The sequence below is a fragment of the Nicotiana tomentosiformis genome, chromosome 5 (genome assembly GCF_000390325.3).
Source record: "Nicotiana tomentosiformis chromosome 5, ASM39032v3, whole genome shotgun sequence".
In the NCBI taxonomy this organism is placed as follows: domain Eukaryota; kingdom Viridiplantae; phylum Streptophyta; class Magnoliopsida; order Solanales; family Solanaceae; genus Nicotiana; species Nicotiana tomentosiformis.
In genome coordinates this window covers 65,616,748-65,760,926 of record NC_090816.1, presented here as the reverse complement: position 1 = coordinate 65,760,926, position 144,179 = coordinate 65,616,748, and the positions used below count along the sequence as shown (strand labels likewise).

The window sequence follows — 144,179 nt, the reverse complement described above, 5'->3', positions numbered from 1 at the left end:
CTTGAAGACCCATGAGAAGAACTATCCAATGCATAATTTGGAGTTGGCAACCATTGTTCACGCGCTGAAGATTTGGAGGCATTATCTTTACGGCGTGTCATGTGAGGTGTTCACGGGTCACTGGAGTTTACAACATCTATTCAAGCAATATGATCTGAACTTGAGGAAACGGACGTGGTTAGAGCTACTAAAGGACTATGATATCGCCATTCTTTATCATCCCGGGAAGGCCAATGTGGTGGCTGATGCTTTGAGTAGGAAGGCTGAGAGTATGCTTAGTCTTGCTTTTATTCTAGTTGGGGAGAGACCGTTAGCTTTGGATGTTCAAGCGTTGGTCAACATGTTCGTAAGGTTGGATGTTTTGGAGCCTAGCCGAGTTTTTTCTTGCATGGTTTCACGGTCTTCTTTGTTTGAGCGCATCAAAGCACATTAGTATGATGATCCCCACTTGCTTGTCCTTAAGGATACAGTGCAACACGGTGATGCTAAAGAGGTTACTGTTCGTGATGATAGGGTTTTGAGGATGAAGGGTCAGATTATTGTGCCCAATGTAGATGGGTTGCGTGACCTGATACTTGAGGAGGCCCACAGTTTGCAGTATTCCATTCATCCGGGGTGCCATGAAGATGTACCAGTACTTAAGGCAACACTATTTGTGGCGGAGTGTGAAGAAGGATATTGTTGAGTATGTTTCTCAGTGTTTGAACTGTTTGTAGGTGAAGTGCGAGCATCAGAGACCGGGTGGTTTGCTTTAGAGGCTTGCTATTTTGGAGTGGAAATGGGAGCGTATCACTATGGATTGTAGTTGGACTTCCACGGACCATGAGGAGATTCGACGTTGTGTGGGTTATTGTGGACAGAATAACCAAGTCTGCACACATAATTCTAGTCAAGACTGCATACTCTTTAGAGCAACTAGCTCGGATTTATATTTAGTAGATTGTCCGCCTTCATGGTATGTCGGTGTCTATTATGTTGGATCAAGGCAGGCAGTTCACATCGTATTTTTGGTGAGTCGTGCAGCGAGAGTTGGGAGCACAGGTCGAGCTGAGTACGGCATTTTATCCTTGGACTGACAAATAGTCCGAGCGCACTATTCAGATATTGGAGGACATGTTGCGTGCTTGTGTTATTGATTTTGGGGGTTCATGGGATCAGTTTCTACTGCTTGCAGAATTTGCCTACAACAACAGCTACCAGTCGAGCATCCAGATGGCTCCTTATGAGGCCTTATATGGGAGGCGATGTCATACTCTAGTTGGTTGGTTTGAGCCTGGGGAGGCTAGGTTGTTGAGCACTGACTTGGTCTGTGATGCCTTAGAGAAGGTGAAGTTGATTTAGAAGCAGCTTCATATAGTGCAGTCCAGGAAGAAGGGTTATGCTGATCAGAAGGCTCGTGATATGGCATTCATGGTGGGTGAGAGGGTCGTACTCACAGTTTCACCCGTGAAGGGTGTGATGAGGTTCGGGAAGAAGGGAAAATTGAGCCCATGGTATATTAGCCCTTTTGAGATTCTTGAGAGAGTGGGTGAGGTGGCCTACAGACTTGCATTGCCACCCAGCTTATCGGGGGTTCACTCGGTGTTCCATGTTTCCATGCTCCGGAAGTATTATGGTGATCTATCACATATATTAGATTTCAGCTCAGTTCAATTGGACAAGGATTTGACCTATGTTGAGGATCCAGTGGCTATTTTAGACAGGCAGGTCCGGAAGTTGAGGTCAAAGAATATTGCATCGGTGAAGGTTCAGTGGAGTAGTCAACCAGTTGATGAGATGACTTAGGAGACCGAGCATGATATTCAGAGCCAATATCCTCACCATTTTGGCACTTCGAGTATGTCTCTATACTCGCTCGAGGACGAACGTTTGTTTAAGAGGGGGAGAATGTAATGACCCGACCGGTTGTTTAGAGAATTGTAGCCATGTTTCCCCTATATGATGATTTTCATATGTGTATTTATGGTTATGTGACTTGCGGGGTCGGCTAGTTTAGTTTCGGGGAGTTTTCGATTGATTTGGGACACTTATTTTCTTGGTTGAAGGCTTAGGTTGTAAGAATTAACCGGAGTTTGACTTTTGTATAGACGACTCGAGAATGGTACTTTGATGGTTCTAATAGGTTCGTATGGTATTTTGGACATAAGAGTATGTCCGGATTTGGATTTGGAGGTTCCTAGGTTGTTTTGGCTTGAATTGACAAAAGTTGGAAAGTTGAAGGTTTGAAGGTTGATAGGTTTGACTGAGGGTTGACTTTGTTGATATCGAGTTTGAATTGTTGTTCCAGGAATTGGTATAGGTCCGTTGTGTCATTTGGGACTTTCATGCAAAGTTTGAGATCATTCCAAGTTGATTTCACATGGTTCGGCATGGGTTTTAGAAGTTGGAAGTTCATTAGTTCATTAGGCTTGAATTGACGTGTGATTCGTAGTTTTGATGTTGTTTGGTGTGATTTGAGGCCTCGAGTAGGTTTGTGTTATGTTTTGGGATTGGTTGGTGTGTTTGGAAGGGGTCATGGGGGCCTCGGGTGTGTTTCGGATAGGCTACGGACCATTCCACCTTGTTTTGGACTGCTGATTTTCTCAGGTCTGATTTCCTTCTTCGCGTTCGCGACATGGCGGTCGCGTTCGCAGAAGGTTAGAGGGCAATGGTCAGTCTCCCTTCTTAGCGTTCACGATTGAGCTCCGTGTTCGCAAAGCAGCCAAGTGCTGGGAGGAGCTTAGCCTACGCGTTCACGAGGTCCAGGCCCCATTTGCAAAGGCTTGGATGTTTTCTTCATCGCGTTCGTGATTTGGAGAACGCGAACGCGAAAGGCCTTTTTCTGGGCAGATTATTTTTTATCTTCGTGAATGCGATGAGGGTCCTGCTTTCGCGATGTGTATGCCTGGGCAGATCTATTTAATACTCTATTTTGAGGGTTTTGGTTATTTTACCACATTTTGAGTATGAGAGCTCAGTTTTGGGCGATTTTGGAAGGGATTTTCACGATTTGGATTGGGGTAAGTATTTTTTCACTCGGATTTGTTTATATTTCATGATTCAAACCTTGATTTTAGTGTTTGATTGATGATTTGAATTGGAGAAATTGGGGATTTTAGTAAAAACTTTTCTAAAACATAAATTAATGATTTGAAGGCCGATTTGAGGTCTAAATTGGATGATTTGGGTATGGTTGTACTCGTATCGGAATGGGTGTTTGGAATTTATGAGTTTTGTTGGGTTCCAAGGTACGAGTCGGGGGTTAACTTTTTGTTTTTAGTTAAAGATCGAATCTTTATTATTTGGAATCATTTTATATGGCTTTTATTTATGATATTAAGTTATTTTGGCAAGATTCGAGCCGTTTGGAGGTGGATTTGCGCGGAAAGGGATTATTAGTGGATTGATTTAGCTTGTTTTAGGTAAATATCTTGCCTAACCTTGTGTGAGGGAAAACACCTTAGGTTCTAAGCCTATTTTGTTTACTTCAATGATGTGAAAAGTAACGTGTACATGACGTGACGAGTGTGTATACTTATGTATGATTTTTGACCGGAATAGACTGTAGGCTATTAATATGCATTAATGTGTTAATAAAATTTATATGAAACATGTTGAGATCCTTTTTATGACTAGTTGATCATGATCATTTCATTGACTTAGCCATATTCATGCTTTATTTATTGAACACTCCTCCGCTTGTATAATTATATGTTATGTCATCATGCACGGTTGTTGAAAGTTGTGAACTTATACTTTGATGAATCTTTGGTACCATTATTATGATATTGTGGCACTTGGCATTATTGTTGTTGTGGTACCGTGACACTTATGGGCATGTTGAGCGGATTGATTTGGGCTGTCAGGACAAGGTTTTTGCTGTGTGATTTTGTCTATTATTGTGCACGTGGGGCAAAATAAGGGAGGCATTATCTCGGGCTGCCCATGTGGCAAAATAAGGGTGGATATATGCGCATGTGGCGAAATAAGGGTGGCATATCCTTTTTATGTGCACATACGGCGTAGTAACTATGGCATTGTTCATGTTGTTATGTGATATTTTAGGGTGTCCTTAGTGTTGTTGTGATTGTGTTGAGATGAGGATTATTGATTTTATCTCATAATTATTTCTGAAAGCTTCTGTTTTGCCCTTATTTGAGTTAATGACTTTATTTGACGTGTTATCACATGCCTCACCTCTATTTGATGTGTCGTGATCAAAGATGGGTTTTACTACACTAGATTGTAATTACATGTTATAAAGAGATTGTGATCATTGTTTTCGGTGATATTTCAATTATCAGTTTTCTTGAATATATTCACTGCACATGTTATTTGTCTAGTGAGTATCAAACGACGTGTACCTCGTCACTACTCCACCAAGGTTAGTCTTGATACTTACCGGTATCGATTATGGTGTACTCATACTACGCTTCTGCATATTCTTCTGCAGATCCAGGTACTTCAGACCGGACTGATTGGTAGTGAGGCATTTCATACACTAAAGACTTCAAGGTATCCCTTCATGATCCGACCGCAGGCCTCGAAGTCACCCTCTTGTTTCATTTCTACTATTTATGTATTTCATACAGTACTATGATTTTTAGATGTTCTCATGTATTCAGTTAGAGCTTGTGACTCTGTACCACCTAGTTCTGGGAAGTGATGTTGAGTATTGCCGACTTGGCCTGTATTACTCCTATTTTCGCATTTATATTAAATTTTGTTTTTGTTATATCATGTTTTTATTGTTCTAAATAATGTTAAGTGAGCGCCTTACCTAGTTTGGAGATGTAATGACCCGGCCGGTCGTTTTGTGTATTGTATCCCCGTTCACCTATTTATTGCCTCTTCTATGTTCATTTGTAGTTATGTGACTTGTCGGGGTGGTTAGATTGGTTTCGGGGAAGTATTGGAGTGAATTGGGACACTTAGTCCCAAGGTTGAAGGCTTAAGTTGAAAGAGTTGACCGGAGTTTGACTTTTGTGTAGACGACTAGGGAATGGAGTTTTGATGGTTTCGATAGTTTCGTATGGTTATTTTGGACTTAGGCGTATGTCTGGATGTTGATTTGGAGGTCCGTAGGTTGGTTTGAGGCTTTTTGGCGAAAGTTGAAAAGTTAAAGGTTTGGAAGGTTGAAAGGTTTGACCGAGTGTTGACTGAATTGATATCGGGTTCGGATTTCAAATCTGGGAGTTGGAATAGGTTGGTTGTGTCATTTGGGACTAGTGTGCAAAAGTTGAGGTCATTCGGAGTTCACTTGATATGGTTCGGCATTAGTTGTAGAAGTTAGAAGTTCATTAGTTTCATTAGTCTTGAATTGGGGTGCGATTTGTGAATTTGATGTTGATTGATGTGATTTGAGGCTTAGAGTAAGTTTGTAATGTGTTTTAGGACTGGTTGGTGCATTTGGATAGGGTCTCTGGGGTGTTTTGGATGATTGTCGGATCATGTTTGGACTTGGGGAAAATGTTGATGGTTTCAGGTATGGTGCAATCGCACCTGCATGGATTTGGTCGCAGGTGCGAGACTGCAGAAGCAGTCCAGTGGTTGCAAAAGTGAGATTGGTTGGAGCTGGGGAGGAGAGCAGGTGCGCAGATTTTTCCGCATCTGCGAGCGCGCAGGTGCGGGCGGGTAAGCGTAGAAGCATAGAGGAGTGGAGGCATGGGTTTCTGTAGATGTGGACTTGAGGGCGTAGGTGAGCATGCACCGACGCGCAAATTTGACCGCAGAAGCGGGGATTTGCTGGAAGGCCAAAGACCGCAGAAGTGGCTAGAGTTTGCAGATGCGGTTCTCATTTCGCAGATGTGGAAGGTCGAATTTTTGAGGAAGCCGCAGATGCGACCACTTTTCCGCAGAAGCGGGACCGAAGATGTGGTTAAGTGACCGCAGGTGCGAGAATCACTGGGCAGTCTTTTAAAATGAGGATTTGAGTCATTTATCTCATTTTGGACTTGAGAAGCTCAGCTAAGGCCGATTTTTGAGAGGGTTTTTACTACAATTGAAGAGGTAAGTGAAGTTTAATCACTTTTATTGTTAGGTATTGATTACCCATTGGTTATTACACCTATTTTATGTGCATTTGAAGTGAAATTTGGGGATTTTAGACCATGTGGTTGGAGTATAAGATTTGGTGATTTGGGGGTCGATTTGTGGATGAAATTTAGAATGGTTGAACTCATAATTGGATGGGTGTTCGGAATTTGAAAATTTTGTCATGTTTCGGGGTGCGAGCATGGGGTTTACTTTTTGGGTTGACTTTCCATTTTGATTAAAGACTTTAGCTTTATCATTTGAGATTGTTTCCTATGGCTATTATTGATGGTATTAAGATGTTGTGACTAGATTCAAATCGTTCGTAGGCTGGTTCACGAGGCAAGGGCTTATTGGAGTATTGAGTTGTGCGCTTTGGGGTAAGTAACATTTCTAAACTTAGAATTGAGGGTAATTATCCCTGGAAAACATGTTATTTGTGATGTGTTGGGGTGACGCACATGCTAGACGACGGGCGAGTGGGTGTGCACCGAGGTAATCATGATCCGGGTTGACTTTTGTATTGTGTTTCCATCATGTCTTGTTTTATCTGTATTTTCCTACTTGTTAGATTAATTGAGCCATAATTCATGTTAGAAATCATATTTAGGCTATGTGGTTATTTGATTAAGACCTGATGAGGCTATCTCCGTTGTTTTGGGTTATCTAATTTAACTTTACTTACACACTCTGTCATGATTCTTTATTTGTATATCATATCTCAGTCTCTGTTCTATTACTAAAGCCATAGTGGCACCTATGGAGCCACCAGTTGCTCCAACTGAGAAGAAGGTACCATATGTTGTTGAACTGGTGGGAGTAGCTCAGGCACCAGTAGTGCCCATTGTTATCCTTGGCCTTCATGAGGCCTTGGCCCAGATTTTGACTGTGTGCACGAGCCTGGCTCAGGCGATTTCGATTCAAGCTGTACCAGCCACTTCACAGGTTGGGGGGAGGCGCCCAGACTCCTGCAGGCCATACTCCAGAGCAGCTAGCTCAAGAACTTCAGATGCCGGGTATATTACTAGTTCAGTCGGTTGCTGCTGCTCGGATCGAGGTTGGCCCACCTATGAGTGATGAGGAGCAGAATAGATTGGAGCGGTTTGGGAGGCTTTAGCCTCCAGAGTTTACTAGGGCAGAGTTAGAGGATGCTCAAGACTTTCTAGATAGGTGTCATCGGATTCTCCGTACAGCAGGTCTTTTGGACACTAGTGGGGTTGCATTTACTACATTTCACCTGACAAGGGAAGCCTACCGATGGTGGCAGGCTTATGAGTTGAGCAGGCCAGCCGGCGTAGCACTACTTACATGGTATGAGTTCTTAGTTCTCTTAGAGAAGTTTATCCCACACACATGTAGAGAGAAGTTATATAGGCCGTTTGAGCAGCTACGCTAGGAGGGTATGACAGCGACTCATTCTGAGATGAGGTTCGTATATTTGGCTTGTCATGCAGTATGGTTAATTCCCACTGAGAGAGAGAGAATCAGGAGGTTCATTGATGGCCCCAACTATGGCATATGCTTCAGTTTGGCTCGGGAGGCTGAGATAGATGTTAGGTTTGACCAGGTGATCGAGATCGCTAGGCGCTTAAAGCAGGTTCGCTGCTTGAGTGCGAGGAGCGGGAGGGCAAGAGGCCCTGTGTTTCAGGTAGTTTCAGTGGTACCTTATCTAGAGGTTAGTCAAGTCATAGTAGAGGTCGTCCTTATAGGCCCGCTCAGATGGCTCGTCCGGTTCATCATGGTTCATCAGCTATCCATGGTTCACACAGTACTAGTTTGGTTCAGTCATGTTTTAGTGCACTCCCAGCTCAGAGTTCATATTGTGCTCCATTAGTTTAGGGTTTGTCAGTAAAAGGTTCTTCTAGTGGCTATTCTAGCTCTCGCGGTCCAGTTCAGGCCCCACAGTCATCCCTAGATCGAGGTTGCTATGAGTGTGGGGAGTTGGGGCATGTGAGCAAGTTTTTTCCCCCGTTTTATTAGAGGTCTCGTGCAGTAGAAAGGTTAGGCTATGACTTCTGCACCAATTACTACACCACCCGCTCAGCTAGCTTGGGGTGGAACTCAGGCAATTCGAGGTCTCCCTAATGGGGGAGGTCGATCAAGTGGGGGTCAAGCTCGATGCTATGTTTTTCCCGCCAGGCCAGAGGCAGTTGATTCCGATGTTGTGATCACAGGTATTGTTTCAGCATGCCACAGGGATGCTTCAGCATTATTTGATCATAGTTCCACTTATTCATATATGCCATCATACTTTGCTCATTATTTGGATATACCCCGTGATTCTTTAGTTACACATGTTCATGTATCTACGCCGGTGGATAATTCTATTATTGTGGACTGTGTATATCGGTCGTGTGTAGTGACTATTGGGGGTTATGAGATGAGGGTTGATCTTTTACTACTCAGCATAGTTGATTTTGACGTGATATTGGGCGTGGATTGATTGTTGCCATGTCACGAAATTTTGGTTTGTCACGCTAAGACCGTGGCGTTGGCAATGCGGGGGTATCGAGGTTGAAGTATAGAGGCTCCCTAGATTATGTTCCTAGTAGAGTGATTTCACATTTGAAGGCTCAACGGATGGTTGAGAAGGGATGTTTGGCATACTTGGCCTTCGTGAGGGATGTTAGTGTTGATCCTCCTACCGTTAAGTCAATGTCGGTAGTGAGAGACTTCCCATATGTATTTCATGCAGAACTGCCAGGCATGCCACCCGACAGGGACATTAATTTATGTATTGATCTGGTGTCGGGCACTCAGCCTATATCTATTCCACCAATCGCATGGAACCAACACAAATTGAAAGAGTTAAAAAGAACAGCTTCAGGAGTTGCTTGATAAGGGCTTCAACAGGCCCAGTGTGTCGCCTTGGGGTGCGCAGTGCTATTTGTGAAGAAGGAGGATGGTACTATGATGGTGTGTATTGACTACCAGCAGTTGAACAAAGTTAGAATTAAGAACAAGTACCCACTACCGTGCATTGATGACTTATTTGACTAACTTCAGGATGCTAAAATGTTTTCGAAGATTGATTTGAGGTCAGGTATCATCAGTTGAAGATTTGGGATTCTGATATTCTGAAGACAGCATTCAGGACCCGCTATGGTCACTACGAGTTTCTTGTGATGTCTTTTGGACTGGCCAATGCCCTAGCAGCTTTATGCACCTGACGAACAGTGTATTATAGTCGTATCTTGATTCTTTCGCCATAGTATTCATTGATGATATATTGGTGTAAACATGCAGCCAGGAGGATCATGAGCAGCATGTGAGGATCATACTCCACACTTTGAGGGAGAATAAGCTATATGCTAAATTCTTCAAGTGTGAGTTTTGGCTTGATTCGGTGGTGTTCTTGGGCCACGTGGTGTCTAGTAAGGGGATCAAGGTCGATTCGAAGAAGATTGAAGCAGTTCAGAGTTGGCCCAGATCATCTTCAACTACTGAGATTCGAAATTTTCTTGGTTTGGCAAGTTATTATCGACGTTTCGTGGAGGTTTTTTCATCCATTGTTGCACCTTTGACTAGATTGACCCAGAAGGGCACTCCTTTCAAATGGTCTGAGGAGTATGAGGAGAGCTTTCAGAAGCTCAAGACTGCATAGACTACATCCCCAGTGTTGGTGTTACCTACATGTTTGGGATCTTACACCGTGTATTGTGATGCATCGCAAATTAGGCTTCGCACGGTGTTGATGCAGGATAGTAGGGTGATAGCTTATGCATCTCGACAGTTGAAGGTTCATGAGAAGAATTACCATGTGCATGACTTAGAGTTGGCAACTATTGTTCACGAATTGAATATTTGGAGGCATATATGTTCGGACATTTTGGGTTGAACAGTGCGTTGGGAAGTTGAAGAATAACATTTTGGAAATATAGGGCATTTTTTGCGGTCCATTCTGCGGTCACATAACTGATCTGCGGACCGCATATCTCCCACAGATCGAGGCAGAAATCTGGGCAAAATTTTTGAACCATTATGCGGCCGCATAACCCCTCGCAGATCCAATACAAAACACTTTTGGAGGAACATTATGCGGCGCATTATGCGACCGTAGAACAGGCCTGCGGACCGCAGACTAGTCACAGATTGAGGCAGGGGTGCCAGTTCCAGAGGGCCATTATGCGGTCTATTGTTGTGGACCGCAGAAGCATTATGCGATCATATATGTGACCGTAGACCTGCGTCGAAGCTTCATTTTTTCTAATTTTTGAACCTGACCCCATTCATATAAAACAACCTTAGGGATCATTTTAAAAGGGAAAACATATATTCTAGAGAGAGGGTGTGCCAAGGAGTGAGAGGGGAAGTTCCTAGGCTCATCATCCATCAATTCTTGCTCAAAGTTGAAGAAATTGCAAGATGAATTCTCTAGGTCTTCATCCTAGAGGTAAGGTTCTACTCCATAGCCCTCAATTTCGTGATTCTAATTGAAAATAGATAATAAGACAAGCAATTCTTGGGTGTGGGAGTTGTTTATTTTTACATACATGTACCATCAAGGGTAGTGGGAAGATTGTTGAACTCTTTTGGGTGAACTTTGGGTAGTGGGGTGAAAGAATCCACCATAGGAGGACCTTGAAACCTTAATGCACACCTAGTGTTTGATAAAATGCTCAAGTGAGCTGGAACTATGAACCCCTTCCTAATTTGTGTTCAATTTTGCTATATCTCTAAATAGATCAAAGTGGCTAAGATTTTCGGAACATTGTAGTAATTTAAAAAGCTCGAGGCAAGGTATGTTGGCTAAACTTCTCTCTTAGAATTGAATTCCCACGTTGTACTTGTAAGTCCCGAGTTGTCCATTATGAATTGACTTTTATGAATAAGTTTGGTGCCGAAAGATGTATTTATATGAATATGTTCAAAATGTGTTCCGGAATATTCTTATCATGTTATGTCGCTCTTTGGGAGCGTGTTCAAAGTATGAGTATGTATTAAAATATTGTGACTTCAAGTCAAGCCCAAATGAAAGTGATCATATCAAATTTTGTAAGAAATCACATGTGCCTAAGACCCTAAATTGCTCAAATGTGTGCCTAAAGTCTTGAATAGAAACGTTTGTTGTTCACAATCCGTGTTAATGTATGAAAGTGGAATAGTGAGCATGAATTATGAAGTACGGCCAATGTGCCATGAGTGATAAATACTTTTAATAATAAATTCCTTGGGAGTATCGTTTAACCACCGAGGAAGGGTAGGTCAGAACAACCTAACCCCAAAACCACATGTGCCGGTGTAGGAGTGATTGAAGGGTAAATCCCCGTGTTAATGTGATGAAACCGTTTCCTATTATATGGGATGAGATAGGTGTGTTATGATGTTTCCCCTTAAATGGGATGAGATTATTGCTAGGGAGATGTGATGTGATGTCGACCCACACGGCATTGTGGTAAGACGGATTAGTCGATCGGGCTGAGATCGGACGTCATGTCGCGTACATGGTGGTATTGTGAGTGTATGTCTCGGGGTGAGACAGCTTAGCCGGTCAGGCTGAGATCGGACTCCGTGCTAAAACACGGTGGTGTATCGATGCTAAAGATCTCCCAACTTAAATTACCGAAACCTATTTGAAATTTACCTTTCCCCTAACTTGACACCTTGATACTGTTTGAGTCTCTTATTGATTTCATGTTTTATTCTCCGTTTACTGTTTCTCGTTCTATTGAGAGGGTGTTTAGTTTTACATACTAGTACTACTTCATAGTACTAACATCCCTTTTTCCAGGGGCAATGCATCTTTAATGGATGCAGGTGGTTCCATACCAGGTGGTATTGATCAGTGATAGCAGCACACCCTCTCCTCAGCTGATTTGGTGAGCCCCACTTTATTTTGGGGTCCTGTATCTTTTATCCTTTGTACATAGCATTTTGAGGTATAGTTGGGGCCTTCTTGCCGGCACTGTCATAGCACTCTTTTGTTCCTGTTAGAGGCTCTGTAGACACAGTGTGGGTTGTATCTGTTTTGGGGAAGGTTAAACTAAAAATGTTGTAATCGTATCATCTGTTCCACTTTAACTATGATTGTATAATATACTATTTTGGAGACTTGTTAATCTCGTAACTAATGGAAATGAACTAGTATTTTCTCATGACCTCTGACTATCTAATTAATGAAATGTATTCTTCTCTTTATTCATGGGTTAGTTGGGTAGAAGGTATTGTAAAAGCTTGCTTGACCGGGGTATCTCGGTTGAGCGTCGGTCGCGCTCCCTAAGGTCGGGGTGTGACACAGTTGCTTCCGATGCTGTGATCACATGTATTGTTTCAGTATGCCACAGGGATGCTTCAGCATTATTTGATCCTAGTTCCACTTATTCATATGTGCCATCATACTTTGCTCGTTATTTGGATAAACCCCGTGATTCTTTAGTTACGCATGTTCATGTATCTACGCCGGTGGATAATTCTATTGTTGTGGACTGTGTATATCGGTCGTGTGTGGTGACTATTGGGGGTTATGAGATGAGGGTTGATCTTTTACTACTCAGCATGGTTGATTTTGACGTGATATTGGACGTGGATTGGTTGTTGCCATGTCACGATATTTTGGATTGTCACGCTAAGACAGTGACGTTGGCGATGCCGGGGTTACCGAGGTTGAAGTAGAGAGGCTCCCTAGATTATGTTCCTAGTAGAGTGATTTTGTATTTGAAGGCTCAACGGATGGTTGAGAAGGGATGTTTGGCATACTTGGCCTTAGTGAGGGATGTTAGTGTTGATGCTCCTACCGCTGAGTCAATTCCGATAGTGAGAGACTTCCCATATATATTTCATGCAGAACTGCCAGGCATGCCACCCGACAGGGACATTAATTTTCGTATTGATGTGGTGTCGGGCACTCAGCCTATATCTATTCCACCATATCGCATGGCACCAACATAAATTGAAAGAGTTAAAAAGAACAACTTCATGAGTTGGTTGATAAGGGCTTCAACAGGCCCAGTGTGTCGCCTTGGGGTGCACAGTGGTATTTGTGAAGAAGGAGGATGGTACTATGATGATGTGTATTGACTACTAGCAGTTGAACAAAGTTAGAATTAAGAACAAGTACCCACTACCGCGCATTGATAACTTATTTGACTAGCTTCAGGATGCTAAAGTGTTTTTGAAGATTAATTTGAGGTCAGGGTATCATCAGTTGAAGATTTGGGATTCTGATATTCTGAAGACAACATTCAGGACCCGCTTTGGTCACTACGAGTTTCTTGTGATGTCTTTTGGACTGACCAATGCCCTAGCAGCTTTATGCACCTGATGAACAGTGTGTTATAGTCGTATCTTGATTCTTTCATCATAGTCTTCATTGATGATATATTGGTGTAATCATGCAGCCAGGAGGATCATGAGCAGTATGTGAGGATCATACTCCAAACTTCGAGGGAGAAGAATCTATATGCTAAATTCTTCAAGTGTGAGTTCTCGCTTGATTCGATGGTGTTCTCTGGCCACGTGGTGTCTAGTAAGGGGATCAAGGTAGATTCGAAGAAGATTGAGGCAGTTCAGAGATGGCCCAGATCATCTTCAACTACTAAGATTCGAAGTTTTCTTGGTTTGGAAGGTTATTATCGCCGTTTCATGGAGGTTTTTGCATCCGTTGTTGCACCTTTAACTAGATTGACCTAGAAGGGCGCTCCTTTCAAATAATCTGAGGAGTGTGAGGATAGCTTTTAGAAGCTCATGACTGCATTAACTACAACCCCAGTGTTGGTATTACCTACATGTTACACCGTGTTATGTGATGCGTCACGTATTAGGCTTCGCACGGTGTTGATGCAGGATGGTAGGGTGATTTCCTACGTGTCTCGGCAATTGAAGGTTCATGAGAAGAATTACCATGTGCATGACTTAGAGTTGGCAACTATTATTCACGAATTGAAGATTTGAAGGCAATATCTGTACAGTGTTCATTGTGAGGTCTATACCGACCATCAGAGTCTCCATCATCTGTTCAAGAGGAAGGATCTTAATTTGCGGCAGCAGAGATGGTTAGAGTTGCTAAAAGACTATGATATCACCATATTATATCACTCGGGGATGTCCAACGTGGTGGCTGATGCATTGAGTAAGAAGGCTGAGAGTATGGGCAGTTTGGCATATTTACTGGTAAAAAAGAGGCCACAAGCCATGGATGTATAGGCCTTGGCCAATCAGTTTGTGAGATTAGATGTCTCGGAGCCTAGTTAGGTTCTTGCTTGGATTGTGTCTATTGTTGTTGGAGTGTATCAAGGCTCACCAGTTTGATGATCCTCACTTGTTAGTGTTAAAGGACACGATGCAGCGGGGTGGTGCTAAGGAGGTTGTGATTAGTGATGATGGTGTTATGCGGCTTAAAGACCGGATTTGTGTTTCAAATGTTGATGGGTTGAGATATTTGATCCTTGAAGAGGCTCACATCTTGCGATATTCCATTCACCTGTAAGGCCCCATAATATTTCGCCCAAACACCCGGGGTTTCGTGGTGTCGAGGTGGGCTAATGCAATTGAGGTTGTAGAAAAACATTGTCGCAGAATGGACTTTTTGGGTTAAACAGAGCGTTGGGGATTTAAAGAAAAAAATTATTGCAGAACAGGGCATTTCTGCGGTCCATTATGTGACCGCATATCTGATTCACGGACCGCAGATCAGCCGTAGAGTGGAGCAAAGAAGTGGGCAAATTTTGGAGGTTGTTTTGCGGTCAATTATGAGACCGCATAACTGTTTTGTGGGCCGCACATCCGTCGCAGAAGCCAGCATGAGAAATTTCGGGAGGAGGTTCTGCGCTCCTTTATGCGACCATAGAATTGGTCTATGGACCGCGGACCTATCGCATACCTGCACAGAAATGCCCAGTTCCGGAGGGCCATTATGCGGTCCATTTTGCTCAATGCAGAAGTGTTATACGGTCGCATATGCGACCGCAGATGTACATTGGGTCTTCATTTTTTCTAATTTCATAACCCGACCCTATTTCGATATATAGTCGTTAGGGACCATTTGTAAAGAGAAAGTCTGATATTTCTATAGAGAGGAAGTGACATAGAGTGAGAGGGGAAGTCCCTAAGCTAATTGCTCATCAATCCTTGCACAAAGGTTGGATAATTCTCAAGGAAAACTCACAAGGTCTTTGTCCAAGAGGTAAGATTCTAACCCTAGCCTTCAATTTCGAAATTTGGGTTGGGAATAGGTAATGAGGGAAGAAGGTTTTGAGGATAAGAGTTGTTATCTATGCATGCATGTGTTAATAAAGGTGGTAGGGAGGTTGTGGAGTAATTGTGGGTGGCTTATTGAAGTGGGTATTGATTGTGGGGTAAAGGAACCCATCATAGGAGGACCTTGAAACCTTAATGCACACCTAGTGCTTGATAAAATGCTCAAATGAGCTGAAATCCCGAGTATCTTCCTAATTATAGTTGAATTTGTTGTGTCTTTAATTAGATTGAAGTCGCTAGGAGTTTTAGAACCTTGTAGTAATTCAAGGAACCTCAAACAAGGTATATTGGCTAAACGCCTCTTGAAAAAATCGATTTCCATGACGTCCTCGTAAGTTGCGATTATGGTTGGCTCAATTTGTTATGTCTCATGTCCCGAGTCCTTCCCAAGAGATTTGATAATTCTAAAATAAGTGTTGTGTTGAAATATGTATGTACCCAAAATGTATCCCAAATATGCCTATCAGATCATGATTCCCTCCGAGGATGTAATCTAGTATGATCAATGTAACAAAGGTGGTGTGCTTTAAAAAATAATGTTTCAATTGCAAGCTAGTATGCCTAATTGTGGAAGAGAAACTCAATGTGCCTAAGACTCTTGTTTGCTCTATGTGTGCTTAAAGTCTTGATTTGAAATTCTCTTATTGATGATAATCCATGGTAACGCTTGAAAGTTATAGGGTGCGTATGGAATGCGAAATACGACCGACGTGCTGAGAATGATGTTAAAATTGTGGCCACTAGTGCCAATGAAAATGGAAATATGTGTGAAAGATTATGAAATGAGTTGTAAACCCTTTATATAATAAATGCTTTGGGAGTATTGTTTAGTCACCGAGGAAGGGTAGGTTGAAATAACCTAACTCCAAAACTACACATACCGGTGTAGGAGTGAGTGAGGGGTAAAATCCCCGTATGAGGTGGTGAGAGTTTTTTCCCGAATACGAGATAAGATTGATGTGTTGAGATAATTCCCTTAAATGGGATGAGATGGTTGCTAGCAAAAATGTGAGGTGACGTCGACCCACATGGCATTGTGGTGAGACGGCTTAGCTGATCAGGCTGAGATCGGACGACATGCCACGCATATGGTGGTATTGTGAGTGGACGTCTCGGGGTGAGACGGCTTAGCCGATCGAGCTGAGATCGGACTCCGTGCTAAAAGCACGGTGGCATATCGGTACTAAAGATCTCCCAACTTAAAATGTTAAAACTTTCTTAAAATTTTCCCTTTCTCCTAATTTGATACTTTAATATTGTTTGAGGCCCTCATTGATTCCATGTTTCTTTCTTTTCATACTGTTACTCGTTCTATTGAGGGGGTGTTTAGTATTTCATACTAGTATTATTCCATATGTACTAACGTCCCTTTTGTCGGGGGCGCTGCATCTTTAATGGATGCAGGTGGTTCCACAGTAGGCGGCATTGAGCAGTGATAGCAATACACCCTTTCCTCAGCTGACTTGGTGAGACCCACTTCATTCTGGGGTCTTGTATCTCTTGTCCCTTGCGTATAGCATTTTTAGGTATAGCCGGGGCCTTGTTGTCAGTGATGTCATAGCACTCTTTTGTTTTTGTTAGATGCTCTGTAGACATAGTGTGGGTTATACCTTGTTTGGGGAAAGTTAGACAAAAAGTGTTGTAATTTTATTATATGTTCCACTTCAACTATGATTGTATAGTGTACTATTTTGGAGACTTGCTAATGAATCAACTTATGGAAATGAACTGGTGTTGTTCATATGAACTCTTACTGTCTAATTAATGAAATGTATCTCCTCTTTATTCATGGGTGAGTTGGGTAGACACCATTGTGCAGGCTTGCTCGATCGGGGTATCTCGGTTGAGCATTGTTTACGCTGCCCAAGGTTGGGGCGTGACATCACCCAGGTGTCACGAATATGTATCGTGACTTGAAACAAACCTATTGATGGCATAGAGTGAAGAAAGATATTGTTGCTTATGTCTCTCGATGTTTGAATTGTCAACAGGTTAAGTATGAGCATCAGAAACTGGAAGGTTTGACTCAAAGATTGCAGATACCGGAGTGGAAGTAGGAGCGCATCACTATGGATTTTGTGGTAGGCTTGCCACGGACCTTGAAGAAATAAGTCCACACACTTCATTCCGGTGGTGACTTCCTAATCTTTAGAGCGGTTGGCTCAAATTTACAACCAAGAGATTATCCGCTTGCATGGTTTGCCCATTTCCATTATTTCTGACTGAGGCAGGCAGTTCACATTGCAGTTTTGGAGAGTGGTGCAGCGAGAGTTGGGCACACGGGTTGTGTTGAGTACAGCATTCCATCCTCAAACGGACGGACAGTCTGAGCACACTATTTAGATCTTTGAGGATATGTTACATACATGTGTTATGGATTTTGGAGGTTCATGGGATCAGTTTCTTCTGTTAGCAGAATTCGCCTACAACAACAGCTTTCAGTCGAGTATCCAGATGGCTCCTTATAAGGCCTTATATGGGAGGATATGTCGTTCTCCAGTTGGTTGGTTTGAGCCTGGGGAGGCTAGGTTATTGGGCACTGATTTGGTCTGTGATGCTATGGAGAAGGTTAAGGTGATTTAGGAGCGGCTCCACACAGCACAGTCCAGATAGAAGAGTTATGCTGATAGGAAGGTTTGTGATATTGCATATATGGTGGATGAGAAGGTTTTGCTCATAGTTTTGCCCATGAAGGGTGTGATGAGGTTCGGGAAGAAGGGCAAGTTGAGTCCTTGGTATATTGGCCCTTCTGAGGTGCTTGAGAGGATTTGAGGCTCTGAGTAAGTTTGTAACGTGTTTTAGGACTAGTTGGTGTATTTGGATGGGGTCCTCGGGGGTGTTTCGGATGGTTGTTAGATCATATTTGGACTTGGGGAAAATGTTGATGGTTTTAGGTATGGTGCAATCTCACCTGCATGGATTTGGCCGCAAGTGTGAGATCGCAAAAGCGGCCCAGTAGTTGTAGAAGCGAGATTGGATGGATCCGGGGAGGAGTGCAAGTTCAGAGATTTTTCTGCATCTAAGAGCGCATAGGTACTGGCGGGTGAGTGCAGAAGCGAAGAGGAGTGGAGGCATGGGTTTCTGCAGATGCGGACATGAGGGCACAGGTGCGCATACGCAGAAGCGCATATTTGACCGTAGAAGCGGGGGTTGCTGGAAGGCCAAAGACGACAGATGTGGCTGGAGTCCGGAGAAGCGGACTCAAAGATACGGTTCTAGTTCTGCCAATGCGGAAGGTCGGCTTTTGGAGGAAGCCGCATATGTGGACACCTTTTCACAAAAGCGGGATTGCATATGTGGTTAAGTGACCGCAGGTGCGAGAATCATTGGGCGGTCTTTTAAAATGAAGGTTTGAGTCATTTATCTCATTTTGGACTTGAGAAGCTCGGCAAAGGGCGATTTTTGAGAGGGTTTTTGCGATAATTGAAGAAGCAAGTGAAGTTTAATCGCTTTTGTTGTTAGGTATTGATTACACCTAGTTTATGTAAATTTGAAGTGAAATTTGGGGATTTTAGACCATGTGGTTGGAGAGCAAGATTTGGTGATTTGGGGGTCGATTTTTGGATGGAATTGGATGAATTTAGTATGGTTGGACTCGTAATTGGATGGGCGTTCAGAATTTTTGAATTTTGTCGGTTCTAGGGTGACGGGCCGGGGTTGACTTTTTGGGTTGACTTTCTGATTTTGATTAAAGACTTTAGCTTTATCATTTGATATTGTTTCCTATGGCTATTATTGATGGTATTAAATTGTTGTGACTAGATTCGAGTCATTCGGAGGCCGGTTGCGAGGCAAGGGCTTGTTGGAGTATTGAGTTGCGCACTTTAGGGTAAGTAACATTTTTAAACTTGGAATTGAGGGTAATTATCCCAGGAAAACATATTATTTGTGATGTGTTGGGGTGACGCACATGCTAGATGACGGGCGTGTGGGCGTGCACGGGGGTAATCATGATCCAAATTGACTTTTGTACTGTGTTGCTTTCATGTATTGTTTAATCCGTATTTTTCTACTTCTTAGATTAATTGAGCCATAATTCATGTTAGAAATCATATTTAGGCTATGTGGTTATTTGATTAAGACCTGATGAGGCTATCTCTATTGTTTTGGGTTATCTGATTTAACTATAATTATACACTCAGTCATGATTCTTCATTTGCATATCATATCTCAGTCTCTGTTCATCATTCATTGTTACATCGCATGTTATCATTGTTTTTCCAAATTTGGTATTGTTGGACTGAGTGATATGGGATTGTGAGCCCTGGAGACTTAAGAGGTTGATGAGTGAGGTGGGCCTTAGAGCCGTGTTGAAAGTGTTATTATGTATCAGGCTACACACAGCAACATGCCATATTGGCTTTAATATTATTATTATGTGGATCGGGCTACACGCCGCAGCAGGCCTTATTGTTTTTTATTAGAGCTTGGGCAGGATCATCCCCTCCGGAGTCTGACATACCAACAGTGAGTGCAGGCATAGTCATATATAGACACGTGCTTTGGTGAGGAGCATTGATGTGAGTCACTCGAACAGTGATGAGTGATTATGTGTGTGTGATGAGGTAGGAATTCGAGACAGACAGCTTGAGAATGTTGATAATGAGAGCATCTGGGATACCACCGTGAAATCATTAATTTGACATGCATACTTGATATGTAAGCAAATAGATGTATCATTCCTCATCTAGTTGTAACTGACATGTTCTTATCGGTGTTGGGCTTTAATTGTTGTACTTGAAAGCATGTCTAAATTCCCGTAATATGAACGAGCTGATTATGATAATTCCTTTGAGTTACTTATTGCTATTGTCATCATTATATATGTGTTGTCATTTATATTGGTATCTGAATGCCTTCTTCTGAGCTCATCACTACTTTCAGCCAAAGGTTAGTTCTGTTATTATTGAGTACAAGGGGTCGGTTATACTCATATTATACTATACACTTCGTGTGCATATCCAGGTGCATCTGGGCGTGGTGATTACTAGAGTCTTGCTAGTACCAGTACTTGAAGACTTCGAGATAGCTGCTATGACGTCTGCAGACCTTGACTCTCTTTACTTTATTTTCCCTTATTATTGTTCTATTTCCCAGACAGTTGTAATAAGGATTTGGTTTGTATTTTGATACCCAATAGTGCTCATCTACTCATTGACACCAGATTTTGGGGATGGTTGTAGCAGTATTGTTATCGTTTTTAGTAGACCATTATGATATTTTCGCTATTAAGTTTATTAAACCATGTTCATTCAAATGCTTAGTTATTATGTGACTGTTGGCTTATCTGGTAAGTAGTGTTAGGTGTCGTCGCGGCTCCGGTGGGAGTTGGGTCATGACAGGAGACTTGGTGCCATCACAACTCCTGAGGGATTTTGTGTTGTGATAGTGAGATATTGGTTTCTAATTAATAGTTTTCTAAATCGATTTTCAAGTGTAACAAAAAGTATGTTTTTAAAAATTAATTGGTATGACGTGAAATATTTTTCAAAAAATATAAAAATATAGTAAAATGGGATGATTTTTTAAAATGTTGTGCAATTTTAGAAATAAAAGGATAAGATATTTCTGAATCTTAACACAGAGTTTTTTGAATTATTATAAAAAAGTCATATCGTAGATAAAATCAAGTCACTGAAATCTAAGGGAACATTATATAAATATCCAGCTGAATTTACTATTTACTTTTTATACCCGATATACATAGATGATACACTGATTACACACGATTATATATTACATATAAATTACATACAAATTATATATTATTTAATTTTTTAATTTTTGTGGCTGGGTATGCACCTATTTAGGTTACTTCGATAAAGCCAAAAGAAAAATACGAAAGAATTTCAACCAAAAATTAAAATATAAATAAATTTCTCATGTAGACATTTTTAATAAACTCGTCTTTTTATAGTTGAAATATATTGATTTTTCTATGACAAAAGAAAGAAATAAATAAAAAATAAGATTAAAAAAATAAATATAGAAAAAATATATGGGAAATCTAAAAGGCAAGGATAAGGGATGGCAACGAATTTATTCTTTTGTTTCGTCTTTATTGAGTATAAATTTGGAAGTTGATCTTATTGATTTCAAATATTTCTTTCAACTCAAATACATAGATTAAGATAAGGATATCCAAAATTCTATCTTTTTAATTTATATTATTATGTGTGTCTTTAAAAAAATACTATTCCTAACAAATTGATATGATATTCGAATTTGAAACTAAACAAAATGTGAGTAGTTTGCGTTGACATTAAGCCAAGTAACATGTCCACACTGTTATGTAATAACAATTAATGATTTTAACATTATATGAAAAGTATTCAAAATTCAAAACTTGTGGGAAAAGATACAGATAAAATCAAAATAGATCCATAATTAAAATAAAATTTTATCAGCTAAAGAATCATTTAAATTTTTAGATAGTCAATTAAAGTGAATTTTGAATTAAGGATAATATCTTCACCTACATCATTATAAGGATAATCATTATTAAAATATAAAATTTTAAAAACTGGAAATTTAAATTAAAATATTTTTTGAAAGATAACAACATATCAAATAAGAGTTCAAATCTTATCCAAAGAGTCTTTCATATTGTCTCAACTTTGGTTTCTTTGCCATAAATATAAGTTCGAAAAAGAGCTAAAAATACCCCTATCGTATTATAAATGGTTTACTATCGCGCTTCGTCCACCTATTGGTCTGAAAAATACATTTAACGTTATCTTGTGGTGTGAAATTACCCCCCCCCCCCCCCCGCAACTAACGGAATCATCTGTGGTCCCATCTTTTAATGTGTTGTCACGATATGATTGGGACACGTGGCTATCTTGTCCATATCAATTATAACCCACCCTATTTTTTCGGACCAACCTGTCACAACCCAAATTAACCCTCTGTAAGGTGTCGTGATGGAACCTAGTCTTTACGACTAGGTAAGCTTAATATTGCGAAAAATATAAAGAAAACATAATATTTTAAAGATAAACTGCATATTATAAATAGCCAAGAGTAGTACCACTCGGCATATATAAAATAATTTTTCCCAAGACCCAGAATATCACTAAATCACAAGTTGCTATAATCTATGTAGCTCTATACAAAAGTCTGAAGGTAATAAAGAAAGTCTCTAGGCGAGGGAGTAGAAGGGGACTCCGAAGATCTACGGACGCAAGCAGAAGTACCTTGAAGTCTCCTAGAATCAGCAACATGCACTAACCCCAAGGCTGATAGCTCGTACCTAGATCTACACATAAAAACATGTGCAGGAAAGGGCATTAGTACACCACAATGATACTTAGTAAGTGCCAAGCCTAACCTCGGACGAGTAGTGATGAGGTCAGGTCAAGGCCCTACCGGAGTAAATATATAAATTAAACAGTAAAAGATATAAGTAAAATTTATGATAATACAGTTAAGGAAATTCTCGAAACTTTAACAGTTAAGGGAGTCCTCGACTCAGAACAAGGTAACACAGTGGGAAATCTCTCGGGATATCGTCCCGTAGTTTCAAATGAATATGCAGTACAGGGGGATCTCCTGGAATACGTCCGTAGTCCCAAAGTAAATATGCAGTACAAGGGGATCTCCCGGAATACATCCGTAGTCCCAAAATAAATATGCAGTACAGGGGGATCTCCCGGAATACGTCCATAGTCCCAAAGTAAATATGCAGTGCTGGGGGATCTCCCGGAATACGTCCGTAGTCCCAAAGTAAATATGTAGTACAGGGGGATCTCCCGAAATACGTCCGTAGTCCCAAAGTAAATATGCAACGTAAGATGAAATGACAGGTATGACATCGAGTTATACAGTTTATACTGGACACAGATAAGGCAAATAAGGACTTAGCTAAACATGATGCACAGAATGTCAATTAGGCAGTTAAGACACGTAAACATGCTTTTCTAGTCTAAACTACACAATTAAACATATTGGTACAACTTAATAAGAGAAGCAATTTATGATTTAAAAAGGTTAAATAGGATTTTTGCAATAATAGCATGTGTACGTACTCGTCACCTCACGTACACAGCACCCACACACCAAATAATATCAAGATATCCTAAGGAGGAAGTCCCCAACACAAGGTTAAGCAAGCCACTTACCTCGAACCGCTCAAATCACCTTGATAACATGTTCTTGCCACGAGTATCCGACTCCAAATGCCCCGAATCTATTCAAATAAATTGCATAATGTAATATAACTACGAGTAACTAATTTAGCTAATTAATTCGAAGCTAAAGTGTGAAATTAGGAAAAATGCCCAAAACGTCACCCCGGCCCCACGTCTCGGAATCGGGTAAAAGTCACAAAATACAAACACCCATTCACTCACAAGTTTACTCGTGCCAAAATTGCTCAAATACGATACAAAATCTCGATCAAAACCCCAAAATTCGGCCTAAGAATCTTTCTCAATTTTTCACCCCAAATTCGAAATTAAATGATGAAATCAACCATAGATTAGTGAAATATAACCATAAAGGAGTTAGGAATCATTACCCAAAAACTTCCTCCAAAATTCTCTCCAAATTTCGCCTTCTACCGAGCTCTCAATCAAATTTTTGTGTTATGAACTCAACCTTCGTTTTTGAACCTTAAATTCTGCCCAGGTGCGTTCTTCTTTGCGAACGCGACATCACGATCACGAACGTGATGAACAATCTTCTACTGGCCCAAAATTCCTCCTTCGCGAATGCGAGGGGACTCTCGCGAACGCGTACCTTCCACTGATGGACCCTTCGCGAACGCGGGAACCTCTTCGCGAATGCGTAGGCTTAATGCCCGAAGCTTCCTCTACCTCGTTCCTCTACGCGAACGCGAGGACCATATCGCAAACGCGTAGGCTTAAGGTCCCACACCTTCGCAAATGCGGGAACAACATCACGAACGTGAAGAACAACTTTGCTGCCTTTCCCAGATGCTCTACGTGATCGCGAGGTACCTCTCGCAAACGCGATGAAGGATTTTTCTGCAATAAAACACCAGAAATCTGCCACTTCTCTAGGTCCAAAGATGACTTATTGAGCATCCGAAACACACCCGAGGCCCCCGGGGCCTCGACCAAACATACCAACCAATCCTAAAATACTATACGAACTTAGTCGAGCTCTCAAATCACATCAAACAATGCTAAAATGACAAATCACCCTCCAATTCAAACTTAAAGAACTTAAAACTTCAAAATTCTACAACCGATGCCGAAACCTATCAAATCACATCCGATTGACCTCAACTTTTGTGCAAAAGTCATGATCAACATTACGGACCTACTCCAACTTTCGGAATCGGAAAACGACCCCAATATCAAAATTCTACTACCGGCCCAAAACTCCAAAAATTCGACTTTTGCCATTTCAAGCCTAAATGAGCTACGAACCTCCAAAACACAATTCGGACATGCTCCTAAATCTAAAATCACCTAACGGAGCTAACAAAACTGACAGAATTCCATTTCGGAGTCGTCTTCACATAGTTCTGATTACCAATCCAAATCCTAAGGCTTAAGCTCTCATTTAGGGACTAAGTATCCCAAAACACTCCAAAACTCAAAACCAATCATCCCGGCAAGTCACAATAGCAGAAAATGATTTGGAGAAAGCAGTTAATATGGGATCGGGGCAATTACTCTCAAAACGACTGGTCGGGTCGTTACACAACCCATAGTAACAACACTATATTTCTACCTACCAATTCTTTTTACCCCCGTCTTCTTCATAAAATTAGGGCAATTCCAATTTTGTCCCTCTTCAAAAAACATTTCTCCTTTTAGGTCGTAATTGTATTGTTCCATTCCTCTTCTAAACTTGCTTTTGCTTGTAAAAGCTATTCTTTTTTGGTAAAATACAAGCACGCCAGGTCTGAGAGTACAATTGCTTCTGATTCGTCGCGTCGATATGGTTGCGGGTTGATTTCTAATCATTTTGTGGCTAAGACTCCTACGAATGCTAGACGTAGATTCTACAAATGCCCTTATTTTGATGAAGAATCGTCATGTGGTCTTTGGGAATGGCGCCACCAAAATATGCCACCACATGTGACAATGGTGATAAGCAACTTGAATAACTCATTGAAGTGTGTAGAAGTAAAAAGGGATTATTTGAAGAAGATGGTGGCTGACTTAAATGTTGTTTGTCGAGAAAAGCTGAAATTGAAGAATATTGTGGAAGAAATGGAGGGCATTAATTCAGCCAATTTAGGGGCAGTGTCTAAGATGGAGGATAAATTACGGAGAATGAAGCTTTTTGTTATTATTTTGTGGGTTGTCTTTATTCTGATTTTAATGCCTAGGATTTAGTGTAGTTTGCTTATTATTGTTGTCCAGAGCAATGTAATGGTCATTTTGCTTCTTTGATGATCTCTATGTTTGTTTCAGTTTCTTGTGTTTTTAATGAATTGAAGTTATTTTGTTCAAGTTGAAATGTACTTGAAATGTGCTTACAAGAAAACATTTTATCGGTTAATAGTAAGATTTATCTTAACAAGAGAAATGACAATAAAGTTGGCACAAAAGAAAGCTCGACTATGGAGCTTAATTAAAGCTACAAACATACATTGTTTCTGGAATATTTACCTAACTAACATAGTTATTAGACAAGTAAATATGTGAGCCAAAAACTTATACCAATCTCACAATATTTACTTGTCTAAAAACATAGAAGTGAGTTACTTGTCTATTACAATCATCACAAAAATTAAATTGTCTATTACAGTCATCCCAATAACTTCTTACTTTACTTCCCCTTGCCCTTTCTAGTTTGAATCTTTCAAATTTTTTTCTCCTTCACACCCAATAACTGAGTTTGGGTCATTGCTTGCTTGCCTTTCCAAGTAGTTCTTGTTGGGGAATATGGCAGATTTGTTAGTTGTGGGCTACCAGTGTGAGCTACTCTGAAGTTTATCTTCATTGTCCCAGTATTTTGCTGTTGATTCTTTAGTTAAAGCCTTGTCATAATCTCAGAGACAACTTTAGGCCTCAATACTAGATTAGCTTTAGTCCTAAAATCTGAATCAAGTAGTCTTCTTGCAGTGTACTTGGTTCTTTTTCGACTTGGCTGTTGAGAAACATCACAAGCTTTCTGAGTGGGAAACTGACTTGACTGAGAAAAATCATATTGTTGTTGAGTGGGAAGCTGACTGGACTGAGAAACATCACAGGCTTGCTAAGTGAGAAGCTGACTAGACTGAGTAGCATTAGTAAATGCTGAGTTATTTGCTGACTGGACTGATGGGTCTCAGTATATTGCTGAGTTTCCTGCTAACTAGACTGAGTAGTCTGAGTGTATTGCTGAGTTGTCTACGGACTGGATTGAGTAGTCTGAGTGGACTGATGAGTTGTTGACTGAGGTATAAACCTAGGATTAGGGAACACAACAAACTCAGTTGGTTTACTGGTTCTTGCACTGGCTGGGGTATCCCTTGTAGCTCCATGAAGTGAAATAAACTCGTAAGTGTCTTTAAACAAGTAGAAATGATAAAATAACTAGTGTTAGATGTAATTACCTTTATTGGACATTTTATTTGATTGTAGTTTGGTTTGCCACAGTAACCACAATGCATTTGAAGGTCTTTCCTAGAAGTTGTCGACGTGCCTTGCCTATTAATATCCTCATCTATTTCTCTTGTCCTTTTTACTTTTGGTATACCCGGGTGGTGGATCCATGGCATGGTGTGGCTCCACCTTCCAAAATTTTTTACTGTAATGACCCAACCGATCGTTTTGAGTATTTTAGCCCTCATTCCCTTATTTGATATTTTACATATGTGTATTTGTGATTCTGGGACTTGACGGGGTAGTTGATTTGGTTTTGGGAGAGTTTTGGATTGATTTGGAACACTTAGTCCCTTGGTTGAAGACTTAAGTTGTAAGAGTTGATCAGAATTTGACTTTTTTGTAGAAGACTCCAGAATGGTATTTTGATAGTTTCAATAGCTTCGTATGGTGATTTTGGACATCGGCGTATGTCTGGATTTGGATGTGGAGGTTCCTAGGTTGTTTTGGCTTGAATTGGCAAAAGTTGGAAAGTTAAAAATTTGGAAGGTTGATAGGTTTGATCGAGAGTCGACTTTATTGATATCATGAGGGATTATCATGAGGGATTACCCAATGCTTAGGAGGGGTGCACCTCCACGGATTTCTCAGGCCCCACCTATTCCATAGGGTCCCCAGGCTTCTCAGGCCATGATTAATGCATCAGTTGCCACACCACCTGCACATCCAGCTAGAGGTGGAGGTCGGGCAGGTAGAGGTCGCCCTAGAGGGAGAGGCCAGATATTATGCCCTTCCTGCTAGGACAGATGTTGTTCTATCCGATTCTGTTATCACAGGTATTATTCTGGTCTGTCATAGAGATGCGTCAGTCTTATTTGATCCAAGCTCCACTTATTTTTATGTGTCATCTTATTTTGCCTCGTATTTGGGCGTATCACGTGATTTCTTGGGTTCTTCTATTTATGTATCTACATCTGTGGGTGAATTTATTATTGTGGACCGTGTGCATCGGTCGTGTTTAATTGTTATTAGTGGTTTTGAGACCAGAGCTGATTTATTATTGCTCAGTATGGTAGATTGCGATATTATTTTGGGCATGAACTGGTTGTCGCCCTATCACGCTATTCTTGATTGTTACGCCAAGACGGTGATGTTGGCTATGCCAGGTCTACCATGGCTAGAGTGGAGAGGTACCTCGGATCATGTTCCTAGCAAGGTTGTTTCATTTCTGAAAGCTCAACGAATGGTTGAGAAGGGGTGTGATGCGTATCTGGCCTATGTGAGAGATATTAGTATTGATACTCTTACTGTAGAGTCAGTTCCTGTAGTAAGGGATTTTCCTGATGTATTTCCAGCGTATCTTCCGGGTATGCCACCCGATAGGGATGTTGACTTTGGCATTGATTTATTACCGGGTACTCAACCCATTTCTATTCTACCATACCGTATGGCCCCAGCAGAGTTGAAAGAATTAAAAGAACAGTTACAGGAGTTGCTTGATAAGGGTTTCATTCGGCCTAGTGTATCGCCTTGGGGTGCTCCTGTCTTATTTGTAAAGAAGAAGGATAGTTCTATGCGGATGTGTATTGATTACCGCCAGCTGAATAAGGTTATCATGAAGAACATGTATGGATAAAAGTTTTTAGCAGAATCTTGAGTCACATCCGCCAACAACATGTCTTGACATTTTTCCTTTAAAAAGGTACCATCAAGTGCTATAAAAAGTCCTATAAAAAGTCTCAAACTTGCTTTGAAGCCATTCTTGAGGGCCTGAAAGTACACATACATCCTCAAGAATCTCGTTTTACCTTCTTCCAAAGCATCCTTGGATATCTAGATAACCACATCCGAACCAGGATTACCGTCCCTCAATTATTGGGCATATGCCTCCAACTTGTTGTACTCATCTAAGTAGCTACCTTTTAGTTTCTCTAACACTATCTTTTTCACTCTTTTTAACTTTGACTGACTCACATTTAGCTTAAATCTCTCCTCCAGGTCACCCTTCATTTCTTTCACCTTGTACTTGGGAATATTTTAAACATTTCTCTTAAAATAATGAGCTAAGGTAGCAAGAGTAGCTCCTATATTCTCAAATGCTTCCCCACATTTATGTTCAACATGTAAAGTCTTTATCTTGGCTCCTTGGTTATTTTCATCCTTATAAATAAGACATCTAAAGGAACAACCAACAACACACTTAAATCTAAGTCTTTTCTTATCACTCTTAACTACCTCTAAGCCATCTTGTTTGCAACAGAATAAAAATGAGTAACCTCTTTTGCTTCAGCAAGATTCTTAAATATCATAACCTTTATCAAGATTTTGTACCTATCAAGGTTGTTTGTTACCTCAAGTTTCCTTTGCTACTCAAATTCCCCCAATACAACATCACTATCATAATTATTTTGCACAAGTTCATTATTTGTACCCTCTTCCTCACTATCACAATCAGTCCTAGCAGTTATATTTTCATTATTGGTATCAGTACGTTTAGTTATAGTAGGAACAACCATAGTATCATAAATGAGGTCAATAACAAATAAATTAATCACCCTAAAGTTTCATTAATGAGGGACTAGAGCTTCCTAATTCCAAATAACATCTACCACACGGAGCAATAAAAATCAGCTGATGTACCTTAACATGCTCTAGTACATCAGTGTATTATTTACACTAATCAATGTTGGACTAATGATCTGCTTCATACTCTCTCAATAGGCACATCTTTTTTACAATAAGATAAATTAAGTTTCAATTCCCAATCACCACCATGATTAAAACACAAATCTACTTTATCAACCATTCTTCTGACATATCCACATGCAAGAACAAAAATAAAATACAAAAAAGGGACCACATCAGTTAGGCATAAAGTCTAAAAGATATAAAGCAATAAACAAAATAAAGGACCACAGTTATTTTGACTAATACCCACCCAACAACACATATAAAAATAGAACTTTTTCATGCTGGACAAAGACGAATGGGCCCACCCCAAAAAAAATTAAAAACAAATGCATAAAGGAGCAAATAATAATATTATATGATATATTAAACACAAAAAAAGAGACAACATTTACCGATTTCCAAACCCTAAAAGTTTACCCAAAGTAGTAAATACTTACTTTTATCAGTAATTCTTCGGTCAGTAAGGCTAGAAATAAAAGATTCTTCAGTTTTTGTCCACCTAATCGAAGCAGATAGCAAGCCTAATTAAACCGTAAAGCGCCATTACTGAGAGCCCTAATTTGATGGAGAGGAGTAAATAAAATTAAATGGGGGTAAAAGAAATTGGTAGGAAGAAATATAGTATGTTTACTATGGGTTCGTCCCAAAAAATAGGGCGGATCGATATTTGGGGCGGGTTATAATTGATATGGACCAGATTGTCATGTGTCCCAATCACATTGTGACACTACATTAAAAGATGAGACCACAAATGATTATGTTAGTCGCAGGGGTAATTTCAGACCACAAGATAATATTAAATGTATTTTCAGACCAATAGGTGGACGGAGCGCAATAGTAAACCATTTAGAAGGGAGAAAACTCCACAAATTCAAAGACAAGGAACTCCAACAAAAGAAGGAAAAACTCCTACAAAGTCGGAGAAACCTCAAAAAGGAAGAAGAACCTCTGACAATAAGATAAGTTCAAAAGGAAGTCAAAACAAAAGCAAAGAAAAGGACATCGAGGCAAACAAGATCTAGTGCCGAAGCATGGTTTAAACAAACGCAGATACAATGCAGTGCTCAAGGAGGGATTCATCACTTTCCTCCCAAATGAATATCCTACACATCCCCAAGCCTACATTACAAGTCGATAACAAGCCTTACATTATCCTATTTCAAGTGTTCTCATATTAGTGGATGCTTACATGAAGGCCAAGCATATGGTATCTCAATCGCGTGCATTGAACATCTTTTTGAGTGTGAATGTGCTTCCCAAAATATCCTACAATATAAATATTTCAAATGTGTGCAAATTAGGACCTTTTTTTTTTTTGTGAGGGCACTTGAAATATGAGGATGTGCAAAAGTCAAAACCATTGATTGAAGCAAGATGAACAAATCTTTTCGATACTTAGGTATACATGAGGTATCACTCGAAGCTATAAGATTACCCACAAGCCAATCTCGGTTTATCGGACAATATATGATGGAAGTTTTTATGCACAATACTAATTATTGGTACTAACTGAAGTCAAGAAATGATTGATCAATAAATTATAGTCTTTCTTTACTCTTAATTTTTTTTTTAACATTCTTTACAAAAATCACAAAGACAACAAAAAATGCAGAAAATAATAAAAAAAGAGTCAAGTAGGTCCCCTTTTCATCAATTTTCTTGTGTGGGAAAGATAACTCCTTGCTTTTACAGGCACTCACCTTCTAACGCGGGGATTTCAAAGTCAAATTTTATATGCACCCACATTCTAATGCGGGCATTCCAAAGTCAAATCTACAAGCGTCCACCTTCTAATGCGGGCATTTCAAAGTTAAATTTTACAGGCGCACACCTTCTAATTTGGGCAGCTCAAAGTTAAATTTTATAGGCGCCCACCTTATAATGCGGGTATTTTAAAGTCAAATTTTACAGGCCCCCGCCTTCTAATACGGGTAATTCAAATTTTATAGGTATCCACCTTCTAATATGGGTATTTTAAATTTTACAGGCACCCACCTTCTAATGCGAGTATTTTAAATTTTATAGCTCCAATCATTTCGGAACAGTACACAAACCGTCTAACCCTCAAATGCTCCAATCATTTTGGAATGGTACACAACCTGTCTAACCTTCAAATCAAATGCTCGGATCACTTCGGACCGGTACCCAACCTGGATTTATTTCAAATCAAATGCTCCGATCACTTCGTACCAGCATATAACCGGATTTCTTTCAAATTAGAGTGCTCCAACAAACTTGGATCGGTATCCAACCCGGATTTCTTTCAAATTAGAGTTCGCACCAGGGTCTTGGCACACCAACCTGGGACCCCATTTCATTCAATGGATCACATCATCCTTGCATCAAATACACATGCATCATTCAACCCATTACAATCCATCTCTCTCAAGACAAACGGAAGAATAGTCTACACCATATCAATTCTATCAATAGAAAAGACGTGGCATAACATGGAATTATCTTCTAGTAGCAAACTGGATAAATTTTGAGAGCGAACATCAAACTCCTCAATAGAAGCCGACGGTATGCTCCCAAGTATCATGCAATTTATATCCCATTTGTCATGGGGTGTATAGGTAATCTGTGTCCCTTGCATTAAAATAAAAACTCCAGTGTCATTAGAGCTTGATGTTTGGGCAATTTTAAAAATCAAAAATTAAATCCATTCTAATCCTGCTCTATTATGTTATCAACCAATTTATCGAACTACATTCGGCCTGATTCTCGTTACATTCGAGATATGTAGAAAACTCGGCAAGAGTTTGGTGGTACCCACATCAAAGTCCATCAATCTATTCATCACATCCAACAACTACGTCCCAGTGCCACCACATTTTGATACTGGGGCAATCTTAAAGCATTGTCGAGGTCACATGAGTCATTTTCGTCCTCGGACATTTGCGTCCTTTGTCTTTGACTCAATAAGGCTACAACCCACAAGTGGCACTCAATTGCATCCCAGAACTACACACGATCAGATTTTTGTGCAACCCGAGATTTGTAGGCAACTCAAACACTTGAGTTTGGTTACAATATTCAAAATCTCCTCTATTCCCCTACTACATATCATCTGTTTTTACACAATAGAAGTCGGGAAAAAATTAAGTATGGCGTCAATTTCTTTGCCCGAAGACTCTTACACCGTCTCCAGTCAAAGAGGCATAGCTGTTGACACTCAATTTTGGCCCTTGTTATTTAAAAATTAATTTATGTAGGCTTCCTAGCCGTTAATGATAAAATGTAGTCTTTTTGCGCAATTTAAAGTTTAATGAAATTTATTGATAATTATCTTTGTTTTTGCAAAATACGATTTTTTAATCATTTTACTGCAATTAGTTAAATACTACTTTTTTGTGCATTTTTTTTAAAAATTTTAAATAATTTACTGATAATTGTCTTATTTTTCAAATATAAGAATTTTTCTATCAATTTATTATCATCTAAAAATAAAATAATAATTACTACAATATTATTTTAGTCATTGGCATTTTTCAAAAATACTACAAGCCACACTCTAGATTAAAATAATTATATTTTAATTTTATAGCACAGTCTATTAATTACATAGAAGCTAGTAGAATTTGTTTTTAAACGCGAAATTTTGGGTCGTGTCACTCTCTATATTGTACATGTTATTGAGCTACACATTTTATGAAAATGAGTATCTTTTTGACTTAAAAACACTGTCACTACTTCTCTGAGGTTATTCTAGATACTTACTGAGTACATGAGGTCGGTTATATTCATACTACATTTCTGCACCTTGCGTGCAGATTCTGGAGCTGAGTAGCTATGGAAGGCGAAGCTTTGCATTGAAGACGTACCAACGTTCCAGATTCAAGCTATCTCTTGTTCACGGTAGTATATGATTTCATTTTTGTTTATGTAAACTACAAATAAATATTGTATTTATTCTTCATACCAACCTTGTAAATCTAAATTATAGTGGCTCGTGACTTGTACTACCAGCCCTTGGGATAGTTGTATTGAATTCTTTTGCCGTTTTACTTACCGTAATCGATGATTACTCATTATAGTTGTAACTTATACTGTTTGGCTTACCTAGCAGGTTGAGTTAGGTGCCATCATGACTTGGCAGAGTTTTGGGTCGTAATAACCATATTGATACAGTATAAATAATATTAGAAACATATTCATTGTTAAAGAATATATTTTTTCCGTATAAGAATATTAATTTTTAATCATTAGTTTATATGAAATGTGTTTCTTCTCGAATTTCAACGAGAGAGATATTGGTTTCTAATTGATAGTTTTCTAAATCGATTTTCAAGTGTAACAACAATTATGTTTTTAAAAAATATTTGGTATGGCGTGAAATTTTTTTCAAAAAATATAAAAATATTACAGTGAAATGGGGTGATTTTTTAAAATGTTGTTCTATTTTAAAAATAAAAAGGATAAGACATTTATGAATTTTAGTACAGATGTTTTTGAATTACTATAAGAGAAGTCATATCGCATATAAAATTAAGTCACTAAAATTCAAGGGAACTTTATATAAATATCCAGCTAAATTTACTATTTACTTTTTATACCAAATATACATAGATGATACATTGACTACACACGATTAAATATTATATATAAAGTACATATAAATTATACATTATTTAATTTCTTAATTTTTATGTGGTTGGGTAAGCACCTATTTAGGTTAATTCAATAAATTCAAAAGAAAAATATGAAAGAATTTCAACTAAAGATTAAAATATAAATAAATTTCTCATGTAGATATTTTTATTAAAACTCATTTTTTATAGTTGAAATAAATGGATTTTTTGTGACAAAATAAATAAATAAATAAGATAAAACAATAAATATTGAATAAATATATGGGAAATCTAAAAGGCATGGATAAGGGATGGTAATAAATTTATTCTTTTATTTCGTCTTTATTGAGTATAAAAAATTTGGATGCTGATCTTATCGATTTCAAATATTTCTTTCAACTCAAATACGTAGATTAAGATAAGGATATCTAGAATTCTATCTTTTTAATTTACATTATTATATGTGTTTCTTTACATAAATACTATTCCTAACAAACTGATATGATATTCGAATTTGAAACTAAATAAAATTTGAATAGTTTGCATTGAGGTTAAGCCAAGTAACGTGTCCAGAAAAAGCTACTTGGTAAATTTTAGGACAATATCTATACTGTTATGTAATAACAATTAGTGATTTTAACATTATATGAAAAGTATTCAAAATTCAAAATTTGTGGCCAAAGATATAGATAAACTCAAAATGGAGTCATAATTAAATAAAATTTTATCAGCTACAGAATCATTTAAATTTTTAGATAGCCAATTAAAGTAAATTTTGAATTAAGGATAATATCTTCACTTACATCATTATAAAGATAATCATTATTGAAATGTAAGTTTTAAAAACTGAAATTTTAAATTAAAATATTTTTTGAAAGATAACAACATACCAAATAAGAGTTCAAGTCTTATCTAAAGAGTCTTTCATATTGTCTCAACTTTAGTAGCTTTGCTATAAATATAAGTTAATATTTTGCTTCCTGATTATTTTTAGGTTCCAATAACACTGTCGAGAATGGTATTGAAAAAGAAAATAGAATTATCCATTACGAGATTTTCAAAATGGTTATAAGTCTTTTCGTGTGTAGTGTTTCTTTATTAATATCTAATGATTATTTATATTTATCTAAAAGGTTTAAATTTTAAAGTTATTTACACATAATCCAAATAATTTAAATTACAATTTGAAATGGTTAGTGTCCGCACGTTTGTGCGGATACTAATACTAATTGTATATTAAATTACAATTAAGTTAAAGCCTCTTTAATAAGAATAAATAAGTTGACAATATAATACTATAGCTCCGTAAAAATCTCAAAAGAAAAGAAAAAACGGAAACCGGAAACCGGAAATATACAAACTTCAGCCAAAATCCAGTTTTAAGATTCCTGAAATAAAACCCTAAACCGGTAACCCAATACATAGTGTAATGTAAGAATAATCTCTCAATCTGAGCCGACCTGTTGATCCAACGGTGCATAGCACCACGGCGCTCGTGCTTATCACACTCCCCGTTTCCTTACTTCACTGTTCAGCGCACTTCCACTCTCTCTAAACCCCGTCTTCTCTTTCTCTCTCTAGAACAGTGACTTCATCCCCCAATGATCACTATTTCTCCTTTTTATCAACTAAATTGATGCTATGGTCGTTCGAAACTAGCTTAAATATTTGAACTGTTAAAAGTTAATTTAAGAAGAAATATCTTTTTTTTTGGGGCTAATTTTGAGTTTGAAATTCGCAGTTTTGGGAGGCGTAATTTAATGTTAGTGTTTTATGTGCAATGATTACTGATAGTTATTCAAAGATGATATCAATGGTAGGAGGAAGCAACGATTTTAATGATCGGGAGAGAGAGCTAAGCATGTTGCGAAGCGGTTCTGCTCCGCCCACTTTTGAAGGATCGCTTAGCGCTTTTGCTGATTTTGGTGGCCTTTCAGAGGAATTAAGGTCTGATCCAGCCTACATTGCCTATTACTACTCCAACGTCAACCTAAACCCTCGCCTGCCGCCGCCTCTTCACTCCAAAGAGGGCTGGCTGTTCGTGCAGCGTCTCCAAGGTACTAATGCTGCAGCTAATGGTAGTTCTGTGGCATTAGGGGATATTGGAGATAAGAGGAAGTTGATTCGAGGTGATAAGGGAGCTGATGATAGGTCACTTTTTTCGATGCAGTTGGGATTTTGTCAGGAAGATGGAGATGTTGGAAAGGAGGATGAGAAGGAATGGCGCGGAGATGGACTTATTGGGTTACGTGGGCTTGGATTAGGAAGCCAGCAGAAGAGCATTGCTGAGATGATTCAGGTACAAAGAGAAAATAAAATATTATTATATTGGTTTTGGTTTGTCAGCTCCACGTTTCTAATTGATGGCTGTTGATATTTGTTAACTTGTTTATTGTGCCTGTTTAGTAAATTTTGAAACATTATTCCTGTTTATAGTGTTTGTTGAATGCTTTCTGTTTATATTGCTTTTTGCATCTCAAAGTTGGTTCTTTGACATTGCATTGGCATGCTTATGACTTAGGGGTCGTTTGGCTGTCAGTCATCCATGTATTAAAACTAGCATAACTTTGTACATTGTTTGGCTACAAAAATGGAGGAAAATAATCTCCGCATAGAATCTAGCATAAGTTATACAATGTCTGGTTGGGTTTTTCTTTTTTCCACATAAAACATAGCATTGCTAATACAATATTTGGTTCATGTTTTCCTTTTCCGCATAACTAATACATGTATAAGTTGTGAGGGAATCTATGTATTATTTATGCAGAGTAGAAGGTGGAATAACTAATGCAGGTTAGTAATACACGGATTAAAACACAAAATGACAAGAATACCCTCTATTCAAAGTTGTATTTTAAAAAAAAAACATATTTAAAATATACTTCCAATTTTAGTAGAATAAATTAAACAAATTATTACTAATACTCACATTACATTTTTATATTACTAATCCCTACATAATTAATTTTCGTATAACTAATCCCTGCATACCTAATTCTCGTGTTACTAAATCTTGCATAACTAATCTCTGTATAACTGGTCCCTGCATAACTAAACCCTGCATAAATTATCCCTACTAATACATTATTAATCCATGCATAACTCGTGTTCGAACCAAACAGCCCTTTAAGGTTGTAGCTCTCTGCATTTTTGGATATTGCTTGTCTGTAGCATTACTGTTTGTATTCATGTATTAGTGTGATTTGCACGATTGCCACTTCTTTAACCAGATGCCATTATTGCTGGTTGTCGTTTTCCTGATTGTCGAAGTTTGATAATTAGTATTTTGTGATACGTGTTAAGTTTTTCCACCTGTGCCTTTTGGGTTACCTTGGACAAAAAAGGAAAAAGGAAAGGAAAAAGGAAAAAGTAGCTTAACATAGTTAAAACTTAAAACGTATACGCTTGGCTTTTATATGGTAAATCAGCTCAAAAGCTGGTGGTCGGTGGATCAAGCTCGTGTCCTTTAATTGTTGTGGTTGGAAAAAATATGTGAATTGTCTATTGTGCGTGCTTGTTTTGTTCTGAAATCTTTTGAAGTTTGACTGTTTAATTTTTTATGTCTGCCAGATTTCCTGTTATTGAGTCTCTGCAGTTCTCATTTCTTACAATAATTGTTCTTCATTAAGTTGGAGTCACACATTTGTGGTTTGAGTCATCTTGGATTCTTTCAGGGACAGTTATGTTGGTGAGATACAGTAGATTTTTTTTTTCTCGAGGAAATTGGTAAAAAGTTGCTTATGCAATTTGTAGACCTTGTGGGCATTATAATTTAAACCCTTACAATTATTTGGTTGCTCCAGCTTGTTCAACTGGAACAGCATGTACTTGGGTTTGACAATTAATGCATCAAGATGTTTTTCAAGTTGGAAATAGTGTGTCAGACACGTGTTTGGAAGAGAGACCAGACTCTTTTGGTCGTTCTATCCAGTTTCCTAATACACAAATGGCTCCTCATACCGATGTCAATAGATGTCTTTTACCTTTTTTCACCACCGGCTGCCTAATGTCATGGTACACCTGTAAAAGGTTGTTTTATCATTTGTTTTGGTGGCTTCCATCTGACTCAGTTGAGTTATTCACATTCATGTCATTGTTACTAACCTTTCTGATGTACCTTCAAAAACCTGGAATTACTTTGAATCACTGGTAATCGCTACCAGGACAGACTTGCATTCTTTGATCAATAATATCTGTAATCCATTCTCTTATCTTTATATTGAGCGATTTGTAAAGGTGTATAAATTTTTTACTGAAGATGGCATTTTGTCTAGTTCATATGATAATTGTTTTCAGGGTGCTGCAAGTTGCATTATTATTCTTCCTCTATTCAGCTTGACTTGCTAAGCGAGTTCTTTTTCTTTTCTGGTGACTTTGATTTAAACGGCTGTGGATTTATTGTTCTAAGACTCCTTTGGAAATATAGGATGGTAGAAGTCAAGCAACATCTACTGCGAGGCATCCATCTTGTCTACCTAGCCGTGCATTCGATGATGTTGTTGATCCTTCTGGATCCCAATTTGCTCATCTCCATCACGAGTTGGCATCTTTGGATGCATTACATTCTCAGGCAAAGATTCAAGGCACAACTGCACTCCAAAGTGTCACCACATCAGTCTGTCAATCTTATGCTTCTGCTTTGGGCGCATCATTGTCACGAAGTACCACCCCTGACCCTCAGCTTGTAGCTAGAGCTCCTAGTCCTCGTATTTCTTCTGCTGGAGGAGGGAGGAGAAGCTCAATAGATAAAAGAAACGTAAATGTCCCTAACACATCGGAGAACGTTCCATCTAATATGGGGGAGCATGCTGATCTGGTAACTGCATTGTCTGGCATGGGTCTGTCAGTGCATGGTATGGGAGATGTACGAAAGCATCAAAATACTCAAAATCATAATGAGATTGATAATCATCAGAACCTCTTTCATCTGCAGAGGGATCAAAATCCTATGAAGCAGCATTCCTATGCGAACAAGTCTGAATCAGTTCAGTTTCGTAAATCTGCATGTTCATCTGCTGCTTCATACTTGAAAGGGCCTTCTACCCCAACTCTCACTAGTGGAGGAAGTTCACCATCTCAATATCCAACTACTGATAATCCTAATTCAATGTTTTCTCCATATGGTTTAGGAGGTTATGATATGAACCCTTCATCACCATCGATGTTGGAAAACCAACTTGGGGGTGGTAATTTTCCTTCATTATTTGAAAATATTTCTGCTGGGGTAACAATGGGTGCCTGTGGAATTGATCCTCGAGCAATGGCAGGAGGCTTGAATTTTTGTCCTAATCTATTGGCTGCTGCAGCTGAATTACAGAACATTAATAGACTTGATGGTCAGACCTTGGGTAGATCACTGCAAATACCTCAGGTGGATCCCATGTACCTTCAGTACTTGAGATCAACTGAGTATCTTTCTGCTCAGCTATCAGCTGTTAATGACCCAACTGTTAACAGGGAATCTCTAGGCAGTTCATACATGGATTTGCTTGAGCTTCAGAAAGCATATTTTGGGGTACTGCTTGCATCTCAAAAATCAGAGTATGGTCTTTTGTGTCTTGGAAAATCTGGTGGCTTAAATAATGGTTACTATGGGAATATAGCACTTGGCGTTAATATGTCATATCCTGGGAGCCCTTTGGCTGGTGCAGCTCTTCACAATTCTCCCTTTTGGCCTGGTAGTCCTGTAAGGTATGGCGAAAGGAACATGCATTTTCCTTCAGGGATGAGGAACTTATCTGGTGTAATGGGAGCTTGGTATTCCGAGTCTGGTTCTAACTTGGGAGAAAGCTTTGCTTCGACATTATTGGATGAGTGTAAGAGCAACAAAAGTAAGTGTTTTGAGTTGTTGGAGATTGAAGGCCATGTTGTTGAGTTCAGGTAAACTTTATTGGCTAATACTTCTTTCCTTCCATTTCATCTAGACTTCTATAAGCCTGTAAGTTGATCAAAAGTCTTGTGTGATTAGTGCGGACCAGTATGGAAGCAGGTTCATTCAACAGAAGTTGGAGACTGCTACAACAGGGGAGAAGAACATGGTCTTCTGTGAAATTATGCCACAAGCTCTTTCATTGGTGACTGATGTGTTCGGTAATTATGTGATCCAGAAGGTGTGTTCATGCAGATATATGTTTTTCGGCAAACATTTTTGGATGTTGTTGTTAGCTTAAGTTAATATCTGGCATATCTTGTGTTCACTGTCCCTTGATGTACTGTCAAGGTTTTGCACCTCGCTAAAGTTTTTCACAAAACTAGCGAAAGCGTTTTTCAAACTCACGGTAGAAGAATGTAAGATGAAAAGAAACCTCACTCACACGTTCTTCAATCTCGCAAGATTGTAAGAAGCGTTGAATAAAGTAAGAACAATGAAATAAAAAGTAAATCACGTTTTTGAAGCAAGAGCTTAACTTTGACAGGGGAGATGAAAAAGAATTCCTGTCTTTAGAAGTAAATCCCACTAAACTAGACTTGTACGCTTGACATGAAAAGTAGAGGCAAGCGGAGTCAAAGGCCGAGCCTCAACCCTTACACTCAGCTTAGAGCATTCAATCTCGCTTTCACCCCTTTGAAGGACAGAAAGCACTAGGGATTCAGGCAGAAGTAGTAGCCATCTTGCGGTCCTTCCCATTACGTTAAGGCGGGTTTCTCGAACAAATACTTTTTTTATAGGTCCATGGAAGCTATTATATGTAAAAAAAAAAACTAATCACCCATGTTTATTTTCAGCATATTGAGCCCTTTAAATAGGCCTTACAATGAGCAAAATTGATAAGATTAAGGAAAATTAATCCTAATTAAACTAGAATAAGAATAAGACTATGAAAACCTATCCTAACTAAAATAGGAAAAAGAATTCTAGTAGGAATGAGATACCAACTAACAATCTTAGTGTGACTAGAACTACAAATATAATCCTACTAAAACAAGAATTAAATTACTAGGAAACAAGAAGTAAAAAATCCTAATCTTTAAGGAAAAGAAATCCTAATCTTGAATGGATTCTTGGCGTCTTGAATTTCTCACTTTCTTGGCCTTCTTGATCTTGCATCATTCTCCTCTAGTTGAAAAGATTCGTCCTCGGGTCTAACAACTTCCATAGATGGTGCAAGATTTGCTATAGTAAGAATGGAGACCCAAGGTGGGAAAAAAGAAAAAAATGGGGTCGCAATGCTCACCAGGTTTTAAGTTACATTTTGCTAGTTTATCATAGAGCTTCTTCATGTTGTAAGCAAACTTAGCATGTGGTCGAACTAAATCCCACTTTCTAAGTTTCAACTTTCTACCAAGTCTTCTCCATGTAATCTTTCTATGTTGACTCTCAACCTTCAACTTATGATTTGAAGTTATTGGTGTTAGAACTTTATGAAACTTAGCCAACTCCATGTCTAGCTTTGACTTAAGCCATGGAGATCAACGCTCTTCTTGGGAATGCATCAATTGCATCGCTTATACACCAACATTCACGTTGATGATAACCATATATATATATTTATGACGTGAAGAACTGGGGGTGGAGTGGGGATTTGGGGGGTGTACGGGCCGGTAGGGGAAGGGTCCAAGGTGTCTTTCTGGGAGGAACTGGCCAATATTATGGGGGAATGGGACATTCCATGGGTTCTAGGGGGAGACTTTAACACTATTAGATTCCCGGAGGAGAGATTAGGGTGTAGTCTGATTTCGAGGGCCATGGAGGAGTTTTATGACTTCATCAATGATCACTTTCTCATTGATCTTCCTCTGTCAGGGGAAAGGTTTACTTGGGCCAGGGCGGAGGATTCCAACTCAAGGTCTAGACCTGATAGATTTCTGATATCGCCCTCCTGGGATGAGCTGATGCCGAATGTACTGCAGATTCCTTTACGTAGGCTGACTTCGGATCATTTGCCTATCTTGCCAGGGGTGCGTGCTCCCTTCCAATTCGAGAACATGTGGTTGAAAGTGCTAGGATTTGGTGACAAAGTGAAAGAATGGTGGACAACTTACGGGGTATTAGGGTCACCTTCATTCCGTCTGTCGAAGAAACTCAAATTGCTCAAGGAAGATATTATTAGGTGGAATAAGGAGGTCTTTGGGAGGGTAGAGGTCAAAATGAGGGAGCTTATGCATGAATTGGGGGAGTTAGAGAGTGGAAGGGGCGAGGGAGCTAGATGAATCTGAGAAAGCGAGATTGAGGGAGGTTAAGAGGGAAATAATCGAGTTAGAAATAGCTCAGGAGACTCGGCAAAAAGCGAGGGCGCTCTGGTTAAAGGAGGGGGATTCGAATACCAAGTTTTTCCACAGGGTTTCAGTCGCAAATCGAAGGAGAAACTTCATAGAGTCCTTAATTGTAGATGGGGTGAGGATTGAGGTAGACAAAGAGGTAAAAAGGGCGATAGTGGGGTTTTATGAGAACTTATACAAAGAGGAAGTTAGTTGGAGGCCTACTTTGGGGGAATAGAGTTCAATCACATAGGGGAGGGAGACAGTGAGGGGCTAGAAAGGGCTTTCGAGGAGGAGGTGCACGAGGCTGTGTCGAGTTGTGCTGGTGATAAGGCCCCCGGGCCTGATGGTTTCTCCTTGGCCTTCTTCCAGCTCTGTTGGGATACAATTAAGGGGGAGTTGATGGAAGCCATTGAATACTTCCACGTGAATGGTGCTTTCGAGAGAAGTATCAATGCTTCTTTTATTATTATTGTGCCTAAGAAAGAAGGCGCATCTTGTATCAGAGACTACATGCCTATCAGTCTCGTGGGGAGCATTTACAAGATTATTTCTAAAGTGCTCTCTAACAGACTCAAGAAGGTTCTTGACGTGTCTGTTTCGTCCTCCCATAATACGTTTGTGGAAGGTAGGCAGATCCTGGATGCTGCCCTGGTGGCAAATGAACTTGTAGACTCCAGAAGGAAAAATAGAGAACCCGGCTTACTGTGCAAGTTGGACCTTGAGAAGGCTTTCGACCATGTCAATTGGGAGTTCCTGGACTTCATTATGATGCGGATGGGGTTTAGGGAAAGATGGAGGGGATGGATCAAGTTCTGCATTTCCTTAGTCAGATTCTCTGTCCTGGTTAATGGTAGCCCGTGTGGTTTCTTTGGCAGCTCCCGAGGTCTCAGGCAAGGTGACCCCCTATCTCCCATGCTATTCATTTTGGTGATGGATGCTCTAAGTAAAATGATGGATCGTGCGGCGGGTGGAGGCTTCTTGAGAGGATTTCAGCTCCGATCGGGGTGCTTAGTGCCCGAAGAGTCTCTCATTTGCTTTTTGCGGACGACACCCTGGTTTTCTGTGATGCCGATATGGATCGGTTGACATGCCTGAAGCAGGTACTGCAGTGATTTCAGATAGTATCAGGACTCAAAATCAACCTCGGCAAGTGTGAGATTTTCCCAGTGGGTGAGGTTGCTAATATTGATGCTTTGTCTCATGTTCTCGGATGCAAGTTGGGCTCTCTTCCCACTACTTACCTGGGTCTACCATTGAGCGCTTTGCATAAGGATACTACGGTTTGGAATCCAGTCATTGAAAGGGTTGAAAAAAGAATAGCAGGCTGGCAGAAACGGTACTTGTCAAAAGGCGGTAAGAAAGTGCTTATCAAAAGCACTTTGTCGAGTATCCCTACCTATTACTTGTCCCTGTTGCAAGCTCCTGTGAGCATCACAGAAAAACTGGAGCGGCTTCAAAGGAATTTTCTTTGGGATGCGGCGGATGGAACTAGAAAGTTTCATCTAGTGAATTGGCAGACAGTCACTTCCCCAAAGAAGTGGGGTGGACTTGGAGTAAAAGATCTTAGGGTATTCAACAGAGCTTTGCTGGGGAAATGGCTGTGGAGATTTGGGGTAGAAGAGCATGCTCTATGGAGGGAGGTCATAGTAGAAAAGTACGATTCCACGGGAAGGGGGTTGGAGGACCAAGGCAATCACAACACCGTTCGGGTGTGGCATGTGGAGGAACATCATGAAGAACTGGGAAGCTTTCTATGGCAACATCACTTACAGGGTGGGAGATGGAAGTAGAATCAGCTTTTGGAATTACAGGTGGTGTGTAGAGGATACTCTGAGGGTCTCTTTCCCCCACGTCTTCAGAGTTTCAAACCAGAAGGAATTGATGGTCCAACAGATTCGCAAGGAGCATGAAGGGGGTAGTGGGGTAGTATGGGACCTCTCTTTTAGAAGGAACATACAAGATTGGGAGATTTCGGAGCTCCAAAATTTGTTGGCACTGCTATACGGGCAAGAAAGACCCCATCCATCTTGCGATTCTTGGAGATGAGGGTTGCGTGGCGATGGTTTGTTCACCGTAAAGTCCTTTTACCAGAGTATGTTGGTGAGAGAGGAGGCTACTTTTCCATACTCCTTGATCTGGATTCCTAAGGCGCCCACGAAGGTGTGCTTTTTTGCATGGCTAGCAGCGAGATGAGTGATCTTGACAGCTGAAAATCTGCGAAAGAGAGGAATTACACTTGTTAGTTGGTACTACATGTGTAAAAGCTCAGAGGAAGAAGTTGATCATCTTCTGCTGCATTGTCCTGTGTCCTGGGATTTGTGGAGGGCAATCCTGAATCTTTTTGGTGTTCAATGGGTGATGCCAAACACTGTAAAGGAAATGCTATATAGCTGGGCCGGTTTTCGTAGAAGAAGCAAGCAAAAGGCGTGGAAGTTCGCCCCGTTAGCTCTAATGTGGATAGTTTGGGGAGAGAGAAATAGGAGAGTTTTTGAGGGGATTGAGTCTCCGTTTTCACATTTTAAAAATAGTCTTTTATCTTTGATCGCTTTTTGGTGCACACATATACCCCCTAGTTGTGTAGAAGATTGGACGTCTTTTGTAGAGAATCATGTTCTGATGTAAATTCTCTACTTTTTGGTATACTTCTTGTATGCGGGAGTTTTTTCTCCCTTTTGATTAATACAAGCTAAGAAGACCTATCCTAACTAAAATAGGAAAAAGAATTCTAGTAGGAATGAGATACCAACTAACAATCCTAGTTTGACTAGAACTACAAATATAATCCCACTAAAACAAGAATTAAATTACTAGAAAACAAGAAATAAGAAATCATAATCTTTAAGGAAAAGAAATCCTAATCTTGAATGGATTCTTGGCTTCTTGAATTTCCCACTTTCTTGGCCTTCTTGATCTTGCATCACTTGAGCCGATGGTTTATTGGATTAATCTCTCTACCTTCACAAGGTAGGGATAAGGTCTGCGTACATATTACCCTCCCCACCAGACACCGCTTGTGGAATTACACTGTGTTTGTTGTTGTACTTTTTGAGCAAAATGCTATTAATCTTTTATGGAATCAGAAACCTGATCTTCTTTGTTATCTTTTTCCTTTCTTTCACTTTTTTCAGTTTTTTGAACATGGAAGTGCATCTCAGATTAGAGAACTAGCTGACCAGCTCAATGGGCATGTTCTAACACTTTCTCTTCAAATGTATGGTTGCCGAGTGATCCAGAAGGTATTGATTGTGTTTCTAATTATATCTGTTCAAAATCTGATCTCTATTCTGTTTTCAGTGCTCTTCAATTTTGGATTTGTTATACTTTCTGAATCACTATTAATTGGGATAATAGTTTAATTGGTTTGGAGAGAATCATGTCACTGAATTAGCTATGTATTGCTAAAGCTGCGGACAAATTGATACCTTTGCGACTTGGCTATTTTCTTGTTATGTAAAGTGAAACTTCATTTCTTTATAAGCTGATTTAATGGGGCTATCTTATTCCTACGGTAGACCTTCTCCCCTGAAAGCCACATTAGCTGCTTCTTGTCCTTGTTAATATGCGTATACTATCCTTGATAAAAAAAATAAAAATACAAAATGCGTATACTATGTGATAAGGAACTGAACATCCAATTTTTTGCTTTGTTTCCTATGAGAGAGTATTATGATGTCACAACTTCCCTTCTCAAATACTATACAATGTTCTTGTCTTGGTATGCCAAATTTCACTCTCCCAAGTAAAATGGAAACCATCTAAGCTGTATATCCGTATTCCTCATCATAAGCTTTTGTGATATCTGCTGGTTTTCCGGGTTGGTAGCATTTGGCAGAACCATGACCTTTGGCCCGACGGGTGGGTGGGGAGGTGGGGTTAGGGATACACATTGATAATCTGTATAATAAGATGCACATACTTAAATAGAAAAATTAGATAGAATAATCTTTACTCATGCTTTCACTCTCTTTTAAAATATTAATTTCACTATTGAGACTTCAACTATTTACAAAATTCTCGCCAAAGTGCTATAAATGTTGAATTTGAATTATTTCAACATATTAAATGAGTTCTTAAAGTTCAAAGCCATATTAGTTATTCTATGCAAACAAATGTTAAGCAGGTGAAAACATATGTTACCTTGTTGATTTTAATCCAATTATATCGACAAGCTGTAAAACGCATTGAAACTATCTCTTCTGTTTGTCTCTGATATGCATTTTGTAGGAGCTCCTTATTATTACGTTTTATGCAATTTCAACCCATGTTTCTATGTTCGGGCTTTCCCTTGAAAGGCTAGTCAATAAAGTAACTACTAGAAACAAATAGCGTTTTGTTGATTAGCATGATTCAAGGAGACTTGATTTAGGAGTGTTGATTAGCAAGATTTCAAGAGATTTGATTATATTTAGGAGATCTGATTTTATTCTGATTTGATTTGATAGATGGATTGATTGTATAGATTTATTTTATTTCCTTAATTAGCATTAGGAGCTTTGTATAAATTTCCTTGCTCATGGGATGTAAAAACACACAGAAATACAAGTAGCCTTTTCTTCTTCTCAAAATCTACATGGTATCAGAGCCATTGCTGCCTTTTTGAGGTGAGTTATCTCCCTCGCAGCACTAGGGTTCCGTCTTTTTCAAAAAGATCGATTTTTCTCTCTCTCGGTGGCTGTCCGCAACACAAACCCCTTCTGGTTCCGTTGAGACAGATTTGGTTTCCGGCGAGGCAGACTATTTTTGAGCAATTTTCTTTAGATTTTCTTCTGATTGGGCTGAAATATGAAAATATTCAAGGAGACGGTTTCTGGAGAAATCTTTTCTTCGGATGAAATTCAGCTTCTCCGTCGCCTCCTAGCCAAACTTGACTCTGCTAATGTTGCCACATCTAATCATGTGCAATCAGGTACTGCGTTTGCTGCTTGCCTTAATTCTTGGATTGTTGATTCTAGTGCAAATAGACACATGACAGGCTCTTCTAAAGGCATTCAAACCTATTCTCCGTGTCACAAAGGAAATAATGTTAAAATAGCCAATGGTTCTTTAACACCTATCTCTGGAACAAGTTCTGTCGTTTGTACTCTTAATATTAAACTATCATCCGTGCTCCATGTCCCTGAGTTCCCCGTCAATCTCTGTTAGTGCCATCACCAAAGCTCTAAATTGTAAAATCGAGCTCTTTCCTGATCATTGTATTTTTTAGGATCTTCAAATAGGGAAAAGGATTGGCATGGTAGATTGCATGATGACTTGTATATATTAGATGGGATTCAAAACTCTGGTCAAGCCTTTTTTGGTAAAAGTAAGGATGTCAACATCCGGTTAGAAGCCTTTACAGACGCGGATTGGACTGGATCTCTAGATGACAGAAGATCAACATCCGGTTACTGTACGCTCATAGGAGGAAACTTGATTACTTGGAGAAGCAAGAAGCAAAGTGTAGTTGCTAGATCAAGTGCGGAGGCAGAATATAGAGCTATGACCCAGGGTGTTTGCGAACTGCTTTGGCTACAAAAGCTACTACAGGAATTGGGATTGTCTGAAAAAGGAAAACTTTCCTTGTACTGTGACAATAAGGCTGCCGTCAGTATAGCTCATAATCCAGTCCAGCATGACCGAACAAAGCATGTGGAAATTGATCGACACTTTATCAAAGAAAAAGTTACAACTGGTGTCTTGAGTTTGTTTCATGTGCCATCGGAAAAACAATTAGATGATGTGTTTACCAAAGGTCTCAACAAGCGAACTCTCCATACTTTGAGTTGCAAGTTGGGCATGTGCGACATCTTTGCACCAACTTGAGGGGAGTGTTGATTAGCATGATTTCAGGAGATTTAATTATATTTAGGAGATCTGATTTTATTCTGATTTGATTTGATAGATGGATTGATTGTATAGATTTATTTTATTTCCTTTATTAGCATTAGGAGTTTTGTATAAATTCCCTTGTTCATGGGATGTAAAAATACACAGAAATACAAGAAGCCTTTTTTCTTCTTCTCAAAATCTACACGTTTCTATATATACATCGTCTAAAACAATGATTTTTATATGGCTGTAGCAAAGAAAGAAACTTAATAGAACAAAGTAGGAAAAGAAATGCCTAGCAACTTTTTTTAATGGAAGTAATGCTTTAATTGATAGAATTAATGGAAGCAGCGTAAAGATCTACTAGCGATCTAGACCTTTTTATGTTTTTTGCATATAAATTTTGTGAATTATGAAGTAAAGCCATCCACTTCGAGGGTACAATGTTGTTTCATCTAAACCCATCCACTTCGAGGGTACAATGTTGTTTCATCCTTATTACACTTTCGTCTCGTCACTTTTCTATTTCTTTGGTCTTGCCCCCGTTATTTGTTTTTGTTTTTTTGTTGGGGGGGGGGGGGGGAGGGCTTTGATAAATTCTTTTTTATATGCGGCTTTGTATAAGGTTCTAAAAGTTTTAAAGGGGAATTGCCACTGTCAAGTATATGTGATTCCAATTAAAGGTTGAAATCACCGGGGTTATTTGAACTTCTGCATAGTTCGTAATTAAAGGATAACAGATATTAACAACTAGTATAAGTGTTAGTTACAGAATTTGAGGATGTTGGAGTAAATAAAAGTTTGCCCAGCCTTGAAACTTTCAGCTGAAGATAACTTAAACATGTCCTGCACACTTGTGTTAGTCCTTCTGGCACATGAAAATTTGAAAATCACATTGTTTAGTAATACTTGAGCAATTTTAGTCAGTGTAGATGGCCAACTAAACTATCCATGTTTCATCACTTATTTTGATTTATTTAATAAAATATCAATTTTCTAAGTTGGAGCAAAGTTATCTGAAGTTGCTGACAGTGAAAGTTTTCTAAAACATGAAAAATTAATTATAAGAGTATCTCCAGCATATAGGAGATTGACTGATTCATGATTCCCATAAAATGTGAGATATGCATACTGCTTCAATACAGGGAGAAGTTTGAATCTTTCCATATTAGAAAGTCGTGAAATCAAAGATTAAATCAATTAGGTTCCACTTTTTTGTCACTTGTTAACTAGGTTAGAGTTTTCATGCGAGTGAAGACGACGTCCAACAAGTTAATAGACTGGGTGGTAATCCAGATTGAGTGTTCAAACCTAAGTTGCTAGGACACGGGTGCGGGTGTTCGATACGGGGTGAATCTAGAGGTCAGATCCTTCGAGATGTAAATTCTTAGATTCGGGGATACGGATCCTAGTACGGATATGGGTGCAGGGATCCGGCTAAAAATAATTCAAAAAAAGAAAATATCTCTAAATTATGAGAAATTTTGTGGAATACTTACATATAGCTTGTGAAGTCTGGATTTCTTTTTTATTCTCAAGTTGTAGATGTGAGAAGGCACGGGAGAAAATATGTTATTGATATTAGATGAACAATACAATATAAGAGGTCCTTATTTATAGCTATACTATACAAGGACATACTACTCCTCTACCAATGTGGGACAATACTACACTATATACATGCTGTAAACTAACACTCCCCTCAAGCCGGTGCATACAAATCATATGTACCGAGCTTGTTACATATATAACCAATACGATGACCAATGAGAGACTTGGTGAAAATATCTGCAAGTTGATCATTCGACCTCACAAACTTTGTAGCAATCTCTCCTGAAAGTATCTTTTCTCTGACGAAGTGACAATCAATCTCAATGTGTTTAGTTCTCTCATGGAACATCGGATTTGATGCAACATGAAGGGCAGCTTGATTATCGCACACAAGTTCCATCCGACTGATTTCACCAAATTTCAACTCCTTGAGCAATTGTTTGGTCCAGACTAGCTCACATGTTGCCAGAGCCATTGTTCGATATTTTGCTTCTGCACTAGACCGAGCAACTACATTCTGTTTCTTGCTCTTCCAGGACACCAAATTTCCTCCTACTAAAACACAATATCCAGACGTAGAACGTCTATCAGAAGGTGATCCTGCCCAATCTGCATTCGAGTATCCAATGATCTGCTCATGACCTCGATCCTCAAAGAGTAACCCTTTGCCTGGAGCCGATTTTATATATCGAATAATGCGGACAACTGCATCCCAATGACTATCACAGGGAGAATTCATAAACTGACTTACAACACTCACAGGATAAGAAATGTCGGGTCTAGTCACTGTGAGATAATTTAATTTTCCAACCAGCCGCATATAGCTTGCAGGATCGCTAAGCGTCTCCCCGTGTCCTGGCATAAGTTTAGAATTCGGATCCATCGAAGTGTCAACAGGTCTGCAACCTATCATCCCAGTCTCCTCAAGAATGTCTAAAGCATATTTTCTTTGAGAAATAACAATACCTGAGTTAGACTGGGCAACCTCAATACCTAGAAAGTACTTCAATCTGTCTAGATTCTTAGTTTGGAAGTGCTGGAAGAGATGCTGCTTCAGATTGGTAATACCATCCTGATCATTGCCAGTAATAACAATATTATCAACATAGACTACCCGATAAATACAGAGACTTGAAGCAGAGTGCCGATAAAACACAGAGTGATCAGCTTCACTACGAGTCATGCCAAACTCCTGGATAACCATGCTGAACTTACCAAATCAGGCTCGAGGAGACTGCTTTAGACCATAAATTGACCGACGCAAGCGACATACAAGGCCACGAGACTCCCCCTGAGCAACAAAACCAGGTGGTTGCTCCATATAAACCTCATCCTCAAGATCACCGTGAAGAAAGGCATTTTTAATGTCCAGCTGATAGAGGGGCCAATGACGAACCACAACCATGGATAGAAAAAGGCGAACTGAAGCCACTTTAGCCACGGGAGAGAAGGTATCACTGTAATCGAGCCCAAATATCTGAGTATATACTTTAGCAATAAGACAGGCCTTAAGTCGATCAATCTGTCCATCGGGACCAACTTTGACTGCATAAACCCAACGACAACCAACAGTAGATTTACCTGAGCGAAGAGGAACAAGCTCCCAAGTACCACTTGTATGTAAAGCAGACATCTTGTCACTCATAGCCTGTCGCCATCCTGGATAAGACAACACTTCACCTGTAGACTTAGGGATGGAAACTGAGGACAAAGAAGATATAAAAGCATAATGGGGAGATGACAGACGATGATAGCTCAAACCGACATAATGAGGATTAGGGTTAAGTGTGGTCCGTATACCTTTCCGAAGTGCAATCGGTTTACTAGGAGTAGGGTCCGCAGCAGGAGCAGGGTCAGGTGCAGGACGAGAACCAGTTGGGCCTGATGGAGGACGCAAACGACGATGATAAGTCAAGAGTGGTGTTCCTGTGGCTGGGAAACTAGGGGGAACAACACTAGACTCCTCAACGGTTGGTATGGATGAAACCTCTGTGGTCGAAGGTGGAGGAGGAGCTATAGTAAACTCCTCAAAGGTCGGTATAGCTAAGACCTCAGATATATCATGGTGGTCAGCAGAAGTAAAGAAAGGTTTAGACTCAAAAAATGTGACGTCAGCTGACATAAGGTACCTACGAAGATCTGGAGAATAACAACGATATCCCTTCTGAACACGAGAATAACCAAGGAAGACACACTTGAGAGCACGAGGAGCTAACTTATCTTTCCCAGGGGCTAAGTTATGAACAAAACACGTGCTCCCAAAAATACGAGGTGGAAGAGAGTATAAGGGTGACTAGGGATACAATACTGAATGCGGAATCTGATTCTTGATGGGAGATGAAGGCATCCGATTAATCAAATAACAAGCTGTGAGAACTGCATCGCCCCAAAAACGCAACGGAACACGAGATTTAATTAGAAGTGTGCGAGCAGTCTCAATAAGATGCCTATTCTTTCTCTCAGCAACCCCATTTTGCTGAGGGGTATAAGGACAAGATGTCTGATGAATAATTCCTTGAGAAGTCATAAACTGCTGAAATTGAGAAGATAAATATTCTCAGGCATTATCACAGCGAAAAATGCGAATAGAAACACCAAATTGGTTTTTGATTTCAGCACAGAAACTCTGGAATATAGAAAATAACTCAGAACGATCTTTCATTAAGAAAAGCCAAGTACATCTTGAATAATCATCAATGAAACTAACAAAATAACGAAATTCCAAGGATGAACTGACTCTACTAGGACCCCATATATCAGAATGAACTAAGGAGAAGACAGACTCCGCATGACTCTCAACACTAAGCGAAAAGGAGGCTCGGGTATGTTTCCCAAGTTGACACGACTCACAATCTAATGTAGACAAACTAGATAAACTAGGCACCATCTTCTGAAGTTTGGATAAACTCGGATGTCCTAAACGTCTATGGATTAGATCTGGAGGATCTGTAACTAGACATGTTGTGGAAGGACTGAGTGAGTTAAGGTAGTAAAGGCCTTCTGATTCACGTTCTGTACCAATTGTCTGTCCCGTACTGCGGTACTGCATAATAAAAGAATCGTCAATAAAATATATACCACAATGGAGGGCACGAGTCAAACGACTAACAGATGCAAGACTAAAAGGACAGCCAGGGACATAAAGAACGGAATTTAGGGTGATAGAAGACAAGGGATTAGCTTGTCCAACTCCTTTTGCCTTAGTTTGACATCCATTGGCTAAAGTAACAGTGGGAAGAGACTGTGAATATACAATATTTGACAAAAGTGATATATTACCAGAGATGTGATCAGAAGCGCCTGAGTCCATGACCCATGGGCCAAGAGTGCTAGACTGGGAAACACAAGCAAAAGAATTACCAGTAACAGAAGTATCAGTCTCAGCAACTGAGGCTACTTGTGGAGATGTCTGCTTACTTGCTGGATACTGAAGGAGCTCATTATATTCTTCTTTAGATAAAGAAAATCCCTGGTTACCTGGAGTCTCGGTCTGAGCAATGTAAGCATTTTTGGGTGGACGACCATGTAAGGAATAGCACATTTCACGAGTGTGTCCAAGTTTGTGACAATAAGAACACTTGGGTCTAGATCTTCCAAAACAACCTCCTCCTCGTCTATGCTCCATAGTTTGAGATGCCCGAACATCTATTGTCTGGGATGCAAGAACAGAGGAATCAAGTATCTGTGATGAATCACTGGTGGACTTGATGCTGTAGCAAGGCGGAGTAATCGAGAGAATAATTCATCAACTGTCGGGTCAGTCGGACTAGCCAAAATCTGGTCGCGTACTGAATCAAGATCATTAGGAAGTCCAGCGAGGGTAAGAACGAGAAACATCTTCTGTCTCTGCTCTTGTTGTTTTTCCACACTAGCAGAAACTGACATCAACTTGTCAAATTCCTCCATGACTGCCTGTACTTGACCAAGTAAGTAGACATATCTAATTCCTGCTTCTTTAAGTTGTCATCCGTGATATCACATCATAGAAGCGAGATATGTCATTAGTGTATAAGGTGTGTGTCTTTGCCCAAACCAAATAACATGTCTGGAATGGACGGAACAAGGGCATCAACTTGGAATCAATAGATCGCCACAAGATACTACTTAACTGAGCATCGATTTTTGCCCAAAGTGCTATTGCCTTTTTATCTCCATCGCTAGACTGTTTGATTAGATGATCTTGAACACCTCGACCTTTACACCCCAACTCGACAGATGAAGCCCAAGCTAAGTAGTTTGAACCTCCCATTAAAGGTTTCGAGGTAATAATAGCACTAGAGCTTCCAGAACTCATGTTTCTAGACCCAAAAGCATCAAATCCCAAAGACATTGTTGCAAATTATTACCAAATAAGAGAAAGAATCAACTGTAATCCACTGAAACAGAGTACGGAAACACAGAAACAGAATACTGAAATTCTGTAGCTGCCGGAATCTTCTGTAGCTGTCGGAATAGTACTGTAGCTGTCGGAAAAAACTCAAAGTTGTCAGAATGAAATGAAAACAGTAGGGGTAGGATCGGAATTACCAGGCGACCCAACTGTTCTGAAGGAAGATTTTCAAAAAATGGCCGGAAGTGGTCGTACGCGCCGGCGCGTGAGCTCATGCGCGTGAGCTTCTGGTGGCGCATGAGGTGGCTTCTGCCGGAGCTTTTCACTGGGGTTTGGTCGCCGGACAGTGACGACTCTTGTGGTAGTGTTGGATTTTGCACAACACTGACAAAGATGAAGCAGATAGAAAACAACCTTAAAAAAAGTACTGGTTTCTCTTTCCCGGAATCGCTTGAATTTATGCACAGCGATAAGTCTTTCACAATTGCTCTGATACCATGTGAGAAGGCACGGGAGAAAATATGTTATTGATATTAGATGAACAATACAATACAAGAGGTCCTTATTTATATCTATACTACACAAGGACATACTACTACTCTACCAATGTGGGACAATACATGCTGTAAACTAACAGTAGATAAGTAAATGATTGATTTCCTAGATAAGGTATGCTATTTTCTTCAAATTTACCCTAGTTTTGGTTCTAATTTCGGGAATCAAATTGTATCTCGTCTCGATTTTTTCCATCCTTCGTGGTCAAAGTACCCAAAATTGTTTGACCAGATTCGGTGCAGATCCCATACCCACACCCATACTAGTGTCGTGTCGACACGGGTGCGACACCTAAGCTGCCGTGTCAGAGTAACTTAGGTTTAAACTGTAGAAGCAGGGTTTAGTGGGAACATTGAATCCCATGTTGTCTTCTGTCAGATTGTATCTTTAGTGGTAAGTGGTAACGATAAAACTTTCTTTTTTTATAGATGTTGGATGGATTTTTTTTGATATTTAGTTATGGCATACCCTTAGTAAGGTTGCAAAGTTGATACCCTCTTGGTGTAATACTGAAGGAAATTATTGAATTATTATATGAAGTGTTGCATGTTGCAAAGTTGACTCTTAGGGTTCACTGGGATCAAAAGGCTTCAATAGGCTGGCCTTGTTTCCTGTCTCCGATCGCATTGTTATTGAACTATTGATTATGTAGTTATGGATTGATTGACTGGGCTTCGGTCTGGATTCTGTACCTAGTGCCTCACAGAATGGACATTGGCATTTTTGTAATCCAAAATACCTATATCTTCTATGCATCATGCTGCTGTAAGGATTTTTTCTGGGTGATAGCTACTAGTCTAGTTTGACTTAGGCTTTGTGTCAATCATTTCTGTGTGATACTTCACTGCTAGTATTTGAGGTTATCTTTTCTTGTACCGTCGTGAATATTTCAGGCCATAGAGGTTGTTGATCTGGACCAGCAAACCAAAATGGTCACAGAGCTTGATGGTCATGTTATGCGCTGTGTTAGAGATCAGAATGGGAATCATGTTATCCAGAAGTGTATTGAATGCGTTCCAGAGGATGCCATCCAGTTCATTATTTCCACATTTTATGATCAAGTTGTGACATTGTCCACCCATCCATATGGATGTCGGGTCATACAGGTCAACGCTTAATTGCATGTAAATTCTATTTTGGTATTCTGAGTCCATGGGATGAGCTTTGTTTCTATTTTTACTTTGGCAGAGAGTCTTGGAACACTGCCATAATCCTGAAACACTGAGCATTGTCATGAAGGAGATTTTGCAATCTGTTTGCATGCTGGCGCAAGATCAATATGGGAATTATGTTGTTCAGGTCTGCTGCATATCTCAGCTTCCATAGCACATTACCAATAAGATGTTGTCAAGAGAATGCTAATTTACCAGAATATGTGAACTGTTCTATTAAAGCTTAAAACCAATCATCTCCTTTTCTATACTGGTTCCTATTTTGTAGTAAAGGATTGGTACTTCATCTGTTGGTGTTTAATTTATTCATCTGTTAGATAGCGCATTGTGGGGAACGGAGAAGACCTTCTTTGAAACACCACCATTGTTTATATTTAAGGGACTTTTCAGTTGTCTACCACTGAGCCAAATAAATGAAAATTGATTTAACACAACAACTATGCCTCCGTCCTAAACAAGTTAGAGCCGGGAATATGAATCCTCACTAAACACGTTACTCCATTTAGAATCATCTCATGCCAATATTCTGCACATACAAATAAAAAGTATTAAAAGTGATGTATATTTTCTAAACGTAAAAAATCTCTGAAAGGCTAAACCATTGTCACGACCCAAAAATCCCCACCTTTGGCCGTGATGGCGCCTAGCCGTACTTGCTAAGCAAGCCAACTCACAATCTACAAAATTAAAGTCGAATTCCTTTAACTAACAGAGTCATATTATAAATAAAGATAGAAATACTCTCAAAGCAGTAAAATATCATATACAGTCATAATATGGCCTAGACTCGGCATTACAGTACAACCCCCAAGACTAGGTGGCACAAGTACACGAGCCACTACTACAAATCTCAATACATGAACAAAGCTGTCCGAAATAGTAAAATAGACAGGGAATGGTAAAAGGACAAGGACTCGGGAACTACGAAATGAATCCATGGAGTGCAGCTCATCCTAAGTCTTCGTGCGGTCACCCAAGCTCAATCAAGAGGCTCCGCTAGCACCTAGATGTGCAGAAGCGTAGTATGAGTACACCACAATCGGTACCCAGTAAGATCAAGTCTAACCTCGAAGAAGTAGTGGCAAGGCTATAGGCATCATGATACTTACAACACATATAAATAACAGAGCTTTGAACTGAAATAGCTTACTAGTTATTGCCTTCGCTTCGGTTTTCTAATTGCACTACCTAGTGTTAGTTTTGTGTTTTAGCTTGTTTATTTGATAGGTTTGCTTGTCATTGCCCTTTCCTTTATCTTTCTTGAGCCGAGGGTCTACCTGAAACAGCCTCTCTGCCTTCTTAAAGGTAAGAGTAAAGTCCGTGTACACACTACCCTTCCCAAACCCCTTGTAGGAATACACTGGGTTTATTGTTGTTGTTGTTGAACTGAAATAGCAAGTAATCTCATGAATAACAAGAATCGAAGATATTAGCAGTTGGAAGGTATAAAGCATGCTTTTTCAATTCAAGAAATAATCATAATGCTGCTCATATATAATATTTAAAGATGGCATGCTTCAATCAACGGAGTCGAAGCTCCTAACTAGCATAAATAGATGGCATGTAACGATTAGCATCTAAATAAATGCATCTAAATTAGTCTAGGAGATTTATGCATGCTTAAAACCGGTACAAGATCCATGTACTACGATACAAAATTCATGTATCACCATAACCCGATACAAAATCCATGTGTCGACCAGATACAAATTCTATGTATCGACCATGCTCACAGGGCCCAAAGTCATGTACTTTTTAGGTTTTGCACCTCTCAAGTACAAAGAAGAGAGAAAAACAAAAGCACCCCGCTAAAGGTTTTCACAAAACTAGCGAAAGCGTTCTTCAAACTCACGTTAGAAGAATGTAAGATGAAAAGAAACCTCACTCACGTTCTTCAATCCCGCAAGATTGCAAGAAGAGTTGAATGAAGGAAGAACAATGAAATAAAAAGTAAATCACGTTTTTGAAGCAAGAGCTTAGAAAAACTAATCACTCCTCTTTATTTTCAGCATATTAAGCCCTTAAAATGGGCCTTACAATGAGTAAAATTGATAAGGTTAAGGAAAACTAATCCTAATTAAACTAGAATAAGAGTAAGGCTAAGAAAACCTATCCTAACTAAAATAGGATAAAGAATTCTAGTAAGAATGAGATACCAACTAACAGTTCTTGTTTGACTAGAACTACAAATATTATTCTACTAAAACAAGAATTAAATTACTAGGAAGCAAGAAATACGAAATCCTAATCTTTAAGGAAAAAAAATCCTAATCTTGATTGGATTCTTGGACTTCTTGAATTTTTAGCTTTCTTGATCTTGCATCATTCTCCCCTGGTTGAAAAAGACTCGTCCTCGAGTCTATTACATCTTGCTAGTTTATCATAGAGCTTCTTCACGTTGTAAGAAAACTTAGAACGTGGTCAAACTAAATCCCACTTTCTAAGTTTCAATTTTCTACCAAGCCTTCTCCATGTAATCTTTCTATGTTGACTCTCAAACTTCAACTTACAATATGAAGTTATTGATGTTAGAACTACATGAAACTTAGCCAACTCCATGTCTAGCTTTGAATTAAACATAGATATCAACGCTCTTCTTGAGACTGCATCAATTGCTATGCTTGTAAACCAACAATCACTTTGACGATGGCCATATATATTTATGAGGTGAAGATATCTTGTTTCTCCAATATACCTCAAACTCTCCATTATCCACTCCTTTCTAGGTAATCCTTCTTCTTGTTCATGCATATTTTTATGGACTTTAGGATTAACGCAATATGCCGACTTGTTTGGAATGATAAAGTCAACAATCAAGTCAATATTGTGTTAAGCATCTCTTAAAGGCGGAAAGTCAGTGACACACATGGCTGGATACTCCAATGGATCATCATAAAACTTTGGTGGTAAATCCTCAACTTGTGGATCCAATGCATGTTCCTTGTCTCTTTGATATTGGTCTTCATCAGTTTTGTCCTCTTCACTCCCTAGATTATCTGAATATTTATCATATTGGGCATGGTGCATTGGTACTCTCATGTCTTGGTCACCTTCAACCTCTTCAACTTGCTCAATATATCTTGCTCTATGCGGTTGAATTGGTGGATAACGAAGTGGTAGACGTGGCAGTTGCACTGGTATGTTATGTGGTGATTGAAGCACCAAACCTTCAACCAATTCAGTCAGATGCTTTATTGATTCCGTCAAGCTATTTAGCTGCAATTTAATTTCTTCATTGTCTCGTTCAAGGACTGTAGTTCTTAATTTCTGAATTTTTAATTGAAGATCCATTGAAGAGGATCATGAACTTGCTATTTTCTTGTTTGGTGACACGATGAATAAGATAGCAAGTCAAGAATTCGAACCTGGAACCTGTGCTCTGATATCAAATTGATGTACTTTTGAGGTTTTGCACCTCTCAAGTACAAAGAAGTGAGAAAAACAAAAGCACCCCCGCTAAAGTTTTTCACAAAACTAGTGGAAGCGTTCTTCAAACTCATGTTAGAAGAATGTAAGATGAAAAGAAACCTCACTCACACGTTCTTCAATCCCGCAAGATTGCAAGAATCGTTGAATAAAGGAAGAACAATGAAATAAAAAGTAAATCACGTTTTTGAAGCAAGAGCTTAGAAAAACTAATCACCCTCGTTATTTTCAGCATATTAAGCCCTTTAAATAGGCCTTACCATGAGTAAAATTGATAAGGTTAAGGAAAACTAATCCTAATTAAACTAGAATAAGAATAAAGCTAAGAAAACCTATCCTAACTAAAATAGGAAAAAGAATTCTAGTAAGAATGAGATACCAACTAACAATCCTTGTTTGACTAGAATTACAAATATAATCCTACTAAAACAAGAATTAAATTACTAGGAAGCAAGAAATGCGAAATCTTAATCTGTAAGGAAAAGAAATCCTAATCTTGATTGGATTCTTGAACTTCTTGGATTTTTAGCTTCTTGATCTTGCATCACAAAGTAACATGGGTAATCATTTGACTTTAGAGGGACGAATCCTTATCCAGGCACAAAAAGGAGCTTAATAGCTCACATATAATCAAATATCGGGTGATTATGTCCTGTGTGCCATAACTGTATTTCATCTGATGCCTTACCTTTCGTGCCAGAATTCACAGTCCAAATCAAGTATCCATATACAAAATATATGCATTTGCTCAAGAATTATAGACAAAAAATGCACAAGGACTTGATAAAATCATACGGATATGTGCTCATGGAATTTCTATATAGCAACGGATAATTTAAGCAATTCAACATATCAAGAATAAGTTCCCATGCCTTCCTAAATAATCATGAACCTAGGCATGATCTTTAACATGACTAAGGGAGTGAATGTAGTCATAAAAGCCAAACAAATCATGAGTCAAATGAACACATAATTAAAACAAGGCATAAAGTATCCAAAATCTACCCCGGGCATATGTAAACTTGGAAAGTGTATATACGCTCGCCACTCCGTATATACACCACCCCGAATACCTTAAACACATAGCAATCAAGTCAAATCCTAGGGGTTTCCCTCTTAACAAGGTTAGCTAAGAGACTTACCTCCACCCGGTAGTCTTCAGTCTTCCAAAATAGCCTTTCCTCTCAAATCCACCTCCGAATGAGTCGAATCTAGTCAAATACAACTCAATAATGTCAAACAAAGCCATAGGAATCAATTCCAGACAATAAAGTTCGAATCTTTAATCAGATCCCCAAAAGTCAACAAAAGTCAACCCGTACCTACACGGTCAAAACCCAAGTCAAGGGGTAGATCTCGACTACCCATAATCCAATGAGTCCAAATATGTGATTAGATTCTAAAACCAACTCCAAATCGACCTTCAAATTCCCAAAATACACCCTCTTAAGTTGTAGACACAACACCCAAAATTTCCTTTAAAATCTATGCTTTTAGGTGTAGAATTCCATGGAAAAATAAGATATAAAGTTAAATCCAAGTGAAAATTGCTTACCTTTAATGATGTAGTGAATTTGCTCCTCAAAATCTATCACTCTTGAAGTTTAGGGCTCAAAATATGAAAAAGTAGATAAAAGTTCCGAAATCACAACTTAAATATTCTGCCCATTGATATGCATCGGGATCGCGACACATCCCTCACTATCACGAAGGTAAAAAATCTGCCCTGCTGAAACTCCACTTCGCGAACGCGAAGTACCTTATGCGAACTCGATGGCTACTCCGGCATAGGATCTACGGTAAAAGTGCTAACATCTAAAACATATTCTCAACTAGTATGTATCCCCTATGTAGATCTTCCATTGTGCCCTATCTTCACTAAGTCTGCATGGATCACCAGAAATTGTAGGTCCTTCGAAACAATTTCCTTCTCTGTGATTTTGGGTCTAGCTTGTCCTCTTTTAACACCTTCACTACCATGGTTTCACACCTACGGACCGGTGCATTTGGAGTTCGAGGCAGACATGACTAAACCATCTCAAGTCCTCGATGTGTGCTACTTGAACCTTCTTGTGAATGTGATCATTTCTTATCTTGTATGAACATACATCGCATCCACATCTCTGCGACATTCATCCTACTGTCATCAAACTCCCGTTACATGGTTGGAATATTTGGCCCCTTGCCAGCGGCACCCCAAGTCCTCTTAAAATGGCTGTTAACACTTACTTAAATTCCATGTTTATTGGGTGTAGAATTTTTAAGGCTTAAAATTTATGCATCTCATTATTGGCGAATGTGCCAACTGTTTCTAGTTGCACCCATAGTAGAATGCATTCTCGTGTCTCAGTGTTGTGCCGTTGATAAGAATCAGACATAGGTCATCAGCTCTCCCATTTTGAGGGGTTTGGTAAAGGGATTTGTTCTCACAATGTGTTCGACAACTCCTCAAGTACTGATGTGTTTTGTAACAGCATGTATTGGAACATGGAAACCCAGAGGAGCGCACTTCTATAATTAACAAACTGATGGGGCAGATAGTTCAGATGAGCCAGCAGAAATTTGCCTCGAATGTTGTGGAGAAGTGTTTATCCTTTGGAACTCCTGAAGAACGCCAGACCTTGGTAAATGAGATTCTTGGCTCTGAAGATGAAAATGATCCTCTTCAGGTTTGTTAATTTTCAGATCCTTCCATTTTTAGTGGTATGCTCAAGCTTACTTAGAGTTCTCTGTACCATTTGGCTGTCTAATTTAAACAAGATCTATTTCGATGTAATTGCTCTATTTAGGTGATTGAGCTTTATACTGTAGATGGATTTCTGAGAACAAATAATCATTGTTCACAAGCATTTGGCTTCTTAACAACATTTTATAAATCTTTAATTATAAAAATTAAATAGTACTTTGTATATAGTTTCTAAGTATGTGATTTTCTCTTTAATAAAAGGGATTGATGTCTAAATTGTAAATTCATGGTGAAAATTACATACTTTCACCTCGTACTCCAAACCCCGTCATTATCTTTCACCTTGTCTAAATTCATGAAAATTTGGGTATTTATGAGCAATTGTCTTTCAACTTCACGCACTAGGAAATATTTCGCTGGTGTTCATAAGTGCTCTTTTTTATTTATTTTTAAATGATTTAATGTGCAGGTGATGATGAAAGATCAGTTCGCAAACTATGTTGTACAGAAAGTGCTGGAGACGTGTGATGACCAGCAACTTGAACTGATTCTCAACCGAATAAAGGTTCATCTAAATGCTCTGAAGAAATATACCTACGGAAAGCACATAGTTGCCCGTGCGGAGAAACTAGTTGCTGCTGGAGGTATTCTTTCTTTTACCTCCACTCTTCTCACCTACAAAGTCATGTTTTTATTGATTTCAAGTGATATGGTAGTGAATCCCTTACAATTTTGTGAAACAAAATTGAAATTAGCAGTATTCCAACTTTTCACCTGTCAATTATTATTATTATTTTGCTGCAAAATTGTCTATAATTAGACTGATTAATATGATCACGATGGGCTAACAACTAAGTTACTCGGACTCTTCACTTTCCACGCCACACCCGTGTCGACACGACGTGGGTGTGGGTTTGGGATTCGTACCGGATCTGGTCAACCCATTTTGGGTATTTTGACCAAAATCAGCGGAGAAATTCGGGATAAATACAATGATTTCTGAAGTCAAAACAAAGGCTAGGGTGAAACCGAAGAAAATGGAGTACCTTGTATATAAAAATTTCTATGCCAGTCCTTTCCTTTTATCTCCTTCGCAGATTCTCCTGTTAATTGATATTTTCTCCTTCTCTGAATGCCTTGTAAGTTTTTCACACAATATCTCATAATTTAGATATATTTTATAACTCTATTTTTAGATATTTAAATTATTTTTAGTCGAATCCCCACACCCGTATCCCTACCTGGATCCGTATTCCCGAATTTTAAAATTTAAATCATGAAGGATGCGACTTCTAGATCCGCACCCGTATCGGACACCCGCATCTGAGTCCGAGCAACTTAGGTTAACAATATATACACCTTGCTTACTAGGTATCTCTTTCTTCTCTAATTATAGTTTTGCCAAACTCTAGTCTCTTGATTGAGATGCGCCCCCACCCAGACACCTCAATTCCAGAACTTTGTAGGTAAATGTAAGACTTGTTTATGACTGCCTGCCAATAAATGCTATGGTTGCAAAGTGGTGCTCTTGTACAGTGTGGACGTGCATTTTTAACTAGGTGTTGCATTGTTTGCAGAGAGGAGGATCAGTGATCTGGCTTCTTATTCTGCTTAGATAGCATAGGAAGGAAACTGTACAGCTAATTGAGGCTAGGATGAGTGTCCTCGCCTTTGTTCTGTTGTAGCTTTGGCTCTACCTGTTATCATGGAGCACGTTAAAAAATAAGAATGTTTGTAGTACATGAGTTGTACATTATTAGTTTGAGGTATACCTAGAGTCGGGTTAGCCGTTAGGTGAGGCTCAGATGGTAAACATACCTGATGCCACTGGCGAGGAGATAAAAGTAACTGTACAAGGGTGTATAAAAGAAACTGTAGAAGTCTGGTCGTGACTATACAAACGTTGCCTTGTGCAAAGCCTGTGTTTTTTAGGTTAGCATGAGGTTTTCCTAATGTATGGATGATTATTTTCCTTTCGAAAAACAAACTTTTACTCCTTTAATCTGTTGCAATTACTGTCCCTCGTTTCTCTGCTTAGGAATTGCATCAGAATTATTACTGTGCCTCGTTTCTCTGCTATAGAATTTCATCGGAATATGTTGCCTGTAACCATAGCACCACACGGCTGATCATGGTAGCAGGTGAATGCAGAGTTGCTACTTGGCTTTTTTATCTCCAATTATTGTTAGTCATAAAATATTGAATTTGGAAAACAGGATTTCATAAATCTCCTGCTGTCTTTTTGCAATGTTCACATTTTCTTTTCAGGATCCAATGTTGCAATTGTTAAATCTAGGTCACTGCACTCCCAGAATTATTCATCTGCGCTTTCCAAGTTGCCAACGAGAAGAAATAACCCTATTTCTTGCATTTTTATCCTCTCTATGAGTTGTCATTGAGAAAGACAGCTTTTATAGTTTCATAGTTAGTAAAGATAAACAATTAGGAACTAGAGAACGTGACAAGAGAAAACATTACGCATATTCGTGCTCCACTTGAGCATCTAGCATGAATCAATTACATTAGTTGCTCTGCTTTGTATGTCAAACTTTCAAATATTATACAGTGACCAAAAAAATAATAATAGAAAATCAGGATGACACGACTGAAAGAGAGGTGGGGCATAAGAAATGACTGATTGCAAGGTGGGTTTGACAAACATTAGCTCATCTACATGTGGTGACACATAGGCTTAACATTATTGGGCCGACAGTCTTTCGTGATGTCTCTTGATTTACTCAATATTTTCAATTGAATCATTATCAAATTAGAAAAAGGCAAATGGTTTAATAGTCCCAAAACTTGCACCGGATTTTAAATCGTTATATAAACTTTCTTTTTTATTTTAATACTTCTATTTAATAAATAGTATACTAGAAAAACATCTGATTTTGCCGATTGTATAGTTGATATGCAAAACTGTGTGCTAATCACCATTTTCTCCATTTTTACACTACCAAAAACTTCAAACAACGAAACCACCACCTTCATCCATCGAATCCGCCAGCCTGCCAACGGAGGATTTTTTCTAATGATCAGTCCGGTGAAATAATTTTAGTGGTAGCCGTTGGTATTGACAGTGAAGAAGAAGAGAAAAAAGGGCAAAAATGGGTTAAACATATGTTAAACAAAAGAAAATAAAAGGTTAAACAAAACAAAAGTGGGACCCATATGTCACATAATAAAATGTTAAACATTGACGTGTCATTCATGTAAGAGCGATTAAGGGGCACACTCAACCGAGAGTGTTTATTAGTTGTGCTTTTATCAAGTAGAAGTGTTAAAATAAAAATGAAATTTTATTTTAAAATTCGGTGCAAGTTTAGGGAGCTATTAGGCTAGTATGCCTTAGAAAAAACCTATCTTTTGCTAACAAAGCATGTCTTAAAACAATAACTAATTACTCAGACTCAAGCAAGTTGAGGTCGGACATATAAATCTTCATTATTTATGTGACACTGTTTAAGTCTAATATTTCTCGTAGCAAGTTTTATGTTGGCTGTTAATTTATTATTTTTACTACTACTCCTATTTTAGTTTAGCATGATGATAATATGAGTTGAGCTTAAACAAAGAAGTGAAAATTTATATCGCCCACACCAACTTTGTTTAGGACTAAGGCATAGTTGTTGTAATTGGTATTATTATTTAAGTCTAATATTTTTTTCAAAAAAATTAGTTTAACTAGCATTATTAGTTCTTTATATACCAAGACTTCTACCAAACATTAAAGACTTCAAGTAAATTTAATATTATTGTTCAAATTTAATCCCAATTAACTAATATCACGTATATAAATTTTTTTGTTCCTATTATATTTTTTCGCAAGGTTTGTTTGAATTTTAAGAGATTGTAGTCTTTCAGAGATGATTTTCTTTTATTTAATTTAAATTTATCTCATCCTTTTTTAACATCTCCATCGTTATGGTTTCACGCTTAGAGAAAAAGTGAATTTAGAGGTCGATTAGGACGTCACCAAATATCTCAAGCAAATCTTTTCTTATTTTATCCTCGGTATGTGCTACTTACACCTTCTGCCAAATGTAGTCATATTTATCTTGTATATGTGTTACACCCCATGTTTTCGTACGTGAAAGTACGTCATAAATAAATTGATGGAAGTTCGGAGCTAAAATACGATCCGAGCTAAAATACCCCGTATTTATGGACTAGTACCATACAAGATACCACATGGTCATGATAGTAAGGTGTATAAAGTGTATTGAAAGTGAGTAGTATTTTAAGTAAATTGAGATAATTTCTAATTATGTAGATAATGGAATAATTATTGATTTTAATGGGAAGCTTAGCAATTAATTAAAATGTTGGTGGTTAATTGGTTGGGAATAGATAGCCAAAAACGTGGCAGCAACTAAATCACTCTTACTTCGTGAAGCAAGATGGCACATTAAAAGAGTCTTGGGGATTAGTCATCACCTAAGTGGGGCCCACACCCACTAAGGTAAAAGATATCTCAAAAATTTACAAAGAGAGTCATGTCTAATCTTCATAGTAATGTGAATTGCTCCAGCAAAATCATACAAAAATAATAGTAATGTGGGTTACTTCAATGATTCATACGAGATTGCATTTTACTAAGAATATACAATAGACGGTGCAATCTTTCAATGATTCATACGATATTACATCTTAGCAAGAATATACAATTGACAGTGCAATATTTCAATGATTCATACGGATTTTTCCCTACTTCGATCCGCCGTTACGTATTTTCGCAAAAGAGAATTGGCTCAAGTATGTTAAGGCTATCCCTTCTTTCCTTTTGGCATGATCTATACGACACGAACGAAACGAACAAATGCACAATTTTCATAAATGACTCTATTCATAGAAATACTAGGGGTGTCTATATTCTTGATTCCCCATGTGAATTATTATTATATATTCTGTTCATAGGTCTTGAAAAAATACGTATTTGATAAAATTTATCCGACATGCATATTATTTTTATAACATTCCGAGAAAATCTTATTAACGTATTTCTTATGCATTTCATGCATTTATACATGTACATTGACCCATGACCAGATGGCGTTATATACGCGTATATTATATGTATATGAGATATGGGAAAAGGTTATGGCGTTATATACGCACCACCAACTGATCAGCTGGTATACGTTGATGAATTGCCCACAGTGGCCGAAATGATATGATGGGATGCCCTTAGAGGCTTGATGATGTTATGAACACATATACATATGCATAGTATGGCATTTATATGCATATGCATGATATTATAAAAATAAAATGATTCACAGAGCTATGCAGACGTACATGTCGAGTCTTTTACTCCATGTTTCTCTCATGTCTATTATTTACTGATTTTCATTCCTTACATACTCGATACATTATTTGTACTGATGTTCCTTTTTGCCTGGAGACGCTGTGTTTCATGCCCGCAGGTCCCGATAGACAGGTCGAGAGCCCTCCAAGTAGGCTATCAGCTCAGCGGAAGATGTTGGTGCGCTCCATTTGCTCCAGAGTTACTTATTTAGTCAGTATGATTTAGACATGTATTGTTTGGTATGGCAGGACTCTATCCCGACCTTTATGACAATTTTGTATTCTTAGAGATTTGTAGACAAATGTCATGTACGTAAAAGATTGTATAGCCTTGTCGGCCTATGTTTAGTGTACGAGTAGTTATTTTGGTCTTATAGACCCGTATGTCTTATGTATAAGTTGGTTTTACATGTTGTATTCTACTTATCTCACGGCAGTATTTTCGGCTCAGTTATATATGATAGTATGATATGAAAAGACACGTTATGTTGGTACTCGATTGAGTAAGGTACCGGGTGGCCGTCACGACTCATCGATTTGGGTCGTGACAAAAGTGGTATCAGAGCAGTTCTATGCTAGGGAGTCTACAAGCCGTGTCTAGTAGAGTCTTGTTTATGGGTGTGTCGTGCACCACACTTATAAGCAGGAGTCTACAGGGCATTTTGGACTGTCACTCTTTCTTCTCACTTTAGATCGTGTGATAGAGCTCAGTTGTAAGAATTCGAACTCCTAAATTCTATTTTATTCGTAATACAACGATACCTACATCCAGAAAGACAATTGCTAAGAGGTTACATGTGGCTGTGGAAGAGTTGAGTCAGAGGAACTTGATTTTTCATGATGCTTATGATGAGTAAATGTAAGGTCTTCAGCAGAACATGTGGGGTACTAAGACGCGTAAGCTTCTTGATAAGCAGCCTTAAGGCAAGAATATCTATCCATCCATATGGTGAAAAGTAATGAGAGATTCAGAAGATAGATACAAGTTTCAACAATAACAGAGGTATGTACAATTGGCCACACTCATCTCATTTATGCCTTACGGGGGCTAACAAAAATAGTATAAGAGAAGGACGGATATTAGGATCCGGCTGAGTTTAGAGTGACCAAAATAGTGGATGGATTATTTGCGTTAGCTGACATTTTCGAAGGATATTGCAAATGTGCTAATACATCTCCTTGTAAGACACCCAGATGGTGCACACTAAAATCGTACAACTAGATATGAGTATTAAAAAGATAGGCACTAGAAGCCTCGAAGGGATAGATATTACCTTAGTGTGGCTCCCGTCTGTAGTAGAGAAAGAATGTTAGGCAACCCGAAGAGCCTGTGGATAGAGCAAGGGAAACTAAAAGCAAAGGGAGTATCTTGCTTAAGTTCTCAGAATAAAGTGATAGACAGAAATGCTAGCAGGGAAATAAGAATAGAGTTAATGAACCATTATGAGTAAGATATGATACATGGATAACAACAGTAGATCAAAAAATAACAGTATTACTGAGTCTATAATCAAGTGAAGGAAAAGACGAGAGGTGACAGGCTTTGAGACAACAAAAGAGTATAGGCCATGAAGTCATATCCTCTTTTCGAGAAATAAGTTCATGACTCTAACGTGATTACCAGAAGAAAGAGTTAGACCCTAAAATAATAGAAATCAGTATGGACTGGTGAACAAGATAAACTAAACGTGAGTAAAGGATTGAGTGATTGGATAATAGTCAGCATCATGAGAATTTTAGATTACGTTCCGGCGATAATAGAATGGACAACGGAAGAAGATTCATGAGAAATTCAGAGAATGGTTATTCAGGAAGACACTTCCTTAAAGCAAGCAATATGAGCAAAGTTAAGCTTAAGGGACTGTATGTTCCAGTTATACTAAGTGTCACCAAGAATGCGATAAAAATGAGAAAGGGATGAGATTGCACTCATTCAAATCCTATAGATATGCTATGATTCCAGAATATTATGCAAGCACAACGTCATGGAGAGGAAGTAAGGGTTCCTACCCAAGATGTTATTGATAGATAAGGAACCAGTGCGAGACGTAAGTTAAGACAAAGGAAATAACCCAAGGAAGATTACGTGGAATATTGATATGAGAATGGGCCAACGAGTAGTTAGTAGTTGATTCAGGAAGAGCCTAGTTATGGATAAACAAGAGGACACAGACAAATCAACAGATTGTGCAAGACGAACATAGTGAACCCCAACATGGGGAATTCAGTCTCGCAGATATAACATCGTGATCTTTGAGATATATTCAGATAGGAGTTGGGGTAGTTAAAGGTAAATGAAATAGAATGACACTGGGAAGACGGTCAAAATATTAGTTTAAAAGCAACCCTATGAGCACAAGGGCGTAGAAATAAGTAACTACGGATAAATATAGGCGGGGAAGAACATCAAAAAAAAATTCCGTCAAGTATACGACGTGATAAGCTTGTAACTTTACAAGAGCCAGAAGGTCTCCCTAAATACTACAACGAAAGACTAGTCGAGGAAATAAGGAAGAATGCTTCAACCTAAGCATAGTGACCAAAAGAGGAAATGATCTTGTAACAACAGTCTCACAACAACATTGTATACACTCCATAAGGAAGTGGCACCTGGCGTGGCTAATGAGCGGGAAATGAAAACAAAAATAATATTCGAGACCATATGAATTTCACAAAATTCTAACATGCATGGGAATTAAGATAAGCTAAGTATGCACGCAACAAGGGGGCAGAAAGACCAGGAAAAGTAATTGCTTACATTTAAAGAAAGCTGAGATGGAACAAAAGAAATTATTCGATCAATGATCCAGAGTTAGTTACGTTATGAACGCACTCAAGATTTCGGAGCATTATCCATACAGCATGTATGTTGACACTCATACAGTTGTAGAAGACTCTGGTATAAGTTAAAAGAAAGAATTGAATTCAGGTCATAGACAAGGGATTGAATTGTTAGATGATGGTATCACGGATATTCCATAGCGTCTATGAAAGGCTAAAGTAATAACTCATACCATGAGCCGCAGATCGGAAAATAGCTTAAGCCTACATAAAGGCTGATCAGAAGGAGGAGGACACTAAAGAGTTACATCAACAAAGTAAATTAGGGATCTGATTATTTGACCAAAAAAAATTATTATAGACCTCGTGATTGAGAACATTACAGGATTACTCTTAGATATCAGAGGTACAAGAGAGATAATACAGTAGCCATATCCTATAATGGCTCTACGATAAAGCCAGTTAGAAAAAGTACTAGCCTCATAAGAAGTCAGTATGAAGCTCCCACCGGGTTGTGTATGCACTAGAGTTGCAAGTATTATAATAGATCTTTAAGTTATGGATGTGAATTATACCTATGTGGAAGGGAGGTCATAAAAGAGATAGAAGATACGATGCAAGATTTTGGAGTAGTAAGGTAAAGGTGAACAACGTACGAGATACTCAAATGCAGAAGGTTGTGAATAGTCCATACCTCGGATAGAAGCGCTGGGATTCAGTATCCAGGAATGATAGAGATGTCATTGGTGGCATATCTTCCAGCCTATGGGTTCTAGGTATCGAGAGGCCTAGTCAAGAGAGTAAAGAAGAGTTAGAGATGATGTGATGTCTCACTTGATGTTCCAAAATAACATAAGGAGATTTATGGTACAAGCAAGTTGAAGGAAGGTTGAAAGTAGTATAAATAAATATGTGTAGTAGGTCGCAAGCTAAAGTATGGTAAAGTAACAAGGTTTTAGGAAGTCAGGAGTACGGATAAGAAAGGGCGAGTAAGAAAGTGACGAGAATGGATAGGTCCTTAGGATTAAGCCCATGAAAACAAAATGAGCTGATGGTTTCTCTAAGTTATACCAAGCTCAGTATAGCCTGAATGAACTCAAAGGAGTCTAAGACTAATGGCATTTAGAAGATATGGAATGCCGCCCTGATAGTACAATGAGGGTATAATTGTGACAGATAAAGGATGACGATTTGGCCTTCGATTGAGTAATGATTTAAAGAGGATTTCATGAATTGTACGGGATTAGAATGCCCACATAAGTGAATCACATTGGGATGCTATAAAATACAGTTATTGAAGTACAATATCGCCGCTAAGTGGATCAGGAAAATAACTTCAAATATTCCTCGATGCAACGTAAGCCCTAGTGGCAAGGTATTACGTAAGAAGTTTCAAGTTATCATTGGTATATTGTAAATCAATATTGAGGTGAATCAACAATGGATGGACAAAAGTCACAAAGTATGAGATGAGATTAGGCCGTCATTCTTAAGATGAACAGTAACGAGAAAGCATTAAAGAATTTAGATTTATACATATGGGATAAGCAACAAAAGTAACCTGGAGTTTGGTAGCAGACCTCAGTAACGATAAATCAAAGTAAGAGTTATGATATAGTATGACCTACCTAGATGCAGTAAAGTCATACAAATGGATAACCGGGTCTATGAAATAAGATATAACAATATTCGTAAGTTCAATAAATTATCGAGCGAAGAACTTCATTGTACTTATAAATGCCCAAAGAGATATATTTTCAAGCTCTGTATATGCTTACAAAGTGACGCCTAGGGATTGGCTAAAAACTGGAGGAAAAAGGAGAGAAGAGTCGCATAGGCGCACTTACAAAGTCAGAGTCGTACATGCTGCATGATAAAAGATAGCAACAATTACAAGATTGGAATGATTCCGACCACGAATCGTGGTGTGAGAAAGAGGCCTAAAGGGGGAAATGCCCTGGCATTTGGGATTCATTCACAGAATAGTTGCCTAAATGGAAAGAAGAGTATTAAAGTATTCGCAAGAGCTACAGGTTATGAGAATGATAAGTACATCAGTCAACATTCGAGGACGAATATTTCAAAGGGGGGAATGATGTTACACTCTATATTTTCATACGTGAAAGTACGCCATAAATAAATTGATGGAAGCTCGAAAATAAGATGTTACATCCCGCATTTTCGTACGTTAAAGTTTCGTCGTAAGTTAATCATTGTAAGTTCGAGAATGAGATTATTTTGAGATTATAAGCATTATGCTATTTCAAACAAGTAATGAGTAAATTCGTGAAGTTGAGAGGGTAAGCAAATCGAAAAAAATAAATTTTTGTCGAAGTTTGACATTTTGAGATAAAATACGGTCCGAGCTAAAATACCCGGTATTTATTGACTAGTACCATACAAGGTACCACATGGCCATGATAGTAAGGTGTATAAAGTGTATTAAAGGTGAGTAATATTTTAAGTAAATTGAGATAATTTTTAATTATATGGATAATCGAATAATTATTAATTTTAATGGGAGATTAACAATTAATTAAGATGTTGGTGGTTAATTGGTTGGGAATGGATAGCCAAAAACGTGGCAGCAACTAAATCACTCTTACTTCATGAAGCAAGATGGCACATTAAGAGAGTCTTGGGGATTAGTCATCACCTAAGTGGGGCCCACACCCACTAAGGTAAAAGATATCTCAAAAATTTACAAAGAGAGTCTTGTCTAATCTCCGTAGCAATGTGAATTGCTCCAGCAAAATCATACAAAATAATAGTAACGTGGGTTACTTCAATCATTCATACGAGATTGCATTTTACCAAGAATATACAATAAACGGTGCAATATTTCAATGATTCATACGAGATTGCATCTTAGCAAGAATATAAAATTGACAGTGCAATATTTCAATGATTCATACGGATTTTTCCCTACTTCGATCCGCCGTTACGTGTTTTCGCAAAAGAGAATTAGCTCAGGTATGTTAAGGCTATCCCTTCTTTCTTTTTGGCATGATCTATACGACCCGAACAAAACGAGCAAAAGCACAATTTTCATAAATGACTCTATTCATAGAAATACAAGGGGTGTCTATATTCTTGATTCCTCATGTGAATTACTATTATATCTTCTGTTCATGGGTCTCGGAAAAATATGTATTTGATAAAATTTATCCGATAGGCATATTATTTTTATGACATTTCGAGAAAGTCTTATTAACGTATTTCTTATGCATTTCATGAATTTATACATGTACATTGATCCATGACCAGATGGCGTTATATACGCGTATATTATATGTATATGGGATATGGGAAAAGGTTATGGCGTTATATACGCACCACCACCTGATCAGCTGGTATACGTTGATGAATTGCCCATAGTGGACGAAATGATATGATGGGATACCCTCAGAGGCTTGATGATGTTATGAACACATATACATATGCATGGTATGACATTTATATGCATATGCATGACATTATAAAAATAAAATGATTCACAGAGATATGCAGACGTACATGTCGAGTCTTTTACTCCATGTTTCTCTCATGTCTATTATTTACTGATTTTTATTCCTTTCATACTCAGTACATTATTTGTACTGACGTCCCTTTTTACCTGGGGACGCTGCGTTTCATGCCCGCAGGTCCCGATAGACAGGTCGAGAACCCTCCAAGTATTCTATTAGCTCAACGGAAGATATTGATGCACTCCATTTGCTCCGGAGTTACTTATTTGGTCAGTATGATTTAGATGTGTATTGTTTAGTATGGCAGGACTCTGTCCCGACCTTTATGATAATTATGTATTCTTAGAGGCTTGTAGACTGATGTCATGTACATAAAAGATTGTATGAATTTGTCGGCCTATGTTCAGTGTCCGAGTGGTTATTTTGGTCTTATAGGCCCATATGTCTTATGTATAAGTTGGTATTACATGTTGTATTCTACTTATCTCATGACAGCCTTTTCGGCTCAGTTATCTATGATAGTATGATATGAAAAGACACGTTATGTTGGTACTCGATTGAGTAAGGTACCGAATGGCCTTCGCGGCCCATCGGCTTGGGTCACGACAATATGGCCACACATTCATTTTAGCCTCTATATTAATGAGACACTCATATGACGGATATGCTAGACTTTAGCGATCCAACATTCATATCATATATTATTGCTGGCCTTACAGTTTGCCGTTCTATTTAGCTTACCTGTAACTTTGATAGGAATCCTTTTATCAAATAATACTTCTCCATTTTAATCATCCTTTCTGATTTTATGTATAACATCTCCTTATTACTATTTTTCTAGTACATCAAGTCTAAATATTTGAATAATTTACATATAAGCACCGTAATTCTATCTAATTAATATCAACTTTACTCTTCTTATTGTTGGTTAAGCTTATAGTGTGTATACTCTATCTTACTTCTAGTTATCCTAAACCCTTGCTCCCTAGAATGCTTTCCCATAGTTCAGTATGATTGCTTTAACTTAAGTTTACGCATTATCATTTTATTTACACCGATCAATGTGAATTAATCTATATCTTTAAGACCAACATACTGGATATTTAAGTTGTCGGACTGCAAAAGAGGTACTGCAACAACAACATCAACAACATCAGTGAAATTCCACAAGTGAGATCTGAGTAGGGTAAAATGTACGCAGACCTTACCCCTACCTTGTGACAGAGACTGCAAAAGAGGTATTTCATAAAATTTGGAGTTGACAATGTAACGACCCGACCGGTCGTTTTGAGCTCTAGCGCGTCGTTCGACGGTTTGAGGCCTTGAGTAGTTTCACTTCATATTTTATGACTTGTACGCGTAGTCGGAATCTAATTTCGGGAAGTTCAGAGTTGATTCGGATGGAAAATTCTTAATTCGGAAGCTTTAAGTTGGAAGCGTTGACCAAGGTTTGACTTTTGAATAAACGACCTTAGAATCAGGATTTGAAGGTTCCAATAGGTTCGTATGATGATTTTGGACTTGGGCGTATGTTTGGGTTGAGTATCGGGTGGTCCGGAAGTATTTCAGCGCTTATTGTGGAAAGTTGGCATTTTGAAGATTTTAAAATTTCATAAGATTGATTTGAAGATAACTTTGATTTTATTGATGTCCATTTGGGATATTGAGCCTTGGAATAGGTTCGTATCGTGATTTGTGACTTGCACGTAAAGTTTGGCGTCATTCCGAAATGTTTAAGTGTAATTCGGATGTGTTAGGCGAAGTATGAAAGTTTAAAAGTTGAAAGAAGGGTTTTGATCGTCGATTCGTAGTTTGGATTTTGTTTGGTGTGATTTGAGGCCTCGAGCAAGTTTGCATCATGTTTTAGGAATGGTTGGTATGATTGGACAAGGTCCCGGGGACCTCGATTGTATTTCGGATGGCCTACAGGTCATTTCGCCATGTTTGAGCTGCTGTTACTGAGATCTAGTGCATCCTTCTTCGCGATCGCGAAGAGAAAAGTGCTGTTGCAGGCCTTGTGAACCGTGATCGCGGTAGAAAATTTGCGATCGCGTAGAAGGAATTTCTGCTGTCAGTGGTCTCACTTCGGGAGCTTATATCTTGGAATTTATAAGAAATTTGGAGATAATCCAAAAATGAAACTTGTAGCCCTTTGAATCTAGGTTTCCGAAAATTAAACCGCTTGTAATTTGTAATTTTCTATAAAAGGTTATGGCCATTATATCGAAGGGTGCCTGTGAAGAGGAAATAAAATTTGTACATCGCGATCGCGAGGTTTTGGCCGCGATCGCGATGAAAGAAACGATGCTGGAACTTTTGTTAATCGCGATCGTATGGATAATGACCTCGATTGTGAAGAAGGAGGCATGGCAGGTGTATTAAACATCTAATTTCGGGATTTTAAGCTCATTTCATCACTTTTAAGTTCTTGGAGCTCATGTGGGGCGATTTGGGGTGATTCTTGAAGATCGTTTTCACCATATATAATAAGGTAAGTTATTCCTACTTGTTTCGAGTTAAATACATCGGTTATATATTGATTTTAATATAGAAATTTGATAGAACTTATGGAATTTTTGAAAGAAAACCTAGAAATGGTATTTTTAGATTTTGACACAAAATTGAACATGGAATTAGGAATAACTTATATATTTGAGTTCATGTTTTTATGGGTAATGTTTATCTTCAAAATTCTTTGGAATCCAAGCACGTGAGCCTGAGGGTTGACTTGGTTGACTTTTTGATTGGAGTTGAAAATTATTATAAATTTATTAATTATGAGTATGAGAGTATATTTTTATTGGTTTGCACGTTGTTTGACTAGTTTCGAATCGATGGGCATTGATTTGAGGTATTAGAGAGGCGTTAGAGCCATTATGGAACTTCGTTGCGAGGTAAGTCTCTTGTCTAACTTTGTGAGGGGGAATCTACCCCATAGGTATTAAAATTATTATGTGCTACTAGTTGTGGGTGCTACGTACGCACGGGGTAACAAAAGTTTGTACGTAGCTAAAAGCATGTTTATGTCCGGGTAGACTTAGGACTTTATCATATAATATTTGAATTATTTGAACTCATTTGCTAGCTTAATTAAGTGAATTTATAATTGAAATTGATTTGGGAATATTTTAGGCCTAGCTTTATCACCTTGAGTTGTTTGGCGAGATATTTCATAAACGGTAAAAGTCATATTTACTTTACACTCCTGCACCTATGTTGTAAGCACGTGACTCGTAATTCTATAAGTTTCTTTTTTTTTTTCTGTGGATCGGGCCGAACGCCTCGGCAGAATATTGAGATGCATCTCTGGTTCGCCCCGGTCGACCCTCGACAGTGTACACACCACTCTGGATCGGACCGTACGACCTCGGCATAATCGAGCGTTATACCGCTAGCAGTCCGGATATTCACGAGATCCCCCTTCTATTGAGGCAAGGCATTTTATATGGTATTCCTTATCCGTTTGATATTGCACTTGATATTTCAGATCTGTTGAGATGTCACATGAGATTTGAGAGATTTATATCGTTAAAAGAAATTTTTGGAGGATTATGTTAGTTACAGTTTTTATCTCACTACTACTGTTGTGCTTCATATCTATTATGAGTTATCATGTTAATTGATTGGACTACTAGTAAGTGTCGATGTTAACCCCTCGTCACTACTTCTCTGGGGTTAGGCTAGATACTTACTGGGTACGCGTTAATTTACATACTCATACTACACTTATGTACTAAATGTGCAGGATCTGACAGGTTCATTTGGTGGCCATCTTGGCGCGTAGGCGCAACTGCTGAGGGGACTTTATGGTGAGTTGCTTTCTATGCTACGCACCGTAGCCCACAGAGTCTCCATCTTATTTATTTACTTTATCCTGTCTATTTTATATTCCGGACATATATTGTATTGTTATTGCACTCTTTAGTAGATGCTCATGCACTTGTAACACCGGATTTTGGGATGTTCTAGAAGTTGTTTATGATTTTGCTTAGCATTTACACACTTTATTATCTATTCTATTTAAATTTTAAGTTTCCATGATTTTAATGCGTTGATTTCTTTATCTAATAAAATTTACGATTTCAAAAATAATAAAATGCATAATTAAGTTGGTAGTTCACCGTTGGCTTGCCTAACGTTGACGTTGGGCTCCATCACGATCTATAGTGGGTTTTGGGTCATGACAGACAAGGTCATGAAGGTTGGATTTTGTTTAAATTGAAATATTTAGTAATTAAAATATATGTATACTGGTAGCATCTTTTGGATAAATTTCAAGCCCACCATAATTTATTTTGTTTTGGAGACTTAAATGTTTTTGTTTTTGAAGAACATAAACTTGAATATATATATATATATATATATATATACTAGATGTCAGTAAAAGTGACCTCTCTTGTGGAAGTTTATTTATTTTAAAATATAAAAAAAGTTGTGTGCATATAACCTGTGTAAATATTGATAGGCCCAAAAGGAAGGTCAATGTTTAACATAATTACATGTGCATGTTATGGTTATAACACGTGATGATTATTTAGTTTTGCTCGTGAATAATAAATTGGCCCAAAGAAAAATTTACTATTCAACATGTTCTTTATTGTCAGTGTTTGATTACTATACCAAGATACTACTTACAAGTTAATATTTTGTCCAAAGATAAAATATTAATAAAGTAACCGGCACCTTGAGATAAGGTCTACCTTAATTCAAATTTATTTTTATCTTGGTTTTAAGTATTATATGAGCTTATTTTATTATTTATGATTCTCTGATTCAACTGAAATTACTCTTGCAAGCATTACTGTCAAGATCAACTCAATTCCTATGTTAAATGGCACTAACTTCAAGTTATGACTAGAGAATCTAAACATAGTGGGAGTCATGGATCTCGACCTTGTGTTAAGGGTTGATTTTACACCACCTCTTACTAATAAGAGTAACTCTAACGAAAAGAGGAAGATAGAAAAGTGGATGAGATCAAATTACATGTATATGATGATCATGAAGAAAGTGATTTCTAAAACATTCAGGGGCACTATATTTGAAAAGATTATGGTGGCTAAGGAATCCATGACCAAAATTATAAAGAAATTTGTCAATAATGAAAAAGCAAAACATCATACACTCGTGACAAATTTAGTTTCAATGTGTTACAAAAAGAATAAGGAAGCCGCGATTATAGCAACACAGAAGAAAAAACATAAGGAATTAACAAAGGATAGTTGTTTCTTCAGTGAAGTTACAAGTCATGAGCAGAAGGTATTCTTCTTATTTTTGTTTGTTTTGAGGTTAATTGATGTCGATACCAAGACACACATGGTGGATGGATTCTGGTACAATAACTCACATCAGTATGTCTATGCATGGTTACCTGAATTACAGTAAGCCTAATGATGGTGAAAGATACGCTGGTGATAAAAAGACAACTGAAACTTTTAAATTATTGTTAAAAACTGATTTTATTTGGATTTGAATGAGAATTTTGTTTCACCATCTTTTAAATGAAATTTGATTTTTCGTTTTTGTATTGGATAAGTCTAGATTTTTGTTAAATTAGAAATGAGAAAGTTAGTCTCCTTTATAATTCGAAATTGGTTGGTTCCAATTCTTTATATGATTATGATAATCTATATTTACTTGATATAATTACTTTGTTCAATGAATCCTTGTATGTTAACTTAACTGGGAATAAGTGCAAATTAACCGATCAGAATTCAACTTTATTGTGGCACATGAGATCAGGCCATATCACCAAAAGGAGAGTTGAGAGAATTGTGTCCGGTGGCATTCTTAGTCCCATTGATTTTTCAAATTTTGTTGTCTGTGTGGATTATATTAAGGGAAAACAAACAAATATTAAGAGATTTGGAGCTAACAAAAAATAGACGTCTTAGATGTGGACCATTCCCAAAAGCTTCTTGGAATGGTCAACAATATCTTATAACATTCTAGACGACTTCTCAAGATATGATTAACTTTATCTCATTCATGAAAAATCACAATTATTGGATGTGTTAAAAAATTGTAAGGCTGAAATTGAGAACCAACTTGGCAAAATGATTAAAAGCGTTAGATCTGACCGTTGGGGTGAATACTACTGTAAATATGACAGATCAGGTGACAATATCCAAGACCATTTATACAATTCCTAAAGGAATACAGTATCGTCACACAGTACACTATGCCGGATTCGCCCACTATCAATGGTGTTGCTAAAAGATGAAACATAACGCTTAAGGATATAGTGAGGCGTATGATCAGTCATTCTACCTTGCGTAAATCACTATGCGGAGAAGCATTAAAAACTGCAGCAAATATACTTAATAGAGTTCTAACTAAAGCGACTGCTAAGACCTCTTATGAGCTTTAGACAATCAATAAACCTAGTTTAAAGTATTTGAACACTTAGGGATATCCATTTGAGGCAAGGCCTTATAGGTCAAACATAAAGAAACTGTACTCTAGGACTATACGTTGCTATTTATTGGATACTTGGAAAGGTCCAGGCATTATAAGTTTTATGATCCCACTACTAAGGCTATTTTTGATACGAATAATGCGAGGTTCTTTGAGAATATTGAGTTTGCGGGGTGAGGAGAGGGAATTAAGGACTTTGTATTTGAAGAGGAACATATGAATATTCCTCTAATTGCTATTGACAGTGCTCATGAATAACTTCCTATACCTGACATTATTCAAGAAGTAAATTCGGATACAGTAATGTCATTCATCCTCCCATTCAAGAAGTTGTTCCAGAAACAAACTCTACAGTCTCAAGAACCAATGTCATTAAGAAAATCCATTAGAGAGAATAGAAATGCAATTCCAGATGATTACATTGTGTTTCTTCAAGAACATAAAGTTGCCTTGGAATGATGGAAGATAATCCAATCAACTTCCATCAAACCATGGAGAGTTATAGCTCTCAAATGTGGACTGATGCCATGAATAAATAGATGAAGTCCATGAAAGACCAATAACATATGGGACCTTCCCTAATTTTGTGAAGGTGTGAAGCCCATTGGTTGTAAATGGATATATAAAACCAAGAGGGATTCAATAGGCAATGTGGAGAGATATAAGGCACGTCTTGTTACTAAAGGCGTTACCCATAAATAAAGCATCGATTATAAAGATAATTTTTCTCTAGCTTCATCGAAAGACTTTTTAGGACTATAATGACATTAGTTGCATATTTTGGTCTTGAGCTACATCAAATGGATGTCAAGATATTGTTTCTCAATGGTGACATTAATAAGAGAATTTATATGGTACAACCAAAAAACTTTGTATCCGGTGATGCAAAGTCAATGATTTGCATATTAAAATTTTTTATCTATGAGCTTAAGCAAGCATCTCCTTAATGTATTAAAATTTCATCAAGGTGTTATCTCATTTGGTTTTGAGTTGAATCTTGTTGATGATTATGTATACCACAAGTTTAGTGGGAGTAAATATATTTTTCTAGTTTTATATGTCGATGACATATTGCTTGCCACATACGATATAGGCTTATTGCATGAAACTAAGAAATATCTGACAAACAAATTTGAGATGAAAGATCTTGGTAATACAAGTTTTGTATTAGAAATTTAGATACATTGAGATTGGTCTTGATGTACTCTTGGACTATCACAAAAGGCTTATATATTGAAAAAGTACTAAAGAATTTAGCATGCAAGACTGTAAAGATTAGATGGGGTCCCGAGATACTCAGGTGTATTTCAGATTGATTCCGGATCATTTTTGGAGCTAGTTGGCAGGTCTGTTACTAGTGCACCGCATCTGCGAAGGAAAGGTTCGCAGATGTGATGTCTCACATGCAGGGGAGAACTTCGGACCTGTGAAGGGCAGGCCTAGGATGGAAATGCATAGATGTGCAAGGTTGAACGCACCTGCGGAGGTCGCACTTGTGAGGGCAAGCCGCACCTACGGATCTGTAGAAGTGGAATCTTGCCAGTAGATGTGGAAGGTCGGGATTTTGGTATGACTCACAAAAGCGAGTCTTTTGTCGCAGAAGCGACATATTTGGTTGCAGAAGCGAGAATCACTAGGCAGAGCACTTTTAGTCAAGGGTATGACATCATTTATCATATTTCGAGATTGATAGCCCGGATTGGGGCAAATTTTGAGATGATTTTTACCCACTTTGATTGGGTAAGTGTTCTTAACTTAGATTTAATGATTCTCATGATTTCATCCTTGATTTTGGCTTTTGGTTGATGAAATATAAAGGAGAAAATTTGGAGCTTTTGTAAGAAATTTTGGAGAGATTATTTTGTAAGAAATTTTGGAGAGTGATTATTTTGAGGGAAGGGCCTTTTAGAGTGTTGATTCTCGCACTTTGAGGTAAGTATCTTTCCTAGGCTTGGTTTGGGAGTATTTTCCCAGTAGACTATGATACTTGCTATCTGTTGGGAGTGACACACGTATGTGGTGACGAGCGTACATGTATACACTGTGGTTATTCATGATTCGGGAATACTTTAGGCTATTATGTACCTTGTTTGCTATCATGCCTTTGTGTTACCATAGTTTCTCTACTTCTATGACTACTTGAGCTATTATTCCTGTTATAAAGCATGTCTAGGATATGTGCTTTATCCGTTGGAGACATGTTAGGGCTATTTTGCTATGTTAGCTATTTGCCTTGATTGTCATCGTACTTTTCATTCATGATATTATATCCGCGTGTTATTTCACCATCTTTGTATACTTCTTACCTGGTATCTCATATGTTATTAGTGTCCTTACTTGTGTGACATGAGTTTGAGTGGATTTGTGTCATATTGGTATAGTTTGTGCAGTATATTGATTTCTGATACTGTGAGATGTTGGCATATTGAGATTTGAGCGGATCAATGACTGAACTGGGGGCCATAGAGCCGTGTTGATATTGATATAGCGGTGACGCATACGCCAGCCTAATATTGGCCTGAGTGCTATTGATATTGAGGTGACAGGTGCACCAGGCTATTTGGGCTGAGTTATGATAATCGTTGACTTTTGATCCAATCAATGCTTGGCCTAGGATCCTCCTCTCCGAAGTCAGGTAATAACCCATGTTACTTTGGACCCTGTGAGTGCATGCACTTGGTATGCGCTTAGTAAGTAGATTTATGCCAGGCACCTGTACAGTGTTGAGATTGTGCTTACCTGATGATTTAACTGTGAATTCATTGATTTAGGCATTGATACTTGTCATGCAGGTATAGAGATGTATCGACTTCAGGCTAATTGATATTTTATATCTTGAAATTGATGCTTTAACTAATATTTTTTAGAAAGCATGCATGTTTTCCTGTTAATGTGAATAAGTTGGATTTGTTATTTATGAGTTGCTTTTCATTTGCTATTATCTTTATGTTGTTACTGTTATTGTTGGCTATTGAAACTGAGTGGCAGACTTTGCCAATCTCATTACTATCTTCAATTCGAGGTTAGGCTTTCTACTTACAGTGTACATGGAGTCGGTTGTACTCATACTATACTCTGCACTATATGTGCATATCTAGGTACTACTATTAGAGCTAACTGCTAGGGAGCCATATCAATACCTATTGGAGATTTCAAGGTTGCTCTGCTATTTCGTTCGCAGGCCTTGGAGTCCCTTTCCTTCCTTTTGTTACTACTATTTATGTACTTCTGACAATACTGTATCATTATTCAGACCATTATATTTACTTATTATATGGAGCTCATATACTTGTTGACACCATGTTTTGGGATGTTATTTCAGTTGTATCGCTATTTGGCTATAGGTATTTATATTATTCCGCTTTTGAGACTAATTCTTATTATTTTAGAAGTTCATTTATGTATATTGAATGTTGGCTTGCCTAGCAAACAATGTTAGGTGCCGTAATGACTTTGGTGTGATTTAGGGTCGTGATAAGTTGGTGTCAGAGTACCAGGTTGCTTAGATGTCACGAGTCATGAGCAAGCATAGTAGAGTCTTGCAGATTGGTATAGGGACGTCTGTACTTGTCTTCGTGAGGCTACAGGGTTGATAGGAAAACTTATCTTTCTTTCATTCTCTATCGTGCGGATTTGTTTATCCTTAAGCCTAAATTGTTGCTTTTCTATTTTTTCACAAATGGTGTGGATATGATCATTAGGTGCAGCTGACCAGGCGCCAGTGCCCCAGGCTAGGGCCATGAGAGGCCGGGTTCGAGGCAGAGGCATGGATGGAGCACGTGCCACAGCTAGGGCCCTAGCTCGAGCGACTGCTGTGGAGCCACTAGTAGTTCATGTTGAGGAGCAGGTTCAGGATTATGATGAGCCAGAGGTACCAACTCAGGTTCCCTAGGGCCTATTTGTTTCACCAGTTGTTCAGGATGCTTTGGTTCGTATGGTTGAGCTATTGGAGAGTTTGGCTCAGGACGGGGCATATCTTACTATACCAGCTACTTCCCAGGCAAGGGGCGGAGCACAGACTCTAGCTACCCATACCCCAGAGCAGGTGGCCCATGGTTATGAGACTTCTGCAGTGTTACCGGTTAGGAGAGTTCAGCCTACCATTTCCACGCAGCCTGAGGATAGGCCCATGATATCAATTGATGAGTTAAAGAGGTTAGATAAGTTCACCAATTTGCATCCTCCTCACTTTAGTGGTACACCTTCAAAGGATGCTCAGGGATTTTTGGATCGTTTTCATGCGATTTTGTGCAATTTGGGACTAGTAGGGTCCAATGGAGTTGATTTCACCTTTTTCCAGATGTAGGGTCTAGACAAGAGGTGGTGGCAGGTTTAAGAGTTGGGTAGACCAATAGGATCACCTCTTCTTACCCGGGCTTAGTTTTCTAGGGTCTTTTTGGAGCATTTTGTGCACCGCACTAGGAGAGATGAGTTGAGGAGGCAATTTGAGTACCTTCAATAGGGTTCGATGTTAAATACTAAGTATGAGATGAGGTTTAAAGAGCTATCCTATCATGCTACAATTTTTATTCCTACTGAAGAGGAGAGAGTGAGGAGATTCATTGATTGTCTTCACTATAGTATTCCCATTTCTATTACTAGGGAGGTAGAGACTGGGACTTTATCTCACCAGGTTGTGGAGATGGCGTGTCCTATTAAGCGTATTTGCATTGAGATCAGGGAGATCATGTAGGGTAGGGAAAAGAGGTCCCGACATTCAGGGAATTTTAGTGGTGCCTCATATGGAGGTCGAGGTCGATTTGGGGGAGGCCATTATAGCAGGCTAGCTTATCATTCACCGCCACCCAATTGGGGAGCTCCTGTACAGTCTTCATTCACTGCACTTCCAGCGTCGGTTTCTCATCACGCTCCATCTATTCAGGGTTCATTGATACTAGGTTATTTTAGTGGTTATTTTGTTTCAAGGGGTCCGACTCAGGCCCCACAGTCATTTATGGTCAGGGTTTGATATGAGTGTGGGTAGTTGGGGAAAGTTAGGAAATATTGCCCCCTTATTTGTAGAGGTTCAATATAGCAGGAAGGACAAACTATGATTCCTACACCGGTTTCTACACCACCCGCTCTGCCAGCTCGGGGTGGAGGTCATTCACGACATGATCATAGTAGAGGGGGAGCTCAATCCAGTGGAAGTCAGGCCAGATGCTATACGTCCCCAGGGAGGATCGAAGCCGTTGCTTCTGATGCAGTGAGTACATGTATTACTTTAGTGTGCCACAAGGATGCTTCAATATTGTTTGATCCTAGTTCTACTTATTCATATGTGTCATTGATCACGCCCAACTATGCCTTATAAAAAGGACTAAGCGGTCATTGCAAATATAATCCGATTTACAAGTCCGGAGTCAAATCCCACAGAGAACTAAAGTTTAACTACAACTGTTGACTATCACTAAGAAGACAAGCTCGACCGATTCCTAAGTTATAAATATAAATATTCTTATGTTAAACTAATTAACTAACAAATTAAAGGAGTGAACTAACAACTAAAGATACTAAGGGGTGGAGACAAGATTAAGGAGGTCTAGAGTTATGATTTCCCCAATTATTGAAATCCTTCCCGCTATATCTTCTATAATTTCGCCTAAGTATTCTCTACCGATCGTGAGTACTTTGGGTGTCGTAGCTCTCTCTCAAGCAACTACCATAATTTACTAGATATATTCTCTCAAACTACACTAGCTGGCACTGATTCATCGCTCACTACGATCGCACCAAGGTTTCGTTATCTCTAATCCCACCTTTAAACCCTCCGTATTGATCTCTCACATACGTTAGGAGTGATGTTGTTCAACAACTACCTAAATGCATACTCTCTCTCGAGTAATATACGCACTAAATAGGCACAGTTAATTGACGACCATTCAATCAACAACAATAAACACGTAGTTGAACAAATAGAGAAATCCAACGGCTCAATTATATAAAATGTAATAAGAATTCATCCTACAAAAGGTTCCATCAAAACCCTAGATAACGAATTATTTATTCATAATAGTATGCAAAACTACAATGCTAGAATTCATAACCAATAATGAAAATAGGAAGAAGGAAGTGAAAAACTCGTAGAAGAATTCTCTACCTTGCTCCTAGTGTGTTCTTGCCTCCTTTGGTCGATAATCCTCTCTAAGAACGTCCCCCTGCTCCTCTCAAAAGTGAGTTTAAAGATTATTTTTATGGGGTAGGGTTAGCATGGGGCGAAATAATACAAGCCCACTTTGAAATAGCCTTTTTAGGATAGCTCGTTCACTCTCTCGTGCGCACGAGAGAGTGAACGAGCGAAGTTCTTCTCTTTTTCTTTTCCTTCTAGGTCTCTCATGCACTTCTATGCCTTTTTGCCATAATCCGCTGTTTTTTTCTCAAGATTTTCCTCAGCTAGCTCGTTCACTCTCTCGTGTGCACGCGAGAGTGAATGAGCAAATTCATTCTTTTGTCTTTTGGTCCCGAATCAACTTCTTTTGCTCACTTTTCTTCCAAATTGCTCCTACACATAAGAATGCACGTAATGAGCATAATTCACTACAAAAACTCATGTAACCTACTGTAACCACACAAGTTATGAGATGAAAGTACACCGAAAAATATGCATTTTTGGCCGTTTATCAACACCCCACACTTAAACTCTTGCTCATCCTCGAGCAACTTTCAAAATTAAATACAATGGCAAGAAACACATTTTCAAAATATACTCAAGCATCATACCGATGAAACTGGCTTATGCCAACACTTAGAACTCAACATAAGAACTATTGACATCTTTCTTCAAAAGTAGACCCATGCCAAGACTATTTAAAATATTTGTGCGACTTCTTCTAACATCCTAAGCTCAAGAGATGAATCTAATACATTCCTTACTATGACTCACTGCTTGTGTCAACTCAAAATGCTTGGACTTTACCAATCCTTTGTAATCATGTGCTCTCACCACAATTAAAAAGAGAAATTAGTCCACATACTCAAATATGCATTCAAGTATAATTTAAGAACTTACACATCGAAAGAATTCACTCACTCTCACAAAGAAATTCATGTACATCATGAGGTCGTACCATAGGCTTGCCTATTGTGTATTTCTCTACTAATTTAAGCTTGCAAAGTCTAGGATCAATTAGGTCTTTCCAGGTTGTAATGTTGGCTAAGGGGTGGGTAGGATACATTTGGGTATAGTGACTAACCGTCCTAAGCACTTGAATACACTACACTTACTTTCAAATACATACTCTTCATGACCAATTTAAGCAATGCCACAAAATTATATAAAATTTTGTCCTTTTTCTTTAAGCACAACTATGCATTCACTAGCTCGGATAAGAGGAATAAGAGGTGTATTTTCCAATTTTTTTTATTTTTTTCTTTGTATTTTCTTTGATTTTTTTTTCATTTTTTTTCCTTCCAACACTCTCCAAACTTGGTTGCTCGGCCAATGATCTTTCAAAACATGCATGCACCTTTTGGCCTTTATGTGATTTCACTCAAAAGCTAGCCCAATTCTGACCTTACTCTTCTAGCAACTTAAGTGCTTTCAGAGATAAAGGTTCAAAACTATCTAATTAAGAACAAAAAGGGAACAAGCTATAAAGTGGGTGCCAAAGAAAAGGTTTATAGTCTCAAATGGGCTATCTAAGGATAATTTTATTTATGGTGGAATACTAGCTCAATGGACAATCAAAGAAACGCCTACATCATCTCCTAGACTCACAAAGCTTACTTATTTCGCTTCGACTAACACATGGGGTAAGTTCTAGACTAACACAGGATAGCACAGAATGTAATCAAGCCTCACATCACACAATGCACATGATTCACTCCGGACGGTTCAGAACCGACACTCAAGTCATCATATTAACTCAACACATGGGAAGTAATCACAGGATTCAAAAAATGAACTTAAGCGTCAAAGGAAAGTCACATATATTCTCAAGGCATGTGGGCACATAGAACACAAAGAAGATAATTAATTCAAATATTACAACTCTAAGTCCCGACATAAAACATGTCAAAAAGTATTGATACTCAAGTTCTTCCATTCCATTATCGGTTCTAATAAGAAAAGGACAATATTTTTGTATTTTTTCTTTAGACTTTACTCCCTCGAGAAAACTGTCAACGAAGTCCATCGTCGGAAAAAGTCCAAAATTTTTATGAAATTTCTACCAAAAAATAAATTACTACTCGGTTCAAAAAGTCATCCCTTGAAAAAGAACCGTGGCCATAAGAAAAATCAAGAGAGATTATTTCTACCTAATTAATTAATTATTTATTTTTTATTTTTTCTCAACACACATACAATGACACAACTAAAATAGCCCAGGAACACCCAAACAGTCTCTTCACCCCACACTTAAAATTATGCATTATCCCCAATGCACACCCATAAATACAAGAGGGTAAAATAAAATCCCTGGTAGACCAAAAGCCGAAGTATTAGCAGCTCATGGGGTACTCAGACTTCTCCCAGACTTGGTTCTTTGTGCGGGCACCCTACACTTAACTCTAACCATCTCACTTGCTTTTGCTTTCTTCCAATAGCCTTGCTTCCCAAGCTCCTATAGAAATAAAAAATGACACTACAAGAATAATACAATAATAATAAAAAAATATATAATAAAAGAAAGCAGTAAAGCTGAGTTGCCTCCCAACAAGCGCTTGATTTAACGTCGCGAATCACTTTTTGCCTCCATCTTGAGCTTATGAATTGAACCCCAAGTTTTGCTTCAAGCTTACGATTATGCTCCTGGGGTAGTGGAACAAATCTAGTTGGCCCAAGGAAACTATGTAGTATTCTGCACTTCTTGGCCTTTAGATGGGGCGTGTAATTCTGACTTTCCGGCAAGAAGAATTCTAGAGTGTAGGCACCTTGTTCCTCATTCCATGACTCCTCAATTGGATCAGATGACTCTATTTCTATATCATCATCCAAACACAATGTGGAAAAATACTTGGAGTGTGGGCTAATGCGCTCAACTACATGAACTTTGGGACTGTTAACTTCCTTAAAACCAATGACACTAGAATCAACTAAATATGTATCTTCAATGTCTTTGGTTGACTCTAGTATCTCTTCTACAAAATCGATATCCTCAAATTCTAGTTTGATAGATTGTTGTTGTTCTACTCTGACCTCCTCCATTAGCACCTCAATTTCTGCATCTAATGTATGCTCTTTTTGGATGCTATCCACAATATCATCTTGTTGAGCATTAAATGCTTCAACTAATTAACTCACTTGTGCCTCCAGGTTATGACTAATTGCATCTTGCCTTTGGATAGTATCACATAGCCTTTGTATTTGCAGTTATTTCTCATTACTTTATTCCATAAAATACTTTAATATATCTTTGATCTCCTTCAGGTTAGCTTCCCTGGGTTCTTTGTTCCTGTTAACCTCACAAGAAAAAGTAGAACCATTATAATAAGGGGTTTGGGGAGGATAAGACATACAAGCACAATCAGAAAAATGACTATCATGAACACCACATATATCACACACATTCCACATATAAGATTGAGTTGGTGCACATAACTCACTCTCGGGAATATTTTGATAATTTTGCAATGGGTGATTTTCTCCATAATATGCATAAGAAGGATCAAGATAAGAATTGCCAACATCAAAACTCTCGTAATTCCACGATTCCATGTCCCTCAAATCAATAAGTAAAACGAAAAAACAAAAAAAAATCAATTACAAAAATAAAAATAAAAATAAAAGTTTAAACTTGAAACCTAGCAATATGTACACCTACAGCTACACCGTTAGTTCCCCGGCAATGGCGCCAAAATTTGATCACGCCCAACTATGCCTTATAAAAAGGACTCAGCGGTCGTTGTAAATATAATCTAGTTTACAAGTCTGGAGTCGAATCCCACATAGAACTAAGGTTTAACTACAACTGTTGACTATCACTAAGAAGACAAGCTCGAACGATTCCTAAGTTATAAATATAAAGATTCTTATATTAAACTAATTAACTAACAAATTAAAGGAGTGAACTAACAACTAAAGATACTAAGGGGTGGAGACAAGATTAAGGAGGTCTAGAGTTATAATTTTCCCAATTGTCGGAATCCTTCCCTCTACGTCTTCTATAATTTTGCCTAAGTATTCTCTACTAATCATGAGTACTTTAGGTTTCGTAGCTCTCTCTCGAGTAACTACCATAATTTACTAGACATATTCTCTTGAACTACGCTAGCTGGCACTAATTCACCGCTCACTACGATCGCACCAAGGTTTTGTTATCTCTAATCCCACCTTTAAACCCTCCGTATTGATCTCTCACATACGTTAGGAGTGATGTTGTTCAACAACTACCTAAATGCATACTCTCTCTTGAGTAATATATGCACTAAATAGGCACAGTTAATTGATGACCATTCAATCAACAACAATAAACACGTAGTTGAACAAACAGAAAAATCCAACGGCTCAATTATATAAAACGTAATAAGAATTCATCCTACAAAAGGTTCCATCAAAAACCTAGATAATGGATTATTTATTCATAATAGTATGCAAAACTACAATACTAGAATTCATAACCAATAATGAAAATAGGAAGAAGGAAGTGAAAAACTCGTAGAAGAATTCTCCACCTTGCTCCTAGTGTGTTCTTGCCTCCTTTGGTCGATAATCCTCTCTAAGAACGTCCCCCTGCTCCTCTCAAAAGTGAGTTTAAAAACTATTTTTATGGGGTAGGGTTAGCATGGGGCGAAATAATACCAGCCCACTTTGAAATAGCCTTTTTAGGATAGCTCGTTCACTCTCTCGTGCGCACGAGAGAGTGAACGAGCAGAGTTCTTCTCTTTTTCTTTTCCTTCTAGGTCTCTCATGCACTTCTATGCCTTTTTGCCATAATCCGCTGTGTTTTTCTCAAGATTTTCCTCAGCTAGCTCGTTCACTCTCTCATGTGCACTCGAGAGTGAATGAGCAAAGTCATTCTTTTGTCTTTTGGTCCCGAATCAACTTCTTTTGCTCACTTTTCGTCCAACTTGCTCCTACACATAAGAATGCATGTAATGAGCATAATTCACTACAAAAACTCATGTAACCTACCGTAACCACACAAGTTATGAGATGAAAGTACACCGAAAAAGATGCATTTTTGTCCGTTTATCAACACCCCACACTTAAACTCTTGCTCATCCTCTAGCAACTTTCAAAATTAAATACAATGGCAAGAAACACATTTTCAAAATATACTCAAGCATCATACCGATGAAAATGGCTTATGCCAACACTTAGAACTCAACATAAGAACTATTGACATCTTTCTTCAAAAGTAGACCCATGCCAAGACTATTTAAAATATTTGTGCGACTTCTTCTAACATCCTAAGCTCAAGAGATGACTCCAATACATTCCTTACTATGACTTATTTGATCAGCTTCAGGATGCCAGGGTGTTCTCGAAGATTGATTTGAGATCGGGGTATCACCAATTGAAGATTAAGGCTTTAGACATCCCTAAGACTGCTTTCTGAACTCGTTATGGGCATTATGAGTTTTTGGTGATTTCGTTTGGGTTGACTAATTCCCCAACAACTTCCATACATTTGATAAACAATGTGTTCCAACTTTATTTGGATTTGTTGTCATTGTGTTCATTGATGATATATTGGTGTATTCCCGTAGTAGGGAGGAGCATGAGCATCATTTGAGGATCGTTTTCCAGACTTTAAGGGAGAAGGAGTTGTATGCTAAGTTCTCCAAGTGTGAGTTTTGGTTAGACTCACTGGCATTCTTGGGTCATGTGGTATCTAGTGAAGGGATCAAGGTAGACCCGAAGAATATTGAGGTAGTTCAGAGTTGGCCCGGACCTTCTATCGCTATAAAGATTAGGAGATTCTTGGGTTTGGCTGGTTACTATCGTCGTTTTGTAGAGGAATTTTCTTATATTATAGCCTCATTGACTAAGTTGACTCAGAAGGGCGCTCCGTTCAGGTGGTCAAATGAGTGTGAGGAGAGCTTTCAAAAGCTCAAGATAACTGTGACTACGACTCTGCAGTTGGTTTTGCCTTTAGGTTCGGTGTCATATACAATTTATTGTGACGCTTCACGGTTTGGCGTTGGGTGTGTGTTGATGTAGGATGGTAGGGTGATTGCCTACGCATTGTGCCAGTCAAAGTCCTATGAGAAGAACTATCCAATACATAATTTGGAGTTGTCATCTATTGTTCATGCGCTCAAGATTTAGAGGCATTACGTATATGGCATGTCTTGTAAGGTATATATAGATCATCAGAGTCTTCAACATCTATTCAAGAAAAAGGATCTGAACTTGAGGCAGTGGAGGTGGTTAGAGTTATTGAAGGACTATGATATCACTATTCTTTATTATCTAGGGAAGGCTAATGTGCTGGCTGATGCCTTGAGTAGGAATGCAGAGAATATGGGGGATTTGAGAATTTATCCCAGCTGTAGAGAGGCCTTTGGCTATGGATGTTCAGGATTTGGCCAATAGGTTAGTGAGATTGGATATATCGAAACCTAGCTGTCACACCCCAAACTCGGGGAGCGCGACCGGCGCTCAACCAAGAGAACCCAACCGAGCAAGCCTATTAGATTTCCTTCTACCCAAATTCATCCATGAATAAAGAGGAGATGTACTCCATTAATAATTCACTGAAAAGATTTTATTAACAACTTCCTTTTTCATTCTCATTAGCAGCTTCATTCATAATTTCCAAAATATTACGAGTTTATAGAATTAATGAAAAACATGATTTCCAAATACCAATATTTCTAGTTCAATTCCCAACTTGAAACACAACCCGCAACCTGTATACAGAGCCTCTAAATACAATAGAAGAGTAATATGAAAATGCAAGCAACAAGGCCCCGGATATACCTCAAAACGCAGTACATGAGAAACAAAAGATACATGACCCCGAAATGAAGTGGGGCTCACCAAATCAGCTGAAAAGAGTGCACTGCTATCACTGATCAATGCCGCCTACTGTTGAACCACCTGCATCCATTAAAGATGCAGCGCCCCTGACAAAAGGGACGTTAGTACTGTCGAATAACACTAGTATGCATAGCTAAAAGTCCTCTTTCAAAATAGAATGCTCACATAAGAAAAGGCAACACATAGAAACAACAAGTCATAATCAACAATATCCAAATGTTCAGTTAAAACATAATAATTTTCAAAATACGAACTTCATATACAATTTTGGTTGGGAGATTATTAGCACCGATATACCATCGTCTTTGTTAGCTCGGAGTCCGATCACGCCCAATCGGCTAGGCCATCTCCCACCAAACAATGTGGTTTGACATGTGATGCGAAAGAAAGTTGTTACCAAGAGTAGTACTGCCGTATGCGCAATATGGCGTCTGATCTCCACCCGATCAGCTAGGCCGCCTTCCCACATATGCCGTGTGGGTTGACTTTTCCAATCCACAAAGGTTCCAGTTTCATCCCAATTAAGGGGAATAATATCACAATTTCCCATAGGTTCCAATTTCATTCCAAACAAGGGGAATAATCACAATCCACCCCTACACCGGCACGTGTAGTTTCAGGTGTAGGCCTTATGACCCACCCTTCCTCGGTATTGCTAATGATGCTCCCAAAAATATTTTTGATTTGATTTGCAAATAGAAATATCATAAATACAATTATATTCATCTCAACATCTTTCACATTGTATAAATTCTTATTAGTATTTCTAGTCATTCACAACGACCATATTTCCTTGGCTCATTAGGCCATTCACAAGATTCTTTATTCTTGGCACGATGGCCGTATTTCATATTCCACACTTTCACCTCTTTCAATTTCAAAGATCACCATCAAATATCAACATATAGAAAATTTCAGAAATCATATACTTCCAATACATTTGAAATAGAAACTTCAAACACAAATGGTTTCTTCCCAAAGAATGAGGCATACCATCCAACAATAGAAACACACATGAAAATCATAAACAATCAATACACCATTTATTCTTATAATGCTCTTCCCTAGCAATGACAATGTATCAGTTCAACACATGAGTATATAGAATTCGAATCACACTAGATATATTTATAAAGCAAAGCATTAGTTAAAGCAACCACTAATGGGCATGAATTGAGTACAAAAGCTTTTAGGTAATTCTATCTTCAAAGTCATTTTTAAACAATTGAGTCGAGGCTCATTTCATATTCTTTATCGCATCTTCTCAAATCATTTGCACTACTAAACACAATCATAATTTAGATTCTTGGCACGTTGGCTACACTCTATATCCCCAATTAACTTATTTTACTTCCAACCATCTTTATAGATTATCAACAATAAGACATTTCAAAATCAAGACTTTAGGTACACATATGAGCAATTAAGAATCTTAAGAATATTGAGATTTTCTCACACAATTTGGCATACTATCTTTTATTGAAACACGACTCAAAGCCATAACCCTTTTAATACGCAACCCATACTTTGAAACTTACGAAAACATTATGGAATTCAATTCTAAGAGAGAAAGTTTAGCCAACACACCTCAATCGAGCTTCATTAAAAGTTTAGCCAACATACCTCAATCGAGCTTCATTAACTCTAGAATGATCCAGAATTCTTAGCAATCCTGATCTATTTTGAGACATAACAAAATTGAACTATAATTAGGAAGATATTCATGGTCTCAGCTCATTTGAGCATTTTATCAGACACTAGGTGTGCAAATTTAACCACAAGGTTCTTCTACAAGATTTCATTCACTCCACAACCCAATCCTTACTTATTTCAGCTCAACAATCTTCCCACAATTCTTATTGGTACATGCATGTATAAATAATAATCTCATACCCATGAATCATACTCCAAATCAACCATCTTCTACCCAAATTCAAAATTGAAAACTAGGGTATGGAACCTTACCTCTTAGATGAAGAACTTATGGGTTTTCCTTGTTAATCTTCCAAGATTTGAGCAATACTTGATGAATAATTAGCCAAGGGTTGCCTTTCTCTCTAAAACACTCTCCCTTCTCTCTAAAACATCAGAAGTTTTGCTAAAAAATGACCCTTTGCGTGTATTTAACGAAGTAGGGTCGGGTTGTAAGAACCCAAAAATGAATTTCCAGAATAGGTTTTACGGTCGCATATGCGACCGCATAATGGATATGCGGACCGCATATCGGTCGCATGATTACAGACCAAAACGATCAAAAATCTGTCCGTGTATGCGGTCACTATGCGGTCTGCATAACTGTTATGCGATCGCATAATGCACCGCATAACAGTTATGCGGTCGCATAGTCGACCGCATAATTGCCCCCAGACTGGCCCTTCTCCTGCTCACTTCTGCGGCCATTATGCAGCCCACAGAGTGATTATGCAGTCGCATAATGGACCGTATAAATATACTTTTCCGTCAAAAATTTTCCTTTACTTTCCGGTGCATTGTTCAACCAAAAAGTCTGACACCACGAAACCTTGAATTCACTTGCGAAATTTACGGGGATTTACACTGAAATGCTTAAAATTTTTTCGGGGTGTTACACTAGCAAGGTTATTGCCTATGTTATATCTCAGTCATCCTTGTTTGAGTGCGTTAAGGCCGTCAGTATGAAGATACACATTTACTTGTTCTTAAGGACATGGTGCAGAGATGTGATGCTAAGGAAGTTACTATTGGTGATGATGGTGTATTGCGGCTTTAGGGACAGATCTGTGTTCCTAATGTGGATAGGTCGAAAGATTTGATTCTAGAGAGGCCCATAATCATGGTATTCTATTCATCCAGGTTCTACAAAGATGTACCGTGACTTGAAGTAGCATTATTAGTGGCATAGGATGAAGAAAGACATTATTGGTTATGTTACATGGTGTTTAAGTTGTCAGAAGGTCAAGTATAAGCATCAGAGACCTAGTGGCTTGCTTTAGAGGTTTGATAAATCGGAGTGGAAGTAGAAGCCTTTCACTATGGATTTTGTGGTATGTTTTCCAGAGACATTGAGGAGATTTGACACCATTTGGGTCATTCTGGACCGACTGACCAAGTCTACGCATTTTATTCCAGTCATGACTTCCTATACTTCAGAACAATTGGCTAAGATCTATATCCGAGAGATTTTCCGCTTGCATGGTGTACTTGTTTCTATCATCTCGGATCGGGGAACTCAATTTACTTTGCATTTCTGGAGAGTGATTCAGTGTGAGTTGGGATGCAGATTGCGTTGAGCACCGCATTTCACCCTCACATGGGCGACCAGTCCGAGCGGACCATTCTATTTTAGAGCATATGTTGAGAGCCTATGTCACAGATTTCAGAGGCCAATGGGATCAGTTTCTTCCATTAGCAGAGTTTGCCTACAACAACAGCTATCAGTCGAGCACCTAGATGGCTTCGTATGAGGCATTATATGGGAGGTGAGGTCGTTCGCCGATTGGTTGGTTTGAGCCGGGTGATGTTAGATTGTTAGGCACAAATTTAGTTCGTGATGCTTTGGAGAAGGTGAATTTCATTTAGAAGCAGCTTCGTACAACACAATCCAGGCATAAGAGTTATGCTAATAGAAAGGTTTAGGATGTAGCTTTCATGGAGGGTGATAAGGTTCTTCTTTGAGTTTAACCTATGAAGGGCGTGATGAGATTTGGTAAGAAGGGCTAGTTGAGCCCTCGGTATATTAGTCCATTCTAGGCATTAGAGAGAGTGGGTGAGGTAGCCTATTGACTTGACTTTACACCCATTCGAGGCGTTAGAGGGGGAGAATGTAATGACCATATTAGTCATTTTGTGTATTTGAGCCTCGTTTCCCCATTTGATGCTTCTTCTATGTGTTTGGTTGTTGTTTTGTGACTTGCGAGGATGGTTGGTTTGGTTTCGATAAGGATTTGGAGTGAATTGGAACATTTAGTTCCAAGGTTGGAAGCTTAAGTTATAATAGTTGACCAAGGTTTGAATTTTGTGTAAAAGACCTTGCATCAGTGTTTTAATGGTTCCATTAGGTTCGGATGGTGATTTTGGACTTAGGTTAACTTTTCAAAATAGTTCAATATGTTCATTCGATATTATAAGTTTAATCATGATATCTAACATGAGTAAGGTAAGCCAAGTAGCCATTAAATTATAAATCAAGTAAAGCAAGTGTATGATTACGGCTAATTAGAAAGCTCAACACGGTAAAATAAGTCTTTCATGCCAAATTCGACAAGTCATAACCCTTACTATGGTTCCTAATCATAATTAAGATTCATCGCATAGTCATAGAATCAATTAAACATGGACAATTAATTTACATAGTCCAAAGAGGGCATACTAAAAGCCTAACTCTGTCCAGACATGGTCATAACCTAGCTAACGCATATACACTCGTCACCTCGCATATCCGTAGCTCCCAAATCAAGTAACAAGTAGCAAATAGACCACCTATAGGGAGAATTTCCCTCTTACAAGGATAGACAATAGACAATAAACCTTTTGACTTTATATCAAAAGGATCAATCTTTAACCCAAATCAAAAAGTCAAAAGTCAACATCGGGCCTTGTGCCCGGAATTTGAAATTGATAATACATATAGATTACTCAAAATGCCATGAGTACAAATATATAATTAGATTTCGAATCGGATTCCAATTTTATGCCCAAAACCACCAAATTCACTCTCTTAAGTTCATACCAAAAATACCAATTTATATACTTTAAATCCTTAATAGGGCTAAAATCCCTATAGATTCTTGAAATATAATTATAAGTGAGTAGAAATTGCTTACCCTTAAGCTTAGGCCGAAAGTATTTTTGAAAATCGCTTCTCTTGTAGCCTAGGGCTTCAAAATATGAGAAGATTGGTACAAAATTCATCACTTGTATAATACTCAGGGATACTTTATCGCAATCGGGATCGAGCCCTCGCAACCGCTGAGCGTAGCTTACTGGTGCTTCTTGTCGATCACAGCTCGCCTATTACGGCCACGAAGTCCATCTGTCTGACCCTTTAATAACTCTTCGCGAATGCGACCCCTTCCCCGCAGATGCGATGCCCAATGCCCTCAACCCTTTGCGATCGCGCCCCTACACTTGCAACTGCAAAACACAACAGCTCGGCCAACATTTCTTCTTCGCGATCGCGAGCCCTTGATCCGTGATCGTGAAGTGCTGCAACTCAGCAGCAAGTCAGCCACAACAAAATCATCTGAAATTACCCAAAACCTCCCCAAAACTCACAAATCCCCTCGGGACCCCGTCCAATCATTCTAACATGTCCATATTTTCATGATCCAAAATCCCACCAAAGTAACATAGTCTAAGACAAAAACATTGAATAAAATTTGAAATAAAAATGCAAAAATTTAATAAACTATTTCCAAGGACTGATAGTACAAATCATGATCCACTAAGAATAAGAATACAACTCTGGTTTAAGGAAAGATACATCATCTATTTGAAATTTACGTAAATGAAAATATAAGTCCTAAACTACCACAAACAAATGGTAGCTTTTATGTGGAACACTAGTACGTCTTTTATGCTAGGCTTCGTCTCCCATAGCAACTTAGCTCTAGAATCTACATTGAAGGTGCATATGTGTAGCATGAGTAAAATCGACCCATGTACTCAGTAAGCATCTTGACTAACCTCGGTGAAGTAGTGGTGAATACATTTTTTCAAGTCAAAAACTCCCATCGTGCGGAGACACTTTACATTTCAGTACAATCACTCACATCACACAGAGACACCTCAATGCAACTTCTCCTAGCAAGCAGAGATGCATACAACATTAAAGTCAACTACTCCCATCGCGCGAAGACACTCCCAACATGAGGAGACTTAATACTTCGACAGTTGCGTAATGGTACACATCCCAGCTAATAATTGAGTCAAATTCAAGTATCATATCATCCCAATCCCAAATAACAGCTAGTCGACAGCCAGACATAATCATTTCTATATCATTTACATCACATCTTAACATATTCTGCATTGCAATATATGGGTATGTGTGTATTTCGTTATTGCAGGAACAAACATCGTAACGTGGAACTCCTTCTAAGCAGCAAACCAAGCTACAATGCTATGAGGGACAACAAACTCATAAGCGGGCTAAGGATCCGATCTCAAACTCAAATACGATCTGTGGAACTCTAATTCTTCAAATCATTCAAATCAAGTCACATCTCAAAGCTATCATAGGTACCAAATCTTTCGCCTCGCAGTATCTTCATAATACGATACTAGGCAATTCCTACAAGGATCGCTTCCCCAAAATCTTCACTCCAGAACTACATGAGGCCTGATCCTCGTTAAGCCCGAGGTATGTAAGCAATTCAAACCAAAATTCAGCCCTAACTTCCCAAAAACCTTCCTAGAATCCTCCTTCACTCCTAATTCTACAACTCATAATCTTCCTTAATCCACATGCCATTCATGCAATGTATGCCTAAAAGTCAGGATAAAATTGGCCTTAATTCAAATTTTTTGCCCGCAAACTGTTTTATCGTCTCCGGTCAAAGAGGGGCAGCTGTTGACGGCGAATTTTGACCCTCCTATTTTAAATTAAATTATTTATACTTAGTAATTTGCAATGAATATTATTATACTTAATAATATTTATTATTATAATTATAATTACAAAATATATCGTACTTACTATTTTAAGATTATTAAAATAACTTGTACATACATCACATAGGCTTTATAACTAATTTAATGAATTACCCCTTAATTTCTAGTTAATAAGACTACTATATTAATAATTCAAAATTAGTGTTTCAATTTAGAAAAATAAAGTATTTTACAAATAATTAATTGCAATAATTAGTAGTATATTTGATAATTATAATTTTTATTATATTTTATTGAATATAATTATGTTAATTTAAATTAATTTCAAAAGGGTTAAAAGACTAAAAGGCTATAATTGCAAATTATTAATTAAACACAAAGTGACTACCATTTAAATAAATCTTAGCCCAATAACCAAGCCCAATCCGGAATTGGAAGAGTACAAACAATCCCTCCAATCAACCTTGGCAATCCATGCCACTCCCTTTAAGCCAATAAGGTCACACCACGTCACCTGTCCACACAAAACAGACAAAATTGATCTAGGTCGTCCGTTTCTTAGATCAGCATCCCATGATTCTTGACTCCACTTTCTCTTTAATTTGAAGCGCCCAGTAGATTTAATCATAGATGTTGGATCACAAGAATCCAATGGCCACTGAAATTCTTCATAAAAATGCTTAAACATCAACTTATCAGGGTCGTTGATCTTTTCTCCAGATCCATTCTCCTAAGCTTAACCTAAGAGACGACCCCAACTATCCAAAAAACCCTAATCATTTGCCTCCTGGACCAGCCGCCCCCTTTCCCTAAATGCTCTCTTCTCCCTCATCTACTTCATTCCTCATCGGTCATGAGACCTTGCACAAATTCATGCAGAGTCGACGAAATCAAACCTCAATCAACCATCTTGTCCCTATGCCACAGATACTGTCGATCCATTTCCAATTTCACTGATAGAATTTGAAATCCCAAATCTGAACCCTAGAAAAAAAGAACGAAACTCCAAATCTCCTGATTTTCTCTTATGCTCCATCAAATCGGAGCATGCATGAAGATTTCTCAGAGTTTTATCATGAGTATTCGATGTCTAGAGGTCAAACGCAGTGACCTCTAGACATTGGAGTCTTAGCCGATGGAGTTTGCTCATCAACGGCCATTTCTGATCCTCACACGCCCAGGTAAAACTCCTTCTTCGATTCTCCCTCTGTTCTTTTTGATTTCACTCGATTATGCTCACATCTTCAACTCATCATCATCTTCCACTCACTATTTTAAATTTATTGGAACCCTAAGTTATTGAGCGACACTATAATAGGGTCTTCAATGATCTCATCTATCATCACCAACGACACCTAACATTCTGAAAGAATTAATAGATAATACAGTAGTGTTTAGAATCTTTTCAATTGAGGCTAAGTCCTTACTCCTTTTTCGCTGCCTCTCTTTTCTGGTTCTAAGCTACTGATTGAAAGTTTGAGTCTTTGGCTTTATAAACGTCTAAATTAAGCATTTGTTTGGTTTGCTGCCCTAAAGGAGGCCAGTAAAACCTCAACTCAACTCTTCTTTTTTCTTCATTTTAATTTGCAAGAATGATTTGTTCTGTTATCTTTTACTAAATGATGTTGTTAATGTGCTAATGGCTGATTGTTATTCATTTGTTTATTAATGGCATATGGTTGATAAATTAATTCTTGAATCATAAGTTCCTTAAGTTGTTGAGATTAGGACTATATACCGATCCCAATGAACATAACCTATATTTACTGTTAAGCTTTGAAAACAACTAAATAACTCTCAAACAATCCTAATGGCTAGCTTCAGATCTCCTGATGTTCTATTGGAACTACCATGACTGCTATACTAATCTGCCTTGGGTATTATTTGCATTTTGTAGTTATTCACCTGATAAATTAGACTTAAGGGAATATGAACTTGTTTAAGTAGTGAAGATAAGATTGTCACCTTATTTTGGGGATACGAGTTTATGACATTTGAACCAATTCCTTCTTTCTGGTCTCCCTTTATGATTTTTGTTAGTTCTTGGAGGGTCATTGATTCTCTATTAAACTCATGACTATTTGATCATACTATATGAGCATGTCCTAAGCTAATTAGATTCTTGTATCGCTCTTGTGTGTATTCGAAAAGTTACCACACACTTAGCTTAAGATATGAGGTTTGGTTAAGACATGTTTATGTTCTGATGCTTTATCTGTTGTGCTAAAGTGCTGAAGTTAAGTTTCACTATACATGGAATCCCATAATTCATCTATTTAACAATTCCCCAATATAATGATACCCCTGCCCCTTTTCTGAAACTCATGTAGTGACACTATTAGCCTGGTTCCATGAGTATAACAATCTAATTCATGTTTCTAATAATATGAGCTCTGATAAATATCCCTTGTGGGTGTTCCCTTGTATACTCTATACTCATCTTGTTCTTCAATACTTCTGCTTGTCTTTTATAACTACGTACATCTATACCTTGTCCTTAAAACTTCACTAAGCTCACTTAAGACATATGATCCAAGTGTTTGAGTTTCAAAAGTAATTTGCTAAATGCTCTTGTTCTTGTGTGTGCTTGAAGTTAATTTCTTTGAGCATGCCTAACATGTTATGATTATATACATAGGTTTGAATTGTGGTTACAATAATGTGAAATGGCTGTCTTATGATCATGTGGCTTTCTGTATAGATGTTATGAGAAATGTATACATTTTTGTGGTATGGTATCACTATGATATGGGATCTACATTGAGAGCCTCATTAGCATCCTAAATCTTTGGGGAGGAGTAAGTGTGAGTAGTTAGGGGTATTGGGGAGTAGAGTTCTGTTCTTGGTTGAGCTACTCTCCTTGACACAAGCACTGCCCTGTGCCTCGAGACCCTTGGGAACTTTGAAATGCCAGGAATTCAAAGAGTACCTTAGCCATGAATGGAATTCTACCCTTAGCCTCTAATTTATTGACATTTATTAATCCTTTCAGGTTTAGTGTTTAATGAAAACAAAGGCTTTTATGGTGAATCATTTTACCATTTGTGACTCCACTCCTGTTTTATTGCTATTGATTGTTATAATTTGTCTTAGCCCCATACTAGTTTATTTCTTGAGTAGCATATCTAATGACCTTCTTTTGTTTCTTTAACATGTATTACAATTGGGACTGATGAGTTCTCAAAGACCTCAAGGCCCAAGTCCTATACCTGCGCATAATGGAGTCTGAAGTTGCTGCAGTCTGTTCTCGCTACATGCTAGGCCTGCTTCTTTTCGGGCCCAAACCAAAGTCCATTATCCTCCTTTACTACTTTATTGTCCTTGTTTCCCACATGTATACAACACTTATCGTATTTTATTGAATGTTGTTTTATATCTTTGAATCATGTGATTAATCTAGGCAAACCCTGAAAACATAAGATGAAAAGGGGCATTAGACTTAGTAATACATAATCCTAATATGTTAATCATTTATACTGCTTATCTCTTAATCTTTACTAACATTTTTACGAACCCCTTTTGAAACCAGAACAACTTTAGCAAAGGACGACAGTCTTGTCTTTCAAAAACCAGAAACAAAATCTGAAAATTGGTTTTTCTAAAATCAAGCTTTTCTACAAAAATCAAACAACTGATGTTGCCCAGCCAAAGGGGCTTCTAACTATTTCTTCAAAGCTGAAATATGAGATTTGAAACAAAGGTATATCTTAGACCCACTCTTTTACAACACCCCTTACTTTATTAGAATTATGAATAGCCATATAATAGTATTTTATAACTTAGCCACATCTCACAAAGTTCTATAAACACAAACATTATATACACACCTCAAACTCTTTTAATCATATATAAGCAAACATTTTCTTAAATGCTTTTATAAACCTATATCCCTTGTAAAACTACATATCCTCTTTTCAAGTAATAAGTTCTAAACTAGATATACAATATGTCATATTTTAGCACTAGTTAAGGAGAGTATAGACTACTAATCCTTTAAATCTAGTCTATATGTTATGGAGCTACCTCAGGTTAAGCAAGAACTAATAGAGAAATGATCTTTTAAGGAAAGTATAGACAACTAATCTTTTAAGGGGTGCCTAACACCTTCCCCTTAAAAGAACAAGAACCCTTACCCAAAATCTCACCAGTTAAGCAGACTAATAGAGAAATGATCTTAGTAATTAAATAGGTACCCTAGTATACCTTTAAATATTAGGTGGCGACTCTCTTTTATCATCAGCAAGGAAACCACTAGTTGAATCTTGTTTTGACTCGTGCGAAATAGGGTGCAATAGTATGCATCTTATCTAAAGTTGGTTGAGGCAATAAATGCCTGAATTATTTATGATAGCTACGTGCTATTGTCGCACCCCATTTTCTTGTGAAAGCGGGTTTCGACATATGACCACTCTTTTAAAAGGTGTTAAAAGAGAAGAGTCTCCACCTAATGATTTTAAGGTGTGTTAGGGCACTTATTTTCAAATAACTCTTTTTAACTAGTCCATGTCACCAAAAATCGGATAAGGGCTCAAATTACCTTAAAGCAAAGAGGTTAGGCACTCTTTGAGGTCCACAACTGTGGGTCCTGGCCAAATTTTACGCTATGTGGGATTATTGAATTATAATTATCCTATGTGATCATATAAGTGAAAGAAGAGTAGGAGATCTAAATTTATAAGACAGAAAATACTTGCCCGTAGGAAAAGAAAGCGGGTTATACATTAATAAATAATTTATACAATCTTTGAAGATTACAAGATATGTCCTAATTTAATCTAAGTTCAAACAAACAATAACTGTCGGGGGGAAGGTCCTAAGTTTTTTAGCCTAAAGGATTACCTCGTGCAACATAAATAATACTTCGCAACTCCATTAAAGACAAGAGTTGCTCATATTATTCAGCGGAAACAGACTATCATCTCCTGCTACCCAATTACTATCTTAAAGTTGTTTACCTAAAGGCGTTCCAGTTCAATTCTAAATCACGTCATATGCATGCTTTATTCGTCTCATGCCTATGGTTCAGGAGGCTTAGGACCCACTACTTTGATAGTTCTAGACTTCCCGTAGGATGCTCAAAATAATAAAAGTAGGCGCACAATCAAAACAATTAGGACTGCACATAGTTAACAATTAAGGACTCACATTGGCTTCCTCACATAGACATAAAATGCACGCAAAAAAGTTATGAGATCCCGCTAACAGTGCTCCAAATTATTAAGTAGACGGCTATAGGTAGGCAGATTTGAAATCGGAGCATATTGAATGGCACATGACCTATAGGCATGATTTCTATGTGATTGATCGATTCAAGAATGGATGTAGGATCCTGCTGATTTTAATACAAGGTTTTTAAGACCCTATAGTCATGATCTCTAGCGACTCGTGACTGGGGTGTGAGATCATTGAATGTGCATAGTTATTCACCTTTTATCCTATAGACATGATTTCTAAATGGGTGGTAACATCCAATAGGCATGATATCTAGACGATGATATCTGGGCAACAAAGTAATTGAGAACATACAATTGTTTTATTCATCTCTATAGGCATGCTTTTTAGGCAGCAGTATGATGAGAATAGTAGTCGCAGCAGTTTCAATTAACCACATTGAAGTCCTATAGGCATGAGTTCTTAGATGGTCAGATGTCACGACCAAAATTCAACTAGTCGTCATGGCACCTAACCCAACCCGCTAGATAAGCTGATCAACAATAAACCACAATATATTGATAATGATAAAAGTTAAAAATGAAATAACTGAATTTTATACAATTCCCCAACGACTGATAGTACAAATCATGAGCTTCTAAGACTTAGAGTTTACAAAGCTAGTATGAAATAAATACGTTGTTTGTTCAAAACGTACATAAATAGATTTATAAATCTAAAGCTATCAAGAACAAGAGGCAGTTATAACCGGAACGTAGGTAAATCTTCAATGCCAGCTCCAGCCACTCGCAGCAACATCAACTCCAAAATATGAACGCAAGATGCAGAAGTGTAGTATGAGTACAACCGACCCCATGTACTCAATAAGTAATAAACCTAATCTTAGGTTGAAAGAAATGATGAGCTTGGACAACGGTCAGAGTCCAACATCAATAGACAAGAACTACTCGTAATAATATAATAAAAGCAACACAAGTAATAACTCAAAGATATGATGCTCAGCTCGTTCACAATTATGGAAAAATAGGCATGCTTTTCAGGTATAACAGTAAAACCCAAATCTTTCACCGAAACTACAAAAATATGAGTAAATCAGAAAACTGTGATTTAACCCAAAAACTTTCAACAACAGATAAGATATTTCATTCTCAGATAGCATGAGGAAAGTACCTCTCTATGCCTACATGTCAATGTGCATGTAAAATCATGAATGTCACAAAACCGTGTAGCATGAAAAAATACATATTTGTGCCTATATGTCAAGTATGCATGTCAAATGCAATACATCACAGTAATGAACTCATGTACTTGCACTCTCAAAGTACTCAATCTCACTGTATCGCACTCCCACTCATCACGCTCAGTCACTCAGCACACTCAATCACTCAGCATTGTAAGGTACCTGCGATCACTGCTGGTATGTCAGACTCCGTAGGGGCGGATGCTGCCCAAGCGTTAATATAAGTCAATCTGGTCTGTTGCAGCGTGCAACTCGATCCCATAATAATAAAGACTATAAGTCATGTTATGGCGTGTAACCCGATCCATATAATAATATATATAAAGCCAATATGGCCTGCTGTCACGTGCATACCGATCCACAATATCACTCACAACATGGCTCTCAAGCCCCAACTCAATCATCAATCTCTCCAGTCTCTCGGGCTCAAAAATCTCATATCAATCAGCCCAAACAATGATAACATGATGTAACAACAAATGATAACATACACTGAGATATCATATGCAAATGAATGAAGATGACGTAGTATATAATTGCAATTTAAGCAAATAACTCAACAGCATAGATGACCTCAGTGGGTCCCAACAGAATAAGTATGTATCCTAAACATAATTTTTAACATTATTCATAGCTCAATTACTCTAACACGTAGGAATTTCGTGGATAGAAACAAGATTAGATTACTACACAGTACCACAGAACCAATCGAGTCACAATTTGTATTGTGCATGCCCACACGCATGTCACCTAGCATGTGTGTCAACTCAACACCAACCACATAACATGCATTTCAAGGATTCATACCCTCAGCACCAAGTTTAGAAGTGTTACTTACCTCTAACAGGCCATGTCCAATACCGAGCAAGCCATACAATACTCTATAAATGCCATCCCGTGCGTACCGGCCTTCGAACGGCTCGAAACTAGCCAAAAGTAACTCAATAACATCAAATAATGCCAAAGGAAACAAGCACAATCAATAAAGGTTTAATCTTTAATCGAAAGCTCAAAGTCAACAAAATAGTCAACAAACGTAAACACCGGGCCCGCCTTGGATTCCAAATCCAAGCTTACATGATCAAAGCCCGAACCACTACAAGCTCACACGAACCAAAACCGACTCAATCGGAGTCCGATAACTCAACCAATTCACCAAAATATCGCTATTGGGTGTTCATAACCCAAGAGTCCAACCCACACTAAGTGGGTCCCATATTTTCAGAAATACTCTTCCAAAACTCGCCAAATTCGAGTATGTTGTTCTCCTAATATAGGAGAAAAAAACCCCAAAAGGAATCCAGAAATAAACGCCTCTAACTCATTTTCAATTTTTAAAATTTAGGACATAAACCTAGGTCTTGATTTTTTAAATTAGTAGGAAGCGAACCCTAGAGAGATCTCCCTCGGCGATTTTGGCAATTGAGAGGCGATCGCCGACGATAGCCCCTTATGGCCAACTTGGCCGGCGCCCAGCCATCCTCTATGGTTGGTCTGCCTTCCCCAACCAAAACACTATCAAACAATCCTTACACTAACGCTACGAAACCCATAGATTACTCGAATCGTTTGAAACCTAGTTCATTAAATACAGCCATACACGTAAACCCTAGTTCTCAAGTCGTGCTTATTCCTGTTAAGCCAATCCAATTTTTGCACGGAGAATCTATCATCAAGTGGACAGAAGCTGAAGTATATCACATGAAAATTATTGAAGGCATTCAATATGCAGTGGTTGGCAAGTTTTCATACGGTTGGTCGGAATTACAAGAGCTACAAAAACTAATTCCTTCTCAATGTGGAATTAAGGGTGAATATAACGTTGGTTTTCTAAGGGACAGACATGTTCTCATTAGATTGACACTATGGGAAGATTATGTCAAATTAACTTCAAGGGGAGTCTATTACTTGAAAGTAAAATATGGGTTTCAATATCAAATGCGTCCATTAATTTATGATTCAAATTTCAAAGTTAATATGGAAACCCCTATGGCAATGTCATAGATTTCATTACCAAATCTTTTGCCTACTTACTTTGTAAAGGAGTACTTATTTTCATTGGCTTCAATAGTGGGAAAACAATTGCATCTAAATATGGAGACCATCAATAAAACAAGACCAAGCTGTGAGAGGGTAAAGGTACTAGTTGATCTTTTGGCTGACCTACCTAAGGGTGTGCGCATGGACATAGCGAATGAAATCACTGGAGAAACAAGGTCTGAATGTGTAAGGATTCGATATGGTTACATCCCTAAATATTGTATAGAATATAGGTTTCAAGGTCACAATGAAAAGGAATACTGGAGGCTACATCCGGAATTAATGGAAGACAATGGCAACGCAAAGCAATCTGTGTAGGACAATGCGAATGAAACAGGGAGAGAAAAGGGTCCCTTGATAATTCTTACTAGTGAAAAGATTATTGGTAATTCAAAGGAATAATGGAAAGAGTTCAAGGACAAATGAGTGAAGTCTGCTAATAATCATGATGATGCTCATGATAAAATTGAAAAACAAATAGTTCCAGCTGACAAAGGAGTAGGTAAACATGTTCCAACGTCTAATAAATATGCAGATTTAGAGGTGGAAGAAAAGGAAAAAAATGATAGTAATCAGTTGGCTTTGGTGGAGGTTACGACTGATACTCAAAGCCCTAAACCTAATCATAAGAATAATGGGAAGCTGAACCCAGAGGCAAAAGTTTTCAAACCAAATTCATCGGGGAGTAAGGCGGTCAAGGATGGAGGTGAGGTTTCAGTTAAGGGGAACGGGAAATCTGGAACAAGAACAAAAGAAACCAGTGCACAATAGGTTACTAGAACCTTTGGAAGTAACATAGATACCTCTACACAGGTGGCCAAAGAAACGACGGTTCAACCTTTTGATACTGAAGAAGCAAGGAGTACTCCTAATTCTAAAAGGATTGAGGTATTAAATGATAATAATGCCAGTGTTGATAACGAACAAAAAGGGGCGTATCTGAAGCAAGTTGGTACGACTATTCAGTTAAGCCAAGAAATACCTATACAATCTGGTGCTATTGGTAATCCACTGATGGGTAGGCCTTGGAGTCAATAGGTAGAAGAAGAATTAGATGAGGAAGGTGAGCTGCACTCAAAAGATGATCATGAATCTAGAGACCACCTTACTGCTTTGTGTGATAATGAATCAGATGAAGAGGTGCTTTTTGAGGGAGAGGATGAGGAAAATGATGGTGATAAGAATCAAGATGCATGCAACAACAGGGAGTTGAAGGAACTCGAACTGGATCCCAAACCCCCTAACAGGAAGATGATACAATCAGAGGAGAACCCTAACTCGACTGCGACATCAGTTGTCAACCCAGATATGAACCCTAACCCTACTATCCAAACCCTAGAGATAGTCAACCCTAACCTTAGCACTGATGTGCAAGGGAATAAAGCTCCAGTTAACAAGGCCTTGAATGAAAATAAGGAGAAGACTAGCAAGACAGTGATGCCTAAGCCAATGAAAAATCAAATTACAAAACAAACAATTGTAATAGAGGAGGAAGACAAGGTAGAAGGAAAAGGGAAATATATGGACGGGAAATCCTTTACTCAAAATTTCAGGAATGTTGCTCGACAGCGAGACTTGTCTCCAATGCATTTGGAGAAGGAAAAGTCGGCTGGAAAGGGTAAAAGAAGCAGCAAAAGGAATGTCTAGTTTTCCTAACACTGGAGTTCTAACTAGAAGAACACTTTCTAAATCCTCCAATTAATTATGAATTCCATAATCTGGAACATCCGGTCTGTGAAGACAAATAAGACATTTGAACGACTTATTACTATGAATCAACAACACCATTTCATATTTGTGGGGTTGATGGAACCAATGCAACAAGCTAGGAAGTTGAAAAAATATAGAAGAAGAATTGAATTTGCCCAAGCCTTTGCGAATGTTACTAACAATATATGGGCCATTGTAGATGATGGATATGATATTAATGTCCTAGTGGATATCGAAAAATAACTTACTCTAAAGCTTGTTGCTTATGCCAAATGTGATACGACTGAAAGGATAGAACTATGGGACACATTATATGAATTGGCTTCGAATATGACCATCCCATGGATTGTTGGAGGAGATTTTAATGTAGTATGGGATGAGGAGGAGAAATATGGAGGTCTTCCTGTGTCACTAAATGAAGAGACGATTTTAGACATTGCATCACTTCTTGAAATTTGCATGATCCTGGCTTCAAAGGCAATATATTTACTTTGTTGAATGATAGAGCTGAAGAAGATTACATCTTTAAAAGGCTTGATAAGGTTCTGTCCAACTTCGAGTTTCAACAAGTGTTTTCAGGGATTCAAATCACTCATTTATCCAAAATTGGCTCTGATTATAGCCCCTTGTTAATCACCTGTGATCCACAGTTCAATCATATCAAGAAGTAGTTTAAATTCCTTAACTTTTGGACAGATCACAATTCATTCCAAGATGTTATGCGAGAAAATTAGCAAGTGGATTTATGTGCAAATCCTTTTATTATCTTTAACCGCAAGTTAAAGAAACTGAAGAGAGCTCTTTCAGCATGGAGTAAAGCTACATATGGAGATATGTTTCATAAAATTGATAGCTTAAAAGAGGTGGTGATAGTGCATGAGTCTCAGTTTGAATTACATCCAACACAACTCAACAGAAAAAGACTACACAAAGTCCATGCAAAGTTAATTCGATACTTGTCACTGGAAGAGGAGTCCTAGAAGAAAGAATCAGGCATGGAATGGCTTAAAGATGGGGATCGAAATACTATACTATTTCATGCTCAAGTAAAGGGGAGGAGAAGGATATTACAAATAAGGAGGATCCAAAAGAGTGAAGGCAACTAGATTGAAGAAGATGAGCCATTAGCAAAAGAAGCAATCAGTTTCTTTCAAGCACAGTTTAAAGAAAATGTTCTCCCTACTGCTTTTGGAATCATAGATCATGTCTCTAACATGGTTACTATGAAGCAAAATCAAGATCTAATAAGGAAACCTACAAAAGAGGAAGTCAAATATGTTATTTTTGGCCTAAATAGAGAAAGTACTGGAGGTGCAGATGGATTCACTAGTAAGTTCTTTCATTGTTATTGGGAGATCATAGGTAATTATGAATCACTATACAAGTCTGGAAGTTGCAAACAAGTTGAAAAGAATTACAGGAATGGGCAGGTATGAATTTCCTTTCACTTATTTAGGATGCCCCATTTTCTATGTAAGAAGAAGGCTAGATTACTATCATGGACTGATCAACAAAGTTGTTGATAAATTGCAATCATGAAAAGGAAAACTACTCTCTATTGTTGGCTGGACAGTCTTGATAAAACAAGTTCTTCAGAGTATGCCAATACACTTACTATCAGCTGTCAATCCTCCGCCAATTGTTATTAACAAGATTCATAAATTGTTTGCTATATTCTTTTGGAGCAATTCAGTTGGAGGAAAGGGCATACATTGGAGCCCACCATATAAAGAAAGAGATATTGGGTTTAGATCATGACATGATGTCTCCAAAGCTTTATTTTACAAACTTTGGTGGAACTTTAGAACCATACCTATATTATGGAGTTCGTTTATGAGCCAAAAGTATTGTAACAAGATGAATGCTATGGTTGTTCCATGGAGAAATGGATCTCATGTTTGGATGAGGAAAATGATGGTGATAAGAATCAAGATGTATGCAACAACATGGAGTTAAAGGCACTCGAACTTGATCCCAAACCCCCTAACAGGAAGATGATACAATCAGAGGAGTACCCTAAACCTACTGCGACATCAGTTGTCAACCCAGATATGAACCCTAACCCTACTGTCCAAACCCTAGAGATAGTCAACCCTAACCTTAGCACTGATGTGCAAGGGAACAAAGCTCTAGTTAACAAGACTTTGAATGAAAATAAGGAGAAGACAAGCAAGACAGTGGTGCCTAAGCCAATGAAGATTCAAATTACAAAACAAACAGTTGTACTAGAGGAGGAAGACAAGATAGAAGGAAAAAGGAATGATATGGACGAGGAATCCTTTACTCAAAATTTCAGGAATATTGCTCGATAGGGAGACTTTTCTCCAAGGCATTTGGAGAAGGAAAAGTCAACAGAAAAGGGTAAAAGAAGCAGCAAAAGGAATGTCTAGTTTTCCTAACACTGGAGTTCTAACTAGAAGGACACTTTCTAAATCCTCCAATTAATTATGAATGCCATAATCTGGAACATCCGGTCTGTGAAGACAAATAAGACATTTGAACGACTTATTACTATGCATCAACAACACCATTTCATATTTGTGGGGTTGATAGAACCAATGCAACAAGCTAGGAAGTTAGAAAGATATAGAAGAAGAATTGAATTTGCCCAAGCCTTTGTGAATGTTACTGACAATATATGGGCTATTGTAGATGATGGATATGATATTAATATCCTAGTAGATATCGAACAACAACTTACTCTAAATCTTGTTGCTTATGCCAAATGTGATGCTACTGAAAGGATAGAACTATGGGATACGCTATATGATTTGGCTTCGAATATGATCATACCATGGATTGTTCGAGGAGATTTTAATGTAATATGGGATGAAGAGGAGAAATATGGAGGTCTTCCTGTGTCACTAAATGAAGTAGACGATTTTAGACATTGCATCACTTCTTGAAATTTGCATGATCCTAGCTTCAAAGTAAGTATATTTACTTTGTGGAATGGTAGAGCTGAAGAAGATTGCATCTTTAAAAGGCTTGATAGGGTTCTGTCCAACTTCGAGTTTCAACGAGTGTTTTCAGGGTTTGAAATCAATCATTTATCGAAAATTGGCTCTGATTATAGTCCTTTGTTAATCACCTGTGATCCACAGTTCAATCATATCAAGAAGCAGTTTAAATTCCTTAACTTTTGGACAGATCACAGTTCATTCCAAGATGTTATGCGAAAAAATTGGCAAGTGGATTTCTGTGCAAATCCTTTTATTATCTTCAACCACAAGTTGAAGAAACTGAAAAGAGCTCTTTCAGCATGGAGTAAAGCAGCAACATATGGGGATATTTTTCATAAAATTGCTAGCTTACAAGAGGTGGTATTGGTGCGTGAGTCTCAGTTTGAATTACATCCAACACAACTCAACAGAGAAAGACTACACAAAGTCCATGCAAAGTTAATTTGATACTTGTCACTGGAGAAGGAGTTCTGGAAGAAAAAATCAGTCATGGCATGGCTTAAAGATGGGGATCAAAATACCATACTATTTCATGCTCAAGTAAAGGGGAGGAGAAGGATATTACAAATAAGGAGGATCTAAAAAGGTGAAGGCAACTGGATTGAAGGAGATGAGCCATTAGTAGAAGAAGCAATCAGTTTCTTTCAAGCACAGTTTATAGAAAATGTTGTCCCTACTGCTTTTGGAATCATAGATCATGTCTCTAACATAGTTACTATGAAGTAAAATCAAGATCTGATAAGGCAACCTACAAAAGAGGAAGTCAAATCTGTTGTTTTTTGGCCTAAATAGAGAAAGTGCTGGAGGTGCAGATGGATTCTCTGGTAAGTTCTTTCATTGTTATTGGGAGATCATAGGTAATTATGTTTATATATGAATCACTCTACAAGTCTGGAAGATGCAAAGAATTACGGGAATAAGCAAGCATGAATTTCCTTTCACTTATTTAGGATGTACCCATTTTCTATGCAAGAAGAATGCTAGATTACTATCATGGACTTATCAACAAAGTTTTTGATAAATTGCAATCATGAAAAGGAAAACTACTCTCTATTGTTAGCCGGGCAGTCTTGATAAAACATGTTTTTCAGAATATGCCAATACACTTACTATCAGCTGTCAATCCTCCGCCAGTTGTTATTAACAAGATTCATAAATTGTTTGCTATATTCTTTTGGAGCAATTCAGTTGTAGGAAAGGGCATACATTGGGCCTCTTGGGACAAGCTTTGCCCGCCATATAAAGAAGGAGGTATTGGGTTTAGATCATTACATGATGTCTCCAAAACTTTATTTTGCAAACTTTGGTGGAACTTTAGAACCATACCTACATTATGGAGTTCGTTCATGAGCCAAAAGTATTGTAAGAAGATGAATGCTATGGTTGTGCCATGGAGAAATGGATCTCATGTTTGGAGAAAAATACTTGAATGTAGAGAGGAGATTAAACATCAAATAATATGGAATCCAAGAATGGGCTCTTCTTTATTTTGGTTCGAAAATTAGACATGCTTGGGAGCTTTATATTTTATTACTCCTCCTGAATTCTTTTGCGATAAATCCATAAATAATGTATATGATCTTATGTTGGACAATGCATGGGATGAAAATAATTTACTAGAGATTCTTCCACAAGATTTGGCTAAACATATTATAGAGAATATCAATCTTCCAAGAGCACATAATGAGCTTGATAGTCCATACTGGATGCTGGAACCTAGGGTCAATTTTATTGTGAAATCTACCTGGGAATATACAAGGAGGAGAAGGGATAATATCGACGCATACAAAAATATGTGGGTGAAAGGATCGCCTTTTTATATTGCTTTTTCCATGTGAAAAATATGGAAAGGCAAGCTTCCATTAGATGACTACTTTAGGAGGTTAGGTTATTTCATGCTATCTAGGTATTGGTGCTGCCTTAATCCGAAAGAAGAAACTTTGGCCCATATGTTTTACAAATCTTATGAAGCTCGATTGTACTGCACAACAACAACAACAACCCAGTAAAATTCCACTAGTGGGGTCTGGGGAGGATAGTATGTACGCAGACCTTATCCCTACCCCGAAGAGGTAGAGAGGCTATTTTTGAAAGACCATCGGCTCAAGAGAACAAAAAGACAAAAAGACAAAAAGATAAAAGGAGACAATATCAGTATCACCACAAAAATCATAGGAAAAATAGGAACAACATGGAATCCAGAAGAAAGATGCAAAGCAAAAGCGATAGCTAGTAAATAGGTCTGGCACTGAAAAGCGAAATAGTAAGACACGACATTGCCACTAGCTAGCTTAGATAAAAACCCTGCCAGACTAGTCTCACAACGGTACGAAGTAAGGCAAGACTCAACTACCTCCTAACCTACAACCCTAATACTCGACCTCCACATCTTCCTATCAAGTGTCATGTCCTCAAAAATCTGAAGCTTCTCCATGTCCTGCCTGATCACCTCTTCCCAATACTTCTTCGGCCGCCCTCTACCTCTTCTCGTGCCCTCCACAACCAGCCGCTCACACCTCCTTACTGGGGCATCTCGGCTCCTCCTCTGTACATTCCTGAACCATCTGAGCCTCACTTCCCGCATCTTGTCATCAATGGGAGCCACGCTCACCTTCTCCCGAATATCATCATTCCTAATCTTATCCATCCTAGTGTGCCCACACATCCACCTCAACATCATCATTTCTGCTAGTTTCATCTTCTGGATATGTGAGTTCTTAACAGGCCAACACTCAGCCTCGTACATCATGGCCGGTCTAACCACCGCTTTATAGAACTTACCTTTGAGTATCGGTGGAACTCTCTTGTCCATAGGACTCCAGATGCTAACCTCCACATCATCCATCCTACCCCAATATGGTGTGTGACATCCTCGTCGATCTCCCCTCCCCCATGGATAACCGACCCAAGGTACTTAAAGGTGCCTCTACTTAGGATGACATGTGAGTCAAGCCTCACATCCAAGCCACTTCCCCCGGCTCAGTGCTGAATTTACACTCCAGGTATTCCGTCTTCGTCCTGCTCAGCTTGAAACCCTTAGACTCAAGAGCCTGTCTCCAAACCTCCAGCCTCTTGTTAACACCGGCTCGCGACTCATCAATCAGAACTATGTCATCGGTGAATAGCATGCACCATGGCACATCCCCTTGAATATGGTGTGTTAACGCGTCCATCACCCGGGAGAATAAGAACAGACTAAGCGGAGAACCTTGGTGTAACACCAAAACAACCGAAAAATGCTCAGAGTCGCCTCCTACTGTCCTTACCCGAGTCTTAGCCCCATCATACATGTTCTTAATCTCCATAATGTAAGGAACCGACACATCTTTTGCCTCCAAGCATCTCCAGAGAACTTCTCTTGGAACCTTGTCGTATGCTTTTTCTAGGTCAATAAAGACCATGTGTAGGTCCTTCTTCCTATCTCTGTACTGTTCCACCAACCGCCTAACAATGTGTATAGCTTCTGTAGTAGAACGACCCAGCATGAACCCGAACTGGTTGTCGGATACAGACACCCACATCCTCACCCTCGCTTCAACCACCCTCTCCCATACTTTCATGGTATGACTCAGTAATTTGATTCCCCTATAATTGTTATAACTTTGGATATCACCTTTGTTCTTATACAATGGAACCACCGTACTCCACCTCCACTCATCTGGCATCCTCTTCACCTTAAACATAACATTGAACAACCAAGTCAACCATTCTAAACCTTGTCTCCCCACACACTTCCAAAATTCCACCGGAATCTCGTCATGCCCTATCGCTCTGCCCCTACTCATCTTACTCATAACTCTCACGACCTCCTCAACCTTGATGTGCCTGCAGTACCCAAAGACACGGTGACTCTCAGAATGCTCCAATTCACCTAGCATGATATCCCGATCCCCTTCTTCATTCAGAAGTTTATGAAAGTAAGTTTGCAATCTCTTCTTAATCTTGTAATCTTCCATCAATACTTTACCATCATCATCCTTGATGCATCTCACTTGGTCCAAATATCGATCCTTCCTCTCTCTTAACTTGGCCAGCCGAATAGCTTCTTCTCCCCGCCTTTTTGCCCCAGTTCCTCGTACATATGACCATAAGCTAAAGTCTTAGTCTCCGTGACTGCTAAGTTAGCTTCCTTTTTAGCTACCTTATACCTCTCCATGCACGCACGTCTCTCCTCCTCACATATGCTCCCCACTAACTTCAGGTACGCCACCTTTTTCTCTTCCACTTTACCTTGGACCACTTCATTCCACCACCCGTCTACTTTGAGCCCGCCAACGACGTCCGTAGAGACCCCTAACACCTTCTCATAGCCTCCTTTATACAGTTTGCTATCATTGACTTCATAGTGCTCGCATCACCACTGCTCCTCCAAGCTCCCATAGCCGACAACCGCCCCTCCAACTCTAGGGCTTTATCCTTAGTTAAGGCTCCCCACCTGATTCTCGGTCTTCCTCGAGCAGACCTTTTCCTCCTCTTTAATATAATACCAACATCCATCACCAAGAGCCCATGTTACGTCGCGAGTATCTCACCTAGAATCACCTTGCAATCCCTGCACAACCCTCTGTCACACCTCCTCAGGAAGGTAACCAAATTCTCTCCCCTCTTCATAAAGATAAAGTTGGCAATCACCAACCCAAAAACCTTAGCGAAGTCCAACAACGAGGTACCTTCTCTGTTCCTCTCCCAGAAACCGAAGCCTCCATGCACCTCGCCATAACCACCTGCGGTCGACTAAATATGACCATTGAAATCCCCTCTTATGAATAGCTTCTCAGCATGCAGAACCTGGCGCACAATCTCATCTAACCCCTCCCAGAAACGTCGTTTAACCTCCTCATCTAGGCCCGCATGCGGCGCATAAGCGCTAACGACGTGTAGAGTGCACTCTTCAACTACCAACTTAATAATCATCAATCTATCATTCACTCATCTAACCTCAATCACAAACTCTCTAAGTTCCCTATCCACCAAGATACCCACTCCATTCTTACCCTTCTGAACTCCTGAGTACCAGAGTTTATACCCGTCCGCGTCCCTTTCCCTCGACCCTACCCACCTTGTCTCCTGGGCACATGCTATATTTACCTTCCTCTTCTAGAGGATCTTCGCCAACTCTATAGACTTACCAGTCAATGTACCTACATTCCATGACCCAATTCTCAACCAGTGGACACCCATGTTCTAGTTTTCTTCTAACTGTATTTGTTCCTATTAAGTTCAAATCTGTTTCAGTGAAAAGTTATTTTGTAATTGATGGACCATCTATTTATCAACAGTGAGAATATGTCAATTCTGCACATTTTAACTGCTTAAGATATTACACCCCATATTTTCATACGTGAAAGTATGCCATAAGTAAATTGATGAAAGCTCGGGAACGAGATATTACATCCCGCATTTTTGTACGTTAAAATTTCATCGTAAGTTAATCGACGTGAATTTGATAATGAGGTTATTTTAAAATTATAAGCATTATGCTATTTCAAACACGTGATGAATAAATTCATGAAGGATAAAGGGTAAGCAAATCGAAGAAAATGAATTTCGTCGAAGTTTGACATTTTGGGATAAAATACGGCCAGAGCTAAAATACCCGATATTTATGGACTAATACCATACAAGGTACCACATGGCCATGATAGTGAGGTGTATAAAGTGTATTAAAAGTGAGTAGTATTTTAAGTAATTTAACATAATTCTTAATTATATGAATAATTGGTTAATTATTGATTTAGTGGGAGATTAACCATGTAATTAAGGAATTAAGTGGATAGTTGTTGAATAAGCCTAAAGGGCTCAATGTGGCAGCAAATCAAATTTGGGAGATAAATGACTCTTTGGTTTGCAAACTATATGGCATAATTAGAACAATGGTTGGCAAAGTCATCCACATAAAGTGGGGCCCACATCATTAAGATTTTGTAAGTAAGATGGGTAAGTAAGACTTTGTAAGTAAGATGGTAGGTAACGTGAGTAATTCATATATGTATCTGCATATATCATGTAAGCACGGAAGACCTTCAACCAATTCCTACAAGGATTCTAACGTTAGCAACCTCAATCCAACGAGATTTCTTAGCACCTTAGCAACGTGAGACTTTGCGATTCTAAGGGAGTACGGTGCAATCTTTCTCAAGAATATCATGCGAATTTTCCCTACTCCAAGTATGTTAAGGCTATCCCTTCTTTCTTTTGGCATGATCCAAATGATACAAATGAAACGAGCAAAATACGCAACTTTCATAAATAACTCTATTCATAGAAATACTAGGGGTGTCTATATTCTTGATTCCCCGTGTGTCTTATTATTCTATCATCTGTTCATGGGTCTTAGAAAATACTTAAGTTGATAAATTTATTTTATGACATTAATCAAAGGTATAATGGTCCTATGAGGTTCCGAGAGATTTTATTGACGTATTTCATATGCATTTCATTCATTTATACATGTACATTGACCCATGACTAGATGGAGTTATATACACGTATATATGTATATTATATGTATATGGGATATGGGAAAAGGTTACGGCGTTATATACGTACCACCACTGATCAGTTGGTATACGTTGATGATTTTGCCCACAGTGGCCGAGATGATATGATGGGATGCCCTGAGAGGCTTGATGATGTTATGAACACATATACCTATGCATGGTATGACATTTATACACATATGCTTGACATTATAAAAAATGAAATGATTCACAGAGCTATGCAGACGTACATGTCGAGTCTCTTACTCCATGTTTCTCTCATGTCTATTATTTACTGATTTTCATTCTTTACATACTCGGTACATTATTTGTACTGACGTCCCTTTTGTTTGGGAATGCTGCCTTTCATGCCCGCAGGTCTCGATAGATAGGTCGAGAGCCCTCTAAGTAGGCTATCAACTCAGCAAAAGATATTGGTGCGCTCCATTTGCTCCGGAGTTGCTTGTTTGGCCAGTATGATTTAGACATGTATTGTTTGGTACGATGGGTCTCTGTCCCCACCTTTATGACAATTATGTATTCTTAGAGGCTTGTAGACAGATGTCATGTACGTAAAAGATTGTATGGCCTTGTCAGCCTATGTTCAGTGTACGAGTGGTTATTTTGGTCTTATAGGCCCGTATGTCTTATGTATAAGTTGGTATTACATGTTGTATTCTACTTATCTCACAGAAGCCTTTCTGGCTCAGTTATCTATGATAGTATGATATGAAAAGATATGTTATGTTGGTACTCAGTCGAGTAAGGTACCGGGTGCCCATCGCGGCCCATCGGTTTGGGTCATGACAAAAGTGGTATCAGAGCAGTTCTGTCCTAGGGAGTCTACAAGCGTGTCTAGTAGAGTCTTGTTTATGGGTGTGTTGTGCACCACACTTATAAGCAGGAGGCTACAGGGTATTTAGGACTGTCACTCTTTCTTCTTACTCTAGATCTTGTGGTAGAGCTCAGTTGTAAGAACTCAATTTCCTAAACTCTATCCTATTTATAATACGACGACACCTATATCCAGAAAGGCAGTTGGTAAGAGACTGAATGTGGCTATAGAAAAGTTGATTCAGAGGAACTCGATTTTGCATGATGCTTATGATGGATAAATGTAAGGTCTTCAGCAGATCATGCGTATGCTAAAACGTGTAAACCTTTCGATAAGGAACCTTAAGGCAGGAATATCTATCCACCCCTATGGTGAAAGGCAATGAGAGATTCAGAAGATAGATACAAGTTTCAACAAGTAAAACAAGTAAGATGAAGATGGGTACGAGGCGCCCAGCTAATGAAGATTATTAGTATTTACAATTCAGGCAGAGGAATATAAGCCTTTTGAGTTACCTGCAACAATAATAGAGGTATGCATAATTGGCCACACCCATCTCAGTTATACCCTATTGGGGGATAACAGGTGTAGTTTAAGAAAAGGACGGGATATCAGGATCCGGCTGGGGTTAGAGTAATCCAAAATGGTTAATGGATTGTTTGTGTTAGTTGACATTTCCGAAGGATATTACAAAGGTGCTAATGGATCTCTTTGTGAGATACCAAGATGGTGCATTCTAAAATAGTACAACTAGATATGAGTACTACAAAGATAAGTACTGGAATCCTGGAAAGGATAAATATTACCTTAGTGTGGCTCCCGTCCCTAGTAGGGAAAGGATGTTAGGCAACCCAAGGAGCCAGTAGATGGAGCAAGGGGAGCTAAAAGCAAAAGAATTTCTTGTTCGAGTTTTCAGAATAAAGTGATAGACATAAATGTTAGGGGGAAATAATAAGAGAGTTAATGAAGCATTATGAGTAAGATGTGATACATGGATGACAACGGTAGATCAAAAAGATGACTGTATTACAGAGTCTATAGTCAAGTGAAGGAAAGGATGAGAGGTGACAGGCTTTGAGACAACAAAAGAGAGTAGGCCATAAAGTCATATCCTCGTTTCGAGAAATAAGTCCGTGACTCCAACGCGACTACCAGAAGGAAAAGTTAGACCCAGAGTAACAGAAATCAGTATGGACTGGTGAATAAGATAAACTAAACATGAATTAAGGACTGAGTGATTTGATAATAATCGGCATCATAGGAAATTCAGGGATTACATTCGGCAATAATAGAATGGACGGCATAAGAATAACCCTTAAAAGGTAATTCAGGAAGACGCTTCCTTAAAGCAAGCAATGTGAGCAAAGTTAAGTGTAAGGGACTGTGTGTGCCAGTTACACTAAGTGTCACCCTCGCGAGTAAGGAAATTTGTTATCCTTGGTACAGAAGGATTATCACGAGGCGAGTAAGGGCCATCGATGATGTGAACAAATGTCAAATATGAAGAGGTAAAACATCTATACGTAAATCATCGTAGCACTAAATCTTAGTGCTCCCCTAAAGAGGGAATATGGTGTGATATGGCATTAAGTCAGAATTAAGTGGTTCTAGTAACTATGAAATGGTAAAGGAAGAATGCGACAAAAAAATGAGAAAGGGATGAGATTGCACTCATTCAAATCCTACAGATATGCTATGATTCTAGAACACTATGCAAGCACAGCATCAAGGAGAGGAAGTAAGGGTTCCTACCCGAGATGTTATTAATAGATAAGGAACTAGTGCGAGATATAAGTTAAGACAAAGGAAATAACCCAAGAAATATTACGCAGAATATTTATATGAGAATGGGCCAACGAGTAGTTAGTAGTTGATTTAGAAAGAGCCTAGTTATGGCTAAACAAGAGGACACAGACAAATCAACAGATTGGTTAAGATGAACATAGTGAACCCCAACATAGGGAATTCGGTCTCGCAGATACGACATCGTGACCCTTGGGAAATATTCAGACAAGAGTTGGGGTAGTTAAAGGGTCCGTATGAATGTTATGGAAATAAAAAATAGTCTCACTGGGAAGACAGTCAAAACTTCAGTTCAGGAGCAACCCTACAAGCACGAGTGTGTGAAAATAAGTAACTACGGATTATTATAGGCGAGGAAGAACATCAAAAATTCCGTCAAGTATACAATGTAATAAGCTCGCAGCTTTACAAGAGTAACAAGGTCCTCCCTAAGTACAACAACGAAAGACTAGCTGATGAAATAAGGAAGAAAGCTTCAACCTAAGCATCGTAACTTGAAGAAGAAATGCTCTTGTAATAGCAGTCTCACTACAACATTGTATGCACTCCATAAGAAAGTGGCACCTTTCGGAACTAATGAGCATGAAATGAAACCAAAAGTAATACTTGAGATCGTATGAGTTGCACGAAAATTCCGACATACGTGAGAACTAAGATAAGCTAAGTACGCACGCAACAAGCGGTAGAACGACCATAAGAAGTAATAGTTTACGTTTAAAGAAAGCTGAGAAGGAACAAAAGGAATTATTAGATCAATGATCCAAAGTTAACTCCACTTAGAGTTCGGAATATTATCTATGCAGCATATATGTTGACAATCATACAGCCGTAGAAGACCAAATAGTCAACTAGCTCTTCAAGAAATGATTTTTTCTTAGTGATTTTGAGCATTTATCTATTAATTAAATCAAAAGAAGTACTGACCCTTAAGTAGAAACTAAATATTACTAATTCCACAAAACAAACGGACAATGAGAGAGACATAGAATTGGAAAACCCAAGGAGATAGCAGTATAGTACCTTCGAGATAGTCTTGAATCCAAAACGATGCAAATAGCCAGCAGGTAACCTCTGCAAAATATCCTTAGCTGCAGATTCTTGCACTATTGGTTGTGCCTGTTTGCGATCCAAAAGCCTTAGCACAAATTCTACAGCTTATGTTTCCACTGCGGTTTATGAGGCTATACACAAAAATAAAATAAAAATTGCAAGTTGGAACCAAGACTTTCAATTTACCATACTTTCGTGGAAATTGGGTTACTAATCTTCAGAAAAGAGTTACCAAGTCACAAAGCAATATTAAATTTGTTTAGAAAGTTAAAAGTCTGAATAATTGGATAGTATCCAAACCCAAGTTTATTTGGAACTAATCCAATCCAACTCTTAGCAGTACCCCTAGAACTAAACAAGTGGAGTATTAGTTTTATGTCTGATGTTAAAAAAATAATCCTACCAACGGATAAAAAGGACTATTTCAAGCCTCCATGTTTAAATCTAAGAAAAATAAAGTTAGAACCATTACACATTACCCCACTAGATAAAAATGCCTCATATTTTCTATTTGTCATATACTCATAATAAGTGTTAAATTTTCGATCTTGCTAAGTTTAAAAAAGCATCAAAGCAAACTTCAATTTTGATAAATCTTTAAACCTTCAGTAGTATATGCGATATGCAATTCTAATTTCTATTTCTAGATGACTAATGATATATTTCATTTCCAACAAAGAAACTGCTCTTTTGGTTTTTTTTTCCAATGAAGATATGATATAGGCACAAATTAGATAACTCAAAGGTTAAAAATAGTATAACTCTCCAATGAACTATAATTGATGATGTCTTATTTCGTCAACCATGAATGAAACAAATCACTCAGAATTTAAGGTCACTAAAGCTAAATATTCATCAATATCTCTTCTTCCTAATAGATTAACGTATAAAGAGAACAGAGAATCTAGATTGAATTAAGGCTTACATATGAATATTTCAAAATCGAGATACATTCAAGCAAAAACTAGAATTTGAGTAACTATTGCTAATGGGTCGGCATTTCGTCGAACAGTAGATGTGCATGGCATATAGAGTAAGCATAATTTTAGCATACAACCAAGCAAACAACTCACTCATAGAAAAATTAGGTATTCAAAATTATTTTATCCACGTAAAAAATTTGATACACAGTAGGCAGAGATAACCCAGTAAGTCTACTCACTACTTAGATGAAATAAAATTGAACAAACTAAAACCCCCAAAACTCCCAAAAGAAAACTGCAGTAAATATAAAAATGGCTAACCCGAAAGGAACTAATGGTGAAATGGGTTTGGCTTTGCTCGATAATAGACCTAGTTATGGAAGGAACAATAAATTTCTTGGGAGCTCAGATCGGCATCTTTCACCGGCAAAATAGGACCTAACTGTAGAAGAAAAAGGCATGTTCTTCAGAAGTCTAGATCTATCACTTCCATAAGCAAAATAGACCTCCACACGGTTGCTTCAAAATGATGAATTCTTCTTTAGAAATGTTATATCAATGTGTTGTGTTTTAGATTTAACTATCGATTTAGACTAATTAGCAACAGAAGGTCTCAGAGAACTACTTTATCTCTCTTGGGGCTTAGAAATGTTAGCAATTAGAAAGAAAAAAGAACTCAAACAAAAGGTTAGGGTTCAGAAAAAAATAAAAGGGGGAAAATAAGGAGAAAATCTGAACCGTCCCAATAAATTTTATTTTTTATAACCGTCCCCACAGATAGACCTATTGCGACAGTTTTGAAAATCGTAGAAATAAAAAAGATTATTGGAACTGTTCTAACACTACAGCAACGGTCTATTATGAAATAGGATCCATATCCTACTGCAACGGTTATAATCGTTGCAGTAGACCATCTATAGCAACTGTTATATTAACCGTTGCCAACAACTTGTTCCAATAGGCCCAATTTCTAGTAGTGCCTCTTTGGATGATATTATGGGTGCGTTGAAGATATCAGGGAGGAAACGCAATCTACACACATCAAATAGGGTACCGAAGGAAGGTATAATTTCTTGGCTGGTACATATACATGCAAGGATTGCATATGAAATATTAAGGACAAGACATAGGAACAACCGGGATGAATGCAGATGGACACCTCGATATGTCCCAATAGAGGGTGATCTGGAGATACTCTCTTATAAGGAATGGCTCAAGAGGATTAAAGATGAAGGTTCGAAGGGATTCAGGCTAGGAACGATTGCATAGAGAAAGCAGTACACAACACAGAAGCCTAAGGCTATAAAGCTACTGGATGATGTATTGCAAAAGATTCAGCAAAGTTCAGCACTCAATGTTTTCAAATTATATTACCTACTTAGATATGTTGCCACGATACAGTTTTTGTAGCCCAAAATGTAATGCCATTACTGGGTTTCACTTACTCAACGATGGTAATAGGGGCAACGATAGTCAGATGTTCTATTCCTTTGATATTTGTAAAACATCATGTTACTTATTTTTCATTTTATATATATATAAAAACTAGCCCTAGGCACCTTGCTTAGAGGATTTGCAAGGTTAAGGTTTAGAAAGGGAAATACTTAGGTTATGGTTTAGACCTTACCCCATGGAAGAATCTTGAAATACATCCTTGAATTTTTTCAATCCCAAACTTTCAATATGAGAAAAACACAAACAACATTAATAGCCAAAAACGCCCAGCTATTCTGCCTCGTTTCTTATGCCAAACTATCCTGAATCTCACTTTTGATGCCTCCAATGGATTCCTTGTGGAATTCTATTCAATTTAGGTTTTAGAATCACTCCATTTGACCTTATAATAAAGGAGATAGGTTGGTTTCAATATTTGAAAATAGTGTAGATTTTAAATACGAATTCAGTGGTATTTTCGTAATTAATCTGAAAAATTGGACAACCCAATTCATAGTAAAATGACCATAAAATTTCTCATATGATGTTGAAATTTGATGATTTCAGTTGTTGTAGTCCCAAAATTATGATACAAATATAATAGTTTAGTCGAAACACGAATCAAAGATCGTTTTCTCAATATGGTAACCTTTATGCTCAAATCGACGTCGAAACCGAAAACAATCACCAAACCTATCCAAAGCTTATCGTAATTTAACCAAACTTTGTGGACATGTCCAAAATCATCATACAAATTTATTCAAATAATTAAAACCCGATTCCGAGTTCGTTTGCCCCAACTTAAATCTTCTAAAACGAGAAACATTCTTCCAAATTAACCTCGAACCACCTGAAAACCAAAACTGATGATTTACACAGTTCATAAAAATATCATATGAAGCTACTCAAGACTTCAAACAGCTGAACGAAATGCAAGTGCTCAAAACGACAAGTTGGATTGTTACATTCTCCCCCACTTAAATATATGTTCGTCCTTGGACGTGCCAAGAGTCATTCCAAAGACATCGATTCACTGTGTAAGTGTAAGGCACCGTAAGAATTTTGCCTAAAACTCAAGGTTTGTGGTGCTGAGGTAGGCTAATGTGTTAGTATGGTTGTAGATAAACTTATGCTCCTCTTGGTAATATAATGCTTAAGACGTTATTGTCGATGTTGCTTTCATGTTGTGATACATCAGTGTGTTATGGTTATGTTGTTAGAACTAGTTTTTGGGGTTCTCTGTCAGGTGGATAGGCCCAATTACAGGGGAAACTCTACCAAAAATTCTGGAAATTTTTAGAGTTAGCCAAAAGTTGGGGGGGGCTTGAGGTGTGTGAAGGAAGAGGTGAATTATATTAGGTGTTTTTAGGTTAACTTTACTCCTAATTCAAGGACTAATGATCCTAAGCGGGGGAGGATGTAAGGCCCTGTAAGAATTTTTCCTAGAACTCGAGGTTTGCGGTGCCGAGGTAGGCTAATGTGTTAGAAGGTTGTAAAGCTCGCCGTGTTACGAACTTTTTGGGTTGTGCAATGTGTTGGGGAGTTGGAAGAATAATATTTGCAGTGCATGTCATTTCTATGGTCTATTATGCGGCTGCAGAACTATTTTGCGGACCGCAGATCCGCTGTAGAGTGCAACAGAAACAATGCCAATTTTGGAGGTCATTTTGCGGTCCATAATGCGAATGCATAATCATTTCGCGGGCCGCACGTCTGTCGCAGATTCAGCATGAAAAATTCCGAAGGGGCACTTTTGCAGTGCATTATGCGACCGCATAACTGGTCCGTGGATCGCATAACTGGTCTGCGGACTACATACCTGCCGCAAACCTGACCCGAGCAGCCCAATTTTGGAGAGTGATTTTGCGGTCCCTTATGCAGACCGCATACCTATTCTGCGGTCCACTCTGCGACCGCAGAGTTGAGTTCGGAGGGTCCATTTTATATTTTTATAACCCGACCCCATTTCTTATAAAACAACTGTGGGGTTATTTTTGCTGGTTTAGACGGCTATTTTAGAGAGAAGGGAGTGCTATAGTGAGAGAGGAGGAATCCCCAAGTGCTTTAATCATAAATTCTTGCCCCAAACTTGAAGATTCTAGGGAATCACTCTCTAGACCATCAACTATCCGGGTAAGACCTTGTCCTAAAACCTTCATCAATTGTTATGGGTTTAAGTAAGTTGTGGAGTTGGAGCTAGGCCATGCATGTGCCAATAGAAGGTAGTATGTGGGGTTGTTGAACTATTTTGAGTATGTTCTTTTTGAAATTGGTTGAGGGAGGAAGAGATTACCATTGTAGAGCCTTGTAGTCAATTTTGCATAATAGGTATTTGACGAAATTCCCAAGAGACTTATATCATGAGAATCCTTCTAATTATGATTCGATTTTTTTCATTTTCCTATAGATTGAAATTTCTAGGAGTGTTGGGCATTGTAGTAACCTAAGTAAAGCTCAAGCGAGGTATTTTGGCTAAACTTCTATTGTAGAGTCGAATTTCCATGATGTTCTCGTAAGATTCAAGTATGATTGGTTCAATTTTATAATTCCCATGTTCCGAGCCATTCCGAGTATATTTAGTTATTCCAAAGAAGCATTGTTTCAAAAATTATATGCTCAAAATGTGTTTCATTTTCTTCTCTTATATTATGCTCTCCTTCGGGAATGCATTCAAGTACAGTTCATGTATCATAATGCTATAACTTTAATTCATGGTTCAAATGCAAGATTTATTATGCCTTATTCTTGGAAGAAAAACTCAATGTGTTTAAGACTTCTATTGCTCATATACATTTTTAAAGTCTTGATTACAAATACCCATATTGTTGATAATCTAAGATGATGCTTGAAAGTGAAAGAAATAAGTACGAAATATAAAACGTAGCCATTGTGCCAAGAATGAAAATTACACTTGTGGCCAATAGTGCCAATGAAATGAAAAGATGTGTGAAAGATTATGAAATGAGTTGTAACTCCTTTATATAATAAATTGTTTTGGGAGAATCGCTTAGTCACCGAGAAAGGGTAGGTTGAAATAACCTAACCCCGAAACTACATGTGTCGGTTTAGGAGTGATTGAGGGTTAAATCCTCGTATTGATGTGTTGAGATTATGCCCCTTAAATAGGATGAGATTGGTGTATTGAGATTATACCCCTTATTCGCGATGAGGTGATTGCTAGCGGAAAGTGATGTCGATCCACACGGCATTGTGGTGAGACGGCTTAGCCGATCGGACTGAGATCGGATGCCATGCCGCGCACATGGTGGTGTTGTGATTAGATGTCTTGGGGTGAGATTTCTTAGCTGATCGGACCGAGATCGAACTCCATGCTAACAACACGGTGGTATATCAGTACTAAAGATCTCCCAATTTAAAAATATTGATGCTTACTTGAAAAATTATCTTTCTCTTAACTTGATACTTTAATATTGTTTGACACTCTCATTGAATCCATGATTCTTTCTCCTTGTACTGTCTATTATCGGTATTTTATCTCTTCGGTTGGTACTGTTGTATGCATATTTGGTGAGGATGAGATAAATGCACGAAGGGTGTTGCCATGCAATTGACTTGATATCAAAGTATATTCCTCATGTTATGAAAGTTATGGGGTGACTATTGTGGTTTATTGGTTTCGCTCTAAGGAAACGATTGGTTGAGATATTGGAAACAGTTGAATTGTGATCTCTTCTAGTACTCTGTTATTGTTTTATACATTCGTTTCGTGTACTCTATACTGTTATACTGTAGTATAGTTCTATTGCTAGATTTCGGTACATATTTTTTTAGTGAGCATCTTTTTATTAAAAAGCCTCGTCACTACTTCGACGCGGTTAGACAAAATACTTACTGGGTACATGGGGTCGGTTGTACTCATATTACACTTCTGCACCTTGCGTGCAGACTTTAGGAGCAGAGCTGCTGGTGATGTCGGGAGCTGACCCTGAAGATGTTCGTGTATTCCGGATATAACTGCCACTTGTCCTTGGTAGCTTTAGATTTTGTTAATCTGTTTATATAGCTTTCGAAAAATCGTGTAATTATTTGTATCAGCTTTGTAAATTCTAAGTCTTAGAAGCTCATGATTTGTGCTACCAGTTCTTGGGTTAATTTGTAAAAGTTAAGATAATTCTTCATTATTTTCCTACAATTTCATTTGGATTGTATTGACTATTAGTTGGCTTACCTATAGGGTGGAGTTAGGTGCCATCACGACTAGTGATTTTTGGGTCGTGACAAGTTGGTAGCAGAGCTCTAGGTTCATAGGTTCTACGAGTCATGAGCAAGTGTCTAGTAGAGTCTTACGGATCGGTATGATGACGTCCATACCTATCTTCGAAAGCCTACAGGGCATTTAGGATAAACTTCCCGTCTTTCTTCCTTATCGTGCGACATTGATTCAGCTTGGAGCATAACTCTTTGAATTCTTTCCACTCATTCGTATGCGCATGCGAGCGCTCGGTATCGGCAGAGCATCAATGGCTTGTGAGTCCATGGATGAGATGCGAGATGTGATTCTTGTGTGCTGATGATGGGTCAGTCTGCAGAACTTTAGGCCGGGTTTTGACTGCAGCTTGAGCACGGGGATTTCGGTTGTGTGAGCATGTGCTTTTGGACTTATACGTCCGGTAGTGTCCCTATGAGTAGAATTTATGGAAGGCGAGTGGTTGGATGACTAAATGACGAGTAGGATGTGACTGCGGGCTATGTTCAGATGATTTGAAGGTGACGAGAAGAGTCTGCTTGAGGTGTAAAAAGGGCTAATGGGTGCTTGATTTCTGTCCTGATGTGACGTATAGTCTCGAGTTATGAGTGTATTGAAATGTTTTCATGTTGTTTAATTGTGGAACGAATTTGATTCTCATGCCTCATTGATGAGTTCAGACTCGGGAAGATTAAGCGGTGGCATAACAGTTGTGGCTATAGTTTAAGATTTACATTGGATGGTGTCGAGGCTCGCGGTATTTCTATATCATTATGGATTATGCATTTCATTAATAGGAAGACTAAGTGGTGGAAGAAATGGCCTTAGACTCACAGAAGGTCTCATCAGAGTGGGTACCTCGGTTGTGGTACTTTGGGGGTGCTAAGAGGAAATGCAGTAGCGTATGGGCCTAAGGGCGGTGTGGTTTTTATGCTAGAATCTCTTATGGCCAACTGTGGGTAAGGATCATGGTGTTCTCGCAAGAAGGGGTATCAACTTGAGGGTAAATTGGAAGGAACTCGGAGGAAACATGGCAGTTTGATAGTAACTTGGATCAACAAGGTAATGATATGATCAGTTCTTTGGGTACTTACGATGTGGTGAGTCTCCACAGGTGTTTCGTGGAAATGCTCATGGGTTTTGGGCAACTTCGTGGCTTGGTTGAGTTAGAGGGATTCGGTTCTGATAGCTTGATTTGTGAAAATGGATTCTAAGGGGTTCTCAATGATTTCTATCACAGTTCAGGGTGAATATTTTTACTGGTGTGAGGAACGTGTTGCGTATTGGGATTTCCTCTTGGATGAGATCAAATAGAAAGTTTCTGACTGATCGGGATTGAGTTTTGCATGTGCAAGGTCACAATTCAGTTTTGAAGGGAAGGTCATGAATTCTTAGACAGCATGGACGGATTCAGATGTCTAGAGGAATGCTATTACTACTTGGTATTGCCTAAGAAGGGTGTACATTTCAGAAGGCGCATCATGTTTTGACTTACTGTCACGACCCAAAATCCCACCACAGGCGTCGTGATGGCACCTAGTCTCTAAGACTAGATAAGCCGATTTCAATTACATTTTGAAGCTATTTTTTTTTTAAACTAACATCGGAAATAATTACAATATACAACCTCCCAAGACTGGTAGTACTGAGTCACAAACTCTATCTGAATGCATGGAATGATCCCGAGGACTGAATATACAATACTGTTTGATTACAAATTAACAGTACAATGAAATAAAAAAACTCCAAGGGACTGCGACGACTAAGCAGCTCTACCTTGAATCCTTACGATCCCGCTTTAACTCTACTTAAGTCCGATATCTCCAATACCTGGCTCTGTACAAAAATGTGTAGAAGTGTAGTATGAGTACACCACGATCGGTACCCAGTAAGTATCAAGACTAACCTCAGTGGAGTAGAGACGAGATACAGTCTAGACACTCACTAGTCTAATAACCTGTGCAATATAATATACAAAATAATAGAAAACAAATAACAATAAGGGCAATATAAAACAACCAGTGATGTGCACTGTAAGACAATAAAATCACCATTAATATCGCTAAACAATTGATAAATACATTTACACCCAGTTAAATCAAGTTCTTGAATTAAATATCTTTCACACATAATTCTTACGAATAAAACTCTTTTTCAAATATAATTTCCTTAAATAAACATCTTTCGAATATAAAATTCTTTCAATAAATATCTTCAAATATAATTTCCTTAAATAAATATCTTTCAAATACAATTCTTTCATATAATTCTTTTTGAATAAAAATCCTTCCAAATAAATATTTTGAATATAATTCTTTCAATTAAAAGTCACCATGTGACACCTCATTTCAAAATCATAAAAATACGGGTCTCAGTCCATTTTTATATTTTTCGTAAACACGGGTCTCAGCCCATTTTTCATGTTTCCACGACACCTCGTGCCCATAATTAAATTATCATATTTCTCTGGCACCTCGTGCCCTCATTTCATATCACAACTGCACGGACAACTCACGTGCCAAATATCATTATCATTTCATCACAGCACCTTGTGCCCACATTTCATATCTCAACTGCACGGACAATTCACGTGCCAAATATTTCCATTATTTACTCACAGCACCTCGTGCCCACATTTCATTTTATAATCCGCCTGACCATAGCCACATGCTCTCAATTTCAACATAAATCAGATTGTCATCAATTTACCAACAACAAGACAAATTACACAAGGTATAAAAATAAACACAAGAAAATCTCATCATCACATGAAAATCATCAACACCACAACCCCACATCATCACATATCGTCCTTGACAATAGCCACCCTTATCGCTCCTATTGCCACCCTTATCGCTCCTATAGCCACCCTTATCGCTCCGCCCAGATAATATCAATAGCCACTCTTTATCGCTCCTATTGCCACCCTTATCGCTCCTATTGCCACCCTTATCGCTCCGCCCATACAATATTCCAACAACACAACAACAGTGAAATGCCACCCTTATACCCACATAATATCAACGGTGAAATGCCACCCTTATCTCCTCAAAATAATAATTCACACAACACAATAATTTACACGGCAAGTTATCACGGCAGCATAACAAAATCAATTCATTTCAAAACAAATACCCAAAAGCTCCACATAATGTGTACAACACCCAAAAACAACCAATAGAGATAGAAACTATTCAACATAAAGCAAAGTCTTCATTAAATTTAAATTTTTAATAATTATATAAACACCTCTTCTTAAGCTCGTTTAATTAATTATTTGCAGAGAAAGAATCCATAATGAAATTCAATTCCAATAATTATCAAACCAACAAATTCACAGAATTACATAAATAATCAAGTAACAATCACATCAAATTGTCATATAACAACAGATTTAAAAACAACACAGATTTAGGCACGACAAATAGATGATTAAATATATACCAACAATTACCCAATTTACCACACAATATGCTCAAGACCTTAACTCAATAAAAATTTACACATATAAGCCGAGTACGTACTCGTCACCTCGCATACACGTCTTTTCACATTTCACAAATGGCACATAAGACTCGATGCCTAAGGGGTAATTACCCCACTCGAGGTTAAGCAAGACACTTACCTCTTTGAAGTTATGCCGATATTCCAAAATCGCATTCTTGCTTGAATTGACCTCCGGACCGCTCAAATCTATCCAAATTAATTGTATAACTTCATTAAAATTCATCGGAAACAATTCTGGATAATAATATGTCGACTTAAAATTTTATACCAAAAAGTCAACAAAAGTCAACGCGGGACACGCCTCTCGTAACCCCATATAATTTTCATAAAATCCGAACACCCATTCCGATAGGAGTTCAACCATACCAATTTCATCGAATTCCAATAACAAATGGACCTCCAAATCTTAAATATAAACCAAGAGGGTTTTCTAAATTTTTCAATCCAATTCACTAATTTAGTGATAAAAACAACAATAGATTCATGTAATTTAATCAAAATCAAGTTAGGAATTCTTATCCAAATATTTTCCTTGAAACACTCTCGAAGAATCGCCTCACCCGAGCTTCCTTGGTCCAAAAATGGAAGAATGACACAAATTTGGACTTTATTCTGCTACCTAGGGGTTTGTTCTTTGCGTTCGCGACACCCCCTCGCGTTCGCGATGAACAAATTCTTCAAAAGTCATTTTCAAACTCTTATGAGACAGCCTCTAGTATAATGGTCATAACGTTTTGTAAAGAACTCCATATGATGAATGGTTTGACTTTATGACAAATAGACTCCAAGGGCTATAACTTTTATTTGTTGCCCATCTCCCAATTCCTTATAGATTACGAGATATAAGCTTCCAAAGTCAGCCCTATGCAATAAAGATTTCCAAACTCTTCCCGGATAGCCTATAGTATATCCTCCATAACCTTTTGTACACAACTCCAAATGAAAAATGGTTTACCTTTCTGAATACTAGACACAAAGGTATACAACTTTCATTTTTGGATCATCTCAAAATTTCTTATAGATTGCGAGATATGAGCCTCTAAAATCAGACGGTGAACAACAAAATTTCCTTCTTCGCGAATGCGAAGAACAAAGTCCCAACAGCAAAATCCTTCTTCGCGAACGTGAGTGGCTCCTCGCGAACGCGAAGAACAACACCAAAACCAGCAACCAGCAGCATCAAAACACCCAAACTTGGTCCAGAACCACCCCGAAGCCCCCGGGACCCCGTCCAATCATTCTAACCAGTCCCAATACATAACACGAACCTCCTCGAGGCCTCAAATAACATCAAACAACATCAAAGCCACGAATCATACCCCAATTCAAGCCTAATGAACTTTGAGATTTCAAATTCTATATCTTGTGCCGAAACACATCAAATCAATCTGGAATGACTTTAAATTTTGCACACAAGTCATAATTGACATAACGAAGCTATTCCAATTTCCAGAATCGGATTCCGGCCCCGATATCAAAAAGTCAACCCCCCGATCAAACTTCCCTAAAATTTATCTTTCGCCATTTCAAGCAAAATTTCTCTACAGTCCTCCAAATAATTTTTCGGACACGCTCCTAATGCCATAATCACCATACAGAGCTATTGACATCATCAAAATTCCATTCCGGAGTCATCTTCACACATTTTTGACTACGGTAAAAATCCTAAGACTTAAGCTTCCGTTTTGGGGACCGAGTGTCCCAAAGAATCATTCAGTAACTGAATTCAACCACGCACGCAAGTCAATACACATAATAAGAAGCTTCTCAGGGCCTTATGCCGCTAGACGGGGCTTAAATTCTTAAAATGATAAGTCGGGTCGTTACATTCTCCACCTCTTAAACAAACGTTCATCCTCGAATGTGCTAATAATTATTCTAAGGTTACCGAATTGATGATTTTTACTGTTACACATGTACTCACGGTTGGTCCCACGCTACTGCATTGGAGGTAAGTCCGGCAATACCATCTCATTTGAGATTATTTCTTTTATCCATATTTGTGAACCTTAAGACCAATTTCTTACACTCTAAATATTTTTAGAAAGTCCGATTTTTCATCAACGCACGGTATTAGTCTCAGCTGGCTTTAACAACTCGTGCCTACATACACATCAACTTTCTTGATAGTGTTGAAGTACTTCAAAATTTTTCTGGGGTGTTTCATTCTTCCTCGCTTAGGATCATTCGCCCTCAAATACATAGCATAATTTGTCTCTTCTTTTGCACGTCTCAATCCCCCAAATTTTTACTAACTCCCAAATTTTTCAGAAATTTTGGCAGAGTCTCCCCTGGGATTGGGCCTAACCACCTGCCAGAGTAACACCAAAATAACTCCTATAACACATCCGCAACCCAACAAAACACCAAAGGGTATATATCAATAACATTAATCTCAGCATTGCATTAGCATAATGATATCAGGACATGAAGCTTATCATATGTATGCTCATTACCACATCTCTAGTCTTGAAAGCTGTTCATAATTAATTCAAGCATCATCAATTAATCTCATATTAACCATCACCTTGTTTTGAATTTTTACAACACTGATAACAGAACGTGAGGCATGAAGACCTCATGATTACTTACTCGGATTAATGAGTCATATTTAACGCCACATGGGCACTCACTCATACGCTAAAACTCAATATTTACAGCATGAAAATGGCTGAATATTAACAGAAAATATACAAGCATTATCAAATAAGCCTAACAGGCATGACTCCCTATTAATATTATTACAAAAATTAAATTTCACAAGGGAGAATTTTAAACTCATAAACATTTCACCACAAGGACCTCATCCTTATATAACTTTCATCGCGGTTTATAGCCCGGTTTAAATATTTCACACCATATAAAAATACGAGGATCTCGTCCTCAACTTCGAATCGCAAGTATTTTGCACATTGTGCCAACTGAAATTTCAATTTCCTTTCTTTCTTCTTTTCAATAAATTTCATAAACAGTTTTCACAACACATAATGAGGCCTCACACCGGTAGGGCATATAATTCATAAAAATTGGAATCAATTATTCCTAAACACATTAAACCCACAGTAATGAATAATAAAAATTACTTTTGGGCTTATATCCCTCATTGGTGTACAAAAATAAAATGACAGACACGGGTTCACATTCTTAAATCTCCCAACAGGGATAAACATATAAGTGGGTCACAAATTTATGAAGCTCACCCATAAGTGGAGCATAATAGGAGGACTCACCTCAATATTCAGAACCAAATCAAATTAAGGGAAATCATCCTTTATAATAAAAATCAGGATTGTACTTGTAACGTCACCATCTGGTGTATTGGCCCCAGCCAAATCATAGTGATTATATCAACGGGTCGGGCCTCCACCTCTTAGACGCCCACTACCCGCCTGTCCTCCACCTCTAGCTGACTGTGCACGTGAAGTATCAACTGGAATTAAGCTTGTAGCTAGAGTGTTCTGATGAAATCCACCCCTCCCAAGTCTGGGAAAATCTCTCATGATATGCCTAGTATCACCACACTCATAACAACCCCTCTGAGGTCGCGACTGCTCACACTGAGTATGTGCCAGATAATTGGAATAACCACTGTAAGAATCTTGTGTTGGTGGTGCACTATAAACTAGAGCAACCCGAGTAATCTGATTTGCGGACTGAGCTGACCGACTGCTCGAGCCTCCGCTATAATGGGTTCTAGCTGAAGAGTAAAATCCACTGAATCCTCCAAATCTTCGAGACCTTTTGGCCTACTTAGACGCACTTTCCTCGCCTAAAACACCCTCAATCTTCCTTGCAATCTCCACTACTTGTTGAAATGGAGCATCAATTTGCAACTCTCTAGCCATGCATATTATAATATCATAATCGAGCCCCTCAATGAATCTGCGGACCCGTTCTCTGATTGTAGGAACTAAGATAGGTGCACGACGGGCTAACTCACTGAACCTGATAGCATATTTTAACATTGTCATAGTGCCCTGACACAATCGTTCAAACTCCGTGCGCTACGCATCTCGGAGAGTCTGGGGAAGAAACTCTTTCAAGAACATTTCCGAAAATTGAGTCCAAATTGGTGGTGTTGCATCGGCTGGTCTACCTTCTTCATAGATTTGCCACCACCGATACGCTACGCCTGGCAGTTGAAATGTAGTAAAGGCAACTCCGCTCACTTCCACAATACCAATGGTAAGGAGAATACAGTGATAATTTTCCATAAATCCTTGGGCATCATCTGTAGTTGTGCCACTAAAAGTTGGTGGATCATATTTTTTAAACCATTCAAGTCTCTTTTGTTCTTCTTCTGATGCCTCGGGCCTGACCTCAGGCCAAACCGGAATAATAGGTTGTACCGGTACTAGACCCAGAACCTGACCAACGTAAACCTACTGCTCTGGAGTTGTGGTAGGAGTCTGAGCTACTCCCCCAATCTACGAAATATTTGGTACAACAGAGAACAATCCCGCCTGAGTTAATGTACCAAACATACTCAGGAATTGTTCTAAGGTCTCCTGAAGTCCGGGGGGAATAACAGGTGCTTCTGGTACCTGTCCCCCAACTGGAGCTACTAGTGGCTCCTCAACTGTTATTCTGACAGGTGCCCTAGTCGCAGCACGTGCCCTTCCTCCTCCTCTACCTCGGCCTCTACCTCGGCCCCGGCCTCTTGCAGCCCTAGCAGTATGTGCGGATGCCTGCTCAGCTAACCCAGTAGCACGTGTCCTCACCATCTGTGAGAGAATGGAGATACATAGGTTCAAATTACAAATTCAAAAAATTCCGCACGACAGGAATGAAAGAAATAGAAATTTCCTAACAGTTCTGTAGCCTCTCGAAGATAAGTACAGACGTCTCCGTACAGATCCGCAAGACTCTACTAGACTTGTTCGTGACTCGTAGAACCTATGAACCTAGAGCTCTGATACCAACTTGTCACGACCCAAAATCCCACCACATGCGTCGTGATGGCAACTAGTCTCTAAGATTAGGTAAGCCGATTTTAATTACATTTTGAAGCTATTTCTTTTTGAAACTAACAGCGGAAATAATTACAATATATAACCTCCTAAGACTGGTAGTACTGAGTCACGAACTCTAACTGAATACATGGAATGATCCCGAGGACCGAATATACAATACTGTTTGATTACAAATTAACAGTACAATGAAATAAAAAGACTCAAAGGGACTGCGACGACTAAGCAGCTCTACCTTGAATCCTTACGATCCCGCTTTAACCCTGCTCAAGTCCGATGTCTCCAATATCTGGCTCTGCACAAAAATATGTAGAAGTGTAGTATGAGTACACCACGGTTGGTACCCAGTAAGTATCAAGAATAACCTCAATGGAGTAGAGATGAGGTACAGTCAAGGAACTCACTAGTCTAATAACCTGTGCAATATAATATACAAAATAATTGGAAACAAATAACAATAAGGGCAACATAAAACAACTAGTGATGTGCACAGTAAGACAATAAAATCACCATTAATATCGCTCAACAATTGATAAATACATTTACACCCAGTTAAATCAAGTTCTTCAATTAAATATCTTTCACACATAATTCTTACGAATAAAACTCTTTTTCAAATATAATTTCCTCAAATAAACATCTTTCGAATATAAAATTCTTTCAATAAATATCTTCAAATATAATTTCCTTAAATAAATATCTTTCAAATACAATTCTTTCATATACTTCTTTTTGAATAAAAATCCTTCCAGATAAATATTTTTAATATAATTCTTTCAATTAAAAGTCACCATGTGACACCTCATTTCAAAATCATAAAAATACGGGTCAGCCCATTTTTCATGTTTTCACGGCACCTCGTGCCTATAATTAAATTATCATATTTCCCTGGCACCTTGTGCCCTCATTTCATATCACAACTGCATGGACAACTCACTGCCAAATATCATTATCATTTCATCACAGCACCTCGTGCCCACATTTCATGTCTCAACTGCACGGACAATTCACGTGCCAAATATCCTCATTATTTACTCATGGCACCTCGTGCCCACTTTTCATTTTATAATCTGCCTGGCCATAGCCACATGCTCTCAATATCAACATAAATCAGATTGTTATCAATTTACCAACAACAAGACAAATTGCACAAGGTATAAAAATAAACACAAGAAAATCACAACATCACATGAAAATCATCAACACCACAACCCTAAAACATCACATATCGTCCCTGACCATAGCCACCCTTATCGTTCTTATTGCCACCCTTATCGCTCTTATAGCCACCCTTATCGCTCCGCCCAGACAATATCAGTAGCCACCCTTTATCGCTCCTATTGCCACCCTTATTACTCCTATTTCCACCTTTATCGCTCCACCCATACAATATTCCAACAACACAACAACAGTGAAATGCCACCCTTATACCCACATAATATCAACGGTGAAATGCCACCATTATCTCCTCAAAATAGTAATTCACACAACACAACAATTTACACGGCAAGTTATCATGGCAACATAACAAAATCAATTCATTTCACAATAAATAGCCAAAAGCTCCACACAATGTGTACAACACCCAAAAACAACCAATAGAGATAGAAACTACTCTACATAAAGCAAAGTCTTCATTAAATTCAAATTTTTAATAATTATATAAACACCTCTTCTTAAGCTCATTTAATTAATTATTTGCATAGGAAAAATCTATAATAAAATTCAATTCAAATAATTATCAAACCAACAAATTCACAGAATTACATAAATAATCAAGTAACAATCACATCAAATTGTCATATAACAACAGATTCAACAACAACAAGGATTTAGGCACGACAAATAGATGATTAAATATATACCAACAATTACCTAATTTACGACACAATATGCTCAACACTTTAACTCAATAAAAATTTACACATATAAGACGAGTACATACTCGTCACCTCGCGTACACGGATTTTCACATTTGACAAATAGCACATAAGACTCGATGCCTAAGGGGTAAGTCCCCCACTCAAGGTTAAGCAAGACACTTACCTCTTTGAAGTTATGTCGATATTCCAAAATTGCCTTCTTGCTTGAATTGACCTCCGGACTGCTCAAATCTATCCAAATTAATTGTATAACTTCATTAAAATTCATCGGATACAATTTCGGATAATAATACGCCGACTTAAAATTTTATTCCAAAAAGTTAACAAAAGTCAATACGAGAATCGCCTCTCGGAACCCGACATAATTTTCAAAAAGTCCGAACACCCATTCCGATACGAGTTCAACCATACCAATTTTATCGAATTCCAATAACAAATTGACCTCCAAATCTTAAAGTTAAACCAAGAGGGTTTTCTAAATTTTTCAACCCAATTCACTAATTTAGTGATAGAAACAACAATAGATTCATGTAATTTAACCAAAATCTAGTTAGGAATTCTTATCCATATGTTTTCATTGAAAAACTCTCGAAATATCGCCTCACCCGAGCTTCCTTGGTCCAAAAATGGAAGAATGACACGAATTTGGACTTTATTCTGCTGTCCATGGGTTTGTTCTTCGCGTTCGCGAGACCCCCTCGCATTCGCGATGAACAAATTTTTCAAAAGTCATTTTCAAACTCTTTTCAGACAGCCTCTAGTATAATGGTGATAACTCTTTGTACAAAACTTCAAATGATGAATGGTTTAACTTTCTGAACTCTAGACTACAAGGGCTATAACTTTTATTTGTTGCTCATCTCCCAATTCCTTATAGATTACGAGATATAAGCTTTTAAAGTAAGCCATGTGCAACATAGATTTCCAAACTCTTCCCGGACAGCCTATAGTGTATCCACCAAAACTTTTTGTGCACAACTCCAAATGACAAATGGTTTACTTTTCTGAAAACTATACACAAAGGAATACAACTTTCATTTTTGGTTCATCTCCAAATTTCTTATAGATTGCGAGATATGAGTCACTAAAGTTAGACGATGAACAATAAAATTTCCTTCTTCGCAAACGCGAGAACCTGTTTACGAACGCGAAGAACAAAGTCCCAATAGCAAAATCCTTCTTCGCGAACGCGAAGAACAACACCAGAACCAGCAACCAGCAGCATCAAAACACCCAAACTTGGTCCGGAACCACCCCGAATCAAATCCGAGGCCCCCGGGACCCCGTCCAATCCTACCAACCAGTCCCAATACATAACACGAACCTGCTCGAGGCCTCAAATCACATCAAACAACATCAAAGCCACGAATCATACCCCAATTCAAGCCTAATGAACTTCGAAATTTCAAATTCTATATCTTGTGCCGAAACACGTCAAATCAATCTGGAATGACTTCAAATTTTGCACACAAGTCATAATTGACATAACGAAGCTATTCCAATTTCCAGAATCGGTTTCCGGCCCCGATATCAAAAAGTCAACCCCCGGTCAAACTTCCCAAAAATTCATCTTTCGCTATTTCAAGCCAAATTCCTCTACAGTCCTCCAAATAATTTTTCGGATATGCTCCTAAGTCCATAATCACCATACGGAGCTATTGACATCATCAAAACTCCATTTCAGAGTCGTCTTCACACAGTTCCGACTACGGTAAAAATCCTACGACTTAAGCTTCCGTTTTGGGGACCGAGTGTCCCAATTCACTTAGAATCATCAGGTAACTAAATTCAACTACGCACGCAAGTCAATACACATAATAAGAAGCTGATCAAGGCCTTATGCCGCCAGACGGAGCTTAAATTCTTAAAACAACAAGTCGGGTCATTACACTTACGGATGCATCATTGATATTGCGGTGCTCGCCTGGTTAGTCGACTGCTGAGATTCAGATTTTGTTATGTGGCACGGAAGAATTTTAGAAGTATTCCTCGTGGGATGATCGTGTTCCAGAGATGTGTTAGACATTTGGGCGGTGGAGTTGGGATCAGATAGGGTCACTCGTGTGCTCTATATATTAGAGATTGGAAGTTCTCAGAAGCAGATTGATTCGTGGTTGTGGACTGTGATATATGGCCAAAGTTAGCCAGATGATAGTGTGTGTTATGGGGACAATAACACTATATTTCACCACAGTACCTTTGCGGCGTGCTACCCGACCCCATCATTTCAATCCACATAGGGTACCCATCGAGCCATAATACTCGGGCTCACCGATCAGATGTACGTCAGTATCAAGCACAATAGAGTGCACAAAATATAGCTGTGTGAGAATTATTAGGAACAAATAATACTAAGAAGGACAAGCACAACTGTGGTGCAATAAGAAAATCAACATCACAAAGGCCATCTCGCACATAGTGCCATGAAGCCTAAACTGAATTACAATATGCGTGTGAAGAACCATGTAATACTCACAATCCATCATAGCATAAGGGAGGAACACATAACATAGACCAAGGCGAGAATAGCATCTACTTCGCCCGACGATATACCGGAGGTAACAGCTGCGCAGGAGCAAGCAAATCTGATCTGATACAGAATACACATCTTTATTGGGCCTAGCAATGGACCCCCAAATCAACTTTGATCATTCCTGAACGGACAAATAGCCCTCCAAAAGTCCACAATAACATACCCATAACACACACTATGAGTCCGTTTGGGAATGATCGAAGTTGATTTGGGGGTCCATTGGTAGGCCCAATGAGGATGTGTATTCTGTATCGGATCAGATTTGCTTGCTCTTGCTTCGACGATATACCTTTGCGGCATGCAACCCGACCCCATCATTTCAATCCACATAGGGTACCCATCGAGCCATAATACTCGGGCTCACCGATCAGATGTACGTCAGGGCTCACCGATCAGATGTACGTCAGTATCAAGCACAATAGAGTGTGCAATAAGAAAATCAACATCACAAAGGCCATCTCACCCATAGTGCCATGAAGCCTAAACTGAATTACAATATGTGTGTGAAGAACCATGTAATACTCACAATCCATCATAGTATAAGGGAGGAACATATAACATAGACCAAGGCACGAATAACATCTACTTCGCCCGACGATATACCTAATAATTCTCACACACCTATATTTTGTGCACTCTATTATGCTTGATATTAACGTACATCTGATCGGTGAGCTCGAGTATTATGGCTCGATAGGTACCCTATGTGGATTGAAATGATGGGGTCGGGTTGCACGCCGCAAAGGTACTGTGGTGAAATGTTACTCCTGGTCGGACGAGTGGGTTTCTTGGCTTAGTGATCAGATGAGTGGTTAAGAGGTTATGCTTGTTTCTTTCATCATCGGCAGGGTATGAAGGTTTTGAATGAAGCTCTAATCGATATGAGGTTTGCTACCGGCACCGCATTTGTTTTCGGGCAGTAATGGTTTTCAGCAGTTCCTGCTGTGAGCGTCTGAGTGATGAGGTGTATCTTGTGATTTCATCTTGGGGCTATGGTTATGACCTAATACAGATTGTTCAGGCTTATACAGTGTGTGGATGTGAGTTTCGGGTTTTGTAATGAATTCTGTATATTAAATATTGGGTTCTAAGATTTAAGGACCAAGGTTGAAGTAAGGATGTCTAGTTATGTTGTGTTGGCAGGCTTATATGTAGTAGGGTGTCGTGGGATCACTCCCGGGTATATGCATAGTAAGGTTACACCGTGGTTTGATAGCTCTGGGATGACCTCTGGCACGTTCGAGGATAAACGTATGTTTAAGTGGTAGAGGATGTATCGACCCGACTGGTCATTTTGAGCATCTACACTTCGCTCGGTAGTTTGAGGCCTCGGAATGGGGTTCTGTTAGTTCTGTTACCTCCGTTGGGTGATTTTGGACTTAGAAGCGCGTTTGGGTTGTAATTTGGAGGTCTGTAGTCGAATTAGTCTTGAAATGGTAAAAGTTGGATTTTTGGGAAGTTTGACCGGGAGTGGATTTTTTGATATCAGGGTCAGATTTTGATTCCTGAAGTTGGAGTAGGTCCGTAATGCCAAGTGTGACTTGTGTGCAAAATTCGAGGTGTATTCACAATACCACAAACTCTACACAAAGCAGTCGTGCCGCCTCACCCCAATGTATGTGGGTGGAGATGTATTCACAATACCACAAACTCTACATAAAGCGGCCCTGCTGCCTCACCCCAATGTATGCAGGGGGAGGTGTATTCACAATGCCACACTTCGAATTCCCAAACGATAATAGTTGGTGCGAAAGAGTTCCCTTTCAAATCAACCATTTGGCACCTTTGTCCTTAGCAAGAGTAGGTTCATAAGGTTTCATCATATGAAAAATAAGATGAAGATCTTATTCCCCAAAGGGGTATAATATAATTAAGTCAAAAATAGAGAATCATTAACACAATGGGGTTCTGGCATGTTATGCCAATCGAAAATCAATTTTACTAGTTTGTATACCCCACATCAACAGCATTCCATATTCGAATTTCACACGATGGAGTTTTGTAAGAACTCGGGAATTTCAATACCAGAAAAAGTGTTTAGCCTTCATACCTCGCTTCGAGCTTTCCTTAATTCACTACACAGTTCCGAAAATCCCAGCAACTTCGATCTATTTAGAGACATAGCAAAATTGAACACAAATTAGGAAGATATTCATGATTTCAGCTCATTTGAGCATTTTATCAAATACTAGGCATGCAAATTTGATTACAAGGTTCTTCCACAAGATCTCCT

At 38.4% G+C, this 144,179-nt stretch overlaps 1 protein-coding gene and 3 long non-coding RNA genes across 6 annotated transcripts; 3 read left to right on the top strand and 1 right to left on the bottom strand.

Annotated features, from left to right (window-relative positions):
• Positions 1 to 30,334: 30,334 nt before the first annotated feature.
• LOC104121231 (uncharacterized) lies at positions 30,335 to 33,448 on the top strand. Of its 2 annotated transcripts, XR_011407840.1 has the most exons (4): positions 30,335 to 30,815; positions 31,098 to 31,292; positions 31,393 to 31,928; positions 33,179 to 33,448. It is a non-coding gene; the product is annotated as an uncharacterized lncRNA (long non-coding RNA). The 2 variants fall into 2 exon arrangements; XR_691874.2 differs by lacking the exon at positions 33,179 to 33,448 and having other exon boundaries at positions 30,363 to 30,815; positions 31,393 to 32,026.
• A 1,950-nt stretch (positions 33,449 to 35,398) lies between these two features.
• On the top strand, positions 35,399 to 64,207 carry LOC104117715 (pumilio homolog 1-like). 2 transcript variants are annotated; one of them, XM_070174979.1, is made up of 9 exons: positions 35,399 to 36,275; positions 38,403 to 39,856; positions 39,945 to 40,086; positions 45,307 to 45,414; positions 55,316 to 55,528; positions 55,611 to 55,721; positions 61,495 to 61,689; positions 62,176 to 62,350; positions 63,975 to 64,207. In XM_070174979.1, the coding sequence occupies exons 1-9, from the start codon at positions 35,757 to 35,759 to the stop codon at positions 64,103 to 64,105; spliced, it is 3,048 nt and encodes a 1,015-aa protein (XP_070031080.1). In that variant the 5' UTR covers positions 35,399 to 35,756; the 3' UTR covers positions 64,106 to 64,207. The 2 variants fall into 2 exon arrangements, with proteins under 2 accessions (XP_070031080.1, XP_070031081.1); XM_070174980.1 differs by lacking the exon at positions 63,975 to 64,207 and adding an exon at positions 63,284 to 63,708 and having other exon boundaries at positions 35,400 to 36,275.
• An 8,276-nt stretch (positions 64,208 to 72,483) lies between these two features.
• On the top strand, positions 72,484 to 73,739 carry LOC108947283 (uncharacterized). Its single transcript, XR_001971759.3, has 2 exons — positions 72,484 to 72,767; positions 73,439 to 73,739. It is a non-coding gene; the product is annotated as an uncharacterized lncRNA (long non-coding RNA).
• A 31,163-nt stretch (positions 73,740 to 104,902) lies between these two features.
• LOC104109540 (uncharacterized) lies at positions 104,903 to 124,116 on the bottom strand. The gene is made up of 3 exons (XR_689329.3): positions 123,734 to 124,116; positions 122,460 to 122,620; positions 104,903 to 106,535 (listed from the first exon to the last, which is right to left on the bottom strand). It is a non-coding gene; the product is annotated as an uncharacterized lncRNA (long non-coding RNA).
• Between the last annotated feature and the right edge of the window lie 20,063 nt (positions 124,117 to 144,179).

Excerpts from the sequence above, each read along its gene's own strand:
- LOC104117715 (XM_070174979.1), top strand. The coding sequence starts at position 35,757 with ATGATTACTGATAGTTATTCAAAGATGATATCAATGGTAGGAGGAAGC. Across the intron at positions 55,722-61,494 it reads ATGGGAATTATGTTGTTCAG|CATGTATTGGAACATGGAAA; the intron begins GTCTGCTGCATA and ends GTTTTGTAACAG. Across the intron at positions 61,690-62,175 it reads ATGAAAATGATCCTCTTCAG|GTGATGATGAAAGATCAGTT; the intron begins GTTTGTTAATTT and ends TTTAATGTGCAG.